Source organism: Cricetulus griseus, chromosome 2, assembly GCF_003668045.3.
Source record: "Cricetulus griseus strain 17A/GY chromosome 2, alternate assembly CriGri-PICRH-1.0, whole genome shotgun sequence".
NCBI lineage: Eukaryota > Metazoa > Chordata > Mammalia > Rodentia > Cricetidae > Cricetulus > Cricetulus griseus.
This window is the reverse complement of record NC_048595.1, coordinates 47,937,028-48,081,206: the sequence shown is the minus strand read 5'-3', so window position 1 is coordinate 48,081,206 and position 144,179 is coordinate 47,937,028. Positions and strand designations below refer to the sequence as shown.

The following is a 144,179-nucleotide window of genomic DNA, read 5'->3' as shown; positions in this document are numbered from 1 at the left end:
TTTCTATGCCCACCAAACCTGTTTTTCTCTCCTCTGCCAAGCTATTGGCCACTCAACATTCTAGTAGACTTAATTAAGTGCCTTAGGCAGGTAAGGTAAAACAGCAAAAATCTTTACAGTTAAACAAATACAATGTAAACAAATGCAACACATCTTTACATAGTTAAACAAATACAACATAAACAAATGCAACACATCTTTACAATTATTCTGTAACACAAACAAATGCAACACATTTTTACATAGTTAAACAAAAGTTCTATTCCATAACATTTCTCCCCTTTTGCCTAAATAAATGGAAAGATTTTAGCTTTAACATAGTAAAACTGTATGCAACAAGAACAATTATGAAGTAAGAATTACATTTATAATATCCAGTCCATTTGTATTTGGCCAATTCAGAGAAAAAAACTCCATTATTTATCCTATCTTTGTGAGGCCAAAGTTTTGTATCTAGTTTAACTTCTATCATAAATAGGGAAAACTGTAACTATATATAGTCTTCAACTCAATCAAAGACCCCAGAAGAATACAATGTTACCTGAGTAAACAGAAAGTTCAGTACAAACCACTTCCAAAACTATAGAAATGACAGAGATATCTAGTTGCCTGGACAGTCACCCAAGGTTCCTCTGCAATGCTGGGCATCCATCTTTGGTCTACAGGCCTAGAATATCTGGCAAACTTTTATATGAAGCAGGAATTTGAAGCACTGTCCTGCCTTTTCTTGGCAAAGTTTGGCAGTTGCTTTCCTTTGTGTCCTGCATGTCCAGTTTGGACTGTCAGAAATTGAGACAAGGACAGTTTCTTGCCCAGATGACTAGCTTTGCCACAATGAAAGAAAACTATATGGAGGGTCTTCAATGCCCATCATCCTTTAACGAAGTAGATTGGTGCTGTCAGGAGCAGACATGTCTCACTGTCATGAAAAGCCACAGGTTATTAAATATCTTAAATACCACCACGTTTTGTAGGTCTCTGAAGTGTTTGAAGATCACCTGTCTATCTATATATCTATTTAATGTTGCAAGCATACCCAATATTACTGCAAGTTTGATTATTATAGATAACTATTAACCTGCATTTCTTAATTATACATTACATTTAAATGAGCTGCATAAGCACAATACCCTGAACAAGAGTAGAAACATACATTCAGTATAACAAAATAATTTTAAATTTGTATCAATATAACAATCATACCAATGTAAACTATTTGAGGTTAATAGTTGCCTTTTTATTCTATTTTGCTATATTTTATCCTATTTTCCCCCACCTAAACAATAACAAAAATCCATAAACCACTGAATGACCAAAAACCACCTACCCTACTGTTGGGCCCAAAAGGGGGGTCCAACCTCGGGAGACATACCCCACAGAGTCACTCACAGGACACAAGTTTGATGCAAAAGCAAAAGGATTTTATGCCAAAGCATTGGGGTCGTTCCCTGGGAAGAGAACCACCCTGAGTTTTCAAAGCAAGCAGTTTTTATGTCTTTTTGGTCACTAGGCAGAAGTATGACAACATATTGATTGACCAAAACATACATGAGTCATTTACTGATTGGTTGGGAACTGAACTTACAATTTTGCCCACGACAGGTTTGGAATGTTATTTTGGTTTTTACACCTGCAAGGCCATGGGACAGCTAGTGGTTTTTCCGGCAACAGAGTAACTTATACTTATTTTCAAAACTTGGGTGCTCTGGAGCAGGGTAACCCATAACAATTTTTAGAAACCAGACAGTTGTTGAAGATAATAACATTCCTTGGAAACTAGTAATAATAACAATTTCCAGAGACTTCTCATCATGACCAACCATTTCATGTGTTCTTTTTCCCAGAGCTGTGTATGACCAGAGTGATTTTCAAATACATGCTGGTGGGTATCAGGCTAGGCTTGAGTTGGGGTTAATAGTTGTCTTTTTATTCTATTTTGCTATATTTTATCCTATTTCCCCCTAAACAATAACAAAAATCCATAATCTACTGAATGACCAAAACCCACCTACTCTACCTCTTAGGAATCTGGGCATTGTGTTGTCTAGACTGCTTCCTGTTGTCTGGGAGTGATGGCGTTTTTTAGGGAACCCTGGGAAAATTGAGATAATGGTCAAGTCTTGGGAAAACTAATTGTAAAATTTCTTGTCCAGTCCCAGAACTGTTCTCATGTAGAAGGATCAGTATATGCATGCCTGTCTTATAGTTTTTCTTGGTTTATTTCTTTATGTCTGTTGACAAGATTTTCAGATCTCCCCTGATCAAACCTGATCTTTATTACCCTTGAAGGAATCCATACCCTTTCATTTCCCGTGGAAACAAAAGCATAACCTCTCCCCAAATGCAATATATTTTCTGAATTGCATTTTAAAGATAAGACATCCCTGAAGTATCTAGGCTGGTTTAATTCAGCAGCCCCTTTTATAATCCAATGTCTCTCAGCAGTTTTCATTTACTCATCAGCATTCAAAAAATTCAAAGCCAAAACAAGACCATACAGGATCCAGACTCCCTATGCATTTCCCATCTTGATGTTGCTCTTTCCCTTTATATTACTTTACTTTCTCTTTAAAGACTTTTTTGTTGTTGTTTTATTTTCGAGACAGGGTTTCTTTATGTAGCTTTGGAGCCTATCCTGGCACTCACTTTGTAGACCAGGCTGGCCTTGAACTCACAGAGATCCGCCTGCCTCTGCCTCCTAAGTGCTGGGATTAAAGGCGTGAGCCACCAACACCCAGCTAAAGACTTTATTATTTTTAAATTATTTATTTTTTCCTATGACTGTCTATACCCATCTTCTTTTCTTTCTTAAATGCCTACACACATTTTAAAAACATACTGTAACCTGTTTAGAGTTTTTTGTTTTGTTGTTTTGTTTTTGTTTGGCTTGGACTTGTACTGTGCACCTGTAGTTTTCTCTGACCAAGTGAGCCAAATCTTAAACTTTCTGTGTGCCTTCATGCTGGTGGCTGACTCTGCCCTACTCAGGTCCATGATAGCCAAGCTCTATGCCCTGTGGGCCTGACTGAGAGCTACATTTAACCAGGAACTGAGTGCATTTAACCATTGCAGCTCTAGGAAGTTCGTGCCTGTACTGTGATAAGCAATTTTACTTATCTTGTTGTTTCTATTTAATGGGCCAGCTGCTTAAGTGCTCGCTGTATAGCAGAATTGTACCTCTATATGCTACGAGCACCAGGCTACTAGGAAGCCATGGCTTTTTTTGTTTTGTTTTGTTTTTTGTTTTTATTTTGCTTTCTCAGGCCCTAAGTAGAAATATGTGCCTCATATTGGAGTCCAAATGTGGCAGGCTTTCTTAGACTGTCTGCCCCAAAACCATGACATGGAGACTTATTATTAATTATGAATGCTTGGCCTTAGCTTAGGCTTGTTTGTAGCTAGTTTTTTTTTTTTTTTAAAAAAAAAAACTTAAATTAACCCATTTCTATTAGTTCATGTGCTTCCCTAAGGCTTGTTTACCTCATCTACCTATTGTTGATCCTGCTTTCTTGCTTCCTCCTTGTCTGGCTAGCTCCCCTTTTCTCTCTGCCCACCAGCCCTGCCTATTCCTCCTCTGCCTACTTACTGGCCATTCAGCTTTTTATTAGACCCATCAGGTGCCTTATGCAGGCAAGGTGAAACAGCAACATATCTTTACATAATTAAACAAATGCAACATAACAAAAATGCAACACATCGTTACATAGTTAAACAAATATTGCATTCTATAACATCCCCCCTCCCCTTCTTCCTTCCTTCCCTCCCTTACAAGAGCATGGGTGAGGGGATATCTTTCAGGAGCACCTTGACAGTAGCCACACAACTGAAGAAAATGTCTCTTCCTTTCTTAGCTACCATTAACTGTATTATAGCCTTGGAGAAGGATGAGTCCTCATGATTGATTCCCTCTGGCTTTGTGACAGCATGTTGACAGGCCTAATCTTGTGCAGATCTTGTGCTGATTCCAGAGCTGCTGAGAGTTGAAGAATGCAATGGCTGTTACCATGCCCTGAAGAAAGCATTCCACTGCAGCTCTTCCAGCTCTTACATCCTTTCCACCTCTTCTTCACGATGTTATCTGAGCCATGGGATGGTTATACAGATTCATTTTAGGGACCGGCTTTCAACAATCAGTTAGTCTCAGCACTTTGATCAATTATGAGTCTCTGCAGTAACTGCTGTCTGCTGCAAAAACAAGCCTCCATTCCGACCAAAGCTGGCAATAATACTATGGATATACACAAAAACATTTATAAGAGAGTTTGACATGCTCATCGTGTAAAGCAGACGAAACAGCAGTAGGAGGTCCTCTCTCAGGTCTGTGACTTCCCCAACATGAGGCTTTTGGCTGAGCTTGCTGTACCAGATACGTTTGCCTTTCTAGGGGGCAGTTCTCACATCCAAGCAGAAAGCCTTTCCCCTATAATGGTACTGTTGTACCAGTAGGCCGTCTTGCCTAACTGTTCACCAATGCAACCTGTGGGATCTACAAGGAAGCAAGGTTGGTAAGACTTTTCCTTCAGCAGCCTGTGTAGCAATTTTGGTGCTATGAAGGCAGACTGGAAGCTTCTGGCTCAGTTCCAGCTTGATCTTTTTCTATGTCTTGAAACCAGTGTGTGGTGTGTTTAGCAATAGTCGTAGCAGTCTACATGGCAGCTAGCAGCCATGGCAATAGCTTGCATTGTTGTTGGAGCCTCAGGAGTCGCCCTGACCGATAGTTCATAGGCAGTTCATGAGGAAGTCTTAGTTCTCCAACAGACTATTTTCTAAGAATCACTCCCACCCTTTAATCCCAGCACTTGGGAGGCAGAGACAGAGGCAGGCGGATCTCTGTGAGTTTGAGGCCAGGCTGGTCTCCAGAGCGAGTGCCAGAATAGGCTCCAAAGCTACACAGAGAACCCCCCCCCCAAAAAAAAAAAGAATCACTCCCACCTTTGCACTGGCCTCTGGCATGTCTGTAGGAGATCATCTTAAGTTAACTGCCCTAGAAAGACCCAGGGCACTGTGGGTGGCATTGTTCCCTAGGCAGGGGCAGGGGCCCTGAACTGTAAGATTGGAGAAATGATGCTGTGTAGTAAGTAAGCAAGTAAGCATGTTTGGATCCATTTCTTTCTGCTCTTGACTGTGAATGTAATGTAGCTCCTGCTGCTGCCTGTGACTTCCAGCAACAACGGGCACATTATTGTGAGTTAAAAAAAAAAAAAAAAAAAGCAAAAAGCCTTGTCTCCCTAAAAGCTGTTCTTTGTTGGGATATTTTATCACAGCAACAGAAACAAACTAGAACAGATGGATTACTTCAATAAGGAAAATTCTTCCTTATCAGATATGTGAGCAGTTTATTTAGCAAAGACAGGAAAAAGGCTTGTTTTTTTTTTTTTCTCTTTGCAGTCTCAAAAATTAAAAAAAAAAACAGACTCCCTTATCTTTTCCAGTGGTGACTGAGTTTCTTTATCTTACTATTATTATGAACCCATATTTTAATGCCTGTTAGCACTTCATGATACTCAAAAGGAGTCACCCTTTGCTGGTCAGAGCCCCTTCTGCTGGCTCCTAAATCCTTTGCAATGTTCCCTTATTTGTGTATTGGCTGCATTGCTCTGAGGATCAACCATGTTTTCAAAGAGCCCTCATTCCTCGTAGAGGGAGGTGGTGTTTTGTGGTTACAGTCCCCATGGAAGGGTACTCACTGCTCCTGGGCAGCAGTGTATAGGTCTTTTTAGTGAACAGTACTACAAATAACTTTTCAAAAGATAAAATACCACATGGATCCTAATCATACAGCTCTCTTGTATGCCCTGTATCCCAAATCTTTTTTAAAATTTATTTATTTTTATTTTATGTGCTTTGGTGTTTTGCCATGGGTGTAGGGTTCCCTGGAACTGAGTCACAGAGAGCCATGGCTGCCATGTGGGTGCTGGGAATTGAACCCAGGTCCTCTGGAAGAGTAGTCAGTGCTCTTAACTACTGAGGTATCTCTCTTGTGCCCCATCTTAATTATAGCTACAAAACGACTTATATTTATGCAGTAATAGACAGCCATAGAATACAGTAGAAGTTCAACATAAGATACTTTAAAATGCTTCATACTCTTTGGGAGAACCAGTGGATTTCACTTTAGCAAGTTATTTAATCAAATCATTTGAGATCATTTCTCTGCATGGTTGTTATATCATCTGCCATGTACTTACTGAGTTCATTTGTTTCATGTCACTTTTACATTGAGGGAATTATTTGAGAACTTACATTTATAATGATGTAGAATGATTACTATATATATTTACAGAATTCCAAGACAATAACAATTGTATTAAAAAGAGACCTGTTTCTTACCCTGATCCCTCTCTTATGGGTGACTTTTAGATGGTGGAGAATTCCGTATAGAGTTGGATTGTGACTAGCATTGAGGGTGAAACAGGAAGTATTTTCTGAAATGTTGGATACAAGGCATGAGAATAGGATCAAGGTTGATACCTAGTGGTGAGTACTGATTGATTTCGAGAATGGAACAACCTGGCCTGCCTCTCCACCCTTACATTTCCATTCATCTGTCCCTGTCCTCAGGTGCCCTCTGCTGAGCTCCTCTGATATGCTGTGCACAGCACTGGCCTTCCTATAGGGCACTATGCACCTTTCTCAGGCAATAGGTTATGCAACACTTGAAGGTAGCCACCAGGCATCCTCCTGTTTTCCCACTGCCTACCAAAGAGCCCCCCACACTGGAGGGGCTCAGTGACACTCACAAATGAATAGCAGGCAGGCACAACAGTGGGTTCTTTTTCTTTGTTTTATGTGTATGTGAATGTGCACATTTGTGTGACCACATTTGTGCATGTGTCCATGGATCTAGAGGCCAATGGTCAACCTTGGATGTCATTCTTCATTGTTTCCACTTGTTTTTTGAGACAGGGTCTGTCTTAGGGTTTCTATTGCTGCAAAGAGACCCTGTGACAATGACAACTCTTACAAAGGAAAACATTTAATTGTGGCTGGCATACAGTTCAGATGTCCATTGTCATCATGGTGGGAAGCATGGCAGCACACAGGCAGACATGATGCTGGAGAGATAGTTAAGATTTCTGTGTCTGGATCAGCAGGCAGCAGGAAGAGAGTGAGACACACTGAGCCTAGCTTGAGCACCTGAAACCACAAAGTCTTCTCCCAGTGCCACACTTCCTCCAACAAGGCTAGACTTCCTAATAGTGTCACTCCCTATGGGCCCGTGGGGGCCACTTTCTTTCAAGCCAACATGGAGTCTCTCATTAGCCTGGTGCTTATTCAGTAGGCTAGCCTCCTGTTTCTACCTCTCCAGAACTGGTACTACAGGACTGTGCCAGCACCATGGCTTTTTCATATGGGCCTTAGGAATGGAGCTCAGGTCTTCATGGTGCACAGGAGTGACGTCACCCACTGAGTTACCTTCCCAGCCCAATACTCGTCTCATTGACAAGTGCTATCTCTAATCCTCAGAATGGCTCCATGAGGTAGATAGTGTTATCCCATCTTTCAGGCCATGTAATGAGCCCAAAAAGATTTATGCAGTTTATTTAAAGAAACAGCTAGCTGAAATGAGAAACAGACATGTGCCCCCATCTGTGTCTGTGAAGCCATCTCCAATAATCACTTGCAAATGAAAATTTAGTTTCCTCCAAGGAAGTCTCACTAAGGGCAGGCTACACACCCCATAGTAGATAGCCAACAAAACAAACTCAATGGCATCTTTATAGGCTCCTTGTCTCATAATGTCATGTCAGGGCTTTTCATTTAAAAAATTACTTATTTTTATTATATATTATATTAAACACATACTTTATGTATATTATTCTCTCTTTTTATCCAGCAGGTCCTTTGCATGTATATTATGACTTCCAATTTCGTGTTCTTATGGGATTTCTGATTCTTTTGGGCTCTTTTCCTTCTGTTTGTTTTGTCCAATTCCAATGTGTCAGCTTTTATTTTGTCATTATTATCATCATCCCTTAGTATCCTTTTTATTTTCTACTGAGAGACAGAAAGGAGGTGGATCTGGATGGGAGAGGAGGTGGGGAGGAACTAAGGGAAGAGAAACCATAATCAGGATATATTATGTGAGGGGGAAAGACTATTTTTCAAAAAAAAAGTGGGAGGGGGCGGCAGGGATGGGGAGAAACAGCAAAGTGCTGACCTGAATTTTGGGCACACACTGCCTGATGCTGGCTGCTCAGCCCTGACTGCTTCCCATGTGCTTCCATTCAGGGGGCTGGGTGGGACTGTGTCCATTTGCCTGTCTCCTCCCCCCCCCCCCCCCCCCGTGCACACACCCTGCACTATGTTCATCCTATCCATCTTCTGAGAGTTCCAGGCAAAATGTTTGTGGTTAAAGGTTACAAGCAGGGCCATTGGGCAGAGGCCAGTGAGCAGGCAGTCAGCTGAGGTCAATGCCAAGCACGGAGAAAGGACAGGAGGCATTTGCAGCTGGCCAACCATTATAGAATAGTTATCACCAGGGCTTCCAGAGCAGAGAGAACAAAAACCACGATGGAGTCATCCATGTTCTTGTTTCACAGACAATGCTGCCATTAGTGGCAATTCCAGCCAACCCCCCACACCCTTCGCTGTTGATTAAGTCACATTTTCCTTGGGTTATATAGTCTAAGAATCACAGGGTGACTGGGCATTAGGGGGATCATGGTAAGCAGATAATTCAATCCTCCTTTCAGCCAAGGAGTCATTTTCTTCAGAGTACACTGGCTTTTGGGATTTGGATCTGTGCATTACTCTCAGGGGTCAGAGGGTGGATACCCCCAGTGTCTGGACTCAGGCCTGGGAGTAGTGGGCATCTAATGTGGAAGTGTCGGAAGGAAGGTTGGGGATGCCCTGGTGTGCTGACCCTGGGCTACTAGGTGAAGCCAGCCTTCTATCAGAATAGCAATGGTGACTGCCGAAGGGAGAGATGGATCCCTCTAGTACTTGGCCGTTTCTGCTTTGTGATTCATTTTGTACAGTCCTCTCTGCAGCCATTCATACATAGCTGATGACTACAGTGGTCCATATCATTCTCTACCAAACAGTAAGATAGCAAAAGGGGGTGTGGCTTTAGAGCTGGGCAGACCTGGGTCTTTTCTGACCCTGTATTTCTTAACTGTGCGACCTATGATCTAATTATTTAGCTTTACTAAACCTCAGTTTCCTCCTCATCTATCAGATGTGAGAAGATCTGGCTCAGCAGTATGTTGTAAGGACTAAATGTGACTTAATGCACCCGGCAGATGAAAAGTGCTGAGTAAATGGTAGTTCCTCTGTAGCTCTTCCTCGTTCCCACTGGACCTTCACCTAGGGCTGGCTATTCTTGGTAAGTAAGAAGACAGAGTTGAGGCTGTGTAATCATGCTTCTCCAGTCAGCAGCAGCAGACATTGTTTTAATTCAGAATACACACACACACACACACACACACACACACACACACACACACACACACACACTCAACACACACTTTACTTAGAAACAAAATTTCTCTATGTAATACAGGTTGGCCTTGAACTTACTCTGTAGCCTCAACTGACCCCTTTTGGCCCCAGCCTTTTGAATGCTGTAATTACAGTGCAATCCCCCCAGCCCCACATGTTTAGCTGGAACTCTGGTTGCTTGGATATAGTGGCCCGGCTTTATCAAAGTCAGGCTGTCTCGAGTCAGGTGTGATCCTTGATCTGGACAACTCCTGTCCTTTGCTTGTAGACCTCTTAGCTTAACCAGGCTGTGTAACCCCCTGAAAGTTCATCTTCACACCTGTGAATTGAGACTGATGTGACCTTTGCTCCCAAGCCTTTGAAAGGGTGGAGGAAGATGCTATGTGTGCGGCTTTTTGTCCTACCTGACACTCAGTGGGAGCCCAGGGAAGGTTAGCTTCCCGAGGCCACCATACTTGACTGTGTACAGTGATATTCATACATAGGCTTGGCCCAGGCATTGAATAGAACTGATCCTAGATGTACTGGCTGAGTCACCCTCACCCAGTGTGCACAAAGGTTCTGTAGAAGCCTTGATTCCTCCTGTTGAAGGGCACCAAGCCTTACAAAGCACTTGGCAACCCACGGTTGCCTTTCTTTGCAGAGGACATTCTGTACAGAATGGAAAGGCACAGGCTTTCAACTGTGCCCACTGTCTACCTTTTACCCAGACCCCTGTTGTGATTGTCAGTGTTGGCCTTTGAAATCCCAGAGCCTACAAATCCTGGTCATGTTGCCTGGGATCTAAAGGACACAGAGGAAGATCAGTTTCCTCTAATGGCTTGGGAATTTTTTCGATCACAGCCGCCTCCCTTTGAGAGGGCTTTGACCTTGGGTTTGACAGTGAGAATGTGCTTTTCTATCTCAAAGAGACTTGACAGTGAGCAGTCTCCGAATCCTGCTTGTGGAGAGAGCAAATCATGCATTGTGGCTTGCTCTCTGAGTCCTTGCTCTCCCCATCCTGTGCTCTGTTGCCACACTGACAGTGTCTATGCTTGCATCTGGTGAACATAAGACTGAAAGTCTGAATAGATGGAGACTCTAAAGACAATGTGCTGTGTGTGTGTGTGTGTGTGTGTGTGTGTGTGTGTGTGTGTGTGTGTGTATGCATGTGCACACACATGCAAACATCTACAGGGCAAGCCTAGGCATCTCAAGGAGACTCATTAGGAAAAACTTCCTGCCCTGCCCTCTATCCCTTTGTGAATCAGAAGAAGGGACATGATTAGAGCTCCACTATTTTCTTCTCCTGCCTACTAAAGTTATAGCTGGTAGTTTTCATTAATTTGTGTCTTCCTTGATAGCCACGACTGCTCAGGAGCTCACCCCTGCTGGGTGTCTGGTCTTGAAAATATCCTTAGATGGCTCACAGGGCAGACATCAGGCTGTATCTGATTCTCCCCTTGCTGGCAGACTATTCGGGTTGCCTATTTCCCTTTGTGTTTTAGGCTTTTAGCAAATACAGAGGAAGCAGTGGTGTCATGAGAACACAGGTTTAAGGTGAGACAGACAGGGAGAAGAGGCTTGGCTGTGTGACCTGGATTTCTATTTCATGTCATGCTTGCTAGGGACTAAATATTTGTGCTCCTTGACCCAAAAGTTGCACATTGGAATTGATAGGATGTGGTGATGGGACATCTGGAAGGTGATTGGATCACGACAGCAAAGATGTGGAATTAGTTTCTTGGGGCTGGAGATGGCTCAGTAGTTAAGAGCACTGGCTGCTTTTCCCAGATCCTGGGTTTAATTGCCTGCACCCATATAATGGCTCATAGGTACCTGAAACTCCAGTCCTAGGAAATCAGATTCCCTCTTCTGGCCTTTGAGGGTGCAGCATGCTTGTGGCTTTCAGACACACACATAAAAAGAAACTCCATAGAGCTCATTCATCGTGTAAGGACACAGGGAAAAGGCCCTCACTGTCTCCCAATATGTTCCCACTGGATTTTAGACTTCCCAGCCTCCAGAACTGAGGAGGATATAGTTCTGTTGTTTGTAAGACACCTAGTTTATGGCAGTTTGTTATAGTAGCTCAACTAGACCAAGGCAGGTCCTCAGTTTGCTCTTCTGTAAAATGGAACGATGGAACTTAACCTGACAATGTTTTTGGATGATGGATATAGTGCCCTGCCCTGAGAATGTGGGTAATAAACAATGGCTAATATTGTCAGCACACAGTCAGTCATACTTCAGCATGATTGCAGTTGGTTTGAAAATGAATTGAGGGGTGAGGAAGATGGTTCAGTTAATAGTGCCTGCCAGGCAAACACAAGGACCGGAGTTCAGATCCTCCGCTCCTATATAATAGTGTCAACATCTGGAACCCCAGTTCTGCAAAATGTGGAGACGGGGATCCCTAGAGCTCACTGGCCAGCCAGCCTAGCCAATCAACAAGCTTCATGTTCAGTGAGGGATCCTGTTTCAACAAGGAAGGCAAGGCTGATGAGATGGCTCAGCAGGTAAAGCTGTTTGTCACCAAGCTTGGTGACTTGTTTGATATTCAGGTCCTACATGATGGAAGAGAGAACCGATTCTTCCAAGTTGTCCTGTAACCTCTACATGTGTGCTGTCGCAATACGTGCCCACCTCACATAGACAAACAAATAAATAAGTGCAATAAAAATTAACAATAGTGGAGAGTGACTGGGAAAGATACCCAGTGTCCCCTCTGGACTTCAAGTGCAAGTACACAGAGTTGCACAGGGTATATTTCCATGGACATATACCATAGACACATACACTCACAAAAGAAAGGAATGAAGGAAGGAAGGGGGAAGGAGCAAGGGAGGGAGAGAGGGAGAATGAAGTGGAGCTTTTGGATTCTTGACAGGTTCAGTTTCAGATCCTTTAGACCACTCATGCTGGGAAGCATTGTGCTGAATGCTTTGTATACATCAGGCCTTCACTGGTCCTTCTTGTTCATTCTCAAGTTTGTCTTAAAGCCATCAGCAGAGTCATCTCCACATCTTCCCCAGTGGTTGCAAACACTGTCTCCTTTGAAGGTCAGTTTAGCCTTGGAGCCTCTGGGGCTGAGAACCTTTAAGTTTCCCAGTCTCAGCTCTGCATGTTTGATGTGCCCACTTCGGAAAAGCAATACAGTGATGTCTGAGCTTTAGTACGTGCTGTAGACAACATCTTATAATGTGATGCACCCCTAGAGAGCAGAGCCTCCAGCCTTCCTCCTCGTTACTCACTTCTCTGTGTTGGCAAGTGCGCCTTTGACTCAAAACCAGGCACAAGCTCCCAGGCAGATGGCAGGAAACAGAAGAGACATATTGGCATCAAGTCAAATGTCAAACAGAGACAGATGAAGCCTTGAGCTCAAGAAGGTGCTGGGTAGGACTGACTTTTCTATTCTATTGGTGGCATCATTTTTTGTAGCCAAACAGGGTACAGCTTGTAGCAAAGAAGGCACATAACTATTTCCCCCATTAAAAAAAAGGAAGATTGGTGATAATGGCCCTGCTCGTTGAGCCCTCTCTCCTCTCTCTCTCTCTCTCTCTCTCTCTCTCTCTCTCTCTCTCTCTCTCTGTGTGTGTGTGTGTGTGTGTGTGTGTGTTTGTGGTGTGTGTGTTTCATTCTTTTAATACCTGTTATCTCAAAACAAAAGTTCAGAGAGGTTACATTACATGGTTGAGTATATAGAAAACAGAAAGGTCCAAGTGATGGTGATGGCTCCTTCAAAGCGTGACTTCAGACTGATCTGATTGTTGGGTAACTAGCATGCCAGGGAAGTAATCAATTACCTGTCTTCCTCTGCAGGGCTCAGTATTTGGCTTAGTTGTCATTGGCACATGTCAGTTATCTTGATAGAGGTGAAGAAACAGGTTTCAGAAAATTTAATCCAGATGGCAATGCTATGCCTGGAATTCAATTAAGGCCATGATTTCCAATTAATGGACCTTCACGTCAAGATTGAGGTCACGTCGTTAATCTTGCTTTTATTTTAGGATTTCTACTGTCATGATTTACAGCGAGGCTCAGCCAGCCTTGTCAGGGTTATTTGAGCATAATTAAACGAGGAAGAAAGCCAGATGAACTAGCTGACAGTTGGAGCAGGGAAAGCGACTCAGTTCTTGATTTGTAAGGGGGCTGGCAGGATGAGGCACACACGAGGATTCCTTCTTCAAGACTGTTTTCTGAGTGTGTGGGCTTTCTACTCCTCAAATCCACACAGCATAACAACTCTGTCCTCTCTCTTTGTATCTCTTCCCTCCCTCCCTCCCTCCCTCCCTCCTCCTTCCTCCCTCCCTCCCTCCTCCCTCCCTCCTCCCTCCCTCCTCTCCCTCCCCTCCCTCCCTCCCTCCCTCCTCCTCCCTCCTCCCTCTTTCTTTCTTTCGTTCAACACAAGGTCTCACTTTCAATTCCTCAATGGCCCCGGCATCTCAGGTGCTTGGCTAGCTGCCATGGGCTACCAAGCCTAGCTGGCCTAGACCCTCTTAATCATACTATCCTTGAAGCAAACACCTTTTTTCTTTTCCTGGTTCTCAGGCAGTTGTCACTGGAGCTGAGACTCTTTGGGAAAAGTGGCACACAGAATGTCATTTTTGTATGGGAGGGGCCTGGAGAGGAAGTAGAAACCATCCTTCTGTGCCAGCAGGTGAGGGTGTGTCATTGGCTGCTGTGAGTAGAGTGTAGACCTGGATGTCTACTCAGGCTGGCAAATCACAGAAGCCCACCAGCCTGCTCACTGACGGAATCTGCTGAGCTATTGGTGTGTCCACATAGAGGAGAAGAGGTTTCACTTATCAGAGTGTCTCCATAAACCACACCCACGCAGAAGTTGGTTCACAGATAATGGTAGTTTTCGTTGTCATTGAGACCCATGAAATGGTTCTTAAAACCCATTTATCTTAAAACCCAGTTATCTTAAAACATATTTTAGTTACATTTATTTATGTAAGTGGGTGCATATGTCATGGGGTGCACAACAGGACAATTTGAAGTAGTCACTTCTCACCTTCTATCACGTGGGTCCCTAGGATGGAACTCTGGTTGTCAGGCTGGGTGGCCAGTGCCTTTATCTGCTATGTAGCCAGTTCTGTTTGTAGTTAAGTAGCAGATTTTCTTTCAGGTGCTTGCTGTGGCAGTTTTTCTGTCCACAGATTCATCTTCTAGCTTCTCACCTTCCCTGTTTAGTCAGCATATGGATGTGTTTTCCTGCAACTCCCTGAGCCTCCTTGAACAATTTTATGCACCATATGAATTACTGCAGACTATTACTGGGTCCCACTTATACATTCATCTGAACGTTAGATGCTTAAAAAAACTGCCTTGAAATTTCCTTCAGATGCCTTGGGGTGGGATTCTGGCTCTTGAAATATACAGTAAATGATGTGCTATCCCTGCAGAAATCCCCTTGACAGAACTGTAACAACCTGCTCTGTGAACAGCTCTTTGGAAATCTGCTGGTCCCTGTAGTTTTGCCATTGGCATGTGAGTGCGAGGACCGAGCTCTGTAAAGCAGTTACACAGAGAGCTTGGTAAAATGTTCACACTCTTCAGCTTGACCTCCAAGTGTTCTGGAACCACAGGGAAACTCATTCACCCTCCCAGTTTAGGTCACCCTCTCTACCATCCTCTCAATCCCTGGGGAAATAGCAGGAGGTGCTGGGTGTATCGCCAAGCATGTGATTTGCCATCTCAGAACCGCCGCTGCCTTCTTCCGAATCTGTTCACTAGGGACCAGAACACCCACTCTTCAGTGTTGGCTGAGCTTGGCAGGGTCCCTGGTGTGATGATGACAGCAGGTGCTTAGCTATGGTGGCTCTCACCTTGATGTACTGTTCTCTTGACCTTTGCTTGTTTTCTGGGCTTGGCTTGAAAAGCTTTCCAGCCCATCCCCACTCAGGCTGCAATTCAGATATCCTCTCTTAGATATAGCTCTCTTCTCTCGTCCTTCCTATAGTAACATTAGTGCATCTGGTGATTAGAACACCCTGGAATAACCTAATGATTATGGTGAAGCCCAGTGAGGGACATTAGAGGAAAAGCACCAGTGATTGTGTGTGTTTGTGTATGTGCCACTGTGCACTTGTGGAGGTCAGAAGACAGCCTTTGGGTATCAGCTCCCACCTCCCCTCTCCTTTTGAGACAGGGTTTCTTTTTGCGTTATCAGCTTTTGCTTACACCAGGGCTAGCTTACCCCCATGTGTTCTGGGAACTCTCCTGTCTCCACCTCCCATTTTACTGTCGGAGCACTGTGAAGATGTACACCACTGCATCCGTCTTCAAGTCAGTTCCCACACGGGTGTGACAAGCTCTTTACCCATTGAGACATCACCCCAGCGTGGCATCTTTTCTTTCATTAGATAGGTCTCACGAGGTGGAGCAGGCTGGCTTCAGACTGTCAGTCTCCTTGTCTTGATCTCCCTGAGTTTCAGAGAACAGGAATGCACAACCATGCTTGAGTACTAATAACTTCTGATACTAACTTTTACTGTTGAGTAGGAAAATTGGCAGGCTCAAGGCAGTATAATATGACTTTTTTGTATGTGTGTATAGGAGCCCAAATGCCAAATATTTGTCTGTGCTTGTATATAAAAACAAAGAACCAAGAATGGAAGGATATATTGTTTCTAAAATACCAACAGAGATTTTTTTTTTAAAGTAAAAACCTAGAGTTAGAGTCAGGAGGATCTCTGTGAATTCTAGGCCAGCCTGGTCTACATGATGAGATCCTATCTTAAACAGCAAAGGAAAAGAAACAAACAAGCAAACAAACAAACCAACTCAAAATCAACCCTGGAGTTTACATTTCTGCCTTGTACCTCCTTTCTTTTCTTCCCCTCAACTCCATGGTCACATGTGCACACACATGTGTGTACTCACATGCCTGTACTAACCCAAGTGGAGGTTTGCTTAACCAGTCACGCTCCCATCTCCCAAGCACCATAATTCTAGATTGCACACATATACAATCCCTCCTTTGAGCTCAGTGACACAGACATACATGACATTCCCTCTGGCTTGCCTCAAGCCACTGGGCGTCGGCTCCGGGTTCTCAGCATGGCACATTCTTAACAGAGAATGGCCAGGCAGGACAGATGGGATTATGGGACAAAGAATGGTATTTATGTGTTTGTCTAACTTGCCAGTCTAGGCTCTAGTTAAGGGTATGGTAAAAGGGTCATGACCTTTAGAAGTAAAGCCATTCATCTCCCTGCTCTGCCTGTGACTTCACATTGGGCAACATGGCTTCCTTATTATGCAATCAGATATTTAATTGAGCCTGGGCTGACCCCAGGAAATATGTATTGTTTTGAACTTTCAAAACTTGTAAAACTTAATGCCCCCTACCACAGGTAAGCACTTGACAAGACAGTTTGTTCTTTTTCTTTACTGTATTTTGCAAATGTCAAGTTGGGTTGTGTAGCTGGTTCTTGTGGTTTGAACATGTGAAAGTTTATTTAAAAACCTAAAACTAGAATTGCCATATGACTTACTATTACTGAGGTACCTACATGTCTGTGTTTAGAGCCTCACTATTGAGAATAGCCAGGAGATAGAATCAGTCCACCATCCATGAACGGATAAAGAAAATGTGGCATATTCTACATAATGGAATTTACAATGGCAACAAAAAAAGCCAGACCCTCGAAGAAAAATAACATGTGTAGACCCTAGCTTTAAAATTACATATGTGTGAGTAGTATTAATATGTGTGCATACATGGGCCACAAAATTAAAGGTGAGCAGCCGGGCGGTGGTGGTGCATGCCTTTAATTGCAGCACTTGGGAGGCAGAGGCAGGTGGATCTCTGTGAGTTTGAGGCCAGCCTGATCTACAAGAGTTAGTTCCAGGACAGCCTCCAAAGCCACAGAGAAACCCTATCTCAGAAAAAAAAAAAAAAGATGAGCATGAAAGGGGAGGAAGAGATCTTAAAGGGGGAAAGGTGGTAGAGAGAGTCAAGGGACACATGTGACATGAAAACATGTCGGAAACTAACTGGAGTAGGAAGGCAACCAGCCAGAGTGGGGCGGGGGCCCTGGGAAGGCTGTGGGAAAGGTGAAGAATTAGAACAAAGCATGGTGACACATATGTATAAAAACGCCATAATGAAATCTATTACTTTCTTCTAACTGAAAAACTTATTAAAAAGGGCTGGAGAGATGGCTCAAAGGTTAAGAGCACTGACTGCTCTTCCAGAGGTCCTGAGTTCAATTCCCAGCAACCACATGGTGGCTCACAACCATCTGCTATGAGATCTGGTGCCCTCTTCTGGTGTGCAGATATACATGGAAGCAGAATGTTGTATACATTATAAATAAAATCTTTTTAAAAAGAACACAAATTCCTTCTTTCCTAAAAAAAAAAAAAAAACTTATAAAAAACTCCCTATATTCTGAGGCTATTGTGTAGATACAAATTAATTGACTAAAATAGTACCAAAGAAGAGTAGCAAGTGTACCAAATCCTGCTATAACATTTTTATTTTACATACTTAAAATATGCAATGATTAGTGAAAATGTCTATTGTAACCCAATGAAGAAACTATCTTTCAAAATAGAAAATTAAATTGACAAAAAGCCAGTGAAAGAATTGAAATTTCACCCTAAAATGATATGATTAATCCTAATAAGGTTGAAGATGAAGAAAAGAGAAACAAATGGATAGAAAGAACAATGAAAAAGAAATAGCAAGACCTCTAACTACACTTATAGCTGTTCTGTGAATAAGGGGACTATGTACCATTATTAAAAGGTAGCAATTACTAGACAATATTATGATGGAATCTAAAATGGCATCAAGGCACTACAGACTGGCTGCCAGCTAATGAGACTTTGGGATATGATTGGATCACAAGGGCTCTGATAACCAATAGATTAGTCTATAGGAAGGTCATAGTGACTGTGGAAGTTGGAGGAAGAAAGTCACAGGCCCCAGGAGACCATGACGTTCCCTCTGCCTTAGGAGCCAGCCTAAGGCATAAAACTTTCCTCCATTGAAATACTCATGTTTCCTTGCCAAATTGCACACCATCTGTAATGAACGCAGTTTAGGTGCAAAGTCACAGTCGGAGAGGACAGCCCACATCCTTAGAGCGACTGAAGAGCCACAGAGTACACGAAGATGAGCTGGCAACTTTCTCCTGGAGAAGGTCTTTGCTGGGAATGAAAGTGGTGCTTTGGTAATCTTACTTTCCCTGAAACAATTGTCTTTCAGAATGGATTGAGATAGGAAAAATAATCCTTTATGTTAGGCACACATCATTTTGGAATGGTGACTTGTTTCCAGGCAAACAAGTTCCCATCTGGTAATACATCCCATATGTCATGGAGATCCTGCAGCTTTGGGTCTGTGGGACTTGCCCTTCATGTGCTCCAGCAGATCATAGATAGGGTGGATGTTGGGGTGGGCCAACTCCTAACCCTAGTTCTGGGCCTGGGTAGTGCCAGGGAACTTTAGGAATCATCTAATCCATTCCCATGTTTTTGAATTCTTTGAGACCGTGAGTTTATAATCTTCCCATGGCCATGTAGAATGGGGAAAGAAAGAGCCAGCTGAGGACACAGACCTGCAATCCAGAGCAGTTTTAGCCAGCAACCTGACAATGAGAGCAGAAATAGTGTATTTGTGGATATTATGGTGTTTGTAGTGATACAAATATTTAATAGTTGATACAACATATGCATTATAAAGTATAGTCTCCCCTTCAGTCTATAAAAAAAAAACAAAAAATAAACACGTACACATTATAACTACTTACCAGGTACCATGAATTATTTGTCATGTTGAATTTTGGAAGTTTTCAAGACCGAGCTCCCTGTTTGCTAAATTGTCTCTATTTTGAGGTTGTGGTTGAAGAAAGGGAACAGAAGGAGACCCTTGTAGCAACGTTCTTGTTAAACTGAATTCTAGCTAGTTTCAGCCTAAGGCAGGCTGGACTAAGCTGACATACAGGCACCATCACGCACTAGCATACCCACGCTTTCTACACAGCCCGAACCCATAAAACCTGAGTTGGCACCAGTGCTCTGGGCCCTTGCCAACCTGGGCTCAATGTACCACTAGACCTGTCAGGGCTGCTGTTGAGCAGTGTGACATAATAGCTCACACTATGGGCCAAATAGCCCAGAAATCACATAGTATTTAAAAATGGTGACATAAAATCCATGTGTGCCTTAATAATAGTTCTGCCAATAGCTAATCACCAGAGCTCCACGAGATGGAAAGTAGGGCCTCTGAGATATGGAGAGTGCTGCCTCCATTAAGTGGTTTTGATTCTGAATCCCCACAGTGAAAGCTTTCCAGGCAGAACGTACAGAAGCACTGGAAAGGGATCCCTCCTTTGCTCTAGCCCTCTCCAGTCTGGCTGGGTCAACTATGAACCAGAACAATGCGGTCCTCTGTGATGCAGGCTGCATTGGTCATGGCTTTCTCCACACCCCCTGCTAACTGTCACTTACCAAGTGTTCACAATATGCCGGGCATTTGCTAAGAGCCTTTAGAACCTTTAGTTCTCTCAGCCCTCCTACAACTGCGTGTGATACTCTGTGGGTGCTTCTCTCCTGCAGGCCAGGAGACTGTTGGAGGGCAGCTGTAGGCTGTGTGCCCTTCTAGTAGCAGAAGCAGGATCCAAACCCATTCTGACTAAGCAGCAGTCTGCATTTTAATACTCCCAGCTTTGTTTATTCCCTACCTCCTTGTTTGGCATAGAGTGTTGGCTACCTTTTGCTTAATTTTATTTATTTATTTTTGCGTGTGTTAAACCTTCATTTTGTGCACTTGGATACCTGTGCTCGCTGTTGTGGGCCATCCCTGGAATCATTTACTAAGAGAGCTGAATTTCTAAGGCTTCAAGTTAAAGTTCTTGCTTATTTAAAAAAAAAAGTCTTATTATTTAAAAAAAAAATCATCACACATGGTCCCCTTTGATCCTGTTGATGCTATGAGGCAAGCTGCTGGAAAGCTTTTGTTCCTAACTGGTTCCTTTTTAAGAGAAGAAGGAGCCACAGAGGAATAGAACTATATGCTCAAGCTTACATAGGTTTTAAGTATGAAAACCAACCCTTGGGTGTAAGACATCTTTCTCCAGAGTCCATCTTCTCTCCTTGAATGTTCCCTGGAGTAGACTGAGTGGGGAAAGATGATTCTGGAAGCCAAGGCAGTGGGCTCTGTAACAAGGAAGCTAGTTATTACACCTATGTAATTTATTTGTTTAGTTGATGAGAAATCAAGAGCTGAAAATCTGTTACCTTGGGATGAGGAAGCCTTTTGTGGCAATGACATCACTTTCTTTGCCCTTTGCAAGCTTTGGGCAAAGTCTTGTTCTTGGGGCAGGAGGTGCTGATGCATGCCAAGTCCTACAACCATCAACTTTGTAGATGCCAGGCAACATGGGTATCATGGTGACGTTTAAAAAACAAACACAAGGGAAAATGTCCTTTGGTGAAGGAGAATGTGAGCATGACCAGGACCTATTTGCAAAGTTAGTTTTATCAGTCTTGCCATAAGCTGGCTGGCCCTGAATGCTAACTGTTATTAGGACCAGGGATAGAGGCTTTCTGGAAAGAGGACAGATGGAAGACTCTGTGGAGGTGTCTTTGTGCAGGCATAGAAGACCCGCTGAGAAAGGCTGATGGCCCCAGACATGTGATGTGATTGTTGCCAAGTGTTCTCTGCCATCACTTCTCTATCCTCGAGGTCCTGGATCCAGGTCTTAGATGGAGTCTCAGCCAGAAGGATGCCCAGCTTGCTTGCAGTTAGAGACCCATAGAATGCTGTATCAAGCATGGCTGCTTCTCAAAGGCCATCCAAGAAACTTTTGTGTTGGAACTGTTATGTGTAGAAGAGGGACAACCCCACAGCCATTCAGTAAGCATGTATTGGCCTGTAATCACGCAGCACTTGGCTGTTGTCCTTACTTCACATGTGTTTTTTAACTGTGAAGTTGTGAGGTGTAGAAAATATAGAAAATGCAGTCATATAAAGAAATGAAAAAATCACTTATTTTATAATTCAACGTTATTGCTATAACTAATTTGAAAATGTAGTGGATAAAAGCCTAGGCTCTGGAACAATTTGACTGGCTGCACACACTAGCATTTCTGCTGTGAGAGCTTGAGCGAATTCCTGGTAGGCCTGTGAGTCTTCATTTTCCTGAGCAAATGGGAAGAACAGTGGGACTGCCTTTGTAGTGATGGAGTGATTCACTATCACTGTGAAGGAGGTGTTTAGATCAGTGTCTGGTATGCAAGAAGCATCCCATAAGTCTGGTTAGTGTCATTATTCTTTTATTTTAATTATAATTTTCTGAGCTAACTGTGGTTAGCTGTAATGCCTGTAATGCCTGTAATCTCAGCAACTGGGAAGGTGTATCCTTCAGGAAGCAGTTCAAAGTCATCTTCAGTTATACATAGAGCCCAAGGACTCCCTGTATTACATGACATCCTGTCCCCCAAACACAAAAATATACAACACTTCTGAATCCTTTCTCTACTTGTCAATGTTTTTCTCTTACAAGTTGTGCTTATAATGTTTATATTTTAATTTTCATTTTGTCCTTAGTCATAAGTATCTCTATTCTTCTACAAGGTAATTTAATGGATATATATATATATATATATATATATATATATATATATATATATATGAGCCAATTATAATCACTACACAACATTGTTGAGAATATTCAACTGATTCCTTTACCATTAAAAATACATCATTTGGGGCTAGAAAAATGGATCAGCAATTAAGATCAGTGGCTGTTCTTCCAGAGGACTTGGGTTTGAGTCCCAGCACCCACGTGATGGCTCACAATCATCTGTAACTACAGTACCAGGAGAGCTAATGTCTGCTGCTAGCTTCCTTGGCACTGGGTATGCACATGACACTCTGTGGTAGATTAAATGAGAATGGCCCCTAGAGGTTCATATATTCGAATGCTTGGTCTGTAGTTGGTGGAACTGTTTGGGAAAGATTAGGAGGTGTAGCTTTGTTGGAGGAGTTGTGTCACTGGGATTGGAACTTTAAGGTTTCAAAAACTCACACCATTCCCAGTTAGATCTCTCTCTGCCTCATGGTTGCTGTCTTAACATGTGAGCTCTGAGCTACTATACCAGGGCCATGCCTGCCTACCTGCTGCCATGCTTCCCTACCTTAATGGTCATAGACTGTACTACACTCTGGAACTGGAGCTCCAACTTAAATGCTTCCTTTTATAAGTTGCCTTGGTTATGGTGTCTCTTCACAGCAATAGAAAAGTAACTAAAGCACGCCCATGCACATACAATTAAAAATAAGGTAAAGTACACCATCTGTACTTGCTTGTCATTCAAAACAATACCATGGTCAATATCTCAATTTCTTCTTCTTCTTCTTCTTCTTCTTCTTCTTCTTCTTCTTCTTCTTCTTCTTCTTCTTCTTCTTCTTCTTCTTCTTCTTCGAGTATTCGATTTCAGAGTCACCAAGTGAAACTGCATTCAGTCCAGGGTGCCCTTGACAGGTGCCCTCTGTGAGCCATGGGAGCATGTGTGGGATGACAATGTTCACAATGCCCTTGTCAATATTTCCATCTCCTGAATTGCCTCCAGTCCTCCTGGAAAAGAAGCTGGTGCCTGCAGGTGAACAGACAGCAACAGTTCAGTGGGGAGACAGATACTCTCCTAGCAGTCAATAGTGTTCTGAGAACAAGTCGGGCAATCCTTGTGCTGGTCTCATAACGAGAGGGACATGATGCTCTTCTGAGTGCTAATGATCCCCAAGGAAACTCATTTCTGACATTTTTGGGGATTACATGGGGTTGGTTAGTGGAAAGGCAGGGTATGGTTCTGACATTTGCCTTCTGTGGGCTTAAGTTTTAAAATGATGAAATGTCATAGATAAGTGGCTTGGAGCCTGAAGCACAGACCCAGACCTTTCTCTTTCTATGGTACTCGGATACATACACTTTCAGTCTTGACCTTGACACACCCTTAGATCCTTGGATCCCCAAGGACTCTGGCCAGCACTGTTCCACAGGTAGCATTTAAGGTGGACAATCTAGTGCAAAGGTTGGGAAACTTTCCTTAAAGGGCTAGCTGGTAAATACTTAGGCTCTGTGGGCTGTCAGGTGTGTCTATTTCTGCCATAGCATCATGGAAGCAGCCACAGATCAGACATTAACACAAAAGTCTCATTCTACTCTTGTTTTCTGTTCATTCCAGGCAAGTGATACACCACTGAGCTATACCTTTTGCCCTGTGTTCCCATAACATTTTACTTGTAGACATTGAAAGTCAGCTTTTATGTAATTATCATATAGGATGAACTCAAGTGCTTTTTGATATTTTCCCCCAGCAGTTAATACATAGGGAACTCATTGAGATCTCATAGACTATATAAAGACAGGCAAATGACTGGATTTGGCTTACAGGCTAGAATTCAGTTCCACTGAACTATGGCCACTGCTCTGTCAGGTTTTGAAACTTCTCTCCCTTTCTTTCCACCAGCTGAGGCAAGAATACCCTTTGCAGAATCCGTTCTCGACACCTAATGTTGCTCACCAAGAAAAGTTGCCCCCCAAATGTGCCATTAGTATAACATCACACAGTGCCCCCCCAATTCTCTTTCTGTGTCATAGCTTATGTGACATAGTTTGGATGCATGGGTGTTATAAATGGCTCTGGAAAGTCATCCTGGTTTGTGCAGCATTTTTAATGAGCAGAGTGAGAACTGAGTGATGCTGAGACTGAGTTTCAGATGATCAAAGACAGTCACATCTTTTAATTGGCCTGTGCCTCAGGGTGCTGCTCCAGCATGAAACTGAGAGTCAGCGAGATGTCTAGATAATCAACTTGATGTCCTCTCTGAGAAGTGGTATACAGGAGGGTGTTCAGACAGAGCACTTTTGGAGTGTAAACGGGGGGAGCATTTTATGCTTCTCTCTCCTCAGTATATTTAAAATGAAAACAGGATATCACTTTTTCTATATGCATGTTCTTAAAGGGAAATATCTGCCCTCTTTCATAGATGTAATGGTTTGCATGAGATGTTCCTCATAACTCTCAGGCATTTGAATACTCGATCTCCAGTTGTTGGCTGTTTGTGGAAGATTAAGAGGTGTGTCCTTGCTGAAGGACGTATGTCACTGTGGGCAGGCTTTGAGGTTTCCAACAATCCGTGCCATTTCGAGTTAGCTCTCTCTATTTCCTCTTTTCAATTTGAGGTGTAAGCTCTCTGCTGATGGGCCAGCCAACATACCTGCTGCTTGCTGCCCCATGCCCCATCATGATGGAGTCATATCCCTCTGGAACCATAAGCCCGGATACACCCTTCCTTCTATAAGTTGCTTTTTTTTTTTTTTTTTAATCACAGCGATAGAAAACTAACCAACACCATAGGACACAGAACGTAAGAGAGCCTTCTTATGCTTATCTTTACTAGTCCAGCATTTCACTCAAGCTGTGGAGAAGAGGGGCCACCAGAGCTCAGGCTGCCTACACAGTGCTTTAGTTTGTCTGGTGTCTTAGTTTGGGTTTTTATTGCTGTGAAGGGACACCATGACCCTGGCAACTCTTATAGATGAAAATGTTTAACTGAGGGGACTTGCTTACAGTTTCAGAGGTTCAGTCCGTTTTCATCATGGAGGGGAGCATGTGGCATGCAGGCAGATGTGGTGCTGGAGTTGAGAGTCCTACATCTTGACTCAGAGGCAACAGGAAGTTGACTGACACACTGGGGGAAGCTTGAGCAAAAGAGACTTCAAAGCCCACCCCCACAGTGACACACTTCCTCCAACAAGGCCACACCTCCTAATAGTGCCTCTCCCTTTGGGGAACACTTTCTTTCAAGCCACCACAGTTGGTTTGACAGATGTAGAGATTTGGTGGTGCTGGTCATGGGATATTAGTACTGAGCTGACAGGTGGAATGCACACAGTAGGAGGATGAGAGGATCACGTGGCAGTTAAGGGGCTGGATATGAGGCAGAATTGCTAGAATTCCTTCTCAGGGGGCATAAGCAATACCCTTCCCCCACCTAAGGCCCCAATAACAAATTGAAGCATGGTTCCTCCAGAGTTCACTCTAGGGAACCAATGAGTTTATTGAGCTTCCTCACAGTGTGTAGGTGGGTGTGAGTGCTCTTCCCCCAGCAAGCCACACCTGGAAAGCCATTACTCAGCAGGGATGAGGGCTTCCTTCTAGTTGTATAGAGGGACGCTCCTCTCCTAGTCTTCCCTGCCTGTATACTCTATCCCCTACCCAAGGCAGAGGTGCTATAACAAGTAGGAGGGGCTGGGTACATAGGTGGGGGTCTCTACCCTGACCCTCTAAGACAGAGTCTAAACAGTCCACAGACTCAGCTGGGATGATCATTTGGAATGAGGAGCAACTGAAACTCCCCAAGATGGTTATTTCTTGGCTCAGAGGAGATCTTACACAGACAGACAGACAGACAGACAGACAGACAGACAGACACACACACACACACACACACACACACACACAGAGAGAGAGAGAGAGAGAGAGAGAGAGAGAGAGAGAGAGAGAGAGAGAGAGAGCGCCAAGAAGGACTGTCTTAACCACAATTGGCAGAATCATGGGCTGGTGTGGGCCTGGGGCATAGTGGGATATGGCTGGGTTTCATTTAGACTTTAGAACTGCACACATGGGTGTGAACATCTAGCTGGATCTTCTAGTTAACTGAGGCTGTTGATGAGCTGCTGCCTTCTTTGAGACTCCAGTTGTCCTACTGTAAAAATAGGAATAATAGACCTGGCATGGGCTTTCTTGGTCCTTCTTGGCGGTAGGATGAGGCCCTGCCTCACTGCCTCTCAGTAGGATTAATAAACCATTTCCAACTGTTAGGAACTGTGCCACCATGAAAGGTCCAAGAAGAGCTCCTATCCTCCAGGAAGTAGACGACACTGTTGCCATTTGCTCGTGTGTCCATTTCTTTAGTCATTAGCATTCACTGTTCTTTGCAATTTCCGATGGAGCTCCACTTGGAAATCAATGCTAAATGATGCCTAAGGCACCCATGACTTTTGGGATCAGGACAGAAGAGTGGCAGTAAAAATGTATTAATAAGCATATGCCAATAGCATGTAGGAGTATAGTAGGTACTTGAAATAAAAAAAAAAAGACTTTCTGGTTAGTAAACACAAAGATAATTACCTTATTTTAATCAGAGTTCAAAATAGAACCCTCTTCCTTGCATCTGCAGAGGCTGAGTTCCAAGTCCCCAGAGCATGCCTGGAGCTCTAGGTAGTACCAGACTCTATGATGGCTAGGGATTCTCAGCACCCTGTGATGCAGGTGGTACCTCAAAAAAGAAGTATTTGACCCAAATATCAATAGTGCTGACAAGAGCTAGCCACAGGGGGTACAATGTCACTTGGTCACAAGGGAAGAGATGCCAGGGTGTCTGATAAGTCACAGCAGTGGCCACTGCAGTTCTTAGCCCTGATGGAAGGGATCTGTAGCTGTGAGGGATGGTGTGTAATGGAGCTCTAGCAGTTAGCTCCACTGGAGGCCAGAGTAGGCCCCAGACGAATGAACTTAAGCCACATGCTTCTTTTTTCCTGGAGTCTCTCTGTGTCAGCCCCAAACAATAAACTACAGACTATGTAGGTGATTTAAACTTTTTAACTTTTCCTAACCAAGTGTGATGGTGCACACCTGTAATCCCAGATGCCGGAGGCTAAGGTGGGGAGGTATTAAGATGGAGGCTAGTCTACTCTCTATAGCAACACTTTGTTTCAAAAATTAGATGAAATATAATAAATACAATAAAAATAGTTCTAGTTTTCACATTAAAAAGAGACAGGTGAAATTACATATTATTTAAATATTTCTAAAATGTAATTCTTTTTTTCTTTTTTCTTTTTGGTTTTTCGAGACAGGGTTTCTTTGTGGAGCCCTGGCTGTCCTGGAACTCTGTAGACCACCTCAAACTCATAGAAATCTGCCTGCCTTTGCCTCCCAAGCGCTGGGATTAAAGGTGTACATTACCACTCCCAGCACATGGGAATTATTCCAAAATGTAATCAGTATAAACATATGGATGTACTTTGTTCTTTTTTGTGGCAAGTTTTTAGAATTTGCTGTGTATTCTTACAAGACAGGTCAGTGTGGCCAGTTATATTTCAAGTGCTCGATTGCTACCTATGCATCGTGGCTGTGGTACTGGGCAGTGTGACTCTGGCGGTCCCTGTTCCTATGACTCCGTGTAGTCTCTGGGAAGAAGGAGCATTGCTAAAACTCATGAATTCTGAGAGCAGTAAATAGTTGCTGGGGCAATCCCGGCCTCTTAGAGACAATGTACATGTTGTGGGATGAAGAGAGCTGGGGTTCAGTGTTGTCTGTATGCTAACCTTTTGCTTCTCCTTTACAGGTGCCTCATCTCCAGACATGGAGCCCAGCTATGGGGGAGGCCTTTTTGACATGGTAAAAGGTGGTGCAGGGAGACTGTTCAGTAACCTGAAGGACAACCTGAAGGACACCCTCAAAGACACATCCTCACGAGTCATCCAGTCGGTTAGCAGGTGTGTGCATCCTTCCAGGAGAGGCTGGTGGAACCCAGGCTTGCAAGGGATCTGGCTACTTGCCAACTCCTTATGGGACTCACATAGTGTCAACTTGGTGACATAATGGCAGACTCTTATCAGCTGAGAAATGCCACTGAAATACCATAATGTTAAGTCCTTTTGAAGCTATAAGCACAGTCTGGGGGAACTCAGATCATTGGTATGTTGGCGTGGGATGGTTACCATCTTTGGCTTTACAAACACTGTGGGTTCTGATGCCATAGCTGAACTTATAAACTATGTGGTGTGACGCAAGGTAATACTTCTCTGATAGCATTCATGTGTTTGAGTCAGATCATGCACAGGCAGTCTGTGGATTGCAATTGAAACAGGACTCTTGTATCCTGCTAGTTCTTCAACATTTATTTAGTGGGTGAAGTTAATCTCTCTTCCCCTATATGAAAATTCTTACATACATAATGTAGTAGTGTACTTAGATTTTCTTTTACTCTAGCCCCACATTGGAACACCAAAATGTTGTTGGTGTTGTTTACTCTTACTACTCTGCTCTTTCTCTTTTGGTTCTTTGCTCTTTTGGGGGGAGGGGTGCCACCCAGCTCCCAAATAAATCACACGGAGGCTTATTGTTACTTACAAACAAACACCTGGCCTTATCTTGGCTTGTTTCTTGCAAGCTTTTCTTAAATTATCCGGGCTACTTTTTGCCTCTGGGCTTTTACCTTTCTCTATTTCTGTATATCTTTTCTTTCCTTCTTACTCTGTGTGGCTGGTGGTGTTGCTGGCTGGCTGGCCCCTGGTGTCCCCCGCTCCTTGTTCTATCTTGCTCCTTCCTACCCTCCAGATTTCTCCTATTCTCTCTGTCTGTCAGCCCCATCTATTCTTTCTCCTGCCTCAATATTAGCTGTTCAGTTCTTTATTAGACATTCAGGTATTTTAGACAGGCAGAGTAACACAGCTTCCCAGAGCTAAACAAATGCAACATAAAAGAATGGAACACCTCTTTGCATCATTAAAACAAATGTTCTACAGCATAAACAAATGTAACACACCTTAAAATAGTTTTCCACAATTTAGTAATTTTTTATTTTTTTTAATATTTTAATTTATTTTTTAAATTTCATTTTACATTCCAACCACAATTCTCCCTCTCACCTTTCCTCCCACCCCCCTCACTTCCTCCCTAGCCCACCCCCCATTCACTCCTCCCAACAGGTAAAGGCTCCCACGGGAAGTCAACAAAGTCTGGCACATTGAGTTGGGGCAGGACCAAGCCTCTCCCCCCTGCATTAAGGCTAAGCACGCATCCCATCATAAGAATGGGCTAGCTCACTCACCAGGGATAGATCCTGGACCTACTGTCAGGTGCCTTTCAGATAGTCCAAGCTTCACAACTGTCTCCTACATATGGAGGGCCTAGCTGGGTCCTATGGAGGCTCCACAGCTGTCGGTTTAGAGTTTATGGGTTTCCATGAGCTTGGTTCAGCTGTCTCTATAGATTTCTCCATCATGATCTTGACCTCCCTTGCTCATCTATTCCCTCTTCCTTCTCTTCAACTGGATTCCAAGAGCTCAGCCTGGAGCTTGATTGTGGATCTCTGTATCTGGATGAAGGCTCTATGGTGATAGTTGGGTTATTCACCAATCTCATTACAGGGGTAGTCCAGCTAGGGTAACCTTTCCTCTATTTCGAGGAGTCTTAGCTGGGGTCATCCTTTTGGATTCTTGGGAATTTTCCTAGCACCAGGTTTCTCCCTAAGTGGCTCTCTCTATTAAGATATCTCTTTCATTGCTCTCCCACTTTGTCCCTCCCCACCCTCAACCATCCCATTCTCTCATGTTCTCATCTCCCATCCCCTCCCCTTTACTGTCTCCCCCACCCCTAGTTTACCCAGTAGATCTCATCTTTATACTCTTTTTTTCTTTTCTTTTCTTTTTTTTTTTTTTTTTTTTTTTTTTTTTTTGGTTTTTCTGAGACAGGGTTTCTCTGTGTAGCTTTGGAGCCTATCCTGGCACTCGCTCTGGAGACCAGGCTGACCTCGAACTCACAGAGATCCTCCTGCCTTTGCCTCCCAACTGCTGGGATTAAAGGCGTGTGCCACCAACTCCCAGCTTCATCTTTATATTCTTAAGAATTAGAAAATTATTCATTAATTTTCAGTTACAAAGTGCAGTTTTGAATCAAAATCAAATGTGAAATCCAATATATTTATTGGCATTTTAATCTAGTTTCAAAGGCAAAATTTCCTGTATCTTCTGCTGTTTAGCCAAGAGCTCAGTAGGAACTTCTTCTTTCTCTCCCCAAAGCAGTTCACAATTAGGAAAGAGAGTTCCAGGGGCGTCAGACACTTTGGAACTGTCGGGGTTAGGAAAGACACAGCAGTTCTATTCTGAGGTTGACACTGCTCATCAAGGGTCACGTGTAGGATTGTTGCATGCACAGCCGGGTGGTGTAGACAGAGGATATGGGCTGCATCCTCTCAATGATGCCCCCTTATTAGAAGAAAGAGTGAGGAGAGTTAAAATACACTTGCTAGACACAAGTGCTCCAGCTCACAATGTTTACGTGAAGAGAGAAATCTTCACATGTTTGGATTGCTCTAATGAGTGCCTTCTCCTGCCTTACTTTTAGCTACACAAAGGGAGACCTAGACTTCACTTATGTCACCTCCAGAATTATCGGTAAGTTTCTCATGTGTGTTAGCTGCTCTTCAAGTACCTTTCATCCTGACAGCAAATCGGCTGAACCTATTCTCTTTGTGTGCGGCCTCTCCTAGTGATGTCCTTTCCTCTGGACAACGTTGACATAGGATTCAGGAATCAGGTTGACGACATCCGTAGCTTTTTGGATTCCAGACATCTCGACCACTACACAGTATACAACCTGTCACCCAAGTCTTACCGAACTGCCAAGTTTCACAGCCGGGTAAGGAATTTCCACCCTGGGGAAGGATTCTTGAGGACACTGTAGCTTCACTATTTGCATGCTTGAGAGTATTTTTTGTTCTTGGGAGATGTCCTTGGGCCCTTGTCATAGGCACATGAGCATAGGAACTATGAACTCTGGCTGCTTCTAGCCAAAAACTCTTGCTATGAAATATTCTAAATGTAAAATACAAGAGCATGTGCCTACCAGAGAAATACCATTGGAGCTGGGGGCTCAAAGCATTTAGTGGTTGCTTATGAAGCTCCACTTAGAAACTGAACTGCACAGGATAATTAGCTACTGTTTTGCTGTAACACTAATGATGCCTTTGATCTTCCTCAATAAGTCTACATGGCTATCAGTTTGAGGTAGTTAGACCAGTATAGACAGGCTGCTTTTAAGAATAGTATATTTCTGGGACTGGCAAGATGGCTCAGAGGCTAAGAGCATTGTCTGCTCTTCCAGAGGACCCAAGTTCAATTTCTGTCACCCACATAGTGGCTCACAATTGCCTGTAATCTCAGGTCCTAGGGATCCAGTACCCTCTTCTGGCCTTAAAGAGCACTGCATATACACAGTATACAGATATACATGTAGGCAAAATACTCATAAAATTAAAATAGTAATATACTTGTGACATCCTATAAATGAAGGATAACATGCAGACATCTTGACTGTACAATTGGTGATACCATCTATTTTATTTTGTAAATTATTTTTTTAAGAGATAAAACCTTGCTACATATCCCTGGCTGGCTTGGAATTCTCAATATAGACCATACTAGTCTTGAACTTGCTGAGATCCTGTTGCTTCTGCCTCCTAAGTTCTGGTATTATACACCTGTCCTTCCACACCTCACCTTGGTAATATGATTTCAAATACTGATAGTGGAAAGAACAGAAACCAACATTTATAAAGTATTTACATGGCATGGAGAAGTTTACATGCAACACCATACATAACAGAAAAAAACAAACAAACAAGCAAACAAACAAAAAAACCACCCAGAGAAATGAGGGAACTTGCCCGAAACACACAACTAACAAGTGGCTTTCTGCTTCTGTTTTTAACCATCAGCCTGGGCTGACAGCTGACATTGGAAAATCTAGGTTATCCTTTTTAATTTTAATTAGCCTTTTAAAGAAGGTTTTTTTTTTTTTTGAACAAGGTAGAGGAATATTCTTGGTTTCTGGCTGGGTGGAGAACTGTGTGAGCCAGCTTAGGTTTGAGTCTGATGTCATGACTGACTCACTAAAGTAAGGCTTTGCTGCTCTCATGTGCTGTCTGTCTGTCTGTCTGTCTGTCTGTCTGTCTGTCTGTCTGCCTGCCTGCCTGCCTGCCTGCCTGCCTGCCTCGTTTGTCTTCAAATAGCTGTGGCTTATCCTTTAGATATGATTGGTTCTATAGCTTCATCTGGGTCTATTGATTAATAGGAATGACTTTTTTGCATGGACATTTAGGAAGTGGAAATTTGGGGCTGGTGAAATGGTTCAGTGGGTAAAGGTGCTTGCTGCCAAACTTGATGATCTAAGTTCAATACTTGAAACCCACAGAAGAAGGGAACTGACTTTCACAAGTTAAGTGAAGTCTGATTTTGGGTATGCAAAAGTGGACCCTCACTTTTATGCTAGAACACAGTTTTGTTTAAGGTTCTGGTTGCTCTTAAAAATCTCTGGTTTAGTCTCCATCTGTCCAAAACACAAAAGCATTGCTCCATGACTCCTCCCCAAAGCTCTTCCTGTCCTAACAGTTAACAAGACAGGGAAGTTTTACTAAGGATCTTTTCAACATGATCTTAGAAACGTCTTGAGCTTCAGTGCGCATCAGAATCACGTGGAAGTCTTGTTAGGCACCAACTTCAGCTTCAGTCAGATGGGACTGGAACAAGGAAGCGGCATTCCTAACAACTTCCTGGATGCTTCTCCTACCCTTGCTGTGGGGAAGCCTCTTTGAGAAGTACTCACAAGACCATTTTGAAGCTGGTATGACCTGTAGGTCTCAGCACTTTGGAGGCAGGTGTAGGAGGATAACAAATTCATGGCTAGCCTGGGCTACATATCAAGTTCAAGGACAGCCTGGGCTAGCTAGCAAGACCCTATCTCAGACAGACAGACAACAGACAGGCATGCATGTAGGCATACAGACACAGACCGATAAATAGATAAAACCCAATTTTGAAGTGGTTGGATTGAAATTGTCATTCTGTGATAAGGGTTTTACATGTAATTCTTTAAAATCTATCACAATAAGCTAACCTTCCAATTTTTATTTCCTCTACTATATAATTCCAAGCAAGTGAATTTAAAACATTGATGGAGCCTGATGTTCTCATGGAACTGTCTTTTTGCTTATTGAGGCAGGTTCTTGCCACATAGCCCAGGCTGGTCTTGAATTTTCATTCTTCTTGCTTTAGCTCCCAGGTACTAGGATTACAGGTATGCAGCACTATGCTTAAAATATTTGAGACTGAGTTTTCTCACTTGGAGACAAGTGAGTGCCATTGTTTTCAAAACTGAAGAACAAGGGAATATCCTGAACATTATTTCATTGAAATTTCATTTGCTTTTGGTATATTTGTGACAGCCTCAGTTTCCTACTGAAAGTAAATTTGTAAGATTGACAGAAGCATTACATATGAAGATAAGCTTGAGTAGCATTTTTTTCAAAAGCCCCCCTGCTCCACTGTGTTGTGTGTGTGTGTGTGTGTGTGTGTGTGTGTGTGTGTGTGTGTGTGTGTGCAGGAACATGTGGAAACCAGAGGCTGACATTAGGGCATCTGATGGGGAATTCACTGTGTATGTTTATCTTATTGATTGTTAAATAAAATACTGTTTGGCCAATGAGACAGGAAGTTAGACAGACTAGGAGTCAAAGAGGATTCTGGGAAATGTAGTAGAGAAGTGCTGATCCAGGCAGGAAGTAACATAGCAAGGAGACTCATATTTAAGCGAAGGAGAAACAGGAAGGGCCCTCTTTTTTCCCCTTCCTCCTCCAGCGGCAGGATGTGAGCCACTGGCAAGGAGGGACGCCAATAAGGCGTCCGATAAGATAAGTCTTATAAAATATATAGATTTATGATAATTAAGACTGAGCTAACAGATGAGGAATCCTAGTCATTGGCCAAGCAGCTTTGAACCTAATACAAGTTTCTGTGTATTCATTTGGGCCCTGACTCGGGCAGGTGGCTGTCGTAAAGCGCACATGTGGCGGTGGGGCTCAGGCAGCTTATGGTGGAAAGATTTATGGTAACAGGCATCTTCTCTAATTGCTTTTGTGTTTTTTTTTTTTTTTTGTTCTTGAGACATGGTCTTTCACTGGACCCAGAGCTTGAGGTCTCAGCTAGACTGGATGGCCAGTGAGCCCCTGAGACCTGTCATCCCCTCTCCTCAGTGCTGGGGTTATAGCTGCATACCAAAGTGCTTGGCTTTTATATGGACCCAAACTCAAGTTCTCATTCTTGCACGATACTTAACTCACTGAACCCTATAAAGGTATTTACAAGGAAAGGCAACTAATAGTATAACTAAAGCTCTTGCTGCTGGTCTTAATTGGCAAAAGAGAGCAAAGACTACATACTGAGCATCTACCCTGGGCTGCTTTCACTTGTCCTAAGAGAGCAGGGGCCTTGTTTATTTTACTTGATATACAGAACAGTACCCAGCATGGCTAATAAATGTTTCCAAAAATAACAGATGTGCCAGGAATTCTTAAACATTGTAGCTATAATAGAACTGTTTGGTTCTTGCTGTCAAAGCACTTAAGCCTAGTTGGAGAGAGAATGCAGGGGGTTCTAAAAGGTGGATGTAAATAATAACTGTGGAGCCTGCGGAGGCTGAGGTGCTCAGTGCTGAGAGACAGGCATGTGGCTGGTCCTGAGAGTGGGACACACAGTGTAAGTGGGAGAAGTGGTGTCATTTCTCTTCTAAGCAGAGGTAGAATATCCTGTCCTGTCCAGAGGACTTGCTTCTCTGTCTTCATCATTCACTGTCCTTCATTACTAGAGTCTGTGTGCTAATCAGGAATGCACAAATGGTGTATACACACACTCACTCACACACTCTCTCTCTCACACACACACAAACACATACACACTCACACACCGTACTTTTGCATGAACTATACATTCTCCCTAAAAAGCCATCTGAGCTACAGGCCCTCCACCATTTCCTTTGCTCGTCTTTTTCACTAAAGGGAGAGTTCACACACCCCAGGCTTATGCAATTCTCTCCTGCATTATAGATGACATGGCATCCATATCCCCTCTCTGAGAGTCCCAGCAGAGTTGGTCAAAATGGAACTGGACCTACTGACTTGCATCTCTCAACCCTTAGTTACAGGAAGATGGTCCCCAAACCTGAGTGTTCCACTTAGCCCTGGTTTTGATTTGGTTCATCTCTTTCCAAAGTCGTTGCCCATCTCTCCCAGCACTGACTCTGTGAACTAATTGGCATCTCATTGTCACTTACATAGACAATCTGTCTTCCTAGTTCTCATCCTCTGGGCAATGGGGACTAGAGCCACACCTTCTGATTCCAGTTTAGTGAAGGGCTAGGTCTGCTCCTAAACCTCATTTTAATAAATGTAGATATGTTTTTCCATAAAGGACCATTGGAAATGACATATCATAGGATTGATGTTACTAACAGATTCATGGACTCCAGCTCTGTCTGTGTGAAACCTGAACACTATCACATCCCCTTTAATTATGTGGTTGAATTTTGGGGTAGAGGTCATAGTGGAGATGGGTGTAGCAGGAAGACTTTAACTTTTCAGAGGGTTTTCTTTCTGTGGTTTGATGAACTTCCATGGTTTAAGGAAGGGAATATAAACTGAAGGGAATCGTATGAGAAAATCACATAGCAATTCTGTAGTATTTGCATGTGTGGCAGGATATAGCTCCACAAGAAAGGAATTTTGTAGTTTCAGGTTAGTAAAGGATTCACTCAAAACACGATTGGACTAATAAACTCACACCAAAATCAAGGCACAAGAATGCCCTTTCAGGATTTCCAAGGAGGTATAGTCTTTTTAATTATTATTTATAGAAGATATCTAGCCTTGGGGATGAGAAGTATCAGTGCTGTCGATGACATTTGAGAGAATATAGGATGAGTAGGCTAAGCCAAATATTTTTCTTGAAAATTATTTATTTTGTTATATTCATTCACATGCCTATGTAGGTTTTTATATACCATGTGCATAGGTGCCTGTGGAAGCCAAAAGATGGCATTGGATCCCCTGGAACTGTTGTTACATATGGTTGTGAGCTGCCCAATATATGTGCTGGGAACTGTGCCTGGATCACCACCTGCAAGAGCAAAATATGCTCTTATGTTGAGCCAACTCTAGCCCCAAGAGAAATAGTCTTAACATGAATGACAAACTAATAGATACACCATATATTTACATCAATTTGTGGGCTGCAGAGAACTTCAACCAGGTATCTGCACCTTTAAAACATTATGGGAAAATGTATATAGTAATGATGCCATTTTAGCCACTTGAAGTATGTAATCCGGTTCCACTAATTGTACTCAGGGATGTTGTATAGCTAGATCCAAACCATTTTTTTTTTATCATCCTCAGTTAACACTGTATGCCCCTCCATGTGTGTGTCGGGGGGGCTTCTGCACAGGTTTGTACCTATGCCCTTTAATATCAAGAATCTTTACATCATTCATTTCTTCGTGATACTGTTGGAAAAAAATAAAAATCTCAGGTCTAACTTTGCTTAGTGTTCTGAAGTTCTGAGGATGCCATCCAGTGCTGCCCTGGCCCACCCTGCTCTGTCCACCTATGAAGCACAGTACTGGGAAAACCTTGTTAGTAGTGTAGAAACCAGTCACTCAGCTGGTTCTTGTTTTGTTTTGTTTTGTTTTGTTTTGTTTTGTTTTGTTTTTTGAGATAGGGTTTCTCTGTGTAGCTTTGGAGCCTATCCTGGCACTTGCTCTGGAGACCAGGCTGGCCTCGAACTCACAGAGATCCGCCTGCCTCTTCAGCTGGTTCTTTTAAACTCTTCCGTCATGCAGATTATTTCCAAATATTTTTCTGCCTTTGAAAACAGTTCAGTTTGGGGAAGGTGTGCTAATGACTTGGATTACCATATGACTGCAAGCCAGGGTCTTCCCTCCTTTCTTCTAGAGTCCACTGTAGAAGTTATTGTAGCTCCTGGTTGTTTCTGCTTTGGTTTGAGGTTGCCGAGGAGATGGCTGCAGAGGAGAGAACTTACCACTGTCTGTCTTTGGCTCCATACATTAGTGTCTGGACAGGAAATAGGAAGGTGGAAGCAGAGAGTGGGCTGGGAGCCAGCGGCTCACATGGTGCAGTTATGCAGCCTTTTGTGAACTGAATGTCTCTCCTTAGGGAAAGTGCAGCTACCACCTTACAAGTGCTATTGGAGCTATTGTTAATAACTATAGGCAGGGCATCACGGTAGAATTTATAATTTTTATTGGGATGAAATCCTATACAATACACAAATTATAAGCTTTAAAAATGACCTTAAGCTCTCATCTCAACTGTTTTTTGTTTGTTTGTTTGTTTACTAAACAAGACATTCCACTGCTACGTGGACTCAGTTCTTTTCTTGTATAATTATGACAGTCAAGTGGTGTAGTGTTTGCCTTCAATTCCAGCGGCAGAAGCAGGCAGATCTCCATGAGTTCGAGGCCAGCCTGTCTAGTTCCAGAGATAGTTCCAGGACAGCTAGGGCTATAGAGAGAAACCCTGTCTCAAAACCTTCCTGTATGAAAACAGATAATTATGACAATAATAGTACCCATCTTACAAGCACCCTGCTTCCTTCCTCCCCCTTTCCTCCTCCTCTTGTTTCTCCTCCTTCCTCTTCTTCTCCTTATAGTGCTGGGGATCAAACCCAGGGCCTCGTGTATGGAAGGCAAACATGGTACCAACTGAACACCACCCCTATCCTGCACAAGTACTTTCTTACCATGTGCTTATTGTAAGAAACTAATTTGATTAGTAGTGCCTGGCTTGGAGTGAGCACCCTCTAAGTGGTGACCAAGATTAACACTGGTAATAATAGAATATCACAATTGGTGACCGAAATACCCATGTCTTCCATACGTGATGAACTTAATCAGGAAACACGAGGCAGGGTGTGCCAGTCTGATGCTCTACTTCACTGTTGGCTCTTATACTAAGCATACCATTTAGGTGTGACACCCAGCTCCAGCTCTGAAGTTGTCCTGGCCTCTTCTTCCAGTACCATGGTGGGCCTGTAACTACCAAGGAATTCTCTGATGCTCAGGGACTACAGGAGTGTTCAGAAAGGTTGGAGATGATGTAAGGAAGTGTCGCACAGCCTAGGATCACACTTATTGTATTGAGTGTGATCTAGAGAATCACAGAAAAGCTGGCACTGATCAAATTCCTCATTTGGGGCGAGGAGGTGTTTATGCCTTAATGTTTTTACTCCTTTAGACAGAGAACATGTTTTGTTTTTTTAATTCTAATTATGTGTTTGCCTAGTGCTATGTAATTATATATCAAGTAAAGATATAATTATGGAGCACTTTAAATTAATATTATTTGCTTGATTGATTTAATGATTCTAGAGCTGTTAGCCTATTGTTCTAAGAACAATTTAGCCAGCTTTCAGCTGAGATTCATTTCAGATATTGACATGTAGTGTGTGGGTGGCTAGCATACAGTTTTTAAAATCTTTAAAAATATTGCCTCGAGGGGAAAAGATCTTATATTTTCACTCTGTTGTAATCTAAAAAAATCTCCAACAATTTTGATTTATCTGCTCTTTCTCAAGACATACATGTAGAGACTGGAGAGATGGCTCAGTGTTTAAGAGCTTAGTGCTAAAGAGCACTTGCTGTTTTTGTAGAGGAGCAGAGTTCATCTTCCAGCATCCATGTGGGACAGCTTACGACCTCTTGCAAACCCAGGTCCAGGGGATCCTATGCCTTCTTCTGGCCTCTATGTGTACCCACACACATGTACATATAACATAAGTAAAAATGGAATAAATCTGTTAAAAAGATATTAGACAAATCCTATTACAAAAAAAGAGATTGCCAAGTGGGATTTACTCTTTTAGTTTTTATTCATTCATTCACCCAGCAGCAACCTACCTAAAACACAGACATCCAACAGTGAGGTTACAAAAAGAAGTCATGCTTTCTTTTTTCATGGAACTCAGTAGCTAGGGAGGGAGACAATACATGCCAATACAGCTGGCAACCCACATGCCCTAATCCCCACAACAATCCTCAAATACTCACTTGGCACTCAACACCCAAGAGAATGGAAGCTTGGGACGGTTAGTACAGGTGGTCAGTGGTAACTGCAACATGAAAACCCATCATGAATCTATAACTATGCTGTTTTTCTAATGAAAACTGGAAGAGATGAAAACAGGCCAGGGCATGGATTCAACTGTCATTGGCTCTATCAGTGAGGGTCAGCGATAAGAGAACATTGAACTTGGGCTTTGAAGGGGTAATAAAGTTTTCCAAGGGAGAGAAACACCACAGAGAGAAAGCGGCGTCAACAGATCTATATTTTATAATCCCCCTGACAGCAAGATCCATTCTTCTAATTTTTCAACTCTTTTATTCAGTAAGTCATTTCTATTCCTGGAGAAAACATTGATGAAGAGCACACTTGGGAAGTAAGCAGTGGATCAGATAGCTCCGAATTGTGTTGGTTAGAAGGGGTTAGCCACTGTGGAGTTTAAACTGACAGCTCTGAGCTGGCACCTCCTGGACCCTTGGGTAGATATGTGAAGTGTTTCACACAATTTGTTTAACATGTCACATCTGTTATTCCCAAGGGTGTAGAAAAGTGGGTAACCTGGAAGTTCCTTTTCACCCACAGTTATTGTATACTAAAAGAGCTACAGAATAACAAGAAAGATCAAGCTGCCTTGGCAGACCAGAAAGGGAATTTCTACCTTTGCTTTTTGAGGTCGGCACACAGATAATTTCTCGTTTACATTTTTATTAGTGTTATCTGGTGACCAGGGAAGGGCCAGTCAATGAGATTCCTCCCACCTCCCTTCCCAGTGTCGAGCACAGGGAGTTGGAGGGTTTGAATTTTCTTAGGCCGGGTCTTTCCGTACCACATAGCACACCTTGTTGGCGTCATCCCTTTGCTTCCATCCCTCTATCTGGCCACTTAAGCCACAAACATGGGTGTCACCCTTAACACCTCTCTTAAGTGCACTCCCGTGCACAGTCACTGCAGCCACAGGAACACTTACTAAGACTTCCTTTTTGTGCCCTGAGTTGCTGAGCTGTGTTTGTACGCCACTGCCATTGAGCTAAGTCACCATCATGCCTTCCTTCACCTCCCCACAATCTTCCTGGCCCCCTGACTGGTTCCATCACCTCCTTCTGTTGGGAAATGCAGATCCTAGAGTGAGTCTCTTCAAATAACCTCCTTCTTCTCTTCTTCCTCCTCCTGGCGTGTGTGTGTGTGTGTGTGTGTGTGTGTGTGTGTGTGTGTGTGTGTGATTGAGTGTCTATCTTGATTACTCTCCACTCTATTTACTGGTGGCGGGTCTCTTGGTAGACCTACAGCTCATTAGCTAGCTGGCTCTGACTTTGCCTTCTGACTGAGTGCTGCAATGCCTGAGCAATAGTTTTGTGGGTTGTGGGGAATCAGATCCAGTTCTGGTCTTCATTCTTGCCCACAAGCACTTTATCAATTGAGCCCTGTCCCCAGTCCTCCTCTTTAGGCCTCCTGTGGTGTGCCCTTCACCCACACTCTTACCACAGGGGCTCAATGTGTTCAGTCTGACCTCAGAGCTTTGCACTGGCAATGGCTCGGTAAAAGAATGATAATTGCTAACATTTATTGATCAACTTGTGTGTGTCAGATACACACTAAACCCTGGCAGTTGATTCTCCTGTAATACCGACAGCTGTGGTTGTAGTCCCATCCACCACATTTTATGAGGAAAGAAAGGGCTAAAGATATAAAGTTTACCCACGTCTAAACTTCTTAAGAGTAGATAGACTACTAAATATGTAGTCAGTCAGGGCATGTACCCCATACAGTGAGGTCATCCAGCCAGTACTGCCAAAGCTAATGGCTAATGCCCAGAAGACCTGGGCTTAACAGTGGGACTGTAGACAACTCACCTCTGAGAGTCAATTTTCTCATCAACAAACTGTCATCTAATCAATACTTGTCCTCCTTGATTGTCATACAGATCAGACCAAGCAATGTCATGGCGGGATTCTAACACATCCAATATGTATGCTAAATGAAGATAGGAAATAGTTCCCCTGTGGAGAAAACTAAGACACACAAGCCACCCTAGCTCACTCTGAAGGACTTTTCATGTCATAAGGCAAGCTTAGATGAATGTAGAGACCACAGTATCTAAGAGAAACATCTAGAAGAAGGGTGCTAGAAACTGAATTCTGTGCTACATAAGGCAATAAAAAAATCAAAGCATTAGCACAAACTGTCTTGCTAACTTAAAATGTATTTTTAAATGTGTTTTAAGATCTCCAGTGAAAGAGTTATTTAATTAAAAACAAAAGCAACAACAAAAAGCTGTTGTATTAAGTAAAGTTATCCCACCTGTAATCTTATTACTCAGGAGGCTGAGGCAGGAGGATGGTGGATTTGAGGTCATCCGGACTATATACTGAGACCCTGTATTACAAAAATGACTGTGTGAAGCTTTTTTTTGTTTGTTTGTTTTGGTTTTTTGTTTGTTTTTTTTTTTGGTTTTTTCGAGACAGGGTTTCTCTGTGGCTTTGGAGGCTGTCCTGGAACTAGCTCTTGTAGACCAGGCTGGTCTCGAACTCACAGAGATCCACCTGCCTCTACCTCCCGAGTGCTGGGATTAAAGGCGTGCGCCACCAACACCCGGTCTGTGTGAAGCTTTTATTTATGCTTTTAGATTCTTTTTCCAACTCTGCTTGTCCACATTGAAAGATGCCACAATGTTACTTCCAGGGGTGTAAGTCATGACTATGGAGATCTTAACAAATTATTGCATTAAACTTGTCTTTCTGCATTTAGACCCTGTTCCATACATGGCGAGAGGACAGGATGGCACTTCCAAATGTTCCATGTGATGCATGCTTATGGGGATGAATTGATGGGAGAATTCATTTCCTTTCTACATTTCTCTAGGTCTCAGAATGCAGCTGGCCTATCAGGCAGGCCCCAAGTCTACACAACCTGTTTGCTGTGTGTCGGAATATGTATAACTGGTTGCTACAGAATCCCAAAAATGTCTGCGTTGTCCACTGCTTGGTGAGTGTTTTTTGGTCCTTTTGCTGGTGGGCTTTGGTGAAGTATGGATTGCTATATCCAGAAGGATGGCATCTGAGCTCAACATCATTAACTGAACCTATACTTAGAGGTGGAGCAATGCCAGGCAGGTAAAGATGAGAGAAGAGAAGAAAGATGTATTACTGTCAAAACCACTTTTCTTATTTGCGGCCTTTCCCCAGCCCCCTAAAGGAAAAACAATGCGGGGAAGAATCTGTTATTCTTGGTGGTGTTTTATTTTGTTTTGAGATGAATTCCTTCTGTGTAGTCCAGGTAGGTCCTGAATTTGTGGTGATCCTCCTGCCTCAGTTTCCCAAGTGATGGGATTGCAGGTGTTTGCCATAGAACCTGGCTTTATTCTTGGCTTGATGTTTGAGAATGAAGGTCTGTGTTCACAGTCTCCATAATGCAGTGGTTCTAAAATGTGCCTAGTATCTTAAAAGAGGTAGGAAAAGAGTTGTGGATACATGGGTAAAAGAAGCACTGAGCTTTGTATGGATAAAATGGATATAAACATAATTAGTTTTCTCAACTAGTTGTGTTAAAATAAAACTAAGAGAAAGTGACATTTATGCCCTTGTGACCAACTGTATTGCCAAATAACCCCCAAAAGGGATGGAAAGATCATCTGGCTTGGGTTTCCTACCTCCCCTTTCCCCAGCCCTTCCTCTCAGGCTTCTTAACTATATCTTAAAACTCAACTTCCAGCAACATCTTTCTAACTCTTGGGTGTTTTCACAACACAGACATTCTCACTGTGCATCTATGTGTTTAATACATAGTGTCACCCCAGGCTGTTCCCTGTCCATTTCCCACTGAACTGTCTGTCCTCTTGTAGGAAGACATTTTCTCTGAACTTTGACACAAAGGATCTGAGCAAGTGGCTGTGTATATGAACACACTGAGCCTGAGCATAAGTGCTGGAAATGGTCTGTCCCTTCTACAAACATCAGTCAGTTTGTGTTGCTGCTGTTTTGTTTTGCTGAAGTGACTGGACAACTTCCCCCTCCTTAAGAGCCAGCTGGCTGAAAAAGAGAGGCCAGTTGAAGAACCTCTTTATATTTCTGTTTTAACTAACCAGTACTTGTCAAGCAACACAAAACACCCGGTGTCTGTAAGCATTTCATGGGAGAGGCTGCAGGGCTTCCCTTTTAGAGGCACAATGGATCACTCAAAGAGCAGGTTACTTTTAGGTCCTAGGCAACCTTAAGTGCATTGGGGATTTTCACTTAAACTTTTTCTAAAAGTTTAAGGAAGCTAGAAGAAGCTCCATAGTGAATTAAAAAATCCAAGGTTTTGTGGATTCATATGGGGGATTTGATTGTCATGGTCAGTATAGTGACCAAAATAAAGAAGAGACTTTACATGCAGGTGGAGATGTTTGTTACAATGGTGATCATACTTACCATGAACTGTTGGTCACCCTAAACCACCATTTTGTGGCTAGTGATTGGAACAAGTTAAAGAAGGTGACGAAAGAGGGCTGAAGAGGTGTCTCGGTGGTTAAGAGTGCTTGCTCTTCTTACAGAGGACCCATGTATAGTTCTCAGAGTCAATGCCTGGTGGCTTACAACTGCTTGTTGTATAGCTCTGTGATCCAATGTCCTATTCTGACCTTAGGTACCAAGCATGCATGTAGTACACAAAATATATTCAGACAAAACACCCGTGCACATAAAAAAAAATTGAAAAAGAAAGATGACATGAAACAAGGCTGTCGAGATGGCTCATCGGATATCCTCTCTAAGGTGGACTTGGGTGCAGCTTCAGGCTCCAAGCATCCTACCTGTGTGATCATGGTGAAGCCCCATGAAGAATGTCAGAGGCCTATGATGAGTGCCTGAAGGCCAGCTGCCACCTTTGTGCAAGTCTCGGGCAGCAGTCTGGCACCTGTTACAGAAACTGCTGGATGGCTAAGGGTGCCTACAATGCTCAGAATATCTCCCCGACTTCTTGAGGCACAGATTCTTCCCTAGGCAGCATCCGCAGCTGTTCTTAGAGGCAGAGCAATCATCTTTTCCGTCAATGTCATTTCTGGTTGAGCTTAAATGAAGACAGTTCTAAGAATGTGGGGTATGAGTAAATACTAAGGGCAGGGGGGGAAAAACTCTATGAAGAGGAAGAAAGAGAGGTTGACAAAGGACTGTTGACTGGCAGGACATCCTTAGCATCACTTATAAAGACATGCAAAATGAGTCAGGAGGACTTGACTAGTCTGGGGAAAGGAATAGAAGCTGTGCACTAGCACTCCTGTGAATGTCATCGATTTATTTAAACCAATAGCATATACTAGTCCTTTAATAAAAAATAAAACTTAATAAAAGACCTGTGTGATAGATAAAATGAGTAGACATACGTCTAAGAGCTATGATCCATTAAGAGTGGCGGGGGGGGGGGGGGGCAGGAGAGATGGCTCAGCGGTTAAGAGCACTGCCTGTTCTTCCAAAGGTCCTGAGTTCAATTCCCAGCAACCACATGGTGGTTCACAACCATCTGTAATGAGATTTGGTGCCCTCTACTGGTCTGCAGATGTACATGCAGGCTGAACACTGTACACATAATAAATAAATAAATCTTAAAAAAAAAAAAAAAGAGTGACAGGGAGGCTACGTTCTTGAAGGAATGATGAGTAAGAAAAGTGTTGCTCATCCCTCACCCCCTTTCTATGTTCAGAACAAAGGTTAACAAATTCTTGAGGCATGAGGTATAACTCTAACCCCTTCACTGTGTCTTTTCTGCAGGGGGACACATGTCAGGCTGGCAGGGTCAGCTGATGAGATAAAGTTGGCAGGTATTGGGGTGGTAGGATATGTAGCCTTGCAGTGCCCCAAATTAGCCCATTTTTCAGGACTTAAATACTGTGACAAATCGCTGACAGCGCGTGCAGAAACAACTATGGATTCCCTGTATTCTATGAGAAAACATGAAGAAGAGGTCCTTGGGAAGCAAAGAGAATCCCCCTCCCAAAAGATGGAGGTAGTTGATCCTGCAGGACTGTGGGTCCTCAGGAATAAGTCAAATGAACCTTCCCGTATAACTTAAAACTGTTAGAAAAAAAAAGAGAAGCCTATAGGCTCAGCTGATATAAGGATCAAACCAACTAAACATTTTTCAATGAGACAAATAGACTAATTGGGAAAGTTAATGGAGTTTTAGCTTGAAATTACCAAATTTCTTTGGGTTAAGATGAAGTAATCTGAGATGGGTTATTTGATTTTCAGTTGGGTTATGGCAGATGCTTGGAGTGGCAGGTGATTAATACACCAACATCCTCATGGGTGAAAGCTTTGTTTGATTATGTTTAAAAAAAATCAGCAGTGGGGATGAAGACATGGAAAGTAAGCTTGACCACTTCTCTCAGAATGGGGATGGTCCCAGGATGAACCTGGATTTTAAATGTTCTTCTAGTGAGCTAGATAACTGGCTGAGTAAGAAGGTATGTTCTTATAGAGCACCGGAGTTTGGTTCTCAGCACCCACATCCAGCAGCTCACAACTGTCTATAACTACCTCCAAGCACCTCTTGGGGCATCTGTATACATGCATTCATGCATGCATGCATCATGGGAGATTTCCTTCTGAAAGGATTGAGCTGGCCTTCATCTGGAATCAGAAGTGCTGATGGAATGGAAAGGCATTTCAGCTAGGTGAAGGGTGGCCCAAGGAAAAGGAGTGAGTTTCTTCCTTCATGGGCTGAAGAATAAAGATAGTTGACTAGAAGCTGTGGAGGAAAATTATGTGTGGTGGTCCACACCTTTAGTTCCTAGAACTTGGTGGGCAAAGGCGAGTGGATCTCTGAGTTGAGGCTAACCTGTTCTGTTTACACACTGAGTTCCAATCAGGGCTACATAGTGAGACTGTCTGGAAAAACAACAACAAAAAAAAAAATTGTGGAGGAGCAGACTTTAACTCAACACACATAACAGGAAACAGTTTGTAAATTGGTGAGTGATACTTCATGTAGAAGCAATTTCCTTTTTGCTTATTCTAGGAGAGGCTTAGTTACCATCCATCAGCCAGGTGACAGGATGCTGTAACAAGGAATTCACAGGTTGTAAGCCCAGCTCAGGCTGTTTGCTGATCTAGTAGATCTGTCTGTTTCCCAGGTGGCACATAACTGTCCTCTCCCGAGGAGAGGAGAGAACAAAGAAAGAGAAAGAATTCATAAGGGTCTGTCTGATATGACCTGATTATACCAGAACCCCAATCTTTGGTTCTAGTACCCTTACATTAGGAATTAGTATTTCAATACATGCATTTCAGTAGGAGATAATCATTGCATAATACATTGATTTGTACAATGAATGAAGCTGTTTGCATTAATGAGCACACAGGATGGGTGGAGTGCATATATAGCATGTTCTAAAGGTACCATCTAATCCTGGGCTCTTTACTTCCATTATAATGCCTCTAGTCCAGAGTTGTTCTAGTTCTCAGAAAATATATGCAAGTGTGGAATTTGTTTGCTGAGCTTCTTGGATGAGCTAGAGTCAATTTTATCCTAAGAAAAGTCTTTTCTTGCTACTCTCTGATTTCGCAGCAGGGACAGATTTTTGGTCTTGAACAATTACCAAGTGATATACAAGTACCCATTAGTCATTAGGAGGTGCCTCTGTTTTCTCTGCAAGCTGGCTTTCCTGGGATTTGATGTTTCTGATGAGTTTGTGGGTCTTCTTTGACAGGACGGACGGGCTGCATCGTCAATTCTGGTTGGTGCTATGTTCATTTTCTGTAATCTCTACTCTACTCCTGGCCCCGCTGTTCGATTGCTCTACGCAAAGCGACCGGGAATTGGACTGTCTCCATCCCACAGGAGGTACAGTAATGGAAGTGCAGGGTGTGGGTTAAGTGATGCCCGGGTACTGCAGAAGGTTGGCTTCCTGGGAGCTCTTGTTTAATTTTTTTCTAATTGATCTGGTGTTATTCTGAACTATAATGACAATTAAAATGGATGATAATATTGGGTTTTCATGCAGGTCCATGAACCCTTATTTGAAAGTCTGTGATTTTTAAAATGCTAAGAAAACTTTTAAATTTGCCAATGTTTACTGAATGAAAAAAAAAAAAGAAATAAAAAGGCAAGGTCAAGACTGCTCCTAGGTAAGGTGGAAGAGAAAGTTTGTTGTAGATGTGAGGGAGAGCATAGCCAGAAGCAAAGATATCTGGGAGAATCCAGAGTGGACATGGCCAGACTGAGCTGGACCACGTCGGGAGGAGAGGGAAATGGAAAGGGGAGAGAAGCAGCCAGAAGCAGCAGTCAAGAGGGCAGAGGTACAAAAAAAAGAGGTGAGTGACCAAAATGGCTGAGTTATATAGGGAAGAGCCTCTGGCTGGAGAGTTCAGGGGGCAGAGGGCGGGGTATACCAGCCATGCCCTGGTAACAGGTAGGGACTGAAGAATCCTGGGAGAACCTGGTAGCCAGGTCTGCTTTTGAAATGCTGCATAGGCACCTTAGCCGCTTGTCCTAGGGTCTGATACTTAGCATTTACTGTCCTCCTTTAAGAGGAGAGGAAGCATGAGTGAGAACTGGACGAGAAGGCTGTGCTAGGCACCACTCTAAAAATACCCACTGAACATAGCTTGACTGCTCTCTCCTGTCTGAGCTCCCAGTGCCTTCCAGTTTATGCTTTAGGTCTTTATTAAGACACACTGGTGATCACTGCATGAAAATGCAAAACTATAGAAAGAGTATGTATGTATTTTAGAGCTTAATTTTTCTTATGGCTGAGATACAGGGTGTAATAGATAGATATTGGTTATAATAGATAATAGGAAAGTGGCTTTAAAATGGAAGCCCATTTATAGACAGCTGATATATTTTCTTCCCTGGAGTTGGAATTACTTTCTCTGTTCTTATTTAAATTTCATCTTCTTATTTCTTTGGATAAAATTCCTGATAATAAATTCAAAAGTTTATCCAAATCTGCCTGTGGCTGACATGCTTAGCAGGCTAGCATAACACCGCCACAAGCTTCTGACTGAGTAAACACTCTGCTTTCGGCTCAGCATGTCAGTGGAGACAAGGTTTCTCTCATTTAAAGAAGATTTATTTATGTTTCTGTTATGTATACGGGTGTTTCGCCCACATGTATGTATGTACTACACATACATGCTTGGTGCCTGTGAAGCCGGAAGAGGGTGGCAGATCCTCTTGGACCTGAAGTTACAGAGTGGGTGAGCAACCATATGGGTGCTGGAACCCAAACCTGGGTCCTCTGCAAGAGTAGCAAGTGCTCTTAACCACTGAGCCATGGCTCCAACTCTGATCTACAAGCTTTCTTAACTGTCCCAATTCCTCTTTGGTGGTTAATGTTAAGGAATGTGCAGAGTACATTTTTCCTGTAATTTGATTTACAAATGCAAACTTCACAGCAGAAATTGTCTAATTCTTCTGCTACAATGGGCTCATAGAATGGCCATCTTCTGTCTCAGGTACTTGGGCTACATGTGCGACCTACTTGCAGACAAGCCCTACCGCCCCCACTTCAAGCCACTCACAATCAAGGCAGTCACTGTCAGCCCAATTCCCTTCTTCAATAAGCAGAGAAATGGGTGTCGCCCATACTGTGATGTACTGATTGGAGAAACCAAAATATATTCAACATGCACAGACTTTGAGCGAATGAAGTAAGTCACCATGCTGTCTCTTCTTGCATGCTTAATTCCTGTGTAAGTTGGATTCTTCCTGCTTATTGCTGTGATGAGTTGTTTTTTTTTTTTTTTTTAAGCCCAACTGGTGTAATCAAAGATAAGCACAGCTGAATCCAAGGATTTTCCTCCTTTATCCAGTGGTATCATGTAGGAGTCCAGATGATAGAGATGGGTAGGCATAGAGGACCTGGACATTTGAAAAGGAAACTCAGTGATTTGGGTAGATGACTTTCCTAGTTACTTTTAAATTAATGTGCTAAGATACCATGACCAAGGCAACTTATAGAAAAAAAGAGTTTATTGGGGGTGTATGGTCTCAGACGGTGAGTTCATGACCATCATGTGGGGAGGATGGCAGCAGACAGGCAGGCATGGTGCTGGTGCAGTAGCTAAGAGCTCACATTTTAACACAACTATCAGGAGGCAGATAGAGCTAGCTGGGAGTAGGGTGGATTTTTGAATCCTCAAGTCCTCTCCCAGGGATGCACCTCCTCCAATAAGTCCACACCTCCTAATCCTTCCCAAACAGTTCCACCAACCGGGACCAACTATTCAAATATATGAGCCAATGGGGACCATTCTCATTCAAACCACCATACTGATGATGTACTTAAAGTACATATATAGTCTAAAAAGAAGAACAGGCACCAGCGGGAGGGATTTAGGAGACAAGGGAGTGGCTGGTAACACAGCATAGACTTAGTTGGCAATAGGTTAATTTAGGAGTCAGAATTCTAGACCCTGGGAGAGTATGACATTTCTCTCTCTATTCTGACCTTGGTTGATTTTTACTGTATGAAGCATGGTGATTTGAGGAAAACAGGATCTGTCTAGAAGTCCAGATGAGATGGAGAGAGAAGACCTGTATCTGGTCAGTGCTCTACCAGCTCAGAAACAGTCTACATTCAGTCAATGCTGGCTACATTCCTACCTTTGCACAAAACAGGAAGTAGTTTCTTGGTCCAAGCCTTGGTAAACAGGTCCCTTAGAGCCATAAAGGAACATTCCTGTGTCTGTGATGGTACCACACTGGACGCTTTCATGGTCTCTTCTGATCTCCATTTAAAGAGAATACCGTGTCCAAGATGGGAAAATCTTCATCCCCCTGAACATTACAGTCCAAGGCGATGTCATCGTTTCCATGTATCACCTGCGGTCAACCATCGGTAGCCGACTGCAGGCTAAGGTAAGCTTTTAGGAAGACTCAGACTATAACCCACCTGAATTTGTAATATGAATACTACTGGGTCTTTTCTCTATCATTTTGGGCTTGGTTGACTTGGGAGTTTAGAGTGATAAAGACTCTTAAAACCTGCTGATGTCTGTCTTCTTCATCATGGTGGGAGGGAATGGAGATTGAGGCAGGTTGTGACTTATACACCATCATGGGTAGACAGTCCCAGAACCTCAACAAACTACATTCTTGAGAAGCCAAGTCTTTCTTTTAGTGCTGTGTTTAGGGGATCACTATAAACTATAAACATGTATAGTTAAAAAATTCTCCATGAGAGATGGCTCAACAGGTAAACCGCCTCGCAACCAAGCCTAATTACCTGAGTTGGATTCCTAGGATTCCTCCCCCAAATGCAGTGATTTTTAGTGTATTCAAAAGGTGTTGCTGCTGTTAGAATTCTCTTATTTAAGAATCTTTTCTTTACCCCTAAAAGAAACCTTGACCCATTAGTAGTCACAAACCATCCCTCCTTCCCTGCTTGCCTTCTAACCACTGTGAATCTTTTTTTTTTTTTTTCCTGTTTCTGTAGACTTTATTTGGGAACATTTCATATAAATGGAATCATATAGTATGCAGTCTATTGTGGCTAACTTTTTTTACTCAGTGTGATATGTTGGAGGTTCATTTGTGTTTTAACATGTATCAGTATTTCATGCTTTTACATAGTTAAGTAATGTTCCATTGAATGGATACACCAAATTTATTGATTCTCCATGTTTGAATTATTTCTAATCTTTGGATATTAGGAAAGATGGTGCAAGTAATTATATCTTAATTGATCACATATTCCATCCATTGCCTAGTGTTTTGGATTAACAAAAGTAATATTATATTCTTAGTTTTGCAAAACTGATCTGAGGAGGGGGCAAGTCAAGCATATATGAATATCCACTCTTCTGCATCAGAGGACAGATGTGGCACTGTCATTGGAACAGTTTGTTTTACCTAGTGGTGGCCAGGCAGACTGTGGAGGTGGGCCTTAAAGGATGAGTTTGTTTTGGAGAAGGACACTCTAGGAAGAAAGACTATATAAGAACATGGGATATCAGTGGGTATTGGCTTGCTCTGGAGAAGAGAAACTAGCAATTAAGCTGGGGGTTCATTTAATATTCATATTCCACAAAGAATCAGATAAAGAAGCAATGGAAAGTACTGGCTCCTCAAATCCAGTTTTTTGGTGCAGACTCTCTTTTCTCTTACTGATCATGCTTCTTGCACATATTTTTAGGTGACCAACACACAGATATTCCAGCTCCAGTTCCATTCTGGATTCATACCACTGGACACAACAGTTTTAAAGTTTACCAAGTAAGTGCTGTAGGGACCTGAGGTCTTTACCAGCATAGCCAGGAGCCCTGAGTATCTGTACCAGCATGCTGCCACCTCCAAAGTCCCACACTGAGTGTGGTTGGTCTTAAGAAATGCATAGGTATCACAGAGTTAACAGAAGGTCCCTGTTAGGGAACAAGGAATCGTGACTTCTCTCCTTTGTGTTTGTGGATGCTTATGCCCAACAGGAATGGCAGTAATTTCTGGGATGGCATAAGCAGTGGCCCCTCATAAGGGGTGTCTGGCTAGGGCACTGTGAAAGAGGTGCTGGGGAACCCAGCTGCACCACATATTGACCCGAGGTTGCTATAGCATAATGTGACTATGCATCTCAGGGTGTGGCTGAATCTGGGGTAGCGGGGATTGCTGGAGCCAGGAAACAGGGAGCTATGAAAGATTCAGGGGTTCAGGCTGAGAAGATAGCTTTGGGTCCGTCTCATTGTTTTGGTGACCTATTTATTTATCCATGCCAGGGCATACTGGCCAGATGTCTGAACCCTGCTTCTCACAGTGCTTTTGTTAGTGTGCTTGGTAGTAGTCAAAGGACTTGAGCAAGTATTGCTCTGCTTTGTCTACATGAGGAAACTGAAGCATCCCGAAATAAAGTGACACCGGGTTAGTGACTTAGTCCACCTAGAAGTGACTTTAGAGCTGAACTCGTCAGCTTGAGCTGAGCCTCGTGTTGAGCATCCTGCTGATGGCACTGCTGGTGCTGTGTTTTTCTTTCCATTAGGCCTGAGTTAGATGCATGTGATGTACCAGAAAAATATCCTCAGCTGTTCCAAGTGACACTGGATATAGAAGTACAGCCCCAAGACAAAGTGATCGATTTAACTCCACCATGGGAGCACTACTGCACAAAAGATGTGAACCCCAGCATCCTCTTCTCCTCTCAGCAGGAGCATCAGGATACTCTGGCCTTAGGAGGTATGCGTGAGTCATGGCCGGTTTGGGTTTTTGGGATGCAGCCTCTGTGTTTTTTACTGCTTTGCTTTGTTCCCTATGTTCTGGTGACCCTGTGTGGGCTTTTGTCTTGCAGGCCAGGCTCCTGCAGATCTCCCTCCAGACCATCCCAGAAATCTTGGGCAAGGTGGCTTCTTTGCCTCCCTCTGTTGGCAAGGTATGGTAAACCTCTAAATTAGGATGATGGGGTGATTAAGTGACTAAGTTGTCTAGTGGTTTTATTAAGACATTTCTTGAAGCAATCTCACTAAAGTTTCCTTTCTCCATTATTTCAGACCCTTCCCTTCATTTTTTGTTTTTGTTTTGTTTTTTTGTTTTTTGGGTTTTGTTTGTTTGTTTGTTTTTGTTTTTTCGAGACAGGGTTTCTCTCTGTAGCTTTGGAGCCTATCCTAGCACTCGCTCTGGAGACCAGGCTGGCCTCGAACTCACAGAGATCCGCCTGCCTCTGCCTCCCGGGTGCTGGGATTAAAGGCATATGCCACCAACGCCGGGCCCCTTCATTTGTTTTTTAAATCAGGCAACTTGCCTGCTTTCAAGGCATGAGTGCTCAGACTGACCAGAAAGCCAGTGTAGGCTAAATTCTACCTTCTTTGTTTGCTCAATGTTTCCAAGCCACATCCTCCAAGACTGATGAACTGTGATATATTCCAGGATCTCTCCTTAGGCTGCTGACAACTCAGAACGACTAAAAAGAGTTCAGTTTCCTACCTTCAGGCACATATTCTAAAGACATAAAGTTGAGTATTGTCTCAAGCACTGTACCTCTAGTAAGACAGGAGGGGTCTTGCCCTGGCATGGTGAAAGGAGTCACGTGTCCTGTATCTCTGCTAGTTGCTTTAGCAATCATTAACCTAGGCAAGGCCCTACCACTGTGCTATTTTCTCCCACACCGGGAGGCATTTCCAGGCCCTTTCTCAACCTTGCACTTGGCATTATTATGTTGAGGAGGAGACAGCCATGGGCATTCTAGTTATGTACACTGGCCATTCTTGCTTTGCAGTTTGCAGAGGTTAACTACTAAGTGTTGTATAGAATCAAACAGTCAAGACTTTTTATGTGAAAGGAGTGGGAATTTAGCTTCAGAGATGGCCTAGCCAACATTTTCTTGACTGACCTTCCTCTGATGTGTGAATGTAACATAGTATTCCTACAGGCTGTAGCCATTTTCAGTGTTAAGTTAAAAAATACTTATCTGATGCCTTTGGATGAAAAGGTTTGCTTACAAATTTTTCTTTTGTACAATGCAATGGAAGCATCTCTGTCCTAGAAACCCAGCTGGATATGACTTGCAGATGGATCGTCAGCCTCTCCTTGGTCCTTACCTTGCATCTTTCTCATAGGAATGGCTTCTCATAAAACATTGCTCTCACCTTCCCATTGCCATGTTAATATGTAGAAATAATTTTGTGGCACTGGAGAGATGGCTTAGTGGTTAAGAACACTTGATGCTTTTACAGAGGACCAATTGTAACTACAATTTCTGGGGATCTTATGTTCTCTTCTGACCTCCAGAGGCACACGCATGGTACATAGACATAGACGCAGGCACTCACACGTAAAATCTCTTTAAAAAGAATGAATCTCTGTTTTAGCACAGGTGCATTCTCTTATTTGGTTGGGGCTTTTACATGATGTAAAATTATCTAAAACTACTACCGGTGGCATCTTAGATGACAGCCTGCAATCAAACATTAATGTTTCTACAGTGGGACAAATCAGTAGTAACTTGTGGGAGGCAGCAGAAGCCCACAGGTAGTCATAGATCCTCCTGATACTCTTCTGATGAGCTCACACCAGCAAACCCAGACCAGCCTTGTCCTTCCCACAGATCTTCGCGTTTCAGAGTTGGGGCTCACAAGTGTGAACCTGCCCCCCATTTAGATTGTGGGCCTGTCTGGCATGAGATAACAAAGTGCCGTGGAAGATAAGTCTCACGAGCAGGGCCTGGACAGGTGCACAGAAGCCTTTCCTTTCTCCCCAGCGGAAGCATCTCACCTTAGCCCATTTTATGTGGAAAATATCTTTTCCAGATGTTGAGAAGATTGTGGGGAAGAACCATTGAATTTGCTTCTTAGGGTGGTTGCTTCTGCTTCAGGTCACGTGGAGAAAGAAATAAAGGGCGATGGACTGGGTGTTACTGTCATTTTCTGTAGCACCCCACATAGTGTCTGGGAATCAGCATTGAGGTGCTACTTGTTATTGATCCGAGTTCTTTTTTTTATTATCATCTCATGTAATTCTTATAGCAGCCTGTGCACTGTGTAGTATGTATCACCCCTGTTTAGCTGAGGTGGAAATCAAGATACAGAGAAGTAAAGTTACTTACTCAGTGTTACACGGCCAGTGAGGGATGGAGCTGGGTTCCAGATGGAGCCTGGACCCAGAATTTCGCCTCTTAGTCCTTAAGTTATACTGCTTTGCAGATGTTGAAAGCAGCTGAGAATGCTTTGAAATGAAAGCTTTTGCATTGGCAGGGGTCTGAAAACACTGTTTGCTCAGGGCTGGTGTGTCTTCTCTTTCCGGAACAAGGTACACATAACAAAACTCACCTGATCCAGCGGTCAGTCATCCAATTATTTATTTCCCATTGGCCTTTCTCAGATCAGAAATCAGAAAAGGCTTTCTGTGAGGAGGACCACGCTGCCCTGGTGAATCAGGAAAGTGAGCAGTCGGATGATGAACTACTGACCCTCTCAAGTCCGCATGGCAATGCCAACGGTGACAAGCCTCATGGAGCCAGGAAGCACGGCAAGGAGCAGGAGCCAGCGGCCCCTCCTCCCCCGGAAGAGGTGGACCTTCTGGGCCTGGAAGGGTCTGATGTGAGCACGAACTTCTCTCCCCTGGCAGCTCCTCCCAGCAATTCTGAACTGCTGAGTGACCTGTTTGGGGGTGGAGGTGCCACAGGTCCTGCCCAGGCAGGACAGGCTGGGGTAGAAGATGTGTTTCATCCCAGTGGACCTGCGTCTGCGCACTCCACACCACGCCGCGCCGCCACCTCCGCCTCCGCGTCACCCACCCTACGAGTGGGAGAAGGTAATCTTCCCATAATTCTCTTTTATCTCAGATTTTAGAAGTAACTCTTGGGCCAAGCGGGTAGAACTCAAATATTTTAGTTAGCTGAACTTTTCTGGTTTCTTTGAGAGTTCTTTGGAAGAACATAAGGAAAATACAAATATTGTCATTTTGGTAAAAAGGTGTGGGGATATATTTGAACTCCATACTCTTTTTTTAATTTAAAGTTTTTATTTATTTTGTGAATTTCATACCAGTACTGTATTTGCATCATTTCACCCTTTTCCTCCTCCCTCCTCCAGCTCCTATATCCCCCCTCCCCTCTCAAATACATAATCTCTCGTTTCTTAATTATTATCATTACATCTCTATCAACCCACTGAATCCCTTGAGTGTTGCTCATATATCTTTAGGACTGACTACTTGGGATTGGGTATCCTATCAGGGAGCTCATCCCTTGGAAAAAGGTAGTCTCCTTTGCTCCACAGCCATTGACTTTCTGTAACTCTTTGTCTAGGAGTGGAACCTAGTAGGTTTCCTCTGTCTGTGTTGGCATGTCCACTGGCACTGACACTGTTTAGCCAGCCGTATGGTTGAGATGTCATGGGTGCAGCTTCTCTGTAGCATCCAGAAGACACTGTATGGCAGCAGGCATCTCGGTCCCTAGGCTGAACTCCATGCTCTTAATTTCCTTTTCTCAGGGCTGGAGCCTTGAGTCTGCTTTGGTTGTTTCTGCTTGGAGACGGAGATGGATGAGCTGTTATTTACTACAGCAGCTGATATTTGTGTGATACTCGCCACTTGCCAGATAAAGAATAATACATGATTAAACATGACTCGGTTCTTATAAAAATCAGGAGGCAGATGTTATCATTATCTCCACTTCATAGTTGACGAAATAGAAACTTACAGTTTAATTAGCAGCATTTGTTCAAGCAGCTGAGAATTGATGGAGCAGGGGTCCCAACTTGACCTGTGGACTCGGAGCTTTCCCTCAGACCTCCTGTAACGCTTTGAATTCTAGTTTTCTGGATATACCCTGGCTGTACAGAGAAGTGTCTGGTTATATCAGAATATGCTTGAGGGGCTCAAGCCAGCAGCATGGTTGGGGAGAGAATTGTGGCTGGTCTTTGTAAGGAGTCTGAGCCATACATACTCAGCTAGTTTCAGTAGACACATCACCACAGACTTGGCCCTTCCTTTTCTGGGTGAGCCACAGCATTAACATTTGCAAGATGATGTAGCTGGGTACAAGAGATTCTTTACAGCCTCAGAATAACCAGCACAAGCCAGCTACCCATGTGACTGTCACCATTAAGATGATACTGCATCAGGAAGGGTAAAAGAGATGAATCTCAACCATCTAGGCTTGGGGGATGCTATCGGAACCCTCACTCACACTAGGCCTTAATCTTCTCTGAAGGCTCCGGTCTGGTCTTGGCTTGTGAAGCTCTGGATGCCTCTTTTGTGAGAAGGGTAACTAGAATCACAGAGCTCATGTGAAGAGTTTCCATTGGTGATGGCTGGATGGGAATCTGGGATCTCACATCCTACATCGTGGCTCTTCTGTGTTTTGCTTTCTCCCATCCAATTTTGATTTATCAGGAAGAATAAAAGGTTCGTCAGGAAAGCAAAATCCCAAGATAGAAAACAGCAGTGTTCGGGGGCTGGAGAGATGGCTCAGTGGTTAAGAGTACTGCCTGGGCTTCCAAAGGCCCTGAGTTCAATTCCCAGCAACCACATGGTGGCTCACAACCATTTGTATTCTGGTGCCCTCTTCTGGCCTGCAGACATACATGCAGGCAGAACACTGTGTACATAATAAATAAATAAATCTTTAAAAAAGAAAGAAAGAAAGAAAGAAAGAAAGAAAGAAAGAAAGAAGGAAAGAAAGAAAGAAAACAGCAGTGTTCCATGGCCAAGTTTTAAGACAAACCATCCTAAGGACATTTGATAATTTAACTCTTCGTAGTCCTATGCTGCTAGGTGTATTCATGTCGGAGCTATAAGACACCATCAACACCAGTTAGTTCTGTCTGTAAAATCATAGAGATGCTGTCTAAGCATACCAGCTATTAATGGCAGACATAGATGTAAGGCTCAAGTATTCTGTCCCTCCAAAAAGAAACAATACCAAGTTTAGAATTAATAGCTGCATTTGGATCACAGGACTAACACTTAATTATCTGGGTAGCCTTGTTAAAAGTTTAATTTGAGTTGGGTGGTGGTAACACATGCCTTTAATCCCACACTTGGGAGGCAGAGGCAGGTGGATCTTTGACAGTTTCAGCCCAGCCTTGTCTACATAGGGAGTTTCAGGCCAGCCAGGGCTATATAGTAAGACCCTGTCTCAAAAATAAGACAAAACAATAAACACCCTCTTACTTTGCTTGGTTGGGGATAATGCCAGTGAGCATATGGTAAAGAGTAACTCTTGAGATTTCATCTGTAGTATGCACATTTCATCTTTGGTTCTTGGAGAATTTCTAAAACGAGGTGATATTAAAAGTGCTCCAGTAATCTTAGAAGTCTTTAGTGTCTTCTCCACTGGTTAGCTTCGACTAGAAACAGGTGGCTTACCCTTTGTCCTCTGACGGTCACAGTCACCCTGCTAACCCCAGTGTTCCCATAGAGGTGAGGTCAAGGGATGTGCGTCCTGGACTGCATTGCCCGAAACAGTGTAGGTACTGCTGATCTGCTGCCTCACAGGTGTGGGAGAGCATTGTGCCAGTGACGTCATAGCTGTAAACTTGTGAGCCACATGCCCCGCTGCATCGTGACAGTGGGAAGTGCTGGTTCACTGCTTTGGTTCTCAGGCTCTATTTCTAGAATGGGTCAGCCCCACCCCAGGAAGCAGGCTGTCGTCAGCTTGGTGTGTGCAGCTTTGGAAGTGGCATCTCACTTTAGGGAAGCTCAAGGAGGTTTTCGTCCTTGCTCATTAGTGAGAAATCCAAGGGCAGTTGTCTCCATACAGCTCAGTGATTGGCAGGCATCACGTTCATTTTATAATTGATTTTTGTGATGATTATCTGGAGCCTGGAGCTGGGAGATTTGAACTGGAGTCTAGTGTAGCGTTTCCTGGACTCAAACAAGAGCAAGTTTCTGAATTTCAGTCTGCCCAGGGCTGAGTGAAGGTGACAGCACTTCTGTTTGCCAGGGAGAAATTGAGGACCACCCAAGGTCTTGTTGTATCACAGTAGAGCCCCAGGAAGCATCACTCTTGCTGGCAACCAGGGCCTTCAACCTTGCTAGTGTCCTCCCAGCTTTCTCTAGCTCCTGGTTGCTTGTTGAGTCAGTGTTTTAGAAATGCTTGAATCCCATGGACTCGAGAGAATGCAGCTTCACTCGCTGCTCTCATTTTGTTCTGTTTTTAGCTTTCAAGTGAGTTGAAGGTCACTTAAAAACAAAGTTTAAAAAGTCCTACTTAGTGCGGTTGTCCTTTTCTTTTGACATGTGTCTTACATAACTCAGGCTGAGCTTGAACTCACTGTGTAACCCAAGATGACCTTGAACATCTGATCTTCCCATTTCCACCTTCTAAATGCTGGGATTACAGGCATGTACCACCATGCCTAGTCTTATGTGTCACTGGGGCTCAAACCCAAGGCCTCATGTATGGTAGGCAAGCATTCTACCAATTGAGCTACATTCCTAGTCCTATCAATGGGGTTTTCCACTATTTGTCTTTATAGCAATGCCCCCTGCCTGGTGTTTTCTCATTAATTCCTTTTACATGAATGCTCATTAGTCACTGTACCCCCGTAGTCTATATGTAGTTTGGGCAGCTCACAGATTCATCTATGTTGACCTTGTTTTCTAGCTAGCCTCTAATTATGATTTGCTGGTTTTATGTTACTAAGATTTTCAAAAGCTGGCTTCGGGAGGTGACTCATTGATTAAAACAACTGGCCACACAAATGTCAGAACCCGAGTCTGAACCCCCAGAACCCACATAAAAACTGGATGTGTAATGTGAACATCTGTAATCCCAGCATTTCTACAAGGGGATGGGAAGTAAAGGGAGACAAGCCCAGAACCTCCAAGCTAGCTAGCCTGATGTATGCAGCAGAAAAACAAGACAGTCTCAAACAGGGCAGAAGATGAGGACAGATAACTTCACTCTGTGGTGTGCTGCACACACACACACACACACACACACACACACACACACACACACACACACACACACTATACGCACCCACAGGATTCATAAAAGCTACTTGAACCCTCATTTAGAGTTATGGCTTTTCTAATAAATCCAGACTCTTTCATCTACATGGGTGGGATGATTTCTGTCATGTTGGGACCCACTGTTAGTTCCAGAGGAAGTCTAAGTCTAGGAAGGTCAGGAGGTAAGCACCAGACTGGTCTTTCAGGCTTTTGGCAAGCTAACAGTGGCAACCCTTTGGTATCTATACAACAACTAACTGGCAGGATAAAGAAATACATCTTCCCTTTGTTTTCTAGGTGCCACCTTTGACCCTTTTGGAGCCCCCACTAAGCCATCAGGTCAGGATTTGCTGGGCTCCTTTCTGAATACATCCAGTGCTTCTAGCGACCCCTTTCTGCAGCCCACAAGAAGTCCTTCCCCTACAGTGCATGGTAAGAAAGTGTTTTCTATGACGAGTAATGCAATAATGGAGTGGTTTTCCACAAGACAATGCTGGGTACTGAGATATAAATGTCAAAGCGTGTGTGTGTGTGTGTGTGTGTGTGTGTGTGTGTGTGTGTGTGTGTGTTTACAAAGCCTTTGGAAATTGACAATTTATTAATATTTTAAAAACCCTGGAATATCTTACCGGAAAGAGACTCACATAACATCTCACTTGGTTTCACTGTGATTCTGAAAGCATTAGGCTGTGGATTTCTGCTTATTTTTACACCAGAGCTATATACCCAGAAGCATAAGGCATCATTGATTATAACACACATTATTACTTAATATACCAGTGAAAAAAAAGGAGCTATGTCCTAGTGGCAGAAATCTTTGAAATGTGAAAAAAAAAATAGGATTCTCAAGGTAGTAAAATATGATGTTAGCATTCCATAAAATTATCAGTTTTCATTGCAGAGTTTGGGACATGCTGCATGGATGTATGGGAACACGTCTGTCTAATGTGACAGCTACTAGTTGTGCGTGGCCACAGAGCACTCAAGATGTGGTTAGTCTGACTTGAAATGTGCTCCACACACATACAAGATTCCAAAGTTGACTGCACTATAAAAGAATGCAAGGCATCTTAATATTTTTATAGCAGTCACTCATTAGAATAATATCTGAGTTATCTGCTCAATAAATTAACATCATGTTTTACTGATTTAGGAATCCTGTTTTTCCACATTTCACATGCAGGGGTGATAATATTATCACAATTTTCTCTTTTACATGTAATCCAGGTCAGCTATGAATTCCTAATGGCTCCTTATTTCACCCAATGTAAGAGCCAACATTATGTACTCTGTGTAGACCCACCCCATTTACTCTTCCATCCTCATGCCTGGGACCTAATTTCCCAGTTTTACTCTTCACTATCTTCATTCCAGCCCTTTGGGGTTCTCTCTCTCTGTCTCCCTCTCTCTCTGCCTCATTTTTATCCTGATGGATATAAGACAAACATCAGAATGTAAAGGAAGCCAGATGGCAAATGTTGACAAAGCTGTCTACCTTTGACCTTTTTTTTTTTTTTATGGGTTACTGTGGAGCCAGAGCAGGGAAGAGCAGAAAGAGGTATTGTCCCTGATAATGGTGTGTACTTTTTAATTAATTACCTGATAGGAAGGTACATGATATGTTGACTGTAGGTAAATAAAACAGGTGACTATGAAGCCTAGAATGTTGATCCTGGTGCCTTGGGTCCTTTGTGTGTGTGTGTGTGTGTGTGTGTGTGTGTGTGTGTGTGTGTGTGTAGTATGGTGTGTGTGTATCTCTACGTGGTGTGTGTGGTGTGATGTGTGTGTGTCTATGTAGTATGGTGTGTGGTGTGTGTCTGTGTGTGTGGTGTGGGTGGTATGGTGTGTATGTGCATAGTATGGTGTGTATGTGTCTCTGTGGTGTGTGTAATGATGTGTGTGTGTCTGTGTGTAGTGTGTTGTGTGTCTATGTAGTGTGGTATGTGTGTGTAGTATGGTATGTGTGTCTATGTGTGTAGTGTGTTGTATGTGTGGTGTGTGTATGTTGTGTGTGTCTCTGTAATGTGTTGTGAGTGTTGTGTGTGTCTCTATTTGTGTCTATGTGTGTAGTGTGGTGTGTGTGTATGGAGTGGTGTGTGTGTAGTGTGTGTATGGGGTGGTGTGTGTAGTGTGGTGTGTGTGTGTGTATGGTGTAGTGTGTGTATAGTGTGTGTCTTTGTATAGTGTGAGTGTGTGTGGTCTGTGTGGTGTGTGAGTGTGGTATGGTGTGTGTTTTCAATCCCACTAGTAATACTAGCTTAGTGAGTTCTAATGCTGATTCTATGGACAAAGTGCTAGGGGGACTTTCTCCTGCAGTAGCACATTTCATTTCAGTTGTGCTCAGAACTTCTTGAGAGGTCAGACCGATCTCTTTTGAAGCTCTAATGGGTTTCTTTTTGAGTGACAGTAGACACATATCTGCCACCAGCATAGCGGGAGATACAGTTTTTGCCTAATTAGTGTTCTGAATGGCTCATCCTTCTTAATCCATGCCTCAGATGAGGAGAAAACAAGATCCCAGTTCTGAGTGGTTCATGCTTTGGTGCCCTTGTTGGTGTAAGTTAGCTGAACCAAGTTTAAGGATATTGTCCCTCTTTCTGCATGGCCCAGAATGTTAAGTGTATTAGTGGGGTGCAGAAAGATGAATAAGACAGTTCTTGCATTCAAGGAACTCAACATTAAATGAAGACAGACATGTGCACAATTATAATTCCAAGTGGGTGGCGATGGAGGTAACACAAAGGTGAGCCAAAGAATGAACCCAGATAACTTATGGTTTCTACCAAGCTCTTGTGAGCATGCACAGAAGCAAAACTATCCCCATTTCAGAGTGGGGTAAAAGCCCAGGAGGAGGAATGAATCCATTAGGTATTGAGAAGCCATGTGAAGCCATGCAGGCTAGAGAAGACAACTTGGTCCTATACAAACTCATTCATCTTCTCTCTATTTGCAGCTTCCAGCACACCTGCTGTCAACATCCAGCCAGATGTTGCTGGAGGATGGGACTGGCATACCAAACCAGGTAAAGACCAGCAGGTTATTTTTTGCACACCAGTGACCAGTGGCAAATGCATGGTCCTTCACACAAGATGAGGTGGATACTTAGAATATATAGTCCACTGTGAAGTTGGATCATTCTTATTGCAGCTGGATCTGCACTTTAGCAGCACTTTTCCCAATGCACCTGATGACATAATATATATATATATATATATATATATATATATATATATGTATATATATACATATATATATATCACATATTATATTTAAAATATATATGTTATATATTACTATATATAGTTATATATTTAACTTATAAAATTAAATAGCATATGTATACATATATGTATCTGTGGTTTAACTTTATGAGACTCACCTGCTGTGCATCTCTCTCAACAATAGAATTAGATAGATCTGAATTGGTTCCACCACTTTGACTGTCCTGGATTTTTTTCTTTTTGGATAATTCTCAGCTTCAGTTTTCTTATCTGAGAAACAGGACAAACAATGTTTGTTTATTCCACACAGCATAGTGAATGTAAAAGTAAAACAGTGTAGATGTACCTTCTCTCATTGTTCATGAATGAAATGCTACACCCACCAAAGCATAGCTCCCATGGCTTTCCTTCCCCAGCCCTGGATAATCAGCTCCCTATTTTCAATGAGTTTGACTGATCAAGTCCCCTACTAAGTGGAATGCCACAGCATCTGTGATTTTGTGAGTGGTTTATGTCATTTTACAAAATGTCCCAAGGTTAATCCACATTGTAATCCACAAGAACATTTCTTTCTTTTTAAGCCTAGCTCATATTTCACTGTCCATATATACAACACATTTTTTCTGCCTTCCATTTCCAGTGGACAGGGATAATGTGCAATGACCATGGCTGTGTAGTATCTTTTTAAGGTCCTTATTTTAATTAATACCTTGGATATATTCCCAGGAACATGGTTGCTGAAACATGGTAGTTCTACTTTTAGTTTGTGAAGAGCCTGTGTTCTATTTCCCACTGTAACTGATTCTGCATCCCTACCAGCAGTGAGTGTACAAGATTCCTTCCCATTCTTACAAACATTTATTTTTCTTTTCTTGTTTTCTTTTTTCTTTTCCCTTTTTTTTTCAATGCCAATCCTGGCAGGTGTAAGGCAATAATATCTCATTGTTTAATTGATCTGCATTTCCCCTAATAATTAGTGACTGTGCTGATTTGAATTCATAGGCTTATATATTTGAATAGTTGGTCCCAGTTGGTGGAACTGTTTGAGAAGGGGGTGGTGTGTCACAGGGAGTAGGCCTGAAGTTTCAAAACCCCACCCATTCCCAGTTAGCTCTCTGCTCCAGGCGTGTGGATAATATGTAAGCTCTCATGCCTGCCTGCTGCCATGCTCCCCACCACAATGGTCACGAACCCTAACCCTCTGAAACCATGAGCCCCAGTAAACTTTTCCTTCCATAAGTTGCCTTGGTCATGATGCCCATCGCAACAATAGAAAAGTAACAAGACAGCGATGTTGAGAATCTTTTTATGCCTTGTGATCATTTATAAATCTTCTGTTGAGAAATGTCCTTGGCCTATTTTTAAATCAAGTCACCTGTCAATTTATCAGTAAGTGGTAATTGCTTTATATATATTCTGGCTCAAACTACTTACCAGAATAATGGTTGACAAATATTGCTCCCCCCACCATTGCATACTTTACTTTTTAACCTCTGTTGGCTGTTTCCCTTATCATACAGGCTTTTCTAGTTGAATTTGTTTACTTTTTGCTTTTATTGCCTGTCGTTTTAATTTTTTTAAGTTAAGGGGCTGGAGAGGTTGTTCAGTGGTTAAGAACACTGTCTACTCTTGCAGTGGACCCAGGTTAGATTCCTGGCACCCAATGGCAGTTCACAACTGGGTGTAGTTCTAGTTCCAGGGGGTCTGAGGCCCTCTTATGGACTCTGTGGGTATTGCAAACATACATACATGCAGGCAAAACATCCATGCCCACGTAAAATAAGATACTCATCATTTTTCTAAGTTAAAAATGTTACAGTTGAAAGGTGGTAAGCAAGATCCCCAGGGTGGTGGTGGTGGGGGAGTTCAGATCCAGCCTGACTCCAGACCTCTGAAGAAAGAGGACGTTGGGATGGGAAAGGTAAATATGGGACATAACATGTATGGCCAGGGAGGAGCGGATGCCTGATCCATGTTTTGCCCTTGCTTTCGGTCACCACTCACATGAATCAGAGTCATAATATCTAGAGACTTCTCACATGTTTCTAAACCACATCCTAATTTGCTTTAGAGCAATTGAGCATTTGGCCCGACTTTCAGCATCCCACCTCAGGGAACTCACTCATTTTCAACTGTCTCCATTCCTTTTCAGGGGGCTTTGGAATGGGAAGCAAGTCAGCTGCCACCAGCCCAACAGGCTCAACGCATGGCACCCCTACCCATCAGAGCAAGCCCCAGACTCTGGATCCCTTCGCTGACCTGGGGACACTAGGTATAAACTTATCAGATTAAGATCTGAATAATACTTGATGCTAATGTCAACTGTGGCAGGGACAGAGGCCCAGCTCCACACTGTTCCTGTAATGGCGCAAGACTTCCCTTAATCTTTTCAGGACCTCAGGTCAGATAAAGCAGGATCCTTGGCCTCAATTGAAAGTGGAATTGGAGTTTAAACACTAGTATTAAGAGAAAGGGAGCCACTGGGAAAGAAATTAAGATGTGCTTGAGAGAGTGGGTGTGGGCTTCTCAAAGTCGAGTGTAACACAAAAAATAAGAACCCAGAGACTGATGTTAGAGTTCAAGCTTCAAGCTGAATATCAGAAAAGCAAAGTAGCCAAGCAAGTAGCTCTTACTTCTACCCAGGCTGAAACAATCCTGCTCTCAATGTGGCTGGAGACCAAAATGTCCCAGACTGAATATGAGCTCCTATCTTATATACCTCTCTAGAGCTGGAGCTAACGGCATGTGACCCCAAGTGCTGAGATCTCCTTTGTGTGAACTGTTTCTCTTTTAGACTGACTCAATCTTGTGTAGTGGCCTTGGACTCACAGAGATCCATCTGCCTTTGTCTCTTGAGAGCTGGGGTTAAAGGTGTGTGCCACGTCCATCTGGCTTCTATAGCTAACTAGCATGGCTGGCTTTGCATTTTGATCCTTCAGGCAATCTTTATTAAATTATAAATAATATATCACCACAGTAGAGCCGCATGTACCTTAGCATTAGCTGTACAGACTGTTTTCCTTTCTTTCAAGTTATATCTCAAAGCATTGGTAGAAGCTTTTTTGCTTCCTTTTCAATTAATGAAGTTATAGAGTGGTTCCAGAGGTGCCTTGGATGGGATTATAATTTGATAAAAACAACACCACACAACAAAAACAACAAAACCAGGAGCCATTAGGATTACACAAGGTGTTTAGGAAATGCACTTTTACTCTAAAGGGAATTTTTCTGGTAAGATTCATAGAAAAGTGAAGGTTTACCACTGGGAAGAGAAGAAGGCTTTGAGCAAATATTATATTAGAATTCTTTATTCTCAGCCCAAAACAAGCCAAATGCAAAAGCAGTGGATGGAAATAAACGATTAAGATTAGGGCATAAATTAATGAAAATAGAAATGAACAAAGCGATACAAGAAATAAACCAGTGAAGAGAAGGATTGATAAATAAGGTGGACAGACCTTTACCAAACTGAAGAAAGAGAAGATCCACATTGATAAAATTAGAGATGAAAAAGGAGAAATTGCAACAGATATCAGTGACATTCATAAATTCATGAGGACATACTTTAAAAACTAAAGTTTTTAGGAAACCCTAAAAGAAATGGTTGTATTCCCAGATGATGACCTAACAAAGTTAAATGAAGATGAAAAACAATTCAAGCAAAACAACAACAACAACAACAACAACAACAAAACTTCTCTTCAAAGTATCTGCAAAGATAAGGACTTTCTTCAGAGGACTGTGGTTTCTTGGAGAATATTACCCCAAATTAACAAATGGGATTTATGAGATTAAAAAGCTTATATCAACTTTAAGAAGTAGTTTTTTCTTTTAGGAGGATAGTATGAATTCAGTAATGGTGGAAAGCACTTGCTACTTAATAGAGGAAATGAATAGAAATTGTTGGCAGGTCACAAGGGAAGTTGAAGGACAGGGATTTTTAAGACTTGCTAGGAGGTCTTAGAGAAAGACCACCTCCATTTTGATCCAATAAACTTCAGTTTCCTTATTTGATAGGTATTTGTGATTATGTACCCTCTGTTAACCATTCCGGATGTAATAATGAATGAAGGTAGATAGCATTCTTGCCCAGTAGACCTTACAGTATGGTAGGAGAGAGAAACATTAACTAAATATAAAATACCCATTGTGTAGGTGCTATGGTAGGTAAGACATTGAATGAGTAGTTCCTTAGGTAATTCTGATGCACAGTCAAGGTTGAAAACTGGGGCTTCCTCAGCTTTTGCGGGGATGACTGTGATCTGGGCCTACCACCTATGCTGTCTTTGGGCCTCTTCACTGCTGCAATAGCATCAGCACTTAGTATTGTTGCATGCGAGTATGACATAATCTGAAAAGTTAGATGTTACAAAGCCATACAATGTTGACAGGTCCCAGAAGAGTTATGCCAGCACCTACAGTTTCATTGCTGGGTTCACAGCCAGAAGATGCTCAAAGTAGTTCCTAAATGACCAAACAAGTGATGGATATAGTGAGAATCTGGGAGATGCATTTAGTTCAAGAGGTTTTCTCCTATGAGTAGGAGATGAATCAAATGTTAAAATGACTAGTGATGTATTTAACATTCTTTTTTTTTCCCAACTTTTTTATTTGAATTAGAAACAGGATTGTTTTACATGACAATCCCATTTCTCTTCTCCCACCTGTCTTCCGCTACCTATCCACCCCCACTAAAACCTTATCTGTCACATATCTTCTCTGCTGCCCCTGGATGGTGAGGCCTTCCATAGGATGTCATCAGAGTCTTTCGTTTCCTTTGGGGTAGGGCCTAGACCCACCTCCGTGTGTCTTGGCTCAGGGAGTATTCCTCTATATAGACTGGGCTCCCAAAGTCCACACCTATGCTAGGGATAAATACTGGGCTTCTACGGGAGGTCCCATAGATTTCCGAGGTTTTCTCACAGAAACCCATGTTCCTTGGGTCTGGATCAGTCCCATGCTGGTATTCCAGCTATCTGCATCTGGGTTCCAGTTCAGATTGGTGATTAGTTATGGGTGTCTGCTTCTACTTCCACCAGCTGCTGGATGAGGGCATATAAGTCTGACATCAATCTCATAATCAGGGGAGGGCATTTGAGGTAGCCTCTCCTTCGTTGCTGAGATAGTTAGCTGATGTTATCTTTGTAGATCTACAGACATTTCCCTAGCGCCTGATTTCTCTGTAAACCAAAAGTGTCTCCCTCTATTATATCTCCATTCTTGTTATCGTGTATTCTTCCCCTGACTCATATTTTCTGCTCCCTCATGTCCTCGGCATCCCTCCTCTTCTCCCCTTCTCATTCTCCTAGCTCCCTATCCCCTCTTTCCATTTTGCTCCCAATTTGCTCAGGGGATCTTGACCTTTCTCCAGGGGACCATGTATGTCTCTCTTAGGGTCCTCCTTGTTTATTAGCTTCTTTGGCAGTGTGGATTGTAGGCTGGTAATCCTTACTCTATGTCTAAAATCTGCATATGAGTGAGTACATACCATGTTTGTCTTTTTGCAATTGGGTTACCTCGCTCAGAATGGTTTCTTCTAGATCCATCCATTTTCCTGCAAATTTCAAGATTCCATTGTTTTCTTCTGCTGAGTAGTACTCCATTGTGTACCAGCTGGGTGGCAATGAACTTGTCAATGAACCTTAGCTTTGAGTCCCTCTTCTTTAAACCAACCCAGTGATACTACTTACCTGCACTTGACAAGGAACATATAGCTCTATAAAGAGCTATATGCGTGTTAGTTGTTTTATTATCATCATTATTTAGGTTCTTTGAAGGTCCAATGGAGATCACACCAGCTTCTCATTTTACCTCCACAAATACTAGCCCTCCTGCAGAGAAATGCAAACACTATAAAATTGGAACCTATTTGTTAAAATTTAAAAACATTGATAGTTGCTCTTGTGTCCAAACCAGGATTTTCCTTCTAGCAAATGATAGTTAATCCTAATAATTGACATTTAAGCAGAACCTTAAAGAGCCCATTTGTTTTATCCTCTGTTCTTGTCACATGGTGATTTTGACTCTGGTAAAGAAATAAAACTTGCTTAGGACAGGGCAGGCTGGGAAAGGTGACACAGTCTGGCTCTTCTGGCTTGGACTCAAAGGTCTAGTTCAAGTGTTCTGCCATATGCTGGCTGAATGTTATAGAAAAAACAACACTAAAGTATTCTGAGTTACCGTTTGTTCATCTGAAGAAATCAATGAGGCAAGGGTACTACCTAAGAGTACTAATGGGCTCATTAAGGAAATAACAACTATGCAGACATGTCTTCAATTTCTTTACCTTGTAGGGAGGCAAGCAATGCCTTTTGACATGAGTTTGAAGCCATTCCAAACAGCCTTACCTCCTCTCTCCCTTTTCCTCCACAGGTAGCTCTTCATTTGCCAGCAAGCCCACCACACCAACTGGATTAGGTGGAGGATTTCCACCTCTCAGCTCACCACAGAAAGCATCCCCCCAGCCAATGGGTGGAGGGTGGCAGCAGCCAGCAGGCTACAACTGGCAGCAGGCACAGCCTAAGCCACCATCCAGTATGCCTCACTCCTCTCCCCAGAACCGGCCCAATTACAATGTGAGCTTCTCAGCTATGCCTGCTGGACAGAGCGAACGTGGGAAAGGATCTACTAATTTGGGTGAGGATGATGAGATGAGCCTGGTATAGGATGACCTATCTGTATTGTCACACTGCCTGGGATGTTATGTCTGAAGGAGACAAAAACCAATCACAGAGTTGATGAGACCATCTTAGAGTTGAAGAGACATCAGGTGATCCATACCCCCCTACCATGAGCCACACAGGTATCATGTGGCTATGGCTCACTCGGTCTTTCCTTCTCCATGCTGCAGTACAAAAGAAGTCATTTTTCATAGGTTTTTGAGCCTAGCATAGCACTTGTTGGATTGTAAGTCTTAATACATGTTGATTGGGTGGGTAGGTGAGACTGAAAACTATTTCTTTTGGAAGAAGGGAGGTATTCTTATGAGGAAAGGATGGGAACCTGTCTAAATGGCATTAGGTTTTCTTCTTGGATCACAGTGAGAAGGGTGGTTTGTGGATTCCTGAGTTTGGGGGCACCTGTTATAGATGGTTATGAACCACTATGTAGATGCTGGGAATGGAACCCAGGTCCTCTGCCGGAATATGAATCCCAGTCATTTGGCACCAGAACGTTTGCTTGTCACTGTCACTTCCAGCTGATCCTAATACTAGTGGTGTTCACAGCACAGCTGTGATGGAAATGCAAGTGCTGGGAATGTATGACATCATGTTTATTCTTTAGTTAGCAGGGGGACTCTTTGGGTAATTCTGTTGAGCCACATGGCATCCCCTTCATTTTTGTTTTGAGTAGAGGGTGTCTCATGGGATCACTTAATTTTGGTGTGCACACTTGTGAATGTGACTTCTTAAGAACAGAGATGGGAGCTGGGTGGTGGTGACACACACCTTTAATCCCAACACTTGGGGAACAGGCAGGCAGGTTTCTGTGAGTTCAAGGCCACCCTAGTCTACAAAGCTACACACAGAGAAACCCTGTCTCGAAAAAACAAAACAAAGAACAGAGGGGGTAAAACATTCCTAATCATGGAAAACCAAAAAACCAAAAAAACAAAAACTGGAGCTGATTACTACCGACTGCATGGGCTGTTGTGGTTTTGTTCTGTTTTGTTTTCAAATGAACACTGAGATAACCAGGCATGCTTTTATATAGTTAACATCATCCTCATTCTTTAGATTAAGAAACTGAGGTATAAACAAAGTCCCTATGGTCATAGCCTGATTTCAGACACAGAGCACTTGTTTCCAGGATCTGCCTCTTCAAAAAGACCTAGAGAGAGATTTAGTTCCCCACCAGGCTTGTGGGGGAAGGGCACTGTGATCCAGTGAACCCATCTGCTGAGTATAGACAGGGACGTGATAGCTGGGAGGATTTCAAGGACTTGCATCTAGGCTCTTGTCTAATCTCTGCCACTAGTTCAGTGTAATTGTGGTAGCATCCTGAGTATCTTTGTCTGCAGGGTTACACTGGAGATGAAATAGACTTTAATGATCCAGACCCCAGTCCTGTGCTTGCCATAGATACGTTGTGTGATCCTGGACAGGCCCTTTAGGTTCTCTAGCCTTCCGTTTTCCTCACTTGTTACAGAGAGGGTTTGCCGTTCTGTATAAGAATGAAAATTGTAATGGTTTCCAAACATTATGTTACAGAAGGGAAACAAAAGGCTGCTGACTTTGAAGACCTGCTTTCTAGTCAAGGTTTCAATGCTCACAAAGACAAGAAGGGCCCTCGAACAATAGCTGAGATGAGAAAGGAGGAAATGGCTAAGGAAATGGATCCCGAGAAATTAAAGGTGAGTGAGCCCCTTGATTATCCTATAGGGCAAAGATGTGTGACAAGGTCATGGATGTCCAATCACCTCTGCATTGATTACCTTTATGCTGGTCATGAGGGACTAAATGTTTGATAGATACAACTTGAGGAAGAAAAGCTTTATTTTTGGCTCATGATCTCAGGAGATTTCGGGTTATGGTGACAGGAAGGGCATGGCAATGGGAACACACAGGGTGGCTGTCCACTTGGAAGTAGACAGGAAGCACAGAGACGGGCACTGCAGTAAGAGGTGAATAGAAAGAGCCATCAAAGGCCCACTTCTGGGGAGCTGCTTCTACTAGCTAAGGGTCCGCAATCTCCCAAAAGACCACCCACTGGTGAACAAGTGCTCAAAACATGAGCCCTGGGGGACAGTTTAAATCTCAACACCCACTAAGGGCCCTACCTCCTAATGCCATGTGCCACCATGAGTGTCAAAACTCAACATTGACTCTAGGTTGGGACACAGACTGTGTCAACTATGGAAGGCATTTCACTCGGGCAATCACTGTATTAGAGTGGGTCTCTGAAGTTATGGTTTGAAGACAGTCATGCTCTTCAACAGCAAAGTAGCTTTGGCAAGGACTGTGCATGATGCTTAGTCTGTGGTATCTATCTATCTATCTATTTATCTATCTATCTATCTATCTATCTATCTATCTATCTATCTATCTATCTATTTATATCTGCCCACCAGATGAACAATGATATTTGATTTTGTAGTTTAGAAGCCTTTAGATTGTAGATATTAGTGATTAGAGTTTGGTGAAAATAATTCATCATTTGTATTTTTGCACCACCTTGAGAACTTTCTCTTGTTCTTGGTTGACTGAAACGAAGTTTCGGTTCTCTGTTGATCAAGAGAGAAACACTTATGCACCCAGGGTTTACCACTCTAGAGACATTAGGCGGGAGATTTGTATAGGTTGAAGAAAGGAAAGCTAATGATGGTGAGGACATTGGCCTCTACTCCACACCCCTTCTACTTTTTTGTTTTGTTTTGTTTTCGAGACAGGGTGTCTCTGTGTAGCTTTGGAGCCTATCCTGGCACTTGCTCTGGAGACCAGGCTGGCCTCGAACTCACAGAGATCCGCTTGCCTCTGCCTCCTGAGTGCTGGGATTAAAGGCGTGCACCACCAATGCCCGGCACCCCTTCTACTTCTTCTAAGCCAAAGAAGTTCTACTTTTTCTTAAAAAAAAAAAAACAAAAAAAACATCTGTTTTTGATTCTAAAGTTCTGGTGAGAATCAGTTTGGGGGGAAAGGGAAAATGGTTTTTTGCACTTTAAAAGAAAAAAGAAGTTTGTCACTCGGTGAATCCAAGTTCCTTGACTCGTAAATAAGGAAGAGAGTTCTTCACAGGGGAGTCGAGTGTGCAGTGGGGACAGCGGGACACAGAAAAGGAAGTGAGTTCTTCAGAGGTGAGGCTATGGATAGCCGAAAGCAGATCAGCCTGGAGGCAGAAGGTGTTTCTGAAGATGAATGGGGTGGGGTTGTTGGTTAGTACATAAAGATCAAAGAGTTATGTTGCAGGATATTTGATTACACCATGAGCCCCGAGATTGTGTTATTTCCTGGAAAAAACAAAACAAAACTGTTTCTAGTTGTGGTGTGGCTCAGCCCTAGCACACACCTTTAATTCAAGAGCTTTATACTTAAGTATTGTAAACAGGATTAAATAAAGACAACCATAGGTCAAGAGGCAAAGCAAGCAACCAGTTGACAGGAGGTGAACATGGGATTATTAAAAAACAAAAAACCTAAAAACATAGCAAGTAAGAGGAAGTCAGGAAGACATAGAGAGAGATGCATGGGAAGTAGAAGAGAGGGACATTCAGTTTGAAGTCTTGTTTGAGACAGTGTGGAGAAGGCGGGAGGCTTCTGGGATGTTGGGTTAGGAGAAAGGCCGGCTAGGTGCTTTCTCTACTTTTCTGACTAGTAGACTTTAACCCCAACATCTAGCTGCTAAGTCTTTATTGATACAATTGAATGATGGAGATTTTGTCAAAAACAACAAAGTTGCAAGCCTTATCCCAGTTGGGGAGGTTGAATCATTCATATTAAAAATTACAGTGTCTCTGGGTTAAGGCGTCTTTCAAGGCGACTATTCACATTACCTTAGAAACAACAGACATCAGTGCTTTTGCTTTATGTCTCAGCAAATTTAAATATCAGTTGTGCAGAAAAGGATCCTTCGAGACCTTCTTGAATGCAGTGAAGGATCTGTATTTTTGCTTGATTCTCATGCCACATAACATCACAGAAGCTTAGTGTTCTCAAACTGATGTTTACTTCCATTACCATTGCTCACTAGGCAAACTGCGACAGTTTTCCATAACAGGAAGTCATTTAGTTTGTAAATCCATGTTTGATTGTTTGATTGGCACAGGGTTTTAATTGCTGAGGCGGGTAGCTATCATTTGCCCACCAACACTCACTCACTGAAGCCTGGGTATGTGTCAAATGCTGATGCCATTTTGTGTCTTAGTTACTGTTCTATTGCTGTGAAGAGACACCATGACCAAGGCAGCTTATATAAGAGAAGATGTATCAGCCTCACAGTTTCAGAGGGTTAGAATCCATGATTGTCATGGCAGAGAGCCCGGCAGCAGGCAGGCATGGCTCCGGACAAGTAGCTGAGAGCTTACTTCTGATCCACAAGCATGAAATAAACAATGAGAGCTAACTGGGAATGGCATAGGCTCCATTCAAAAAAAAATTAGGACTCACCCCCAGTGACACACCTTCTCTATCAAGGCCATATTTCCTAATCCTTCCCAGACATTTCCACCAACTGGGGACCAAGAACTCAAAAATATGAGACTATGAGAGCCATTCTCATTCAAACCACCACACCTTCCATTTGATCACTTCTTTTATCACACCACGAAGGTTCTTAGTTTGAGTAAGTGACTCAGGGATCAATTCATTTAACTAACCTTTTGAGATCTACTCTGTGCCAGGTCTGTTTGGTTCCTGAGATACAGTGATAAGAAACAGTACCTTTCCATAAACAGCTCTATGTAATGACAGGGAAAGGTGGACATACAAGTTCAACAAAGTGTGGGAAATACGGCACATTTACAGTAGGGTAGGCAACATTTTTTTCCCCTTGTGTTGGGAATCAAACTCAGGGCAGGCATTCTATCACTGAGCTACATCCTAACACAACTTTGGCCCACATGAAAGGAATATTTATTTATTAGTTAATGGGACAAAGTAGATCCAGGTGTGATGTCACGAAGCACATATGTTAGGAGCATGTAATTAGCTGTAGGAAGTCATAGTGAAAGGAGTTCAAACCTCAGAGGTGTAGTCTGAAGTTCATATGCAGCTTTTGAACAACCATGTAGACTGGAAGGACGACGTGGGAAGTGGGGGAGTGTTCCAGCTAGTGGGGGCTGCTTATTAAGTTTCACTGAAACAGGATAGGTCTTCAGAGTCCCAGTAGATAGAAAGCATTGGGCTGTCTTATCCTTTTTGTCTATCCTGTTTGCAGATCCTGGAGTGGATTGAAGGCAAAGAGAGAAACATCAGAGCCCTGCTTTCCACGATGCACACTGTGCTGTGGGCCGGGGAGACCAAGTGGAAGCCTGTGGGCATGGCAGACCTGGTGACACCAGAGCAAGTGAAGAAAGTGTATAGGAGGGCTGTGTTGGTGGTGCACCCAGACAAGGTGGGTAGGACCTGGCCTGTCAGAGACTTGCCTGGTCCTTGTTTCAGAGTTGAGAAGCATAGGATAAAACAGCATGCTTTCAGTTTGCTGATTGGTTAAGACATTTGTTTAACAAAACTTACTCTGTGGGTCATTTAAATCACATATCTAAACAAATAGTCATGCTTTATGAGGTTGGCAGCATACTTCACAAAGAGTGGGGCAAGCATTTTATTCACTACGGAAGTGCAATGCTCATCAGTGACTTAGTTTTAGAGCTTACAGGTGATCTTGAACTACTATAATAAACAAAGCTGAGTACTTCAAAGGGAAATATGGTTCCTGTGGAGGGCAGTATCATGTTTAGCCAGAACTGCAGGAGACGCTTTAGGGTGCAATTATGGAATAAGTATAAAAGATAGATATACAGAAGTAAGAAAGATAAAAGCCCAGAGGCAAAAGGTAGACAGAATTAAAAAAAAAAGTCAGTGTGTGTTGCCATTGATGCTTATGGTTTGAATAAATTACGAGAGCATATAAAGGCTCCACAGAACTAGAACTTCAGCCCCCTCCTGGCTGAATTCATTGTAATTTGCCTGTCATGTGAATTGTAACAGACGTGCCACATGAAGTCATGATTGCAGTGCCTTTGGGAACCCCTTATGACTAAATAGGAAAATTAATGGGAAACAACATTAGTACTTGGACTTTGATGAGTCAAAAGAGAAATAGGAGCCAGAGAGTCCTTGTGAGTCTGCCCCCTTGTGAGTCTAAAAGACCTTAGCTTTATAGAAATTGGAAAAGGGAAGTCTGGAAATACAGTCAATTGGAGATGACGGGGCTTTCATTAGCAAAGAGATGCATCCTTTACTGCCCAACAAGCTCCCAGTTTTCTCCTTATCCATAGATTTCTATTAGTCTCTGGGAGTTTCCTGGACAGTGATTAGTAATTGATTTCATATAGGTAGGCTGTAAAAAGAAATGTCTTAATGGAAGAGCATTTTAATTACAATGCACATTCTCAGTGACTTTAATATGTTTAAGTTTAAACATCTAATTGTGTTTTGTGTTTTCTTTAGGCTACTGGGCAACCCTATGAACAATATGCAAAGATGATTTTCATGGAGCTAAATGATGCCTGGTCTGAATTTGAAAACCAAGGCCAGAAGCCCTTGTATTAATTTGTGAGCTTTTCTATGCTGGCTGCAGCCCTGTGTTAATGCTTAGTGTGTATCACAGTTGTGAGATTTTCACAGATGAACCAAAAATTCCAGTAATGTATTTCCAGTACTAAACTGTTAAGTTCCTCATAAATTCGTTTCTCATGGTAAGGAATGTGAATATTTGGTTTCTTGAAATGCATAGCACCGAGAGGAACTCTAGCAAGCTAACCTTGCAGAGTTATGAAATTCTAGCCTGCCCTCTGGGAAGCCTCCTCAGCATTTTGCCTGGAGAAATGGGACCAAGGCCACCCAAGGCGAAGGCATGACAGCCATCTTGTTGTCTGAGATTAAGATTTATGAGTAGACATTATGAACATTGGATTACATAATGGTTTTAAGGAATTGATTTAGGGTTTTTTGTGTTTTGTTTTTAAAAGATGTAATTTGAGCAATGGCTTTACACAAACTCCAAGAATATCACCCACCAAGTATTTTTTTTTTTAATGGAAATTTACTGGAGCCTTTAGCTCCTTTAGTGTGTGTCTTTTGATCAAGAGCGTTAACAATTATATAAGTGGCTAGATAGTGGGATGTGATTCTGCAGAAATCTAGGCATTACCCCTAACTTTTCCTGGATGAGCTGCAGGCTCAAGCACACAATAGCTAAAGAAACCAAGAGCCTTGAGATGTCAAATCTCAACTTCCATTGAGGAAGCTGGATTGCTGGCTCCCTTTCCCTTAAAAAAAGAAAGAAAAATATGGTTTATTAAAGAAAAACCTCTGAATACTACTACCACCACCACAACTCCAAACCTATTTGAAAGCCCCTTCTAATTGATGCTATGAGGAGGCTAAGTGCTCTTTCTTTTGCTAGTCAAGAAAACATTCTTCATGGGCGACAGTTTGTAAAGCAGTTTGGCCCATTCACAGTTGATATGGACCCGGTGTTCTGGTGTTTTGTAACAAACTATGGGAAAAACAGAGAAGACAACCCTGAGAACTAGTTTGGAGAAGGGTTCAGTTGGGGAGAGAGCTGTGTGTGCCTTCAGGTTCAGTAGGATAGCATGCCAGTTTGAGAAACCAGAGTCCCATACACCCAGTGAATCTGGACCCCCCTGGATGATTTCCGCTGGGTTTGCTGTTGGATGCCTGTGAAAAATATGCAAGAATGAAGCTTTCCCAGCCGGACAGCTGATTGGATTTTAGCCCAGTGTTCAGTGCTTCCCACTCTGCAGGGTAAGCAGCTTAGGCTGCTGGGACTTAGGTCTCCAGGCGAGCACATGTTCAACGTCTATCTATCCATATATGCATATGTACATGTATAATGTACACAGACATAATCACAAAGCAGGTGGTCAGGAGATTTTCATTCTAATACTCAAAGGTTCACACTATTGTGAAAGGCTTTCAAAAGTTGCTTTTCAAAGACAATCATTTTGTTTGTTTCTGTTTTAATATTCTTGTGACAAACTAAACCGGAAAAGCAGCATGTCAGAAATACTTTTGTTCTATATAGATCTCTCTCTTCTCTGTCTCTTTTTTTAAATTATAAAAGTTCATTTTTATTTTACCTTTTACTGATAATGTGAAACTCTCAAAAATGCTCTCTTTTAAGTATACAGCTGTAAACTGTTCAAAGTAAATATAACAACCTAGGTGTTATTTATTAACGTATTATACAATGATGTCTTACCCACTATGTGCTTGTCCTATTTAAGATTGGGATGTAAGACATGTTGCTGTGACCTGTTTTTGGTTTTTTTGGTTTTTTGTTTGTTTGTTTGTTTTTGGTTTTTGGTTTTTTTCCTCATTCACATTTGTAGATATTGTGTGAACTACAGTATATAATGACAACAATTAAGAGGATACTATGTGGCTGTCACGTACTTTTTGAAATGATAGAACTGTATTAGCTTTGTATCATGTTTGCATAGCTCATTAATGTTCATGGTTTAAACACCACTAAATGTTATGAGATTAGCAATGAGGAAGAACCCCTCCTTAAATCTGGGAGTTTCCCACCTCTCTTCCCCAGATGCATTATGATTCTGGACTCCTGTCTATCTCAAAACTTTTAACACATGCAAACCAATGGGTTCTGCATTCCTTTTAAATACCTGATTGTGACAGCTTGTTGTTGGTCAGATCCACTGTCTCATTCATATGTATTGTAATATATTTTTGTTTTGTAAATACGTTAAACACAACAAAATGTCATTGTTCTAAAATATTTGTAATGTATATTAAAATGGATAAAAATACTTTCAGAAATATACATTATTTTTGTACTTGTGGGATTATAAGGGGCTGGAGAGGTGGTTCTCAATCTTCTTAATGCTGTGACCTTTTAATATAGTTCCTCATGTTATGGTGACCCCCAACTTTAAAATTGCTACCATTATGAATCGTAACATACATACTTTTAGAGATAGAGGTTTGCCAAAGGGGCTGTGACCCCATAGGTTGAGAATCACTGGGCTAGAGCGATGACTCAGGACTCAGTGGTTAAAAGTGCATATTGTTCTTGCAGAGGCCTGACTTTGGCTTTCAGCACCCACATTGGGTGCCTTCCTGCCTGCCCTTCAGCTGTAGAGGGACCTGATGCCCTCTTTTGGTCTCCACAGGCATTTGCACTGGTGTGTACATTATCATCTCCCCCAAATACATGATTAAAAATAAATCTTAAAAACAAACAAATGAGATAAGGAGTACAATGACAAACTTGAAAGACACCTTCTGACCTGATTTGCTTTTAAGGAACAGTAAGGGGAAAGAATGTGAAAAGTGAAGAATACATTTGCATTGAAATGTAACCTGACAAGATTCTACAGTTATGCTTTCATCATGCCCTGAGACAAAATGACAGACAGACAGACGTACGCACACTGGTCATGCCTAATGAATACTGTGATGCAAAAGAAATCAGCATAGAAATCCTATTCTCACTGGAATGTTAATGCATTTTTAGTCGTGTGTGTGTGTGTGTGTGTGTGTGTGTGTGTGTGTGTGTGTGTGTGTGTGTGTGTGTTGAGTAACAGAGAGTCTGATCTATAGTCTGGGACTTTACCATAGCACAGGAATATTTGTAGAGCATTTGAGCCACTACTGTGCCTGTGTGTCTAGACTCAGATGCTCAAGTCAGTACCAACCCACTGGTGAGGTCCCACCTAGTAAGAAGTCAGCACAAAAGTTGAATTCCAGAGGAAGTTATCACAGCACAAGTCAGTTTCCCATACTGGAACCACCAGACCAGAAAATGTGAGTCAAATCAAGAGATTTTTATTTTTTTTCCTACTTAATATCAGTTACGTTGACAGATACCTTACACTCTCTGAGTCCTGGTTTTACCATGTGTAAAATAGATTCCTCACAGTTCTTCCACGGAAGAATTAGGGACCATGGGTGTACATTGTTATCCCATGGATACTGATTGATAACTATTGCTACTGTTAATGATAATAAATGAGACAGGAAGCCCTCCCGTTTGAGAAATGGGTGCAGGTGTAGGAAAGTCTTTATGGAAACACTCCTTTCCTTGGCACTTCTTCTGCCTCCTTGGGGTTGAGGGTGGGGTGAGATCTGGACATAGAAAATGGCAGATGTTGGTAGGGTCTGTGGATGGGGTAGCTGTGGGTAAAGAAGGGAAGTCTGTTTATGGATTTCTGTTAGTGTCATTGCACGCTTGTTCAACTGATGTGCTGACCTTAGAGCCTGCTCCGGGGCACGTATGATACCTTGTGGTGATCTTACATGTATGGCCATATAAGAGCTAGGGCTTGAGAAGGATATTTTCCATGGGATAGGGTGAGGCGACACTATTTATAGTTAACTTACTAATATTTGCTATGTCAGGGCTCAGAAAATGACTCCAAGCTGAAGACCTCAAAAACCAAATTTCTCCAGTCTCCCATCTTCCTTCCCTAGGTAGATCACAGAGACTAGCATTCATTTTTGCTTAGGCAGGTCATAGAACCCATGCCCTTAAAGCCAGACATAAAACCTAAAATCACCTTCATTTTCCTCCTTTTTGCCGTAAGAGTTGATCATTGGAAGTTCTTTCACCTTTAATTGTAGATTGTAAGCTCACTAGCCCAGGAAGGGTCCTGTGCCATCATATCTGGAAGGAGGAATGCTGCACAGACCACTTGAGAAGAATGTAAATAGACAGACCTCTCAGGTTTCCATCTGAGCCCATCACTATTAGGTTAAACTCTTTTGACCCATCATATTTCTATGTGGCTATCAGTGCTTCATCAAACCTAAACGTAAGAGTGCACAGTACACACAGACTCCATGAGTCTTCAACCTGTGGTCATTTAAAACCATATCAAATAAATTTGTTGTGATTTTTCTGTTGTAACCTGTCTTTTGGTATAGTGGTATTGGCCATGAAACTTGACTGGGATAGGGAATCACACTTTTTTTTTTTTTTTTTTTTTTTTTTTTTTTTTTTTTTTTTTTTGCTCCCACAGTTAATAGAACCAACTTTTGGTAAATGCCACAGGTAAGACACTAGTAAATATGCAGATTGATATGAAATCAGTGAATTGCTTTGAACACCCTCTTTCACATCAGGTATTACTGTTATTTCTCATCACTATCAACCCTGCCTCCCTGAGTATAAGATGTGCTGTGACACGTGAGTGGCTGAATTGAGTGTTTCAGGGCTTGATCTCAGCCTTCCTGTTCCCTGCTCACTATTTGGGCCTTGGTTTTACTGGCTGTAAAATGGAGATAATAAAATCTACTTCATAGTGTTTGAAACTTGAACTCAAGGAGGAAACATTAAGGTTCATCGTAAGTACTCTTACTCTAGTCATAGACAGAGGCCCAGATCTTATACAGTCAAGTAACATAGGAATGGCTGGTTGGGGTGAGATGCAGCTTTTGGCGGCTCTTCTTGTGGCATGTGGAATGGGTGAGTACCACAGTTTTTCAATGTAATGTCTGGCAAAAGAAAAGTCTGGCTGGGTGGTGGTGGCTCACGCCTTTAATCCCGGCACTTGTGAGGCAGAGGCAGGCGGATCTCTGTGAGTTCGAGACCAGCCTAGTCACCAAGAGCTAGTTCCAAAACCACAGAGAAACCTTGTCTCAAAAACAACAACAACCCCCCCAAAAAAACAAACAAAAAACAAAAACAAAAAAAGAAAAGTCTGATTTCTTGGGTGATGGTCCAAACTCTGAAAAGCCACAGAGAAACCTTGTCTCAAAAAAACAACAACCCCCCAAAAAACAAACAAAAAACAAAAACAAGAAAAGTCTGATTTCTTGGGTGATGGTCCAAACTCTGGCAAGTGACCACTTTAAAGTGCTCAGTGACCTGAAAGGACAGTGATGTGGCAGAAAGCAGTTGGAGATATACATTGTCTCAGAACTGTTGTGCTTCCAAACATGGCCCTGGGGCCAACAACTAAGTTACTTAATTCCTTCCTTCCTTCCTTCCTTCCTTCCTTCCTTCCTTCCTTCCTTCCTTCCTTCCTTCCTTTCTCCCCCCCACCCTTCTTCTTTCTCCTTCTTCTTACCATTTTTCAGTATTTTCTTGCGAAGCCTTGGGCATTCACACTACCCTGTGTCTCCTACGTCAGTTTCTTTTAAATCATGGGATTAGATGCAGGCTGACATAGAAGGCTCTAGCAAACCTCTCTACATGGCCTTTCAGGGACAAACTGGATGGTTGAGGATGGGAGGAGAATGTTTTACATCATGTATCCTAATCATTTAAAGTGGGAAAATATCCTAGCTCCTCACTAAAGTAGCCCAGTGGTTACAATCAAGGTATTAAAAACACAGGTTCCACTGAGCATTTCCTGAGTGCTTTTTCAGGTACCACAACGCCTCCTTTTCACCAGGTGTATTGTCCATGATGCTAGCAGGTGCCTGACACTGCAGATAGTACCAGACCCTATGGACACTGTTTTATCCTATACACACTTACAATGGTACAATGGCTTAAATTCTAACGGTTACACTATAATTGATATATTAGGAAGATTAGAAAATCTATTGTAATAACTTATGCAAATGCAGTGTTTCTCAAAACAAAAAACAAAACAACACAGACACACAGACACACAGACACACACACACACACACACACACACACACACACACACACACACACAAACCCAACAACCCAAAACGTGTTTCCTCGTGGTTTTTGTTTTCCGATCTTATCTAAGGACCTGTTAGGCACAGTTCCTATGCTTTCTGAACTCCTTTCTGTAGATGTTTTCGATTGTATGGTTTCTAAGATGAAGATTCCAGTGATGAAGGTAAGAAAAAAAAAATGGCTCTGGGCCTTAGTTACTTGCAGATCCATGTTACAAAAAATAATAGACTCAGGAAAACTTCGGACCCAAAGAGTCTGTATGGTACTTATCGCTACAAATAAACAAGAATGAAGGAGACAGAGGGACACACTAGTTCACACAAAATGTTAATGTAGCTACTAAGCATCTAGAATACCATGAGACAGCATCTGGGTCGGAAGTCACGACTGTGAGGGAGGTTTGGTTCCCAGATTGAGTGGCGGGGCTGGGACATCTCAGAATTTGTAGGATCCTTGAAGAGTTAAGATTCTGAGGTAGTGAAAGTGGGAGGGGCGCTAAGATTAGGAGCGGAGTTCTGGGCCAGGAGCTTGGAGACTTCGTGAACGATGTTTGAGTGGCAGGAATTAGGACCAGTAGAGTCTGGGTTCTGAGTGGCGGAGGCGGAACCAATCCAGCGGAGGCGGGGTTCTGCAAGACAGGCAGGATCCGTGCGGTAGGGGAGGGACTCTGAGAACTGGGGGAGGAGTTATAGGTCCGCGAAGTGTGCCTGGGGAGGGTCTCTGTGGGCTGGATCTGAACAGGAAGTGCTGAGAGCCTGTAGGAAAGGATCCGACCGAATTGGGCGTGAGGTTATTAATGGCAGAAACCAAAACCAATAGGAGTCAGGATCTGCTTGGTGGGGCGAGCTGTCTTCTGAGGGCGGGGCTCCACAAGCTGAGGGTGGAGCCCCAGGATCAGGGGGCGGGTCCTATTTCGAGGGGTGGGCTCGAGACTCGGAGGCGGTGCTCCGCGGACTGGGCGGGGGGATCTAAAACAACAGGAGGCGGGTCCTGTAGGAAGAGGCGTGGCCCTGTTGGCTAGGGGCGGGGACAATGTCATCAGGGGCCCACCCTGCGGGGCGGGGCGGGCTCCGGATTCGCACGCCATCCCTAAACTAGTCTGGGTGGGGGCGGCTTTTAGAGGAAGCCGGAAGCAGCGACGGCCTCAGGTCCAGGGACATGGCGGGCGTTAAAGGTACACCGCGACCCCCGCCCGCGGCTGGTGGTTGGGGTCGCTCCGGGTCCTAGCTGTGCCGCGAGCAGCTGGCTGAGCGTGCAGGCTCTTGCAGACCCCGGGCTCCCGCGTGCGCTGCAGCTGTGTCTCGCGGACCCTCTAAACGCTCGAGCCCACGCCCGCCAGACCCTTGGCGGGGGCTTCTCCTCTGGGATGTGCGTTCCACTGTCGCCTCCTGGGCTTCTCAGTTCCCCGTGGGTCCCACCAGGGTCCCACATCCCCACCTTCCTGCCTCTCCGCAGTTTCCTATGACTTATAGAGGAGCCTTTGTCTCCAGGCAGGGTGTTGGAAACTTGGTCCTGTTGTTCCTTAACGATTTTCTAGATGGGCAGAATCAATTCCTGGCATATGGCAGTGAAAAGTAACCAGAAATACTCTATTCGTCGCAACCTTGGGGCTCTGATTAGGTGGGATTTTTAACAAGACTTTCTTGAGTGTTTTCTTTGACTCGACTGTGAACAGACAACGCAGTGAGTGTGCTGTTTGTGTCTTTGAATGGTGATAAAAGGGGCACAGAGATCACCACCCTGATCTGTATGAATGAAGAGCAATAGGGGTCTGAGTGGGGAGGTTACTGGAAGGCTTCCTGTTATTTGGATTTCTGGTCATCTGCACAAAGTTGACTAACTTGTCTCTTGTGTTGGACCTCCTTTCCTTGAAAACTGTCCACCAAGACCTTCCTACTTACCAACATGTGTACAGATGGACAGCATGTGTGTGCTTGTGGGTGCACTATGAATGTATCTGTGTGAGCAGCTAGTAACAGACATACCTTACCGTTTCTGGAGAACTTTTATATTCTGTATCAGCTGAGTAAACGTGGTTTACTTGGGCAGTGTCCCCTATATAGTAATATATCCATTGAAGGCAGTGCAGAAAACAGAAAAATGGTGTCTCACCACTACAGAGTGTTTGGTCATGGCCAGAAAGTACAAAATGGTAACAGAAGTTTATGTGTGAACGTGCTAGAAATCATGTAGTGAAAAGGAACACGGGCTATAAGTGGACAAGAACTAAGCAAAGTAAAAAAAAAAAAAAATTGCCGGTAATTCAGTTGTTATTAAGAGACTACATTGGAGACAGACAAATGAGACATTTTTACCAAGTTGACAGCTGCAGATAATTATATTGCTGTGTAAGGAAATGAGGTGTGCTCAGAGACAGTTGGTAACATAGAGATAATATGTTGGGGTGAATCATGTCCCTCCAAAGATATGTTCAAGTTCTAAGTCCCCAGTGCCAAAAAAGGGTGTGAACTTATTTACAAACTGCAGTTGTTATCATGATATCCTTCAGATAAGAGGGAAATTCGTACTTGAAGACATACAGGGAAAGCCCATGTAAGCACAGAAGCAGAGTTCTACAAGAAGGCTTAGTACAGTGGTCCTTCCTAATGCTGTGACCCTTTGATAAGTACCTCATGTTGTGGTGACCCTCAACCCTAAAATTATTTTCATTGCTACTTTATAATTGTAATTTTGCTACTGTTATGAATTGTAAATATCTGTGCTTTCTGATGGTCTTAGTCAACCCCTGTGAAAGGGTGACCCAAAGGGGTCACTACTCACAGGTTGCAAATCACTGGCTTGGTAGGAAAGGCATTTGCTGCCAAGCCTTAAGACCTGAGTTTGATCCCTGGGATCTACATAGTAAAAGGAGGAATCCCAGAAACCCATGGGAAGGTGGAAGGAGAGAACTGACTTCACAAGGTTGTCTTTACATGTGCTATGGCTTATATACTCCCCTTACACACACACACACACACACACACACACACACTCACACAGCTTACAGAAATGCGGTTGTGAACTCTGAGATGGTTTTGGAACAGAAAGAAGAAGTAGGTCTTTTGTTCACATGTTCTAGGTTCCTGGAAGAGGTGGTCTGTCACTAAGGAGCAGGGCAAGGCTACAAGGAAAAGGTCAGGCAACTTCTAAACTCACAGACCTTTGTCCATTAAAAATACCTTATTAATAGAAAAAGAGAGAAATTAATATAGAAATTCCTTTCTCATCCCCTGACATCTGTTTTCATCTAGGTTTTCTGGGAGGCATCATGGTAACTTTCAGTTAAACAGTCTCTCTAAATCTGTTAATAAAAGAAGTCAATAAACAGTCTTCATTAGTTAGTGGCTAATTCTAGTAGGGATTTTAAGAAGAAAATTTGGATGATCCAGTACCCTGTGCTTTTGATTTATTATTTTATCAAATATCTATGTGAGTGGAGACCTTCGAGGTGAGTGAATGAGCTCCTTTTGTCAAGCACCCTATATAGATTATCTAATTTAATTTCCATAAGCCCAATGAAATGGGACCAGCATTGCCAGCTTACAGGTAAGAAACTAGGCTCAAGAGGTCCAGCTGCCCAAGGTCATGTAATCAGCTGGTTGCAGAATCGATGTCTGAACAACCCATTTGGTGACTAAGAGTTAGCCTGAGGGCTGTCACATAGCAAAATGGAAAGGGCAAACATGTTCTGATGTGAGTGTGTGAGTGTCCAGTGTGTGGGGGATTTATAGTGGCCATTAGTTGGGGACTGTTTTCTATGAAGGCATGTTGTGTGTTCCCCTCACTGGCGTTGACAAGCCTGGCTAACTATGCTTTGACAAATATAGAGAAAAGCCATGTGGTAGGTAGGGGCAAGTTGCTGGAATGGCTAGAGAACTTTCTACTTTTGGTTTTAAAGGTGGACAGAGGCAGTTGTCGTACTGACTTTGAGCTATTGTACCAACTGAACCACAAACTGGGTAGTTTAAGTGACTTAATCCTGAGAATTGGAGGCCAGAAAGTCCAAGATCCAGGGGGCAGACAGTGAAAAAAAAAAAGAACTCTAGTTTTTTTCTCTTGTGATAAGGACAGTGATCCTGTCAAAAGAACTCTGTCATCATGCTCTCATCTAAATATAATGATTTCCTAAATGTCTGGCTGTGCATGCCTGTTATCCCAGTTCTTGAGCTGTGGAGGCAGGATCTAAAGTGGGAAGCCAGCTTGGACTACATTGTTTTAAAGAAAACAAACCCAAAGGCCTCACTTCTTAAGACCATCTTACCAGGAGTTATGATTTCAAATATATATGAGTTTAAAAGGTACACAGACATTCAGTCACATTGTAGTACTCACTGGATGGTCAGGTGTAACATCAATTGATAATGTAAGTAAATTGCTACATTTGCTTAAATTTCTAAGCTCTCAAATTTCATTTAAAAATGTATGTGGGTATGCACATGTCATAGCACACCTGTGGAGGTGAAAAGATAGCCTGCAGGAGTTGGTTTTCTCCTTCCATAGTGAGGGTTCTGGAGATGGAACTCAGGCCATCAGGCTTGGCAGCAGTTGCCTTTATCTGCTGAGCCAACCTGCCAGCCCCCTGTGCCTCTTTTTAAGTGAGAATGTTTTATGGAGATATATTCAGATACCATAAACTCAGCCTTTTAAAATGTAAAATTCTGTTGACTTTATCGTATTTACAAGGTCATGCTGCCACCACTGCCATCTATTCCCATGACATTTTGCCATACCTTAAACAAATCTTTGTAGCTTTTAGTGGTTTCTGGACCCACCACCCCTAAACAACCACTGATTAGATCCTGAAACATTTACTTGTGTGTTTTCACAGCTCTGGTGGCACTATCCTTCAGCGGGGCTATTGGGCTGACTTTTCTTATGCTGGGATGTGCCTTGGAGGACTATGGGTAAGTTGTTTGAAAAAAAGAATTACAGTGTGTGTGTGTGTGTGTGTGTGTGTGTGTGTGTGTGTGTGTGTGTGTGTGTGCTCGCGAGAGTGAGCTTGTGCATGAGCATGCATGTATGCAGTTATTTGTGGAGGTGATTTGTCTTCCAGTCTCTTTCCCACCTTACTTTTTGGAAGACAGTCTCTAAGTGAACCTGGAGCTTGCTAGACTGGCCAACCAGCTATGCAGACCTCCTGTCTCTACCTCCACCCCACCCCCGACCCCAGTGCTGGGATTACATGAATGTTAGGGATTGAACTTGGCATTTGTTTGTACAGCAAGCACTTTACCTACTGAGCTGTTTCCCCGGCTCTCAAAGAAACGTCTTTTTGTGTCTCTGTTACTGTTACTGTCAAAGTCTAATCCGTGTGGCCCATGCTGTAATTCATGAGTTGGTGAAGTCTAGATTAGGAATTCAGTCCCTTCAGGCACCAGTGTATTTGTGTAGAAAAAAGCTCTTTTTAAAAAAACAGATGTATTCAATTGATAAACAGTTGTTAAGCCCTGAACCTGGAGCATCTGGGGATGTGAGAACAAGTCCTGGCCCCAGATGCTTTCAGGTAAAGTCTGGAGAGAGAGAGAGAGAGAGAGAGAGAGAGAGAGAGAGAGAGAGAGAGAGAGAGAGAGAGAGAGAGAGAGAGAGACAGAGAGAGACAGAGAGAATTAATCAAGGAAATAAGAATGTAGAGAGAGTGGGAGCTCAGAGAGCAGACCCGTGCATTTCTCCTGAGCCAAGACTTAGTGGATGAGCAAGAGTTGCTCTGCATCCCAGGCATAGGGAACAGTCAGAAGCCTTTATCCTAGAACCCACTAAAAAGTGATTAAGCCAGCTCTTTGGGGAGTTGTATGCCCAGTGGAGGAGGTTAGATTATGTGTCCCAGACAACAGGAGCTGGGAAGACATATAATGAGGCTAGGTAGGAATGTGCTGACAGACTCTGGGAGGATCCTAAGGGGCCACTGTCAGAGATGTAGCATAATTGGGGCCTAGAGCTGTGGAAATGGAAGGAAATGGACTGTGTAGGTGGAAGTAGCTTTTACTCACTGCTCCGGGCTCAAGCAAGTTCGTGCCCGCCTGAATGAGTGGTGAGTGACTTGAATGCCTTGACCCTGAAATGTGTGACTGAGACCAGCTGGAACCAGCTTTTGTGATCTTTGTCTTAGGTTTTCTATTGCTGGGATAAACAAACAAACAAACAAAAAAAACAAAAAAAACAAAAAAACCACCGTGGCTAAAAGCAGCTTAGGGAGAAAGGGTTTATTTCAGCTTACAGTTGTAGTTCATCATGAAGGGAAGTCAGGGCAAGAACTGAAGTAGAGGCCATTAGGAATGCTGCTTACTGGCTTGCTCCTCATTGCTTGCTTTCTTATACACCCCAGGACCACCTACTCAGAGTGGTACCACACATAGTGGGCTGGACCTTCCACATCAATCATAAATCAAGAAAACGCCCCACAGGCTAGCCTATAGGCCAATCCTATGGAGGTATTTTCCCAAGTGAGATTCCCTCTTCTCAAATGACTCTAGCTTGTATCAAGTTGGCAAAAAACTAATCAGGAAAACATTTCTGAGTTAAAATCTACCATGGAGTCAGAAATATTCACACACATCATTGAAACATGATATAAACAAAAAACATTTGTTCAGAGTGTTCATGGCCATGACTGAATTCTTGTTTAGGAATATTCTGTTCCCCTTCCTACCTGGGAAACCAGAGCCTGAATAGTAAAAACCTTGCTGGCTGTACAGTAGTAAATAGCAGCTGTGGATGTGGTACTCTGCTCTGCTCTTGGCCATGGCACTTTCTATCATTCCATGACTAATTGAATCCTGGTGTCTGGATTCTCTGTAATGTACCATGTCTCCATAAGAGGAGAACAGCCCACATTGCTGCCACCACAAAGAGACTCATTTTATGCCTTTGTGACAGTAACTTGGGACTTTCATCTGAATCAGAAGTTGGCAAACTGGCCAATGTAGCTGCTGCCCACTTCTGTGGGTTAGGCTTTGTTAGGTCCACCGTCATGGCTTTTGTACCACAGTGGCAGAGCGTAGAGGTGGCAGAGGCCTGTGATTGCCTAGCCACTTGTGTTCTCTGTGTGGGCTTTTTCAGAAAAGGGTTTGCCAATCTTTGGCCTTCCCATTTAATAAACTATTTTATGCTTAATGTTAAATTTTATGTATGAAAAGACCACTCCCACAATAGAAGTTCTTTTGACAGGCTCACGCTGCTTGGGGACAATCTCTTAGATTGTGCCTCAGAAAACTGTCAAAGTATTCCAGGGAGCTTGCAGGTGCCAGTTAGGTCCCTCCTCTGTAGCTTGCTCCTCGCTGTCTTTGTCCTGATACTACCCAGCAATACTTTCAGGTGATTTCTGGAATATATTCTAATAACCTCTGTAGTATGAAGTGAGGAGCTCACATTCATTGTTTCCAACCCGAGTCTGCTTGCTGAAGGACACTCCCTTCTTGCTTCCTGGTTATCACCCAACTTCCTAGGGCTTCACCCCAGGAGTGTTTGCTGTGTGGGTGGATCCGCATGATTACTGTTTGGTGATGGTGTGTGTTATTGTGCCATGTGCTTATGATAACGACCGGCTGGTATGTTTTTCTTCAGTGGGTGGCTAACCGAAGGAGACAAGGGTGATAGATTATTTTGAAAGTATTTATAGTGAAAACACAATTAGAAATTCAGTGGCTATTCTTAACAACTGGGGGTGTTTTTTTTTTTCCCCTTTATGTGAGATTATACTTGTAATTATCCACTGTAATAAAGGTGAGGTTGTGAACAAGTGAGCAAAAGTGCATTTTCATTCCTTCATTACTAAAATATTTTGTTTGTTTGTTTGTTTGTTTTCCCACCCATTTAACAAGTGCAAATGGCACGTCCCATTCCAGGCTCTGGAGATAAACAGAGATTGACTAAGACAAATGACATCTCTGTTCTAAGGAGCACAAAGTTACCAAATAGTGTTATTCAGAAAGCTAGACAGGGTGCTGTAGGCAAGGATCACCTTCAGGAAGGGCTCTCCCAGCTTAGGCTGAACTGCAAGTGAGAAGAGCCCAAAGCAAGCTTGAGACCAGAGCGTGCAAGGAGCAGGGAGAAGGCTGCTGTGGCTACAGGTTCAGAGAATGAGGGTGGAGTGGTCCAGAATGAATTGAAGACATGGAAAGCAGTAGATATGAGGCCTGATTTGTGTTTCATTTTAAATCATTGGACACTTTCGTGCCTGCATGCACTCAAAAATTTCTATGAAACTAGCATGTGTAAACCGCTGTACTGTGTTCTACAGGGGAAGCAGAGGTGGCTTTTTAAGATCCTGTCCTTGGAGTTGCTAGTCAGGGCCAGCTATATAGCTCAGTGGTGGAATTCTTGCTGAACTTAGACAAAGTCCTAGGTCTAGTCCCTACTACTGCAAAAAAAAAAAAAAAAAACAAAAACAAAAAAAACAAAAACCTGCAGATCTGTAATATAACATTCTATAGTTGTTTCTTAATGTAATATGTGTATATATTAGAAAATAAGTAATATTTTCTAACTGTATCTGTGCCTGGTAGAAATATTGTCATGTTATAATAGTCATAGTCGATTAATGTTTTTACTTAAGCATGTAAAATAATTATATTGAAACAACAATATGCCATTGAGTTAAAATGTAACATTTCTTTTGGGTGTCATCGTGGCTCCACTGATGACAGCGTTTACTGGCCTCTGTTCGTCTTGATCTTCTACGTCATTTCCCCCATCCCCTACTTCATTGCCAAAAGGGTCACCTATGACTCCGATGCGACCAGCAGTGCCTGTCGGGAACTGGCATATTTCTTCACTACTGGGATTGTTGTTTCTGCCTTTGGATTTCCTGTTATTCTTGCTCGTGTGGCTGTGGTGAGTTCTGTTGTCTATTGTTTTACTTGCAGTCAGGGTTTGTTTCAAAGGCCTGTGTCTGAGACCTCAAGTTCATTTTCATTGCTTCTACTTTCCTTGTAGCTGTAGAGTGAGTTTCTCTCTCCTGCCTGAGATTCATCAGTGTCTTGGTCATATTTTCAGAATGCTTTCTCTGTTTCTCTTAACATTTAGTCAGATCATATGACTTCTTGTTTTTTTCCATATTAAGCCATTCTTTCCAACCATTCTTAGAGTCCTGCCTCTTACGCCACAGGGCAATCCATAAAGACAATAGAAACGATGCTAAGACAATCAGAAAATGAAGATCATATTGAGTTGGAGCCAGGAACTTATTTCTCAGTACTCTGGGATATACTGAGGAGTATCTAGTGAGTGATGTCACCACAGCCATTGTAGGCTTTTTTTTTTTTTTTTTGCATGTAAATCAAACATTGTGGGTATAATTTATTCAGTTTCTTGATGTTCTCCAACTCTTCTACTCTTTGTTTTTTATTCTGCCAAACACATTGGCTATCAAACATGTACAAATATGTACAAATTGTTCATTCATTCAGCATTAAATACCATATATGAAATGCCAGGGTTAAAAATTCCATAGTGTCAGCATGCAAAGAACAAGATGATGTCCTGATGAAGAAGTATGCTAAAGTATACCAAGTATGGGGAAAGAAACAGATGAGAATACCATAGGAGTACCAAAAAGAGAGAAATGCCAGGTGCTGCTTGCTATGGGCCTCTAAAGCCAAATAGGATTTTGATTAAAGTAGACAAGGCTGTTGGAATGGCACCCAAGTGTGAAAACGCAGTGTGTGGAATAAAGAACAGTGCCATGTGATGAAGCATAAAGGAGGCACTGAGAGTAAGGCCAGAAATGTGTCTTTGAGACCTACTGAGCCAGAGTTCCTAATGCTGCTTCAGTTTTACTTAAGCCGTGAGGCTCTCTGAAGCTCTGAACACAAGGTGGCCTTGCCCTCGTTCTTCAGCCTTAAGTGTTCATATTTGCACTTTCAACACTGAGGTTGTGTTTGGGGAAGAAACTTCCATTGGTTTTTCTCTTGGTTATTTTGAAGCCAAAAGAAAAAAAAATGCCCACTAGAGGGTACTCTCGTCTCCAGCTGTGCCTCCATAAAACCACCTACCCAGCTGGGCTACCCCTTTCATTTGACTGCAGATTGTTGTTTAAAGCATGCCTTGCCTAGAAAAGAAGCAAATAGATGTGGAATTTTCCAACCCCTGTTCTCTGTGAAAGAGAGTGATGGCTGCAGAGAATTTGCACCCGATGTTGTAACTGGATCATGAGTTTTGCTTGAGGCAGTCGTTGTCAACTAAAACCAAGTAGAGACGTTTCTATAGGAACAATGTAAAGGATGATACTAGAATTAATGAACAAACATCATGGAAGTATTGATTCCAAGTTCACTGTCTTCCCTGTGTCACGTTTCAGTGGGGGTTTCTGGTGTAGAGAATCCGAGATTTACAAAGAGTACCATCTGAAGATGACTTACTCCTTCTCTTGTGTTTCAGATCAAGTGGGGAGCCTGTGGCCTTGTGCTGGCTGGCAATGCTGTCATTTTTCTCACAATTCAAGGCTTTTTCCTCGTCTTTGGAAGAGGAGATGACTTCAGTTGGGAACAGTGGTAGCCCTTTACTCTGATGGAAAGCATTGAGTTTTTTAGAATTTGTACTGTATGTATAAGTGTACACATATGGTGGTTTCTTACAGATTTTAATATGCTGAGTTTTTTATACCTTTATATCATGACCATCTTAGGGAAGATGTTGTAAACAAAAGATGAATTTTATTCCTAGCAAATAGATCACTCCATTGACTCAGATTTTACTTGGGATATGCTTGGGTTACCAGAGACCCTGGGACAGGTCTGTTATAGCCCAAGCAGAGTTGGCGTTCTCTCTATACACTGTAGCCTCTTCTCAGAGTGAGCCTCATCCACAAAAAGCATCAGCATCTGCTAGGCACTTATCGGGGATTTGGGGTCCAAAGCCCCCATTAGGTCAAATGCATTGGATGAGAGTTCATGTTTGTCATATGCATGTCGAACTTTGAGAAGCTTTGTCATAGAGGAAAAAGCATCATGTTTGCTCTCTTGTCTTCTCCTTAGCACAACCACTTAACCTCTCTGGGTGTTCCATGCTCATTTGCAAAAAACAAAACAAAACGAAAACCAAGAAAGCCCTGCCCCATGTTAAGAATAAGTTCATACTCTTGATGTTTCTAAAATGTTTAAACCTATAATATTTGTGATGTTCCTCAAATTTTGGGGTACCTGGGTAGAGTGTCGTGGAGTGTACCCCTTTAATCCCAGTACTCAGGAGGCATAAGTAGGTGGATCTCTGTGAGTTTGAGGCCAGCCTGATCTACAGAGTGAGTTCCAGGACAGCCAGGGCTACACAGAGAAATCCTGTCTCGAAAAACCAAACCAAACCAAAACAAAAACAAAAACAAAAAACCCCAAAACAACAACAAAGAAAACAAACAACAACAAACTGGAGAGTCCTGTTCTTGGGAGGAAATAGATGAATCCTCACATCATTTAAAGGGCAATGACTGCACAGAGTAAGTCACAAGATAACCCAAAAGCCCCTCTGGGTGCATGGAGGGAAGCTGGGCTGGAACCCATCCCTGCTTTAAGTGGAGGGAAGGACAGACAATTCTTTGAAAACTCCCTGTAAAACCTTGTACCTGTCCCTTCCCTCTGTCTCCTGCCCCCCACCCCAACCTTCCCATTTGCACTTGGTGGCCCCCGGCCTCTCCTGGAGGTGTGTGACAGTCAAGAGCAAGCAGCGGGTGAGGGCTTCTTGGGATTTACACAATGGTGCACTTTTTGTTCTTTGTACTAAATTTGATGTCACCTCCACAGGAAACACGGGGACCCATGTCACGGTGGTTCTAATAAACAGTTTTTCTAGCTTACCCTTTTTATCTGCTACCTATGAGGAGAAGGGAGTGAAAACAGCCACCTCATCAGGATGTTGTCGGCGGCGGCGGCGGTGGTTAAGCATTAATGTTGGTAGCTGGTGAGGGTCCAGAGCCCTCTTCTCTGAAGCTTGTGGTCTGAGGGACCAGCACACCCTCCCCAGGCTACAGTGACACTGCAACCGGCGGATGAATGGACAGTGGACAGCGTGCAATGTTACTTTTTGGCCTTGTGCATGATATTATGTTTTCAATATTTTGTGTACATATCGAGTTGTTGTCATTTCTAGTATTTACATTAGAAAAGTTATTTAGATACTTGACCATTTTAACCAGCATTTTTAATCATGGCACTTGCTATTGTAATAAATTTGGCTTTAAACCCCCAAGGAGAGTTGAGTTTCATGTCTTTCATCTTGTATTACTCTGCTTAAAAGATGAGTGAGTATTTCTTGAACTGGAATGGACAGTTTGAGCAATAATCCTGTCTCAGAATAACAGTGGTGACTTCGGGAATGCTGTCTGAGTGCCCAGTTGACTGTAATAACTTTTCTTTCCCTCAGATGGCAATAGCCACCCATCAATCTATCCTACTTTGTTCAGAAGTGTCTTGGTTGTTTGTTTATGCACATCTGAAGTAACCATGAAGGCTTTAATGTACACACTCCAAGTCTTACTTTTTCTCTCCCCTTTCTCCTTCTAAGCTGGGGTCTTACTCAGTAGTCCAGACTGCCCCTAAGCTCACCTGATTCCTCTCCTCACCCTCCCAAGTGAGTGTCATGATTACTAGCACGTACACCACACCTGGCTTAAGAATTATCTCTACATTTTATTTCCAGAATGATGAGAGGTACCTGGACAAAGCGTATTTGAGGGGCTGGAGAGATGGCTCAGTGGTTAAGAGTACTTGCTGGTTTTGCAGAGGACCTGGGTTCAGTTCCCCGCAGCCACATCAACTGACTGACAACAGTAATTCCAGAGGATCGAGTGCCTTCTGGCTCTGAGGGTACCTGCACACGAACACACGCAGACATACACACACACAAACACACACACACACACACACACACACACACACACACACACACACACACACACAAATCTTTAAGAAAGTATTTGAAGTGACAGATTATTAGATTTGCTGTGTGTCTGAAAGGAGACACGTTTATTCCATAGTGCCAATTAGCATAAGCAATAAATGTTAGCCATATAAGAATATTTAGTACTGGGTTTTTTTGGTCACAATGTTGTTTTTTTTTTTTTTTAAATCTTTCCAAGAAGTACCCATTCTTATGTTGTAGAATATATTTAAAAATTTGGAGTGTATCAATTACATTCTAAAATTGAGAATACACTTCAAAGATTTGTTCACAAGCAAGAATTCTCATGACAGGACTAACACATTCCAGCAACTAGCTTACTGGAGAATGGGAAACTCCCTTCCACAGCTGTGCTATTATGAATGGGTGGAGGCAGGTAGACTGTGTTGGCTCTAACCTGTAAGACTGAAGGCCCCTACCTGAGTTCAAACAGTAGTCCTATTTCAAAGGTGTGAGATTTTGGAGCAAGGACAGTGGGAGTTCCCACCTCTTTTATTCAGAACAAGGTCTTTCTTCATTAGTTTTTACTCCTTTCTGCCTCCAGGTACCCTTGGGGTCCAGGCACCTTCCAGTGAGTTTGACTACTCTTCCAACCAGGGATCTTCCTACATCAGCTTCACCCCCCTGGTCCCCATTAATCAGCTTTAGCTGATAATCCCATGCTGTTGAAAAGTCATCTGATTCAGTTTCTTCACAGAAGGAATAGGTGCTGTCTATTTTTCTCTCCCTTCTGAAACTGGTGTCAGTACCAGCAGGTCTCCCAGGTGCTGCAGCCAAGTGCTTGTGAGTACCTTCTGACCCACTTCTCAGTCACAGAAAAATGGACAAGCAGTCCAGCCTTGATTGTGTTTGGGATGGGTCAACTCATCCCCTCTTCAGTTTTCAGTTGTTTTCATGTTCACAGGTATTTTATCCGACCTCCACTCTTAGTTACCTCCCTGCCGAGGAGTTTTCTGGAAGCTGAAATGTTTTGTTATGTTAATAACACCTCTGATACTCTAGAGGAGTGCTCAGATGATGTCACAGATGTGCTTTCTCATAGTTCACTGAATTAAAATTTGCATCCTAATAGAACCAAAATGTTTGTAATGCCAGCATTTTCCAGGCATAGTAATTAATTATAGCCTGGACACATTATCCAGTAGATGAATGTAACTTACGTGTTTCTATTCTCTCCATTTTGTCTCGATAATTCCTTTATTTGCAAAAGTTCTAGCTTATGAATTATGATTTGCTTTCAAATGGTGAGGCTGCCAGGGTAGAGCAATGATGTGTGCAACCCAACTCTAAAGCCAGAGATCTCTGAGTCTGCCTTTGGGTACATGACATGATGAAAATGGTCACTTTTCAAGTAAAACTTGTTGTTGCTTAACTCTTCATTGGAGGCTTTAATGCACATTATTAAATTTAAAAAGATTCTGTTATACCCTGGGATGCATTGTGTCTGGAAAGGGGACCAGAAGGTTTGTTTTCCAGTGCTTTTGTCTGGATAACCTTAGTGTACATCTGACTGGTTGTGTTCTGCTCTTACTGTCGATGAAGAGAGGCAGTGCTGGTACTGGAAGCAATATCTGCCTGAAGGAATGCAGGCCTTCATTACAACTGTATTGGGGCAGTCTCCCTTGGGAGGTGGCAGACTTGGGTGCAGGTAGAGTAGCAAGGTTAATCCAGACATGCTGTACTGAAGGGGTGGAGCCATGCGTCAGTGGAGAAAGAGCTTGCTACCAAAGTGTGAGAACAGGGTTCCGATTCTTAACATTCACATAAAACGCATGGTGGCCCGCCAGTAATCCCAGCACTTGGGATCCTTGAGGCAAGTTGGCTAGCTAGACTAGCTGAATTGGAAAGTGGAGAGCAGTGGAGGAAAATGCATGACATAAATTTTGTCATGTAGACAAATCTATGTCTACATATATACAAACACACACATACACAAAGAGAAAGTATGCTGTATTGGAAAAGGGACAAAAATCTAACTACAGAAAAGGCACACAAGTGTGAAGTGATGCTGAAGAAACTGTGGATCCTCATGTTCTATCCATTAGGGAAGATCTGATCTGATGTTTACAAATGGGTGTAGGAACTAGATCACAAAGAAGTTGTGTTATCTCATTAGTTTCATAGTTCATTACTAGAAACAAATTTGGCAATGCTAATAGGAGTACAAAAAGTTCCACAAGAAAAAAACAAAACAAAACAGTTCTCAAAGAATTGTCCACCCTTTGTACCGGGAATACAGACAGGGTGGAAGTCTCAAGACTGACCCTCAGAACACAGCATACTTTAGAGACTGCGATGTGTCCCTTCAGTGTTGATTGTCAAAAATGGGTGTTAGAGCACTTCATATGCTTGCAATTAATGGATAATGAACTTAAGCATTAATTATTCCCAGAATAATTCAAACTTAGTGCTAATAATTATCATGCAATTGTTAATTCCCAATGCTTTGGCTAAAATCTGGTTATCCCTGATGGTCATTTGCTTTATAAGTTAAAGCATGAATGTAGCTGTGCTTCTGTCTCAATACTTTCATTTCCTCTGTATTACCATGTTCTGCCAGTTCCACAATTCTTAGAGCTTCCCCCAAACTGTGTGCTTGTTCCCTTAACACAACCACAGCTCTCTGGCCCTTTTGTTACAGAAAAGCTTGTACTCCAACAAGCCAGGTTTAGACACCTAACTTTTTTTTTTTTCTTCCCTCCTTGAGTTGTTTTGGGACATGGTCTCTCTGTGTAGCTGTGGATGTCCTGAATTCACTATGTAGACCAGATTGGCTTCCAACTCACAGAGATCCACCTGCCTCTGCCTCTGGAGTGCTGGGATTAAAGGTGTAAGCCACCACCGTGCCTAGTCTGGTCTCTCACCTTTAATAAACCAATTAAAAGAGCCAGATTAATAATGAAATAATGACATTACTCACTTGGTGATTTTATGCTGTCTCATTGTATTACTTTTCTGTTGCTGTGACAAAAAGAAAAACATGGCCTAGTCAATTTATAGAAGATTGATTTGGGTTCATAGTTCCTAATGGTGGGGACAATATGACATCAGGCAGCATGTATGGTGGCTGGAGCTAGAAACTAAGAGCTAGCTAGGATTTATCTCAGACTACAAGCATGAGGCAGAGGGAGTTAACTGGAAATGGCCCATGGCTTTAAAACCTCAAAACCCTGTCTCAGTGACACATTTCCTTCTGCAAAACTTCCCTGAACATCATCCCCAACTGGGGACCAAGTATCACACAGTTGAGCCTACGGGGGCTGTTCTCATTCCAAGCACCACACTGGCCTTTGCCTGTTGTAGGCAGATGACACACATTTCTATTTCTGGGGCAGACTCCTCTAACCCTCAGAATTGTCTACACAGGGACAGTGTGTCCTGTTCACTTGAGTCTCAATGTGCAACATGCAAAGTCAAGCTCGTGATTCTCCGTTATTTTCCAGTTTCTTGGGCCAAAAGACTTGAAATGTTTCAACACTTCTCCTTTTTTTGCCGTCCCACAAAATTCACCCTCTAAAAATATGCAGTCCATTAGTTTTTGGCTATTCCAAGAGCTGTGCAACCACCACCTCTAGTTTCAGAATGTGTTCATCATCCCGCCTGAAATCGCATGTGCATTAGCTGTCGCTCATTTTCCCTTCCCCCACCCTGACAACTCTAGAAAATGCTATAGTCCTGGAGCCTATTTCTTTAAGTAACAGACACACAGCAGACCCTGAAAGGCATACGTGTGCTGCAGCTCCATATTTAGGTGGGGTGGGAGGACTTAGCTCACTGTTTTCTCTTGTCTCTCACCACAGCAAAGTAGCTTGCATGTTTAGATAAATGGTTCTCAAAGTGGACATCCTCAAGGCCCTTCTACATTTATCTACACACTTCTCTCCAGAGGCTATGTAAAAAGCACCCCCAGTGACTGCTAATAGAATGTATGCTAGCATAGTCTGGTTATTTCGAAATTTCCAAAATTCACCAGCATGTTAAAATGTCCATTTTTTATAAATTGCCTTGTTTTTCACTTAGTTCTCCCTTCCTTGATTTTTTCCAGTTATATCTGTTATAATATCTGTAAACCCATTATCCTAATAAGTGGTTATTTAAAAATTCCCCAGACAAGTTAAAAAACAAAATAGCCCCTGAATTGCTGTTATGGTTTGAATATGAAGTGTTCTCACAGACTTGGATTGTGAACACTTTGTTCCCAGCTTGTGGTGCTATTTGGGGAGGCTGGGGAAACTTTGGGGTTGTGGGGAGGGTGTAGGATCAACCTGGAGGATACAGGTCACTGGATGTAGGTCCTTGGAGTATTTAATCCCAGGTCCCTTCCCTCTGCTTCCTGTCTATCATGGTGTGAATGGCTTCTGCGGTGCTCCTACCACCAGCAGGCCCAGAAATTCAGAGACAAGTCACCAAGGACTGACCTTGTGAGTCAAATAGCAACACAAGAAGTTAGGAACTGAAGGTGTGTGGTAGCTGGGACACTGGTTAGATTATGGTCACAATGAAAACGAGAGGTCTGAGAAACCACCAATGGTGGCGCATACCTGTCATTCAAACATTTGGGAAGCTGAGTCATGAAAATCATGCCCAGTGTGGGCGACATACTATTGTATATTGTATACAACTTACCTGCCAAATAAGAAAATAAGGATGATGTGGCCAACACAAAAAGGATTCCTTTTGTTGGGGAATGGGCTTTTTGTCTGATTTGGTTTTGTTTTTGTCTTATTAGGGGTTTTGTTGTTGCTTTTCCTTGCTTTCTTTTTCTTTTTTAGAGATAGATGGAAAGAACATGAGGTTGGGTGAATAGGAGGTAGAGAGGATCTGGGAGGAGTTGGGGAGGGGAAGGGATATTATCAAAATATATTGTATGAAAAAGTTTTTAATAAAAACAATGAAATTCGACAATTTTCCTTTCTTTCTCTCTTCAGATTAGTTTGTGAATTTATTCCTCCACCCCAAAATAACAAGGGGTCAAAAAAAAAACTGTTTCTAACAGCATGGATATTATAGGTATGGTCCAGAGTCCAGATGGATTTCTAGATTCTTGCGTCCCAGAACAAAGAATTTGATGAGCGACACATGACTAGTGTTAGAAACAGAGACACGTTTATTAAGAAAGAGAAGGAAAGGGCATTTCTTTCTTTCTTTCTTTTTTTTTTTTTTTTTTTGGTTTTTCAAGACAGGGTTTCTCTGTGTAGCTTTGGAGCCTGTCCTGGCACTCACTCTGGAGACTAGGCTGGCATCACACTCACAGAGATCCGCCTGCCTCTGCCTCCCGAGTGCTGGGATTAAAGGCTTGTGCCACCAACGCCCGGCGGAAAGGGCATTTCTAAGGGTTAAAATAGGTTAAAGAGCTGGGCCAGGTCCATGGCTCAAAAGCCTGTAACCACAAGACTCCTGGTCCTTTATAGGTCGTTTACCTGATAGCCACCTCTTCCCTCACTCAGAGATCACAGGGATTTTCTAGAAAATAATGCTCCATTTTGTTACATGTAGCCCAGGTATTAAGGGCTTGCCAACTGGCTTCTTTTGTGTTAATTGTTTTGAATTAAAAAAAAAAAGTTTAATGTGTGTGTGTGTGTGTGTGTGTGTGTGTGTGTGTGTGTGTAATATATGTGCATGTTGGTATGTCTGTGAGTGAACACATTCCAGGACACACTGTGGAAGTCAGAGGATAATCTCAGATGTCAACCCTAACTCTCTATGTTGTTTGAGACAGTGTCTGTGTTGTTTGGTGCTGCCTGTGCTAGGCCAGTTAGCCCACATGCTTCCAGAAGTTCTTTCTCTGTCTCCCATCTCTCCTTAGGAGCACTAGACTCACGGATGGGTGTTACAGAACCCATCTTTATGTGGTTTATGAGGATTTGAACCCAAGTTTTCATGTTTGTATAACAAGTACATCTTTCCAACCCTCATATATTCTTCTAACACCTGTCTTAGTCCAGAAACTCAAATGCAAACATGATCTGATGTGGCAGCTAATTTTATATGTCTACTAGACTGGGTCATGGGTGTCAGAATAGTGATTAACTGTTGCTTTGGATGAATCTGTGAAGCATTTCTGGATGATATTAACATTTGAATAATTTGACACAGGGAAGTAGATTTCTCTCTCTAGAATGTATGGGCCATATCCAAACATGGGTGATCTGGAAAAAAAAAAAAAGGCAAGTAAATGAGAATTTTCTCTCTGTCTCTGTCTCTGTCTCTGTTTCTCTCTCTCTCTCTCTCTCTCTCTCTCTCTCTCTCTCTCTCTCTCTCTTGAGACAGGGTTTCTCTGTGTAGCTTTGGAGCCTATCCTGGAACTCTCTCTGTAGACCAGGCTGGCTTCAAACTCACAGAGATCCACCTGCCTCTGCCTCACGAGTGCTGGGATTAAAGGCTGGGATTAAATACCCGGCTTCCCAGGGTATTTCAAAGGAAGAAGATGTGGTCCCCAATGCTTTGAAGATATTCAGCTATGTACCTATTCAACGGATTAGACTCACTATTAAGATATCAATTTGGGGGGGGCTGGAGAGAAGGCTCAGAGGTTAAGAGCACCGACTGCTCTTCCAGAGGTCCTGACTTCAATTCCCAACAACCACATGGTGACTCACAACCTATATAATGAGATCTGGTGCCCTCTTCTGGTGTGCAGATATGCATGGAAGCAGAATGTTGTATACATAATAAATAAATAAAATCAAAAGAAAGATATCAATTTTTCAAAAATGTAACCCTAATCAAATTTCTAGAAAAAAAATTTGGAGAAATTAATATACTAGCACTTGACAGGCAGAGGTAGGCGGATCTCTGAGTTGAAGGTCATCCTTGTCTACAGAGTGAGTTCCCAGGACAGCCAGGGATACACAGAGAAATGCTGTCTTGAAAAAACAAACAAATAACCCCCAACAAACAAAAAATGGAAAGAAAGAAATTAATATACAACTTGATTTTTAGACTAATTGAGGCCACTCATATAAATTAATGGAACAGAATCCAGAGTAGAAATGTATCTATCCACATATGGCCAATTTTTTTTATTAAATTTCTATCTAAAAATAAATTGAGACATGTAAATTCTTTGCTCTTATAGATAGTACTTTTAAGTGGGTAAGACAGAGATTTTAGAAGTCACAATTATTTGACTGATGTGCTAGTAGTCAATTCATTAAGCACTAAGCCATGACAGAAGTAGAGAGACTGACTTCTAGGAAGAGCCATTTAAGTAAGATGGCTACAGATAACGGATTGGTGAAGAGAGGTGTGAATAATGAGAGGAACAAACACAGCAGGACCTGACTGAGCTTTAGTCACTCAACAATAGATTTTATTTGTCTTTCATCCTTTCAGGCAGTTTGTTGAGTGCCTACTACATTCCAGTTATTATTCTTGTTATACAGCTAAGAAATAAAAAGGACAAAACCCTTTCTTCCCTGGGATGTTTGCTCTTGGTCATCAACTTGACATACCTGGAGAGAGATAATCTAAGTTGAGGAATTGCCTCTCTCAGATTGGCCCATGGGGCATTTTCTCCATTGCTAAATGATGTAGGAGGGTCCAGAATTGGGTAGTACTATCCCTAAGCAGGTGGGCCTGCGATGTATAAAAATGGTGGCTGAGGTCCAGGCTGGAAACAAGCCAGCAAGCAACATTCCTCTGTGGTTTCTGTTTCAGTTCTGCCTTCAGTTCCTTTGTGGAGCTCCTGCTTTGTCTTCCCTTGATAATGGACAGTTAGTTCCCTGTAAGCTGAATAGCCCCTACCCCATCCCAAGTTGCTGTTGGTCATGGTTTACTACAGCAACAGAAAGCAAACTAAAACATGCCCTGCCCCCCCCCCGTTGCCTTTTTTGTAAAGAAGCAAAAATTAAATAAACTAATAATATGTTATGCTAATGGAAGTGGAAAAGCAGCAGGATGTTGTGGCACATGCTTTTAGTCCCAGCACTTGGGAGACAGAGGCAGGCGGATTTCTGTGAGTTCAAGGCCAGCCTGGTCTACAAAGAGAGTTGCAGGACAGCCAGAGATGTTGCACAGAAAAACCCTGTCTTGAAAAACAAAACAAATAAACAAACAAAAAGGTGGGGTGAGAAAGAGAAAAAGCAATAAAGGGAAGGAAAGGATATAGACTTCTGCTTATGACACAACAGCCAGGAAAATCTTACTAAGCTTATTGCATCCAAAGGAAGTAGAAGACAGCCCAGTCCAGGCAGTAGTGAGAAAATAATCCAAAAGGAGGCATGAGCAAGTACCCAGTCCTGAGCTAGAGCACACCTCTGCCTGGCTTGCACCTAGAGGGGTGGATAAGATAGTGCCGGTTAGTTAGTGAGTGAGGCTTGACTATATCCCATGGGGCCTCAGAGGTCCTTGTAAGGACTTCATTTAACATTTACAGAGATGACCAGCTGTAACTGTCCCAGCAGGAGTAAGGATATCCTATAGAGGGACACTTGTTCCCCTCCCAGCTCTCAGACTGTTGAGACAATGGACCTTAGGGAATTGAAATGTCTCCCAGGAGTCTTACATTGGAGTCCTGTTACTAGCTAGAGGGGAAGTTTGTCTCCAGGAAAAATATCACACAGTGTTCACAAATGTGAGGAAGGAGCTGAGCCAATGCTGTGTCAATGACATGCTTGCCACACTTTGACCAGGAAGGGCAGTTTGCCTTCCATTTTAATTCACTCTCATCGGGACCCTGAAAATGGACTTGTCAGGGGACAGTCATTGGATCTGTGTATTTGTTCCTCTTTCTAATATGGCTATGGTGGATATATCTTTCTCTGCTCTACTCCATTAGTTTTCTCTTTAGTTAGCATATTGGGGACAGAGGTCAGAGCCGAGCTTGTTAGGGCTGCTAGAGCCTGAGGGCTGACCCTAAAAAACTCTGATAACAAGCTGCAATGAGAGGATTTGAGAAGGCATGGTTGGAGCCCTAATGGGATTGTGCTAGTGCATTTTAATTAAAAGTATTCTGTAAAGAGAGGAAAATCGCTCTTCCAAAAATTGCTTTTCCAAATCTGTCTTTGAAAGAAAGAAAAGAGAACAACAAACAACTGAAAACAAAACAAAACAAAAATGCATTTTGCTCAGGGACAGATGGCTAAAGCAATGAGAGTGAATCACAGAGTCAGAAAATCACAGTTGTGTCAAAAGTGCTCAGGAAATAGCTTGGTCCCTAATTAATAATTCCATGTTGTTAAACTCCATGCAGATAAATTTAGCTGGTAGCAAGTGGAGCAAGATAAGTGCATACAGGAACATGCTTCCAGTAAGGTTGGCAAAGAATGCTGTATGACTTAAAATATGGAAGCTCTGTCCTAACAGTTAGGCTGGATGTACTACGTCCTTAGCAATGACTGCTTGGGTCTGGTGTGGAGCATGGAGGCAGAGATATTGGCATCTGGTTTGGCAGAAGGGGTTGAGAGTGAGGTGGAAAAAACAAAGAGACTGTCTGTAAAAGTGTGGATGTTTTGAGACTGCTATTGCCATGGCTACCCTAGGAACTGACTTGTGCCACTTGGGACATTACTGTCAATGCTCACACTTGTTTACATTATTGAAATATTTTATGTTTGGGGGTTCAAGGAAGACACTGGGGTGAATTGTCTTTGGGGTAAGCTACCTATTAGGAGAGTTATTAATGCCACTGACTGACAGACAGTAATATGGCAGGCTCTGATGAGACAGAATAGAAGTCTCTTCTTTAGGACTGACTCAGGGGAAGGAGATGTTTCATGTCATGTAATTGATCAATAGTCCACACCACAGACCTACAGCCAGGCTCTGCCTGATACCTGAGCAACAGGGAATGGAGAGGAAGTCCTGTATTCCAAGGTGCAGAGGAAATGGGAAGAGGGGTTGCATCTAGTTGAGGTGTGCCTGTTGTACCTGTAGCCCCCTGATGTGGTGAGGTTTGTTAGCTGAGCCTATAAACTTCCTTGGGGAAGTGAGAATATCTAGGTGTCAAATGAGGTGAAGGTAAGAACTTAACAGAGAAGATCCAGTTCACATTGGGAGTAGGGAGTAGGGGTAAGGGCTGAGGATGAGGATGTAGGGGAGGAGAGAAAACCCACCCAAATGGTTTCCAGTTAGATCAGCAGCTCCATTTCCTCCTAGCAGTGGTCTGTGCTTGTAATTATAGAGGTGGAAATAGGAGGATCCTTGGGGCTCTCTAGCTGGCAAGCCTAGTTTAATCCTTTAATGGGTGAGCCTCAGGTTCCAGTGGGAGATCTTATCTCTAAACCACAAGTTGGCAAAATGGGCAGCCATGTGCAGAACAACACCCATGGTTGACCTCTGACCTACACACACCTACACACGCATGTACAACCTGTATGCATTCCCCCCAACACACACATCCAAATCACAAACAAGGTAGGTCTATTCTGGTACAGAAAAGACTCAAAATTTGCAAATCATCATAAAAACACAGCTGGATAGTGAGCTGGGAGGGTGCACTGGGCTCCCATGACACAAAGTTGCATTCTTTGGGAGAAATATAGGATTGAGGAAAATTTGAGCTTATAAACTAATGCAAGTCAGGATTGACTGCAATTTTTTTTTGTCCATCTTAATGTGCAGGTGAGAAGGCAAACCTTGCAATGTGGTGTTTGATTCCAGAAAGCTGTTCCCTCTGATAGGCCCAGCTTCAGACATTGCAATCTACACCAGGTCAGTGTATCCCTAAGGTTCATGAGGATACTTGTGCTTTTGACCATTTGGCAGTCATTTTGTCTTTGAAAGATCTAGATGATGATCATGAACAAATGTGCTGTGAAGGAAACTAGGTCCAAAATGAGGGCTTGCCAAAACCAGAAGCTAACCCCTGTCCCTTGACATCAGAGTAGTGAGGACGATAGTAGGGGGAGAATGAAAGGGGACTCTTAGGAGTGCTGGGATGCCCTATTTCTTGATCTATTAATGGTTCCCTAACATATAGTTGGGTGTGATCTGGGCCACCCCAGCAGTCTCTCTGTTGACCACTGGTATTCAAGGTGATTGCTGATAAATAGATCAATATCTGCCAGACTTGTGGTTTTCTATTTGTTCTTTGGTCCAGAGTTTGTCTTCACTCTTTTTCTGCCTTTTGTCATTTTGGACATCTTACACCATTCCATTTTCCTCCTTTCTTAGTATTTCTCTTCCTCCTTCTCCTCCCCCCCTTCCCCTCTACTGTTTTCCCTCCATCTCCTCCCCCTCTCTTTCTTGTTTACTTTTTTCAGTGGTTACACTGGATTTTGCAACTTAAGTTTACAATGAACATAACTATATTTTCAAAAAAAATTCCACATAGTTTCTGTGGGTACTGTGAGTGTCTTATAATAGCAATGACGAAATTCCTTTCTCCTGCCTCCTGCCTCCTGCCTCCTGCCATAGCTGTTATTCATTTTACTTATAGCTAAGCATGCAAAAACACACACAAGAGATAACCAACTATACATAACTTCATATATTCTTGATGTTATTTAGAAAAAGATGTTATATTAGGTTAACTAAAAATAAGGAAACTAAGTTTTGTTTAACTTCTTCTCCCCTTCTGCAGATATTTATATTAGGTACATCTTAAGTTAATGTCTTTACAGATCTGCCACAGTTCTTGAGTATTCTGTTTTAATTTTCCAGTTTCTAGTCTCTTTGTGTTCTTGGCTTTGGAGGTCTCTGCTGATAGGTTGTCCAAGACAGAGTTGGTCAGCCATGTCTACTAACTGATTACTGAGTACTTGCTGTAAGCAGAGTAGTATGGTGGACTTAGTTCCTGCCCTTGTGAATTTATGCTGCGCATTGTGGGGAGAGGGCATTGAAAAGACCGGAAGCAAGTCTCTCAGGCTGCCAGGTCAGAAATCATCCCTATTACCTAAACACATCCAGCTTTTAAGTTAAATTTTTACTTTCCCCCAAAACACTATTGGCAAACATTGTAGTCCTAGGTAGTACTGTGGAGTGTGTCAGGTCTGGGGCCAATACACTGTGCCACTCATGCCCTTTGACATGAATACTTCTGCCCACGTGGCCAGTCAAGAAAGACCTCATCAACCTGTTTTTCCAAAGGACCTTTGTCTGACTTTGATGAACAAACAGAATCATGTTTTCAAGGATTCACACCACACACACACACACACACACACACACACACACACACACACACACACACACACACACACATTCCCTACACTGACATTTGTTTGTTTTGTTTTATTGGTTGTTTTTGAGACAGGGTTTCTCTGTGTAGCCTTGAATGACCTGGAACTCACTGTGTAGACCAGGCTGGCCTCAAACTCACAGAGATCCTCTGTTCTCTGCCTCCCCAGTGCTGGGATTAAGAGCATATACCACCATGTCTGGTGCCATATTTTAAAACATGCCCAGTGGCAAAGTTTAAAAATAGAAGATGGGGACCAAAGGATGGAACATGAAGCTGTGGTGAGAGACTGGGTTGACCTCTTAACTTTCCAAGAAGCTTTAGTTATTGGTAAGTTGACATTGAGTTATTTATCTGTGTGATTTAATGTCATAAAAAGTTGGAATGAATTCACTCATTCAATAAACAGTTTTTAAGCATGTACCTTCTGCCAATGCTGTGCCATTAGGACACAGTAGAAAACATTATCAAATGACGTCTTATATTTACTGGGGAGAGAGACTAAAGCATCACCACTCAGATAAATACATAATTGGAAATCATGTTCAGGAGATTCAGGAGACTGAAGAAGCCAAGGCTGTAAAGGTATGGAATGTGGGGGTAGGGTGGGGCTGCATATTGGAGGGCTGTCAGGGACAGCTTGGTGAGAGACTGACACCTTTGAGCAAAGATCTGAGGATGTATGGAGAGTGGTCTGTCCAGGATTGAGGGGGGGAGGTCTGCAGGCAGGAGGAGCACCATGTGGGACAGAGCGTGCTTCCACTTTAATCAGTTTCATATTGTGGAAACTTTCCAAAGCCTGAAAGAGAAACACAACATCCCCTGCACTTAAAACATCTACTTCCTCAGTGTAGTCTGGCCAGAAATGTGTCAAGAGGAAGGCTTCAAAGGGGCAGATTTCATCCTTCTGGCCAGTAAACAAAATGCCCAAGATATTTCCCTAAGGCCTGAGGCCAGTTTGTAATTTGGCTTTTTCATCATCCTAGATGAATTTCCAAACATAGTAAAACAGGCTATGATGAAATATAGTTCAAATGACAAGGCAAAGAGCAGCTCAGGTCCTCAAAACATTTTCATTAAGGAAAAAGGCATGGATAAAATCATTCCTCCAGTTGTGTGCTGGTGTGAGGCAGTAAAACGACCACCCAGACCCCGCTTTGTAAACCACAAACTACCATTATCTGGGAGACTGAAACACATCAACTGCAGTCTTTTCAGGTCTGTTTTTAACCAGTCAACTAACTCTCTTCCTCTGGGTCATTTAGCTATTTTTACAAGTAAGAATACATTAATTTTCTTCTCCTGTCTTCTTTAAAAAGCCTAATTGATACGTCACCTTTCCCTTCAGGCTTGCTTTCCTAAAGAAGGTTCTCCTGATCCTGAGATTACAAATAGTCCTTTTTTCATTCATCTAGAAGGGGTATGCCACTGAGCCCAAGGAGAGTGGCAATGACGGAGCATGTCTTCTTGAGTCTTAGCCACCACTACAACTGGAAGCATGGCCATTGCTTGCTGATGATGTCATTCTGTAGGTAAGAGAAAGCAAGCCTGTTCTCCTATAGGTGCTCATCTTTTAAAAAGACTTGGTATTTAATGAAAAAACTAGTTTCGATTCCTTTACCCTCATAATTCTGGCTTCATGCCTCTTGGGATGGATGTTCACTTGGAAGCAGGTTCTCTGGTAGCTGCCATTTTTGAGTGCTCTTCCCAATATGAAGGTAGAATTTTTGCTCTTTATCTCCACAAATAGCAATGACATTATTATCTGGACCACTTTCCATGTTTCAGGGCTGTGCTAAGAGACTTCATATTCATTGTGTCTAGTGCTTCCCAACAGCAATGCTGAGAAGTGATCATCATACATACTTTACAGGTGACAAACTAATACAAGGTTACAAAACTAAGAGGAGAGGGACATTTGGCTAAACTCAACACATAAGCCTGTTTCCTAATAATGTACATAGTTGTTACCTCAAATTTGCATATTTCAAGTCACATTTTACATTGAGTTCTTAGTTCCTTTAGTCATATCTCATAGAACATGCTTTCTATCACTTCAGAATATGCTATGACTATGTCTTTAAAAGATCTTTCTTTCTTTCTTTCTTTCTTTCTTTCTTTCTTTCTTTCTTTCTTTCTCTCTTTCTGCCTATCTATCATCTGTTTATCTATTATCTGTCCACCCATCTACACATCATCTATCCATTATCCATTCTTCCATCTTTCATCTATCTATCTATCTATCTATCTATCTATCTATCTATCTATCATCTATCTACCTATCTTTCTATCCATTCACCTATCTATTGAATCTATCCCCCAGATTTCTCTCTATCTTTATCTAACAAAGGAATGAACTTCCAGAAAACTGCATATAGTACTTCAATTGAGACATGTTCATTCCAAAGTAACTTCTTTTGGTCTTTTATTAATTATTAATTATTTTAACTAAGATAGCAATATATTGGCTAGGACATAGTTTTAGATAAGTTTACTCCCAGGTTTCAGTACTAATGAGGTTTTGGACTCTGGGCACATCCTGTCTGCACCCAGCCATCTCATTTCTTCTGTCTGTCTGTACAGACCTCCAGAACTCTATGGTTAACTACTGGCAAGCTCCATTCTCTGGTCTTCAGACAGGCTTTATTTGTACAAGCAAGATATCACCACATTTCTTTGAAAATCTTTTCTATTTTTTTTTCCTTTTCAAAGTCTTCCTAGGTTGCATTTAGCACCTCAGGGAAGATCCCCGATGTTGTCTTACATTGTTCTTCCCTCTGACTGGATGGAGTCCCTGATGCAGACCAGCTCAGTAGCTACAGACTTTTAAGCCGAACATAGAGATGAATGTCACCGTAGCAGTAAGATCTTCCCTGACTGCCTTTCTTAATATTTTAGTTCCTTCCATTCCCTATCTCCATTAATGCTTAAGTGGTTTCCAAGGAAGTTCTCACTTTCGCCATATGAAGAACTTTTAGCTCATCTGCCACTCACTCACCTTCACTAGAATATTGGCTCCGTACAGCTGGAGGATTTGTCTGTATTGTTTATGAAAGCATCATTCCCAGACAGGTGCTGGTCCATGGAAGCCCTTTGTAATGGTTGTTGTGATGCTGGCAATCAAACCAAGGGCCCTGTGCATGCAAGGTAAGTACTTCACTACTCTGGTCCTCACCCCTGAGAACTCAATTTATATCTCATTGTCCAGTAAAGCAGCGTGAATATACATGAGTGCATAACTGGATAAAATAGCCAAAGTGCCCTTTACAAGTTTGCTATTTCCTGTCACACAAGAAATGTGTGGCAGTGCTTTGCCAGACACATATTTTTGGTGATGAAAACCTTGCAGCCTTGCCTGAATGCTTCCAAAGAACTCTGGGGTAGGCACCGAGTTGATAGTTTACATCATCAAATCAGTGTGCATTGTGCTTGGGCAACCTGGCCAATAGCAGATGTTGCATACAAAGACATGATAAAGAGACTCTCTACCTTCAAACAGATTCAACAGGAATGTTTTAAAACATATCGGACACCCAGCTATTGGTTTCAGTACTTAAGCACATGATTTGCCTACATTATCAGTTCTGGGACTCGTTCAAGGCCATGTCCTGATTTCTGTAGGTCCTATCTTTCTGCCACACAGATTGCCTAATTTTTGGACTTTTAAAGCATAGAGTGCTGCTTTCAGTGTCATTTAGTCATTTCCCACAACTCTCCATCCTTCTGAAGTAGCTTTTAAAGTTGCTTGAACTATTGGATAACAGGACACTGGATTTCTATTTTTGTTTGACTAAATAAATGGAAGGCTTCTTAGAATCAATGCTTAAAATCATACAATGCACACTCTTACTATTCACCTGGAGAGTTTTGTTTTTGAAGTCATTATTTGATGTCTTTCCAAATAAAACAGTGGATCTGAACTGGGATCAAATACACAAAAGGCATGTGATCTTTTTATAAAATTTCAGAGGGATAGCAGTGATTTGAAAAAAAAAAAGTTATCAGTGCTAGGATTCAGGGGACCTGGTCCTTGGCATCTCTGACATTTGTTAGCCCTGAAAGTCCCAGTTTGTCTAGGTGGTAGTCCCACCCATCTCAGTTCACAAACTAGAACTCTCACATAGAGCAATGAATCTGTGTCTTGCAAGGAAAGATAAAGTATCCCCAATCCAAAAGGCTGCCCCAATTTTGTTGAACACTAGAGAACAATGATGGGCTGGTAGGAGGAGGGGCTTTGAAGGGCCCCAGAGCTCATTTTCCCAAACTGCTTTCCATGAACTCTACTTCCGTGAGATGGACTTAACTCTTCCTACAGTCGTTGTCAGTAGCTCAGAGACTGGCCAATCCCACACGTCTATTCTTATGATGATTTGTTCAGAGTTCAGCCTGGAAGCTTAGTTATTGTTTTGCTGTTTGTTCTTGAACTAACAATCCTCCTGCCATAGCCTGTGAGCTCTCCCTCACAGACATGGCCCACTATGTCTGGTACAAGTTTAAATAGAAACAAATAAATTTGGTCTTCCTGGGGCATAATAGGAGAAGCTCACTGAAATCCAAAAACTTAAAACCATCTCAATTGGGAGGAGGGAACATATTAACCATGAAAGATAGAAATAAATAGAAGGGGTGGAGGCTGAAGCTAGATTTGGAGTGTGTCAGCAACTTTGTCTGCCATGGTGGAGGTATGAACGTAGAACCCCGAGAGATGTGGGGAGGCCCTGGGAATTTTAGGAGGTAAGGCACAGCAGGAGGGAGTAGATTACTTGAGGGTCACATCACCAGGACCAACATCAGTGAGGGGGGGAAGCATCCTTTACCTTCAGGGGAGGCCATTGCAATGACTGGTATTATTAATCTTATTTTTCACAGATGCATTTTGAAAAAAAGTTACTGGATTTTGATTAAAAGAACCTGGAAGTTTAGGCATTCACAAGGTATAATAGCATGTTGAAAGCCCTGGGAAATTTGGTTTATTTTCCTTAACACAATGCTCCCCAAATTTATGTAACTATATTATGTTTTACTTCTACTTTGCAAAGAGTTTTTACCTTCACCAACCTATGTTTGCTGAATATTTATTGGGAAGTTCTGTTCCAGAAGATGTAATTAAACAAAATCAGATGCCTTGGCCTGCATCAGGAAGAGCTTCCTTGGACTTCTGACTTGGAATCATTTTAAAGATTTGGAATTCTTGGGTGGGCAGTTGATTGAGGGAGTTAGGAATCTGGTACTAAAGATGGCTGTGTGACTTGTCTTGAGGCTATGGTGGGAGAGGACTGGGTGGGCCAGACAGAACCTGGTGGAAGTCTACAAAAATGTGACAGGATATGTCTTGCCAACATTTAGTCAGGCTCTGGTCAGGCAATAAAGTGTAAAGCCTCTAGGTTCTGTAGGAAAAAAATCATGAATGTGGGCTCCATAGGACTGTTCCCACCTTCTCTGCATTCCAGATTTCTCTTGAACATACTTAACAATGCCTGGGATTCTTTTGCCATAGAATAAGACTCTACATTGTATAAGGGAAGAATATTTCAATTTAGTAGTAAGACTGAAATTCATTCATTCTATATATTAAAGTATAATTTATCAATAAAAACAATAAACACGTAGGAAGGAAACTGATAGCGAAACATGAAGCATAAGGAGAGAAGCTCAGAGGAGGCATGAAGGAAGGAAAACGCACAGCAAAATTTTTACAGATTACATTAAGTAACTGAGGACTGTGTGTTGATTAGGGACATCTGAGGACAATCAGGACATTGCACTAAGATACTTAATCCAGGTCAGGTTTTGCTTTGTAGGATTCATAGAGAATCGTGTTTGCTTAACATGGACCTTCAATAAAGAATTTCCATTCCAGAGAATGAGAGGGACATTGTCAACACACCCACAGGATGGTAGAAGGTCAGAACAGGCAAGAGTTTGAAGGTTGTTTATCCAAATACAATAATTTCACAAATGATAGAGGGACACAGAGAAGGATGGGAGCTTGAGGTTATTTGGTTGGAAGAGGTAGTAATGGATGCATCTCAAGGATGAGGAGCAGTGCTTATCATAGATATCTTCTTCTAATAGTTAGGTGTTGCAGCTCGTTACACACGCTTTGCAAAGAGAGGAAGAAAACAGAGTAGAGATGAGGGAGTCAGGGCTCAGGTCCACATTGAGTGGGCTGCAAAGACAGTGTATAGATGCTTGTCTTATTGCTTTCAGTTGTCATCAAGGGCATCCTGTTTCACTCACAAGGGGCCTGGGGATATACATGATGTTCAAGGCTGCTTACATAAATCTTTCATCACGTCACAGGCTGAGAATACACTCGGAGAGGTCAGCCTATTTCCCTTTCTGTTTAGAAGTGGTGTCACTTCTCAGTATTGTCCTAAAAACAGATTAGTCACAGGAGATGGTATAGTGCTTGTATTACCAGCCTGTACAGTCAGCCTTCAACATTGATGATAAAATGTTCTTTTCGGAGCCCCAGCCGGTCTCTGACTAGTTCTGCAATGCCATCTGTACACAGAGTCCATCTGAGAATGAAGAGGGTGAGTAAAGCATAGTGAAGCGTGGTTGCAAGGCCCAGCTCAGCCATAAACTGGAGCAAGGGGAAATCGTTATGGTTCCAGCTTATGGCAGAGGCAGGGATTCCCACCATACCAGCAAGTGGCAGTAACTGGCAGGAATTTTGTGGAGGGGATTCCAGCATGTCAGAAAAAGGTCTCTTAATTTTAAGATTCCAAAATGAAGCCTCAGAGGATGGAATTCAGAACCATGATGAGTCGCTTTGTATGTGAATATCATGGTTATGTTTTGGTCCCGAGCTTAGCCTTTAACGTCTGAAGGGTCTCTCCACCCTGAAGATCATTTCTATTATTTTATTTATTATTTGCTGTCAGCTGTCACATCTACTGACAGAAAATACTGTCTCTAGCAATATTCCCTTTCTTTAAAACAACAACAACAACAAAAAGATTTAAAGAAAAGTGTGTATGTGTGTGTGTGTTTGCAGGTGCTCATAGAGGCCAGAGGTGTCTGGTGTCCCTGGAGTTGGAGTTACAGATGGTTGTGAGCTGCTCAGTGTGGGTGCTGGAAATTGAACTCAGGTTTTCTGCAAGCACGGCACAAACTATTAGCTTCTGAGCCACCTCTCCAGCCTCCAATATTCCCTTTCTATTTATTTCTTATCACCAGCAGACTGAGAGCCTAGTATATTACCAATTCCAAGATCATGAACAATGATAAGTAAAATGAAAGGTCACAAATTTTCAGTGTGGGATGACTGGCTCTGAGTACATGCTTTTTGTCATATCTATTTTGTGTGCAGAGAGAACACTGGCCTACTGTTTCTCTCTAAGGTTTTGGGTTGCTGAAGATATAGTAAGCAAATGTTAGATAACTGGAGAGGCATATGAATGAGTCTTATGTGTTACAATATGACATCATATATGCTTATATCCTATATGACATGAGTGTTTATACATGGTGTATATGGAAAAACTGAGTACAGGTTCCGTCAGAATCCAACAATGAGAAATAGTTGATCATATAATCCATAAGTAAATGTGATTATATTTGCAGATCAGCATATGCACTGAGAAGTCTTGCTCTAATTATGCATCCTGAATAAAACCAAAGGTTAAGCATGTCAACCTGAGGTCTTAACCCATCTCTTCCATTCCACTCCTTACCTCAACTAAATTAATCAACACTTAGACACCTATTTGCAAGGTGCTTTCCGAATATTGCTTGTGATCTGGGGTCTCTGTGATTTGTGGGTACAGTTTCAGGGACATAATGTACCATGCATTGCTTTTCTAGTCCAAGTGCTGGTGCAATAAACCAACTTTTACAAGTTGAAAATCAATTTTCTTTTAAAAAGATTAAATTGCACTTTTTATTTGTATGTGTGTATGGATGCGAGTGCCATGGTGTGCCCATGGAGGTCAAAGGACAACTTTTAGAAGTTCTCTTCTTCTACTCTGTGGGCCCCTGGTATCAAACTTGGCTCATCAGGCTTGGTGGCAAGTGCCTTTACCCACAGAACAAATTCATATTCACTCATGATAGAAGCAGAATAGTGAGACAATGATTTGGATGCTGGATCTGTGTATCTTTAGGCCATTCCCTTGGTTTCTGGGAGACTCTGTTTATTTATTTAGTTTTTAAAAGTGATGGATACTAGCAATTTACAGGAATTTCTGTACAAGCTAAAGGACTTAATGTCTGCAAGTACTTCGTATAGTCCCTTATGTAATAGGCCATTAGTGAAAAACACCTAGCATTTTCATTACTGAGGATTCCACTGTCTGAAGCTTCAACAAGAAATAGAGAAGGCACCTTACAAAATAGAGGATGAAGGGAGATGTTCTAAAAGAGCATGGCGCACTTTCTGGCTATCCTGATGGTTTAAAATGGTGAGAATTTGCTGGAGGAAACACTATCTCTGTGCTCAGGGAAATCAGACCCTTTCCTAGGGAGAACAGGAATTTCCCTGACAGGACTCTCCCAGACTTTTTTTTTTTTTTTTTCCTGTGAGTAGATTCCCTTGTGCCTCTTAAGTTTTTGTTTTCTTGGCATGGAGTCTGTTTTCCCTAATTCACCATGGGTTTTTCTGAACTTTTCCCCCTTCGGTGTTGATGTTTCAAATCCGTCTGGGGCAGGAGTGATATTTAGAAGGAAGGTGTGTGAAAGGATAGTCCCTTAAGACAAACCCGGTCATTTAAGGCTCTAGATGCATCTACAGTAATTTTTCATCTCTTAAAACTTAGTGAAAAACAGTCTTTTCTGCATGTTTTTGTCTTTGGATTAAGGAAAAAGTTCCTCCCAGCCAGCTACCGTGCCTTTGAAGGCTGTAGTGCCTGTGTTTTGGTCTCCACCCTCTTGGATGACTTAGGGAAGTATTTTCCAAGCTCCTTCCTGAGTAAGTTTCCTCAAATTTGAGCCAAGAATTAGAAAGGACTGTGGCTGTCTAAGTGTAAATAGTTCATGATAGTCATGAACTATTCAAACTTAGGGAGGCTGAGAGTATGGATGGAGGGCTGTGCAATCTACAGTGTAGATTTTATATAGCAGGATGGAACGATTTAAAAAGCAGAGGATTTGATGGAGCTTGAGTGAGTTCCTGTCCATAAAGTAGATTTAAGACTCCAAAATGCCGCCTTTTAGGTAAACAGTACACACACACACACACACACACACACACACACACACACACACACGTTTATGCAATGTGCTGTTTCTTTAAAAAATTTAATTATTTTATTATATGTGTGTGGCTGTTTTGCCTGCATATATGTCTGTGTACTTTGTGCATGCCTGGTTCTTAGTGAGGTTAGAAGAGGATGTCCAGTCCCTTGGAACTGGAATTAGAGATGGTTGTAGGCTACCATGTGAGTGCTGGGAATTGAATCCTAGTCCTCTACAAGTGCAGCCAGTGCTGTTAACCACTGAACCACCGCCCCAGCCCCATGCTGTTTCTTGCTGCACCTTCACTGTATTCTTATTGCTGGTGGGAAACCAGCCTGGCCCTAACTGTGTTTGCTTCTTCAGATGTGAGGTTGCTAAAGTCTGTCATGTATTTTAAAATTACAGTTATGTTTCCAAATCAACAAAATGCACCAAAGAACATCAGTTCTGAACAGAGGACCTGTTTCCAGCCAATATGTCCATTTGTGCTTAGATGGTAAGAGTTCAGAAATTCTAAAGTGCTTACCTTACTCTGAAGCAAGAAATCTCAACTAAGTAGCTCACTCCTGATGAACAAATATTTAGGCCACCAACATCAACCTTTACTTGACTTTCATTGAAGCTTTCAAACAGAATTATGATCAGATCAGAGACCCTTTCCCCATATGACCTTTGGCCTAGAGAACTTCTGAATGTTTGGGGTATAAAAAGCAAACCTCTTTTTCAGCAACAGATACCGTGGCAGAGAGTAGGTAGATCATCTTTATTGCTCTGTCATCTGCCAGGCAGACATGGAAACATTGTGAGCCGGGAACATTGAGTTTCCTTTTTACCAGTATCCATGCCTTTTAGAAGGTAGCTGTTAGGAGTACTTAAAGCACAATGGATGGCCCCTAAAATTGGGAAGTGAGCTTTAAGGCAGCTTTTCTATTTAATTAACTTTTTGTTTGGATTTGGATTTGCTACTGAGAAAAACTGAATAGGAGTTAAGCTACCCATTTACTGAACCTGACAGTTGCTTAGAATCCTTTGGGGCTGGTGTAGAACACTGTTTCTAGCTATTCCAAAAAGTAGAGCAAAACAATATGTGAACTTAACTTTGTGTCAGTTACAGTCACTTGTGATCCTTCCTGGTTTGTAGGCATTTGCGAAGCTCTGCTTATACCAGTGATTCTCAACCTTCCTAATGCTGCAGCCCTTTAATTCATGTTGTGGTAACCATAAAATTACTTTATAACTGTAATTTTGCTACTATTATGAATCATAATGTAAATATCTGATACATAGGATATCCAATATATGACCCCTATGGAAGGGTCATTTGACCCCTAAAGGGGGTTGAGACCCACAGGTTGAGAACCACCAGCTTATAGTGTGTTCATCCAGTGAGAAACCTAACATTGAAACAGTATAGACTTGGGAAGCTCATGGTTTTCCCTCCATTACCCCTAGAGCCCCAAAGCTCAACACTTCAAAATCAAACCATATTGATTTTTAACAACAATATTTTATGTGTTCCCGATTTTCATTACCATTGCAATCCATTTAATTTTTCATTCCTTAACTGTATGTGGAATAGTGTGAACCAATCATTCCAGAAATCCAAGAAGCAGATGCAGAAGGATCAGGAAACCAAGGTCATCCTTGACTATATAATAAGTTTCAGGATACCCTGGGCTACATGAAGCCCTGTCTCAACAGATGAACAGGTGAACGGGTAGTGAAAACATGATACACATACAAAATGGGTGATCCTATCAAGAAATGATAAATGATGAACTTTTTGGGCAAATGGAAGGAACTGTAGAATATCATATTATGTGAAGTAACACAGACCCAGAAAGACAGACACTACATGTTATTTTTCACACATGGTTCTTAGCTTCTAAAGGTTAAAGATATGTATAAATAGGAGTAAGTATGAGAAACTAGAAACTAGAAAAGAAACTAGAAAAAGGAAACTAGAAAAAGGCCCATGAGACAGGAAAAATAAGAAATCTTACTAAAGAGGGATTGGAAGGTCAACAGAACCCATGCACTATAAAAAGATAAGAGGGCATTTTTTGCAGGTAAGGTGGGGAAAGGAGGGCAGAGGTGAGGGAGGAGCAGGGGATTGTATTAGAGTTGATCATATTCCTCTTGCCATTATTTTCAGAGTGCTGTATTCATATAGTGTTTACATTGTGTTAGATAATAACTACCCATACCTCCTAGAAACAAGGTATGGGTAGTGATGCCTCATGGGGAGTGTAATTTCTTTGTTAGGGTGACGAAATAGAACCTGTGAATACATGTTGTACATATTTATTCTCCAATTACATTATTATCCAACTAAAATCCCATTCTCTGATTGATTTTATTTAATGATTCATTCTTGTTTGAGGGACCCCACTCTTCTTTCTGAGATTACCCCACTGTTTTACTACATTCGGGTCAATGTACTTGCTAGGTACACATTCCCACCACCCCTGGTCTCTGCTGGCTTCTGGGGTTACGATGCTGTCATGCAGAAATGCTCTTTTCTCCATCAGTCATGGCGAAACCAATCTTCTTTTAAAGCTCTTAGCTGCCATTTCCCATGAAGCATCCCTGATCTTGCTCTGTCTGCGCTGGCAGGTCTGTGAGGTCTGTTCTCCAGCTTCACTCTCTGGCTGTCCCAACTCTGCGACTGCACACCATGAAATGCTTCCAATTCACACCAAATCATTTGCTGGCTCTGTGTTCTCCTCGTGGCCAGCATGCTCCTGTGCCCTGCCAATCCTTTGTCTCTGCAGCATCCCACATCTCATGATCTGCTTTGTTTTGTTTTTCTAACTCTTTTCTTAGTGTTCATGGTCAATTTAAAACTACCTTCTCCGTGTCTTCTTAAGTTGGATATACTTGGGTCAAATTTTGTTTTCATGGCATTCCCCAGAATCTAGCCTTGTCTGGGCCCAGAAGATGCCAGCTTCTCTCTCTCTTGTCTATAGGAATGGTGGACAATTAATGATCACTGTGTACTTTTATTTCACTTTAAATTAAAATATTTATAATGTGAAATTTTGTTTTTAATTTTTATATATTTTTATTTTTATTTTTATTTTTTTTCAAGACAGGCTTTGGAGGCTGTCCTGGAACTAGCTCTTGTAGATCAGGCTGGTCTCTAACTCACAGAGATCCACCTGCCTCTGCCTCCCGAGTGCTGGGATTAAAGGTGTGCGCCACCAATGCCCGGCTATTTTTTATATATTTTTAAATTAAAATAGAATTGCATCACTTCCATCTCCTCCCTTTAGCCACCCCCCCAGTTACCCAGCCTCAAACCTCTCCCGTCCCCTTACTCTTAAATTGATAACCTCTTTTCCTTTCACTATTAATGTATATGTACGTACAAATACATAAATAAAATGGGTGATCCTATTTTTGTTGTTTGTGTGTGTGTATGGTTTCAGGGACGACCACTTGGTATTAGGTAAATGATGCAAGAGCTCATCCCTGGGAAATGCTAACTCTCCCTCTCCCAGCAGTCACTAGAAACCTGTAGTTCTTTGTTGAAGGGTGGTGCACCAGGAAAATTTCCCCTTTCCATTTATGTCTTTTTTTTCCTTTATGTCTTTTGATGAACGTAAAATTTACCATGTCTTATATTTAAGTTTCTCTATTTTTGTGGTAAAGACCATGACCAATAAGCAGCTTATAGAGAAAAGAGTTTATTTCAGCTAATGCTGGGGAGGAAATCAGGACAGGCATTCCAGGCAGGGGCCTGGAGGGAGGAGCTTCAGCAGAGAGCATGAAGGAATGCTGCCTACAGGCTTGCTTCCCAGGCTCAAGTTCAGCTACCTTGCTTATACGTCCAAGGACCACCTGTCAAGGGATGACATGGCCCAGAGTAGGCTGACCATCCACATCAACCACTAATCAAAAAAAAAAAAATGCTATACAGAGTTGCCTGCTTCCCAGATGACCCTAGCTTGTGTTGGGTTGACAGAAAAACTAGTCAATATAACATGCTCATTCTTATTGTACTGTTATTCAGCTTTTCTCTAGAATGCTTATCATGTTGTATCCTTTCCCTATATTCGTACATATCCAATTAGTTACTAATTTTGCAGCATGGGAAATTGAAGCTAAGGCCTTCTGTGTTCTAGGCAAGCACTCTTCCACTGAGCTATAATCCCAAGATCATTTGTTTTCCTACTGTTTACCTTGACACAGGGTCTCATTAGGTTTTCCAGGGTGGCCTTGCATTTGCAGTCCTCCTGCCTCAGCTTCCCAAGTAGTTAGGATTCTAGGCCCACACATTAGGCTTGGCCGAAATTTTGTGTATCTTAAAAACATTTCCACTTACGTAATCAAGAGAGAGGAACGTCAACAGAGTTAGAAGTTGTCGAAAGGCGTTGGTGGTGTCTGTTTGGAGTTCTACTTTTTGGCTTAGCTGTTACATGGTGCTGTTGTTTTGTTCTGGGAGATGGGACAGTGCCGTCTTGTTTACTTTGAGAAGGCAGCAAGCCAGGAACACACAATCAAACAAGGGAAGTTTCTGTGCTGGCATAGTATTTTTCCAGTTAAAATGGCAACAAGTGAATTGTAACTTCCTTTCACTTGGCATGGCCGCTGTGTACTGGAATTGAACATTTCACACCGATTAAACCCAGTGCAGCAAATATTTGCAGGATTCCAGTTGTAAAATAGGCCCAGGCACACCACCGCCAGTGTGCACGTTCACACACTAGCTTCACAGAAGTGTACTATGCCTGCCACCCATCTTTAGACCTACAGGAAACTCATTGTCTTCCCTCACCCTCCTATTTTTAGAGGCCCTCAGAGGGTTCACATCTCTTGACAGTCATTTCTCATTTTAGTTTCTACTTTCTCAAAATTCTCTTTTTCTTCCACCTATATTTTATTTTCTGTTGCTTTTCTCTACACCACCAACCTGGTCCCTAAAGTATTATATTTTCCTTAACTTCTCAAAATGAAAGAAAGAGGGGAAGGAAGGAAGGAAAGAAGAAAGAAAGAAAGAAAAAGAACCTCAAACTAATTGGTTGTATGCCATATTGAATTGAGAAACAGGAAGAACACAAGTGGTGTTTTTTACCCAATATAATGGTACAGAGAAGCTTCATCTGGGTATCAGGCACCCTGTTTATCACCTTCCTCAGCTGTGACAGTGACACTGAGAGCTAACTTCTCTTTATTCCATGACAGTGACATTCAACACCGACTTCTCTCTATTGAACACTGACTTCTCTCTATTCCATGATGGTGACATTGAACCCTGACTTCTCTCTATGTCAGTTCCCCCCCCCCACATCATCAGGTTCTTTCCATTTCCTTTATTGTGCTGTCTCGAATCCTAATTTTCTTCTGCTTCATTGTTCTTTGATTACCAATATATAGTACTACATTTATCTTATTCTAGATGAGAAGACTCCCACACACTAGGGGCTTCCTCCCAGATTCCAGATTAGGCACAAACCATACCCAAACACTTATTTTCACAGAGATATCTTTTATTAATCAGGGAAGAAAAGTTAAAGTGGCTGTTTTCTGACTCAGGAAGAAAAACAGCAGTAAATGATCATGCAAGTGTAATTTTAAGACGAGAAAGAGGGCAAGTGTGTGTTAGAATGGGCTGGGATGTGTTGGTGGAGAGATGATAAGGGGTGAAGGGGACAGGACGGGGAGAAGGGAAAGGGGGCAGAGGTATTTGTCTCAGCGAGACAAAGGACTGCCTTTGAATAGAAAGGAGACACACAATAGTTTATAAAGAGAACCCCTGTGTTAGGATGAGGTACTTAATTTTAATTGGCCATGTTAATTAGTGAGCCAAAGGGGGTTTCTGATTGCTGGACTTTATTCTTTGATACCTGGATGGTGGTAGTCAGCCTCGGAAGGAGGAAGTGGCCAAATAAGGAAATAGACCTTGGTGGTCAGCTTTCGGAATATAATCTAAAGGTTTTCACCAAAGAGGAGGGGATGGGAGAGAAGGGAAGGCCTACCAGAGCCACATGCTCAAGTGGGCTCGTGTCCTTAACTAGCCTCTATCTGGAATGTACTGGGACGATTTCCCCATAAATATACTGGTAACATTTCTTTCCTTTAGCTAAACACTTTAAGAAGAGTTTCATTTTTTCCAAAAGTATTTTAGTTTTTATCTAAATATAAGTGACAAAAATAGACAGTTCTTCAGTACCTATTAATATTTTTCTAAAAGTTACTTTTATCTATGTGTAGGTATTTGTGCGAATGTATGCACATGTGTGTGGATGTTTGTAGAGGCCAGGAAAGGGTGTCATATTCCCTGGAGCTGGAGTTGTCGGCAGTTGTGAACCACCTGGCATAAGAGCTGGTAACCTAACTTGAGTCCTCTGGAAGAGCAGCAAGCTGTCTTAACCACTGAGCCGTCTCTCTAGTCCACTGTATGCCTCTTGTATCTTACTGTGGTTCACTTACCATTATCAACGAACCAGTACCAGTAAGTGGTGATTAAGTCCAGATTTCTTTACAAAACTTCCCTCCCAATGTTGCTTTACTCTTGAGGGATCCACCCAGTGTGTTACACCGCTTTGCGTCATGTCTCCAGAGAGTCCTCATGGCCATGCCAGTTTCTACAACTTTATTTCTGATGATCTCGCTAACTTTTAGGAGTGATAATCCAATATTTGTGAACTTTCTTTTATGGAAATTTGTCTGTTATTTTTCTCATGACTAAACTGGAGTTCTATGTTGTTTAGGGGAAGACCAGAAGGTCATGTGCAGTTTTCTTCATTACCATTGAGGCTTCCATAATCACCTTGGCTTCTCCCTGTGGGTGTTGACTTTCACCACTTGGCTGAGGTAGTGTTTATTAGGTTTTTCAGTTGTAAAGTTACTCCTGCATCCTTGGTTCTACATTATACTTCTGAGGATAGTTATTGCAGTGCACACTTGAAGGTGTGACAATGGAGGAGCCACACAAATGATTCCAAATGCTCAGCATGGCAGATTTGCTCCTTGGGTTGTTTGGTTGGTTTTTTGTTCCTTTTGTTACTGTTTTTTTGTTTGTTTTTGTTTTGCTTTTTCGGTAATGACACTCAGCCATTCATTTACATCTGTGTAGCACTCATCCATATTAATACTTACATTTGGGGCTATACTCCAACATTACTTATTAAGTTTGTTACTAAAATTAGTTCATCTTTAGCCTCTAGGAGCTGCATCATTGTCTCCTAGCTCCCTCTGACATACCTTTATCCAAATAGCTTCTTTTATTTGTGCTTTTCTTTTTGAGTTCTTTCCTTAGCCTCTGGAACTATAGGACTCTATAAAGCCTAAAGGGTAAAATTTTTCTTCAGTCATAGAACCAGCCATTTTCCTAGGAATTTCTGGTTTGTTGTTTTATTGGAGAATGTTTTAGAATCCAGGATCTGAATGTCTGAGATGTTCACTGCTACTGGGTTGTCATGGCTCCTAGACCCCTGCACCTGACAGAAAAAGGAAACACATTTCTCTGCCAATCTCTGTACAGTCATACATCTATAGATGCTTCTATTTGTATCCATCTGTTTCCACACCCAGCTAGGCACAAGTTCATTAGCTTTCATCTATGTCTGCATTAAGCTCAGCATGAATTCAAGCTACAGCCACACAAGTCATTCCAGCCTTTTCCCTTTTCTTGTCTGTAACTTCCTACTCAGATAGTGAGAAATGGAGCTCCCATCTGCCACACACAATTTAATGGTTCAAATTCAGCCTTTGTGGGTAGTATCTCGGAATGATTTTCCTGCTCTCTGTGGGATATAACTTTATCAGCTGGAGAGCTGAAGTGAAGACTAGAAGCTGAGGAGACTGTATATGATGTGCCCTCAAGATTCCACCCATTTTCGGTGTCACTCCAGGCTGTATCTCTCTCCCTAGTGCCCTTCAATGGTGCTGCTTCACACCTGCAGTGTGGTTAGTGTGGTTCATTACATTCTGAGTTCCTTTCTGTGATTCCTTAAGTGTGCTGTCAAGTTTGCACACAATCAGATTCCATAATGCCGAAAGTTCTATGGATTTTTGAAAAGTGAATAATCTGGAGTCTCCATGACTAAAGCATAATAATGAATAATGTTCCTTCCCTAAAAATCCCCGCAGTTCACCTGTTCTTATCTCTTCTTCCCCCTGAATCTGGGAAACCATTCACTTTCAGATCCCCTTAGGAATTCTGTTTTTCTGGATGTCATACAACTGCAAGTCAGTCTGTAGCCTTCTCAGGAGGATGGATTTTATTTCACAATACATACTTACTCTTCACCTGTCCTTTTACATGGGGGTGGTGGCATGTTCCCTTTTATTACTGTCATGGTATGAATGTCGCATTGTACAAGTTGTACATATGGAAACTTCCCTTTCTGACCTCAAGAAGTTAGTCCTAATATTTCTTTCATTTCCAGCTCTGCTGGAGATGAATTCATTCAGCTTTTGATGTTTTCAGAAATCATTGATTTATCCTCCACATTGGAAAGTGTTTTTTCCACTACTCAAAAAAAAAAAAAAGAAGCATTCTGATCTTTTCTTGCTTGCATGATTTCTGATGAGAAACATGCTGTAATTCTTATCTCTGAGCTCTCTGAGGAAGGTGGGTTTCTGTTATTGCTGTTCCTCTTAAGAGATTTTATCTTCCCTTTTGCTGGTGTCAATCTTGAGTATACCAAACACACTTTTTTAAAAATAAAAGCTAATCTATTTGGTGTTATCTAAGCTTCCTGGATCTGTGGTTTTGCATCTTTCATCAATTTTGGAAATTTTTATTCTTTTATTGCTTTTTTTGGCTTCATTATCTTTTTCTTCTGTTTCTGATATCCCAAGTGTGCATATATTATTTTAGAAACTTCCTCAGAATTCTTATATATTCTTCTTTGATGATTTCTTTTTGTTTATTTGATTGTTTGAATTTCAGTTTTGGATGTTTTCTATTGGCTTTTCTTGGCTATGTTAAGTCTACTGATAAACTTTCAGAAGACATTCTTCATTGCTGGTTTTGGTTTCCAACATTAAAATGTCATTTTTAAAGGTGTGTGTGTGTGTGTGTGTGTGTGTGTGTGTGTGTGTGTGTGATCTATGCACAATGTATAAATAGGCATATGTGAAGGCCAGAGCTTGACATGGGATATCTTCCTCGATCACTTCTCCACAGTTTTTTGAAGGAGTCTCCCACTGAACCTGAAGTTGACTATTACTACTAGACTGGCTGTCCAGAGAGTCCCTAGGATCATCCTGCCTCTGTGCAGTGGGGCTGCTAGGATTACGAGTAATTCACCTGTACCTAGCCTTTATGTGGGTTCTGGGGATCCAAACTTAGGTCCCCATGGTATGGAGCAAGTGATTTACCTACTGATCCATCTCCCCAGCCTTCTCTTAGAGTGTTTATCACTCTACTTACAATACCCATCTCTTGTCTGCTGTCTACTTTCTCTACTTTAGCCTTTAACTTACTAACCACAGTTCTCTCAAATCTCCAATCTGATTATTTCAGTGTTTGTTCCTTTCCAAGTCTGTGTCCAATAGTGGCTTTGTCTCTTTACTCTTTTTGTCTGTTTTTGTTTTGTTTTGAAATAAGGTCTTACACTATAACACAGGTTGGCCTGACACTTGCCTGAGCTCATGACAATCTTCCTAATTCAGACTGCCAAGTCTAGAATTATAGAATGAGCCATACACTTAATTTTTTCCTTGACATTTGTCTTGATTTATAATTTTTGGTTGAAAGCTAGGTATATTATTTTGAACAATAGTGACTGAAATCAACAGACCAAACTGGGGATTTGTATTATTCTGTCAAGGAGTTGGGCTATTGCTAATGTTTCTGTAGCTATACTTGACAGAAACTTCAGGTTCCTCTGACAGCCTTTGTTTGTCCCCGTTCTTGGCTTTGGTCCTCAATTAGTCTTCCTTAGAAAAGGCACACTTTGCAGCTGTCTGTCCTAAAGACTAACCAGTCATAGAAAAGGTAGTTGACTTCTTTCACCTTGAAAGAACAGTTACACACTCACTGCAATTGACACAGGTATGAGTTGGTTTCCCACAGATAAATGTGTCAGTCATCCCCGCTCTGTGAGATGGTACACAGTCTTTGACAGAGTATCTGATAAAAGGTAGAATGAAGCAAAGATGTCAAGGCAGGGCACAGGATCATGAGATTATTAGTTCAGCTGCATCCTATTCAATCCAGAAGCAACTGGCCTGCTAGAGTGATGGGATAGCTGTAACAACAGCCTAGAGATTCTATCCTCCATGGATGAAGTGCTATCCTCCAGCTTTTGATATATTAAGTTAGTGGCCAGTATATATCTCTGTGTGCCTGGTCAGCAGAACAAAGAGAAAACAAGGGATAGAAGTGGAGATTTCTCTGATCACCTGGGATCCACTTGGCAAATCTGTGCTTCTCAGGTCCAAGGTTTCTGAATTCCAAAGGAGGAATAATTTTACATCAAGTCCACTTAAGCCATTTGCTCTGGGTAACACTGGTCACTCCAGAATCCTTATAAAATAGACGAGTAGCAAAATTGTCCCTGGAATGGGTGACTAATTCTTGCAGGTGATAAGACTTTACATGGTGACATCAGAGGAAAAAATGTTTAGTGTTCACATAATCCAGTGGGATGGCTTTTGACACTGTCCTGCCTGAGTTGGTAAGTCTGTAAGTACAGGAAGGAGGTGTGGCCTGGGAAGAAAAGGATGATAGGTAGGGTCTGGTCTATCTGAGGAATGACAGTCAGAGTTATCCACTATTAAGCCACCAGCACTGTCAGAGATAGTAGCTGAGGACAAAGGGAAGTTAGACCAGAAAGTAAAGGAAGAGGGTTAGAATCAGTGATGGGTGATGCTACAGTTTGCTCCACCAACCTCAGGCTTTCCCAAGAGAAAACACAAACTAGGTGCCCGGATTAGCTCCTTCCAGATGAGATGAATTTAGCATCTACAACAAATGAATCCAAATCTCAGAAGACAGAGGTAGGAATAGGTGCTGTTCGTGCTACTCTGATAGCATCTGCAGAAGTAACTCTCCCTTTGCCCTGGATGTGATCCATGCTGTATGCTGATGCCTCACAGATGAGTCCAACAGTAGAACTGGCCCTTGGAGGAAGACAGATGATTCACCCAGAGGATGCTGTGGCTCAGGAGAGGCTGGTATCTAATGGTTCATCAGTTTGGGGGGGTGTAGAAAGGCAGCCTCTGTTTCCAGCCTTGTGTGACTGGCTTAGACATCCATAGCACCTATATTGCCTCCTCACAAAGCTGCTTACTCCCTTGCAGATGCTATCCCATAGATCACTTTCCAGTTAGCCACCTACACTCAGTGCTCTATCTCAGACTCCTTACTGAGTAAAATCAATATTTGACACACAATGAAGGGGCCTGAGATCATAGAAAGGCATGTCAGCTTCAATCTTTTCTCTAATGTATGAGCTTCAATATCAAGAGGAATAATGGTAGAAAGTAATGATCACTGAGAAAACAATGCAAGGGTTTGAACTTTGTGTGAACAGTGAGATGGGAGATAGAAGACATTGATTCATAATGGGTTATCAGTATTTTCTCTGTCTCTCTGTCTCTGTCTCTCTGTCTCTGTCTCTCTCTCTCTCTCTCTCTCTCTCTCTCTCTCTCTGTGTGTGTGTATGTAGTTGAACACCTGTGGATGTGCAAAAGCCAGAGATGAACACCAGGTATATTCCTCTTTCTCCACCTTTCCCCCGACCCCCATCCCCTTTTTGCCTTTTTTTTGGAGATCTCTGTGTAGCCCTGGCTGTCCTGGAACTTTCTCTGTAGACCAAGTTGGCCTCCTCATAGAGATACACTTGCCTCTGCCTCCCCATTGCTGAAATTGAAGATGTGTGACACCACTACCCAGCCACCTTATTTCCTTAAGACAGGGGTTTCTCATTAACCTAAAATCTTTCTGTTTTTTTTTTTTCTTGCTAGGGTGGCTGGCCAGCAAGTGCCAGTGATCTTCTGCCTTGTCCACTGCCCTCATGGCTGGTGCAACCATGCTCAGCTTTCTCTGTGGGTGCTGAGAATCTGAACTTAGTCCCTGTACTTGCATAGTTAGCTCTCTTACCATCTTTCTCACTTGGATTGACAGTGTTCCAGGTGTTGGAAAGAGAGATAAAATGTGATGGAGCTCACCTAGTATGCTATTTGTGGGGGTGAGGGTTGGGAGGGAAGGAGGCAGGGAGGGAAGCTGTCTGGGTCAGATTATTAAAAAAAATTGTAAGTTCAAACAAGTTCAGCCTGTGAGGTCTTGGACTCTGTTGCTTTTTGTGAGGTCCCATGTGTCTTCTGTAGTATGAAAGCGGGGCAAAGGCTCACCACCTGTTCTGTCCTTGCTTCCAAAGTGAGAGGTGGAGGGTAGGTCATCTGTGGGGAAGTGAACCGATGGAATGTTCAGAGTTAATCATCTGTTTATAGTAGTCTCTATGATTTCATTCTTTCCAGGATTCCTTGAAACGGGGTGAAAAGTTGGCCTGTCAACGTGCCAGGGTCATGCTGAGCATCCACATGGAGCCAGAGCTGCTTGGACAGTCCGGCAGCACTCTTCTTTGGTACTTACTGTCCTTCTGACACATTAAATGATGGATGATGCTTGGAAAGTCCAGCACTCTTCTTTGGTGTTTACCATCTCTCTGACTCTTTAAATGATGGATGGTCTCCTTCTTAGTCTCACCATCACAGTATAGTATTCTAACTGACTAGCTGACAGTAGGTGGGCACTCAGCATGTTTGCTGGAAGACTTTGAGCTAGTCGCTTAATATGTAAAGTCTTTTTGGTGTCTACTGATTTGGGGTAGAAAGTCTTGTCTACTATTTAAAATTATTTGTGTGGAAGTGTTTCAAGATTTGAAAGACATAGCCACATGGGAATTTCTGTTACAAAACTATTGAATCTAATCATTTGACTTGAAAGGAAGCATCGAATCTATTCTTGCATGTCATGTGAAAACACTTTCTGCTGTAATGCTGGCAGATAGTTACAGATGAGCCTGAAACACTGCCATTGACTGGCAACCTATTATGTTTAAATGAGCCCCATTGTTGGATAACTCTTCTTCAGTGTAACCTGAGAGGCTGTTCTAGCGCAAGTAACATCACAACCACTTAAGATTTTGTTAGGAATGAAGAATCTCAGACCCCAGGACCTGAAGCTAAATTCATGTTTAATAGGACCATATACACATTACAATTTGAAAAGTATCAATTTAGAGAAGGTTTTTTTTTTTTAAATTCACATTGACTGGAAATCTTATTCTTTGTAATATTTGGTCAGTTATTTTGACTCTTGTAGCTTTAAGCCTAAGTTATTCTTTATTGCTTATGACAGCTATTCAAATATTTGCAGATAGCATCCAAATGTTTCCTTGACTGGGTTCCTCTGAGATTTGAGACCAGGAACCCTTCCTACCCCAGGCTTGCCATTATTTCAACATGAATACCAGGGATGTGAGGTGGTTATGAAAGGAGACGGGGGCTGCATTTCTCTTTGCCCTCATGATGAGTGGACTAGGAGTGAGAAGAACATGCTGAGCTCAATGTTTGTGCATCCAAGCCCCCGTGCAAACATACAGGGTGAGAGCACTTGTCTCAGCTTTGCGTGACTATTTAAGGTAGATGGTGCCTGTCCCCTAACTTCTCTATCCTCACAGGCACAGCTTTCAAACTCAGTCTTTTTGTTTCTAAATGAAGAAACCATGCTTTCAGCTGACCTGAGCAAGTGGGAGCTCATGGGTCCCAGTCTGAAAGCTGGGGAACTAGCATAAGACCGAACCAGGACCCCAAACTGGGCTTCTAGCAGTGGATCCAGTATTTATTCCTAGTGAATGAATGGACTTTCCCATTCCCCCATGGAGGGATACTCTGTCAGCCTAGTCACACTGGTGAGGGCCTAGGTCCTGCCCCAAATGCTATGACAGACTTTGATGATCCTCCATGGGAGGCCTCTCTCTCCCTGGGAAGTGAATGGGCGGTGAGATGGGGAGATGGTGGTGGGAATAGGAAGATGAGAGGGAGAGGGAACTGGGATTGGTATGTAAAATAAGATTGTTTTAATTTAAATAAAAATTTATTTAAAAAATACCATGCTTATTCAACTGCCTCTCATATGACAAGACTGTAATGCAGACTTTTTGAGAGAAAGGATAAGGCCTGTTTTTGTTTTCTTTTTTGTTTTTGCATTCAACTTAAACCAATTCTTAGCCCATCATATGCTCCTAACAAATAGTTTTGAATACACAGATGCATTAATGAATGAGGTGATGTGATGGTAGAACTTTTGTCCTGTTTTAGAAACATAGCAGTGTGCTTCTGTACCTCACCCAGCATGGCATAATGAAGTAGGCAGGATATGTCATACGCTGTCCAATCACTGTGGAGTTTTTTTTTATTATTTTCAGTTCAGACTTTATAGTTGATGATGTCAGCCTAGTTATAACAGACAAGAATATGGTCCTCACTGTAATGGCTGTGTTTGGAAGGCCCAAATAATCTGTAATGAGTCAATTTAGCTAACCAATAAGGTGGCATTTGCTTCAAATTACATTTTTAGAGTGTTTTATTTGGGGAGTGGGGGCTTTCCACGGTTGGGAAGGCCTTCCTGCCTCAATACATGCTGGGTTCTTTTCCACTTCCTTCCTTCCCATCATTCTGCTAATGCAGTAGAAGCCTTGGCCCTCGTGAGCAGCTGCCCTTCTCTATAACCATGACCAAGGCTGCAGAGGAGAGTGATGAATACAGAGAACATGGATAACACAGTGATCCCGGATGGCAATGGGGAGCATGGCATTTGCTGGTATTGGATATAATAATAGATAGAGGCAGGGGAAGGAGAAAACAGACTGGCCCTTTTGCCATGGCAACAGTAAGTGCATTTATTACATAAACAGAAGAAGGAAAGGCATTTATTTGGTCCCTGTGCTTTTCTTTCCTAATCCCCAGACTCTCTCTCCTGTTTTTAGTTTAGTTTAGACTCTCCAAAAGGCTGCCAGTTACCTCACAATGACATCAATGGTTCCTCTAAATGCCTGTGTTCTGCAGTGCATGCTTGAGTTCATGATATTTTATTATCTAAGTACAAATACATAAAGTCTTCTTTTAAAGCTCACTGAAGAATAGCCCAAGTCATCTTTTGTTGGGCACAAAAGGATGCTCTCTTTCGGAGTCTGTCTTTATCTGGAGGCAATATGCTTACAAACAGGAATCAAGGCATGCTTTCTCTCTAGTTCAAGGTCATTTGAAAATGGGTTCATTCACATCTGTCTCAAGAGTAAGTGGTCACTGGCGCATCTCTGACGAAGAAGATCTGTGTGAGGAAAACCAGTGAACACTCTAGCAGCAGTCTTCACCTCCAAGTACTTCAAAGGGCACTTGTCTTTACTGTGTTGCTGTGTTCCTAATGCCTACTAGTGTACTGGAAAGGAGGAGGCTATTAAACATTTATGAGTCAAACATTGTTGTGGTGATATATTGTTTATGATCTAATAAAGCAACTGGAGATAAAAAAAAAAAAGCAAAGCTATCTACAGCCATAGAGCCAGGCAATGGTGATCCAAATCTTTAATCCCAGCAGCCATACTAGCTAGCCATAGAGGCCAGGTGGTGGTACACACCTTTAATCCTAGGACTCCGGAGACAGAGGCAGACGGATCTCTGTTAGTTCAAGGCCACACCAGGCTACATGAAATTGATCCAATCTAAAAGAATAAACAGCTCACATGAAGGTGATCTCAGCACTTGGGACCACAGACCTTTAATCCCAGCACTAGGGAGGTGGAGACAGGAGTAATATTACTGGGTAGAGAAAGGAATAGAAGGGGGGAGGAAACAGGAACTCAGGGATTGCATTCTGAGGTTTGGTGGAGAGCAGTGCAGTTTGGAGATGCAATCAGAGGACACAATCGTCTCTTCGGTCTAAGCATTGGTAGAGGTGAGAAATCTCTAGGACTTGGCTGCTTTACTTTTCTGATCTCCAGCTTGAATCTCAATAATCTGTCACTGGGTTTTTATTTTTTGTGCTACACATTGTACTTGAGGAGGTAGGAAAGATGAGGGAATAGCAAGCTCACCAGACCATTGCTATGTTGTCACAGACTTCTCTTTGGGGGATTCAACAAATTGAAGAAAAACCAAACCTCTCAAACCCCATTTAGTGAGTGTTCCAAATAGCCCATACCTGCAGCAGGAGCTGTGGCATGGTTTGGCATAAGCCAATGAGGCAGGGACCTAATATCAGCTCCCTCTTTCATGGTGCTAGGCATGGAACTGGGGGCTCTGTGCATGTCAAACAGGTACTCTGAGCTGTAACTCCACGATCCCCATTTACTAGCTAGGAAAGATACTCAACATCTCCGAGACTCAGTTTCCACAACAACCATGCACAATCAGAATAAATTCTATGGGAGGGAAGTGTTGTTAGAATTAGTATAGAATGTGGAGGAAGCTCAGCATACTGGGGAAGTTGGTTTCAAAAATCAGAACCTCAGTAAATTTCCACTCCCACTGTGGTTTGGATCTAAGAATGTGTTTGTTGGGCATCCTACTGTCTTCATCTTCTTTGGGTGTAATCCATTAATCCTTGCTTCTCTCCTAGTAGTTCTGTACATTTCACATACAACCTTCCTAATCTGTTTCATGTGTTGTATCTCAATTTTCAGAGGCATTCTCAAACTCCTTATTGCATTTAAAGATGCTGAGAATCTAATACTCTGTATCTCCTCCATACATGTCCCGTATATATCTATTGATTATGAGACAGAGAACCACTACTTAGTGGGACATATCTTTGCCCTTTTCAAATAGAAAACAAGAAATAATTGCTTCCTGGAAGGGTAATTATTTTGGGTTGTACTGTATCTCCCTGAAATGTATATACTGAAGCTCCAAGTACAATTATCTCTGAATGTGAATACATTTGGAGGTAGTCCTTTGAAGAGGCCAGTGGGGGTGGATCCTAATTCTATTTGACCAATGTCTTTAGAAGAGAGAATTTGAACATACAGGGAGTTACTGGAGGACCAGACTTACAGAAAAGAGCCCTGGCAACGCAGCAAGAGCAGCCATCCTCAGGCCAAAGACAGGCCATGGGAAGGACATGATCTTGAATTCCAACCTTCAAAACTTGGAGAAAATAAAATTAGATTGTTTGATATACTCAGCTCTAACAAATGAATAGAGTGGTCTTTAAAGCAGTTTAACTAGCTAGCCATTAGCATGGTTCAGATACTATGCTGTAAGATATGTTACATAGGACCAAGGGCTAATAGCAGAAATGAAGGACTTTGTCACAGGAGGATTGTAATTTTATGTTCATGAAGGCTTCACTGTGGATGTGATATTTTAGCAAACATGTAAATTAGATGAAGGAGATGGCCAGGAACATGTGGAGCAAGAGAGGATCTCATTGCAGGGGCTAGCAGTGAGAAGCTCCCATATGGGACTGTGTTGTACGACTGTCCAAGGATAGCAACAAGTGGCCAATGGGGCTGAAATGTGAAGCAAGTTGGAGTGAGCAATATTGCAGAAAGGTAGAGTGTCTGAGGACCAATTTATAGAGAAAGCTAACCTCCAAAGTTAATACAGAGAAGAATGGGAGAATGACGAGGGCAAGAGAGGGAGGGAAGAAGAGAGACAGAGAGACACCAAGAGACTGAGAGAGGAGAGACAGGCAGAGAGAGAGATGGTTAGAGAGAGACAGAGAAAGATATACAGAGAGAAGCAGAGGCAGAGACAGAGAAAAGGAAAGAAAGAAGTCAGTTGAAAAGGTTCATATATCACATGAATTTATTTATAGGACATTTCAGAAAGGCAAAACTACAGAGACAACAAATAGATCTCAGTCATTACTGGGACTAAGGGAGGAGGAAGATAGAATAGCTAAAGCACAGACAGTATTTTATGTAAGTGGCCAACCCATTTTGCCTGGAGTAATGATGGGCTCATTCAACACTGTGTGCGGATTTGTTGAAGCCCATAGAATTTTATTTACAGTGCATAGTGGGCCTTAATATACAAACATTAAAAAAATCACTCAACAAGATCATAGAGTAGAATATGGAACATGACAAAAGTGATTTATTCATGTTTTCTAATCTCCTTCAGAGGGACTGGGAAGAAAAGTTGATGACCTAAATACCTTTGGAAATGAGTGTAGGGGTTATCTATAAGCTCTGTAGTCTAGTTGATAAGAGTTTCTTTTTAGGGGGAGGCAATAAATAGCTTTAAACAGATGTTTCTTAGAATCAAACAGTTAGGTGACTGGAACTCAGACAGTTCCATTCTGGGCTTCTAGCCATTGGTAAAAGAGCTTGTGAGTGAGGTGAGATGGTCATGGATGAGAGCTGGAAACATCAGCTTGAATTTATGCCTTCATTGTGTAGTTACAGATGTTAACGTGGAAATAATTATGCATGCATGCACGCAACACACTCTCCCTCTGTCTATCTCTCTGTCTCTGTCTCTGTCTCTGTCTCTGTATCTCTCTCTCTCTCTGTCTGTCTCTCTCTCTCTATGTCTCTCTCTCTCCTGTGTCAGCTGGAAGGGTATAGAAGCAAGAACACACTTAGCCCTATCCAGATCTTTCTTTCTAATACTATTCCAATAAAAGGAGAAATGATTTACTCAATAATAGGAGATATACAACATGAGTGTGGCACCATGTTATTGTGCCACAAAGCAAAGAAATAACTTTAAAAATATACCTAGAATGATGGGGTATGTTAAAGGGAAACAAAAGCCAATGTTTGGAGCCTTTAATGGTCCCAAAAGCAGTAGAGCATCACAATAAGGTATCATTGACTTATAACCTAGAATAGAAAGTACATATTTATATCTACTGATATAGATAAATAATCCAATGCACCAGTAAGTATTGGGAAAGATAGATCTCCCGGGCAGAGGAACTTCAAGGAAGCAGAGCTGACTCCCCAGTCCCCAAGTGTGGGCAGCACATGGTGATTTCTTCCTGAAGAATAGAGAGTAGAGAGGTAAAGAGTCACTTTAAGAGTTAAAACATGAGCTGGGTGGTGGTGGCACACACCTTTAATTTAAGCACTTGGAGGGCAGAGGCAGAAGGATCTCTGTGAATTCAAGGCCAGTCTGGTCTACAAAGCAAGTTCGAGGACAGATAGGGCTATACAGAGAAACCATGTCTTGGAAAACCAAAACCAAAACCAAAACAAAACAAAAAGGAGGTAAAACCTGATACTGCTACCTCAGCCAGTGTTAAGGCCAGTGCTGGCAAGAGGGAGTCAGGAGGATAGCGAGTGCTCTTGGTGTGATGCAATGAGAAAGAAAAGAAAGCATGTTACGTCCCTGGTCCTCACTCCCATGAATTGTATGTTTGTGGCCTAATGTTGAGCAAAACAAGGCAGTAGCTGGGGTTGATTTCACAATGATCAAGACTCTCCAGACTGGGACTCCCCCCAGACTGTCAGTGCTATCTAAACCCAGCAGTCTGAGGAGTTGTCATGTCATGCAGCACCCTAGAGGAGATCCTGTGGCAGGAAGAGGATGTTTGTGGCAAAAAAAGAAAATAATAATATGTGGAGCTCCACTAAAAAAATTATGCATTAGTTTTGGTTTATTGATTTGGCCCATGCATCCTACGAATGTAGGTTGTAGGTCAGAAGGGAGACTTGGTTTAAAGGGCATGGCAATTGTCTTTTTGAAGATCAAATTTTATGTACATTGAAAACTTTTAAAATAAAAAAAGTAAATTCTTGAAAAAAATACTTTTATAAGCTTTACCTCATCCAACCAATCCAGGATGTATGGTGATGGGAGCCAGGTACCAGGGCTTTTTAAAGTGCCCAGGTACCATCCATGTGCAGCAGTCTGAAATGCTCTGTTGAAAGTGGCTCTCTGTAATTCATGGCAGATGTTCTGAACTGAATGATGTGCTTGGTGGTGTTTCTATTTTATACCTTTGTGAGGCTGCATTTGTAATCAGTGAGATAAATATAAAGCCCTAGAACAGGTTGCCCGTTTCAGCACCACTTGACGCGTTCCAGTGGATATTGAGTCGTTAATTGAGGATTGTTTCAAGTGTAATGACAATCATCATTCCATCTTAAAATTTCTCCTATAACTTTCCTCTACTAAAATGAGGAAAAAGGGGGATGGAGAGATGGCTCAGTGGGTAAGGCTTGCTGTACAGCATAGTTCTAAATCCCAAGAACCCATGTGAAAGCAGGCCATCATGCCACATGTATGTAACTGCAACACTGGCAGGCACATGGTGTGTGTGTGTGTGTGTGTGTGTGTGTGTGTGTGTGTGTGTGTGTGTGTGTGAACAGGTGGGTTCTAGTGGCTCTTTGGCCAGCCAGTTGAGCTGAAACAGCAAGTTGTAGGTTTAGTGGGAGACTCTGCAGCAAGAAATGAGGGTAAGAGCAATGAAGTAAGACACCCAATGTCAACATCCAGCTAGCATCTACACAAGAACACTCTATACCAGTGGTTCTTAACCTGTGGGTCACGAGCCCTTTGGCGGTTGCATAACAGATATGCTGCCTAGTAGATATTTACATTATGATTCATAACAGTAGCAAAATTATAGGTATGAAGTAGCAACAAGATTATTTTATTGTTGGGGGTTACCACAACATGAGGAACTGTATTAAAGGGTTCAGCCCTAGGAAAGTTGGAAATAACTAATCTATACAAACAAAATGAAAAAGAAAAATGTCATCTATGTGCATATTCTCTTCTCTGCCTAATTCCCATTGCCAAAGCACACTGTAGTGTGGGGCTCCCTAAATCTTTTCTATGTGTAACTCGTTTGTACCTGTGGAATACTTGCATTATCCTATTAGCATGTGACATGGGAATAAAACTCAAACTTCACAGTTACTAAGACATAAAGACATTTATTTTAGGGCCTGGAGAGATGGCTCAGAGGCTAAGAGCACTGGCTGCTCCTCCAGAGGCCCTGAGTTCAATTCCCAGCAACCACATGGTAGCTCACAACTATCTATAATGAGATCTGGTGCCCTCTTCGGGTGTGCAGGCAGAACACTGTATACATAATAAATAAATCTTAAAAAAAGAGAGAGATTTATTTTAAAATAATTTGGGGTTAATGTATAATTTTACCACTTATTAAAGGTGAAAACAAAGTTGAACACAAAGGAGATGGGTAGTCTTATTTGTTTATATATATATAAAGAGTGAAATCCTGGTTGAAGACTGTATTCTGAATATAGAACATCATCAATGTGTTTCCGAGTTGGCTGGTATTTTGATGTTATAATTGTCAGTGCTGAGATGCTGCTTCGAAAAAATCCCTAGTGCAAGATGGCAGAAGAATGTAAGGCCATCTCAGAAGTCGTTGGAAATTCTGTCATAATTCCAACCCAGAACTCATTGAATGATGTGTTATGACACTTAAGCCAGTGACTAAAGCAGAGATTTTAAAAAATCAAACATTCTAACACAGATACACTAATTTGTTGCTTACACACTGAAGGATGATGGCAGAAAAAAACATTAAAAGTCTCTGTTTTCCATCATTGAACTACCAAGTTCCCGTAAGAGCAGAAAACATTGCATGTCCAGTAAAACACTACAGTCTGTCACATATGAGAAGCCTCATATCTGAGCCGGGGCATAGCAGGCAGTGTTCACTGGGGCAGCGGGGGCTTGGTTGTGTGCACAATGCAAAGCATACACACTGTGTGTCCTGAGCCAAGGCTTCAGTGGGGTCACACAGTGTGTAACCCAGGTGAATGCTGCTAGGAAAACCTTGCATTTATTTAACTTATTATTTATGATAAATATATTCATTTAAAACATTTCTTTATATTTAAGTTTGAATTGAATTTTAGTTGTGCCAATTTCCCCCACAATCCCCAAATTCACATGTACTGCACCATATGGGATTTGGATCCCCTCTTTATGAAGCTGGGTGCTAGTGAGCACTCCCTGTATTTCCAGTTCCCATCTTGTCTGGCCTGTTCTCTGCGCCAGGGGTCTAACATCTCAACTACAATCTTCAGGCCCTATTACTTTGGCTTTTGGCTGGTTCAGGTGGGTGGTGGTGGTGAGAGACAGCATGTCTTTGCCCCACCCTTCTACTTTCCAGTTCTGATTTTTCTCTGGAAACTGATTCCTTTCCCTCCTCAGCCTGTGTAGGACTAACAGCTTCCAGCTGTTGCTAGTCCCTAGGCAACTCTCTCTCTCTCTCTCTCTCTCTCTCTCTCTCTCTCTCTCTCTCTCTGTGTGTGTGTGTGTGTCTGTCTCTGTCTCTCTCCTCTTCATATGTATATTTTAGTGTCTTCTATTAGACATACATTTGTAATTTTCCATCCCTATACGAGCTGTCTATTTATTAATATATTTTGAATCTACCCTTTGAAGGTGTTATTTATTTTCTGTTAGAGTATTGATGGGTTTGATTAGCATATTGTTATCAGCTTCCTGCCCTTGGGATTCATGAGTCCCATTCTTCCTTTTAGCTAAGACAATGTCCTATCTACATTCTTGAACTTAAAAAGGGCCTTTTTTTCTTTTTTTTCAGTATGACACGAGGCTGTTGGTAGAGAACATTATTTTCTCCAAATCCTTATTTGGCAAAAGCAAGAGCTGGCAAGTGCGAAGTGGTGCTCTGCACATTTTTAAAATTTTACTTCTGAGGTACAGAGCCTGGGAACCATTCATCTAAATGAGAACCCAACTTGGAATACTAAGAGAATTTAGCCCCAGGTCATTCTTACCACAAGGTTCTTACACAACTGGTGACAGTTGCCAATGACTGTCACAGTAGACATTCAAGTTCCTGAGGTCCTACTGTTTGCATAACCTTGTGGTAAAGGGGGAAAGTATTTGGGGGAAAATGGGAAGAGCGGCTGTTTTCTGTTTCCGTTGCCACAGAAGGAGATGTTACAACATATAGTGTCTGAATCTTGGGAACACAATATTGTGTTCCATCGGGAACTTGGTAGAGGAGGGAAGGAGTCAATAGGGCACTGGGAGTTTTACCAAGCAGTTCATGGATAATTGTGGATGTTTGGTGGCAGTGATTGGAAGTTCTAGGTTTGGGGGACATAGAGGGTGCTGGGGGAGGGAATAAAGAAGAAAGAAATTTCAGGTTCACATATCCAGAAATGTTCACATCTTTACCATAACCAAGCCTTTGATCATAAAAAATTACTGAAGTTCATCTATAAATGATCCCATCACTAAGCAAAACACACTGGACATTTTTTATTTATTGGTATTTTAAATTGAATATGTTTCATAATGTCAAGTACATCTAATCTGTAATTGAAATAAGAATGCTAAAGCAATCTATGATTGGGTGATGTACCAGAACTGAGGGCATGTGTTTATATCAGTCTCCTCGTCTTTAAAATCATTCCAAGTTGAGAATGTAATGGCCTTTTTGTTGTATCAAATCATGATTTACTTTTTTCCCAGAGAACTTATTAACATTTTAATTTTCACTTTAGAAACAATTCTGTTGGTTTTTATTTTAAATACCCGTTTTTTTTCTCTGTGATACAAAACTACAAAGAAATCTTTTAAAATTCATTTTTTCTTTGTTCATTTCTGAAATGGAGTTTAGAAGCTTAGTCATTGGGGTTGGAGAGTTGACTCAGTGGTTAAGAGTACTTGCTGGTCTTTCAGACCAGAATTCAGTTCCTGGCACTCGAGTGTTGGCTCACAATCATCTGAAACTCCAGTTCCAGACACTCTGACACCCTCTTTTGGCCCCTGAGAGTAATGCAAGCACGTGGGGCATTTAGACCACTGTGGTGATACACTGTTTATGATCTAATAAAGCATTGAAGAACTGAGAAGCAAAGCAGTCAGACACTAGAAAGTTCTCATCTCTGTCAATGCTCAGACTGTAGGGGTGATCCAGGGATCTCAGATTGCATCTCCAGACTGCATTGCTCTCCACCAAGCCTCAGAATCCTAGACTGCTCTCTGAGACTGCACTGAGCTCCTTTTACACTCTCTAGTGCTGGGCTAAAAGTGTGAGCTGTGTTTCTCTTTTAGACTAATTCACTCTCATATAGCCCTGGGTGGCCTTGAACTCACAGAGATCCATCTGCCTTTGTCTCCTGAGTCCTGGGATCAAAGGTGTGTACCACCACTGCCCAGCTTCTATGGCTATTGCTAGCTTTGCATTCTGATCTTTGGTGGCTTTATTAGATCATAAACAATATATCACCACAGACCACACAGGCAAAGCATTCATAGACATAATTTTTCTAAATTAAAATTAAAATTTAATTTAATTAAAAATTAAAATTAAAAATAAAAAATCTGGGGCTGGAGAGATGGCTCAGAGGTTAAGAGCACTTGCTGCTCTTCCAGAGGTCCCGAGTTCAATTCCCAGCAACCACATGGTGGCTCACAACCATCTGTAACGAGATCTGGTGCCCCCTTCTGGCCTGCAGGCATACATGCAGACAGAATACTGTATACATAATAAATAAAATCTTAATAAATAAATAAATAAATAAATAATCTGAGGAAGGAACAGAGAACAGTAAGTGTTGTCCCAAGTCACACTGCATCTGTTTTCTACTAATCAAAACCTAGATCCCCCCAAAATAAGTTTGCATGGTCAGAGACAGGGAAATAACAATATAGCACTCTGATCTAGCAACATAGGGACCTTGGAAATCACAAGGTCAGAGGAGGATACTAGGCGCCACAGGCAGAAAAAAAACCCATAAAATAAATAAAATCAACTATTGCCAAAAGCACAGTTCTGCCCCCAAAATGTTCCGTATTCAGTTTTACTTTTTTCATTAAACAAACAAACAAACAAACAAAAACATTTCTGTACTTTCTTCCATTTTGCATGATTCCCTCTACTTTCAGTCATGAGTGTTAAAAATGTATATTTAACATAAATTTTAAATTTTGAGCATGTATCCAGAACAGATGACTTGGGTTGCTTACAGCCTCTAAACTCTTCTGAGTGAATGGTAACTTTGGCAGCACATTTTGCTTCTATTAGTTAACCCAATGGGTTGGGGAGACACCAAGGAAATAAGAGAAATCTGAGAATGCTGTCATTGGCATGAAAATATAAAACAATCTTAGTTATAAGAATTTTGGTTTATAGTTATAATCTGAATGCCAACTATTATGTATTAAACATGAGAGAATCAATAAACTCAAGAATTTCCTTCATTTTTACATTGTTACAAGGCTTGGCAAGGAGATGTACACCAGTAATTCTAGCCCTTGTTGTGGGGCAGAGGCAGGAAGGCCACGAGTTCTAGGCTGCATAGTAATAGCATATCTAAAGTAAGAAAGGCTGAGCTAATGAAGGTTCCCAAGGATTTTAGGGCTTCCGGGGACCACCTACATGTCTTTTTTTCCTGCTACTTGAGTGTTGAAATATCCATTTCAAGGAGATAATGAAAACCACTGCCTTTTGGCCTGCCTGTTGTGTTGGGTGGTGTCCTACAAGATGTGAGTGGTAGAAATGGAGCTGGGATTCTTGTAAGTGAAAAAGGAAGCAGTGACTATGATAACTCAAGAAGTAAAGGAGGGGTTGGTTGGCTGGGCTTTTAGAAGTTAGAGCCACGCCCTTGGGATGGCACACAGAACCCAGGATTGGACACATATTTCTTCATGTGGTTCTGTCTGGGCTTTGTGCTCTCTGTTGAGGGTTATTTTGGTTATCTGGCATGCTTTATTTCCTGGTACTTTCTTTTGTGTATCCCCATAACCCTGTTGCATTTTTGGTCCATTACCACAAAAGGAGATGTTATAACACATTGTGTTTTTGCTCTAAAATATTAATAGCAAACCAAATTCAAGCTCAGAAGACTAAAAGAGCTATCCCATGTTAGGAAGAAAGGAGAAAACCAACAGAGAGGTAACATTGATGTTGCACTGAGTAAGGGGTCCTGAACCCTTGAGATGTTTCCATCACTGAGTGATGCACATTTGTGCTTAGTGGTATGTAAACTCAAATGGACTTTAAAAAGTCAAGAATAGTCAATATAAAACCAGAACACAGACTCTGAAGTTCCTGGTGAAGTTTGTATCTCAGATGGAGCCCAGTGGGAAGAATCAGTAGATATTCTTAATGAGTCTAGAGAGAAATGTGCTGAGAGACTCAGTGCAGTAGAAAGTCTGCTCTCCCTGGTGATGTACCTCCAACTCAACTCAGCAAAGCTTAGGAGAAGAAGACTAATTCCCAAGCAAAAGGCAGGCTTCATGCCTGGTTTAAAGCCTTAGCACTGTGCCTGTAATCCAGGATGTGTTGGAGCATATGTCTCTGTGCACTTCAGAAAGGCATCAAGCAAACAAGCACAGTCATTGGTCTCAAGTAACCTTTGGCATGGATCCATGTAGATCAACATTAGAAAACAGATTGGGGAGGCAGAGGCCAGATTCAACAGATGTCCAGGGATCAGAGCCTTTGCTCATGCTGACAGTGTCCTCTTCTTCCACCCTCCCTTCTGTCCCCTACTTGGAAGTTAGATGTGAAAACAAAACAAAAGCAATTCTTTGACAGTTTCTATCAGTTGGTAAGCAGATCTTATTGAAGAAATTAAGTTCAGATGTACCAGAGAGAGAGAGACAGAGAGAGAGAGAGAGAGAGAAAGAGAGAGAGAGAGAGAGAGAGAGAGAGAGAGGGACTGATATTTATTTATGTGGCCTGAAATTCAAACTCTGTGTCTCACTGCAGGTCATGTTGCTCACATGACAGAGGAGGACAGAGGACATGACATGAAGCTGCAGGCAGCTTCAACTACAATTCTCATCCACACATGCATCTGGCCCTTGTACCAGCAACAGATTGGCTCTAGGACCTCCACATATGGCAAGAACTGTGGATATTGGAGTCTCTGATTAGTGCGAATACCTAGGATAATATAAAGAATTATACTGTGAAGTGACAATGACAATAAATACCGACACACGCTTAATATACACGCAATTGAAAAGTATTTTGAATCTGCTTTTGGTTGAACTTGGAGATCGGTGTGGGCAAACAGCGCTTAGCAGCTGGCAGAAAAGAAAGCTCTTCGCTCTTTGACTCGCACACTTTGGTATCTCATACCAGATCTTGTTTGAAAAACCTCAGAGAACAATCTGGACTGACCTGTCTCCAATCACTTTCCAATGCTCTCTTCCAGCTGGACTCACAGGCAGAGGTTACTATGATAGATCCAGCTTAGGCCACAAGCTGAGTGGCCTTCCTTTGCAGTCAGTATACTATACCTGGCAGCATGACTAGACCCGTGTGCTGGATGTCAAGGAAAAACAGGTGTTTGGAGTAGAGGAGGGGAAGGAAGGGGGCTATCTGAGAAAGTTCCTCAAAGTCACATCAATGGCCAAGGCAAGAGACAATTTATCTTTCATGACCCACTAATTCCAAACCAGGGCCCTGGAGGAAAATAGCGTGTAGGCTTTTCACAATGAATTTGTATCCTCCACCATAGGTGCTAGAGTTGGATTATTGGCCAGTAAATAGACTGATGGGCATTGCTCTCAAATCCCATTATATTCCTGCCGAGAATAATGTGCTTTGTGCTATGTGAAAATTGGTTTGTAATGTGTGTGTACAGGCAGATCACCAGGAAAATCAGAGGTATTGGCCACTTTAAGTTCTGTAGGGACTTGAAAAGCATTTCAGTGAAAACTGTATTTAGTTGTAAAATTCTGATTTTAGCCCAATCATGTATTTATAACCCCCTTTCAAGAGTAAGTTCCCAGTACTTCTTCTCATAACTTTATTTCTCATTATATTTCAGGGGCAATGAAATAGTAATTTTGGCTCACATGTAAGATTTGGCGAGTTTATAAAGGTTTCTTAAACCCTGGTGTCCATTTCTGATAAAGTGGTGGATAGACAACAAATATGAAGATATAACGTGAAGTATTGAAAAAATACTGGAGGAAAAAAATCATGCTCTGTCACTGACATTTAATCTTATATGAAATAATTTCATCCTTAATATAAAATTATAAACAATGTTACATGTGGGGTATGTGTGTGTAT

General features: G+C 42.2%; 2 protein-coding genes and 2 long non-coding RNA genes across 5 annotated transcripts; 3 read left to right on the top strand and 1 right to left on the bottom strand.

Moving 5' to 3' along the window:
* The first annotated feature begins 27,804 nt into the window (after positions 1-27,804).
* On the top strand, positions 27,805-78,178 carry Dnajc6 (DnaJ heat shock protein family (Hsp40) member C6). Its single transcript, XM_027400504.2, has 18 exons — positions 27,805-27,953; positions 30,586-30,635; positions 30,731-30,879; positions 42,008-42,130; positions 46,830-46,963; positions 48,580-48,774; positions 49,867-49,984; positions 51,261-51,340; positions 52,095-52,288; positions 52,401-52,481; positions 54,926-55,357; positions 59,804-59,938; positions 62,460-62,528; positions 64,880-64,999; positions 69,100-69,363; positions 70,938-71,080; positions 74,599-74,775; positions 75,834-78,178. The coding sequence occupies exons 1-18, from the start codon at positions 27,820-27,822 to the stop codon at positions 75,933-75,935; spliced, it is 2,700 nt and encodes an 899-aa protein (XP_027256305.1). The 5' UTR covers positions 27,805-27,819; the 3' UTR covers positions 75,936-78,178.
* LOC113834003 lies at positions 48,856-55,011 on the bottom strand. Its single transcript, XR_003482255.2, has 2 exons — positions 54,874-55,011; positions 48,856-48,985 (listed from the first exon to the last, which is right to left on the bottom strand). It is a non-coding gene; the product is annotated as an uncharacterized LOC113834003 (long non-coding RNA).
* Positions 78,179-83,079: 4,901 nt separating the features above from the next.
* Positions 83,080-94,200, top strand: Leprot. Of its 2 annotated transcripts, none has more exons than XM_027400506.2 (4): positions 83,080-83,200; positions 86,855-86,930; positions 90,669-90,855; positions 92,401-94,200. In XM_027400506.2, exons 1-4 carry the CDS (start codon positions 83,185-83,187, stop codon positions 92,515-92,517), a joined length of 396 nt encoding a protein of 131 aa, XP_027256307.1. In that variant the 5' UTR covers positions 83,080-83,184; the 3' UTR covers positions 92,518-94,200. The 2 variants fall into 2 exon arrangements, with proteins under 2 accessions (XP_027256307.1, XP_027256308.1); XM_027400507.2 differs by lacking the exon at positions 83,080-83,200 and adding an exon at positions 83,399-83,646.
* Positions 94,201-108,272: 14,072 nt separating this feature from the next.
* On the top strand, positions 108,273-112,171 carry LOC113833991. The gene is made up of 3 exons (XR_003482224.2): positions 108,273-108,564; positions 110,101-110,179; positions 111,902-112,171. It is a non-coding gene; the product is annotated as an uncharacterized LOC113833991 (long non-coding RNA).
* The last annotated feature ends 32,008 nt before the right edge of the window (positions 112,172-144,179 follow it).

Bases quoted from the DNA above. Each gene is read 5' to 3' on its own strand.
- Dnajc6 (XM_027400504.2), top strand. From the start codon at position 27,820: ATGGAGCCCAGCTATGGGGGAGGCCTTTTTGACATGGTAAAAGGTGGT. The intron at 30,636-30,730 runs GTAAGTTTCTCA...GGCCTCTCCTAG, and splicing joins TGTCACCTCCAGAATTATCG to TGATGTCCTTTCCTCTGGAC. The intron at 30,880-42,007 runs GTAAGGAATTTC...ACATTTCTCTAG, and splicing joins CTGCCAAGTTTCACAGCCGG to GTCTCAGAATGCAGCTGGCC.
- Leprot (XM_027400506.2), top strand. The intron at 86,931-90,668 runs GTAAGTTGTTTG...CACTGATGACAG, and splicing joins TGTGCCTTGGAGGACTATGG to CGTTTACTGGCCTCTGTTCG. The intron at 90,856-92,400 runs GTGAGTTCTGTT...CTTGTGTTTCAG, and splicing joins TTCTTGCTCGTGTGGCTGTG to ATCAAGTGGGGAGCCTGTGG.